Source organism: Phoca vitulina, unplaced genomic scaffold (assembly GCF_004348235.1).
Source record: "Phoca vitulina isolate PV1807 unplaced genomic scaffold, GSC_HSeal_1.0 scaffold85, whole genome shotgun sequence".
Lineage (NCBI taxonomy): Eukaryota > Metazoa > Chordata > Mammalia > Carnivora > Phocidae > Phoca > Phoca vitulina.
Window position 1 is genome coordinate 4,298,729 of NW_022589788.1, and position 112,462 is coordinate 4,411,190.

Here is a 112,462-nt window from a genome sequence, read left to right on the forward strand (position 1 = left end):
CCCGCCCCCTGCCCGCCCCGCCCCGCGCGCCCTCGCCCCGCCCCCTGCCGGCTGCCGCCGCTCTTCCGCCCGGCTGCCGCCCCCCGCCGTGCCGCCGCCGCTCCTCGAGCTCGACGCTCGCCCCGCTGCCACTCCTCGGCCGGTGGCGCGCCGGCCGCCGGCCCCGGAGCGGCGTCGCCGGCCCTTTTCTCTCCCGAGGGCCCGGTGGAGCCGCGAGGGGAGGGCTGAGGGGATCTCCGGGTCCGCCCAGCCCCCGTGGACACCCGCCAGGGGCCTCCGTACCTGGTCGGCTCCACCCGCGGCCATCTTGGAAGTGGGAAGCGGCCGGGAGGGGGAAGGGGCACGAGCGGGCAGGGACCAGGCGTGGGGAGCCGAGCGGCGGAGCGCATCGATGGGCGCCCCTGCCCCGGGGCAGGTGTGCGGGGCGGACGGGCCCGGGCCCGGGACGTGCGGCCCGGAGAACTGGGGTCGGCGTCATCCCGGCCCGGCCTTAGTCTCTTGATCTGTGAAACGGGCTTTTCTGGTAGTTCTCCTTCGCCGAGCTGTTTCACGGTGCCTAGCGCCGTACTTCCCACACTTGGCTGCACTTTAGTGTCGCCTGAGGATTTTGAAAATTCCGACGCCCATGCCACGCCCCAGCCCTATTAAATCACAGCTTCTGGAGGTGGGATACAGCTTGGGCCGGGTCTGTGGTGAAAGCCGTCCTGCAGAGTGGGAGAGGAGGTCGCTGGCCCTGGGTCCCGGAACGGGGCCGGAGCAGGGGGGGGTCAGAAGCCAGGTGCCCCGTCCGGAACGGCCTTCCAAGACCAGGCGAAGCCCTCCCCCGAGAATCTGGGCTCCTGGGCCAAAGCGGGGTTATCTTGTGTCCAGCTGCGTTCCCGGGGCTGGCACGTAGCTGGCACTTAAATACCTGCTGCATTGTTATATTCGGGGGACATCAAGAGCAGAGGAAAGACTTCAGTGGCTGGGACCCGGGAGGCCTGGGGCCCCACACTAGGCTTGGAGCCCTCAGGCTGTCCGTGGCAGAATTAACCAGAGAGGAAACATACGAGAGACGGATCAGCTGAATCTGAAGGAGGGCTTGAATTGGCAGAGCAGTCAGGGACAGGAAGGGTAATGTCTCCTTCACAGACTATCTGGAAGACTGCAGTGGAAGATGAATTTGTCGGAGCCAAGGTCATTAGTGTTGGGTCAAGGAACCCCTGGCTTGTTTCTCCTGCCTGCGTCCTCGGTCTAAAAACTCTCGTGGGGCACCAGGGTGGCTCAGTCGGTTAAGCACCTGCCCAGGGTCCTGGGATGGAGCCCTCCAATGGGCTCCCTGCTCAGTGAGGAGCCTGCTTCTCCTCCCACTCCCCCTACTTGTGCTCTCTGTCAAATAAATAAATAAAAACTTAAAAAAAACAAAAAACTCTTAGCGCCTATTAGTTATGATGGCAGGAGAGGTGAGAAATAAAAAGGCAATCTCTTAAGAGAATATATTAACACCCCTTACAGTGCTTGGTGCAACACAGAAGTTTTACGAATGCTTACATTTCTGGGTGGTTTTAAGGAACAAACACTGGGTCTCCTTCAAACTCCAACACGCCTTCCCCTGCTTATTTTAAGGAAACACTAACAGGAAAGTACAGACTTGCTTCGGGCCTGACTTAATTAGCAACTTAATAAATAGGATTACTAAGTCTGCCCTTAACAGTGTTCCTTGCAACGCCCCCAAATCCCCTCCTGCTCTCATTCTGAGTCTTAGGGTTTTAAAACCCCGCAATGACTAGGAACCATTGTTCTGAAGCCAGAACTAAAAAAATAAAAATTACGGCCCACAGACTGACATGTGGCGCCCTCTGTCTGCCTTTTCCTCACCCTCTCCCCATCCTGCCACCCACCCCCAGCTCCCTGCCCCAGCCCAGAGCCCCCCTCCCTGGGGCCCATCAGTCACTTACACCCTCAGTGAGCCTAACAATTAAAAATACAAGGAACGAGATAAGCTGTGTGGGCGCCTGCACCCGTCACCTGTGAGAACCCAGGCGCCTCCCAGCGCCCATCCGTATATATTTTAGGGTGGCCCGTGCCACGTCCCAGCTCTGCGGCCTCACTGCTGGCTGCCTTGGCAAAGCCATCCAGCCTCCCCCATGCACACTGAACCCCGAGATCCGCAGAATGATTCTCAGCCCAGTGGTTCCTTTGAGGGCTGCAAAGCCATTGCGTGAAGTAGACGAGCACTGGCCGTCAGCTCCCTTGGCTCAGTCCCACGCCCAGGACTGGCTGACTGTCCTTGGCTGTGTCCAGAAGCCTTTCCCGATCTACCAGGCTCGTAGCACCTCCACCACCCAAGCTGTGTGAGGATTAAGGACAAAGTAAGTGGCAGTGACGGTGAAATGTAAAAAACTGTCTGGCTTGGTCAGTTTCTGGCATGTTTGGGGAGCTCTTGGCACCTCCCCAGTAATATGGTGCAGAGAAAGTGTGTTGGTCAACCTGCCGAGGTGAGGGGGGATGTGGACCTCCTCAGAGAGCCCACGGAGGGACTTCAGGCCTGACCTCCGAGCCTCCCTGGGCTTACTAAGCAGGAGGTGCCAGACACCCACAGAAACCACCCCCGTACCAGCCCCGTGCTGGACCCTGGCCACACCAGGGTGACTGACAGCCCACAGTTCCTGCCCTCACAGATCCCCAGTCTCAAGGGGCAGATGGACATGTCACCTCACCAACTCAGCCCCATCTCCTTGCAAGGAAAATGATTCGCTGACCAGATGCAGACCCCAGAAGGGTCTTAAGCACGGCGTCAGGACCCTTACAGATCCTCAAGCCCATCCCTCAGAGGGGAAACTGAGGCCCAAAGGGCAGGTGGGGTAGGAGGTGGGCATAGGATGAGGCCAGAGGCCTCTTGCCCTGCAATGCCCCTTTGCATCTCTTCTCAGGAGATATGGGGATCTAGTCTCCCAAACACACATTTTGCCCCTGACTTTTCCCCACCCAGCCCCCCGAATGTGAGCTCCATAAATATCTGCTGAATGGATGGATAAATGCTGCTCAACGCTGCACCTGTACCTGGAACCATCCCAGGCACCCTGTGCCATCCTGGCTGTTTCACCCCATTATCACAGTCAAGCCCCACAACCTGCCAAGCTCGCACAGTGACTTGAATTTTGCAGGTAAGGAGACAGGCACTGGGCAGTGAGGCTGCCCGGTCCAAGGGCTCACAGCATGTTTTCCACCGCCCAGAAGCCCTCGCCCGCTCGCCATCCCCCCTCCCATCCTCCTTGTCCCCAGCCTCTGTTCGAGCCACCAGGGCCAGACCATCCCCACGGGGCAGAGGCAGAGTGCCCAGCCCTCATTTATTTCAAAAGAGCTTCCCCTCAGCCCAAGCATTTTCCGAAATCCAACAGAAAACTCATCTTTTCTGCCTTTATTCCTTGGAGGGCTACCTCCTTCACCGCGGACATGGGAGTGCTCACTTTTTGGAAATGCCTGGAATTTGGGGTTCTCTTGTTACTTCTGGAAATTGAGCAATATAATAAAAGTAACAAATAAAAAAATAAAAACAGAGGCAGGGGTAGCCCAGGAAAGCTGGAGGCCAGGCTTCCCACAGCCTCAGCCCAGAGAAGACAGCCAGAGACACAGAGATGGAAGAGTGAACCACCAAGGAAGCCACCACAAAGCCTCTGCACTTGGCTTCAAGAAGCGGCCCTCAGACCCTCACACCAGAGCCATCACCTGGCATTTCACTCCCAGTTTTAACAGGTGCACTTACCTGTTTCCTACCTGCACTAGGTTCAACTCACTGAATGCAGGGAGGCAGATGTCCTCGTAGCAACACTTTCGTGAACGAAAGAAGCTCCAGCAGAGAAGGAAGCGAAAGAAAAAAAGTGTAACACGCAGAATCTCTTTGGTCTATTAAAACACTTGAAAGGAGCTAGCCTTAGAAAGTTACCCCAAATTTCAGGCAAAGACTATTGTAAAAAGATGTTCACCGGTGTTATTTGCAATAGTGAAATGGACATAACGTACATGTCTGATCATAGGGGAGATTAAACAGAGAGACTCATAGGCAACCATTAAAAAGTGTTTATTATAGCACAGAAGAAAAGCTTAAGTTGTAAGAGTGATAACTGAATTTTAAGTAAAGTATAAGCAAAGAAAATGGAATACGCATCATCCACAGGCATGAACAGGAAGAAGTAACACTGAAATGAGTCTCGGAACACACAATTGATTCTGTCCCTATATATTTTTGAAACTTAGATTTCCCCATGACAAGGATATGCTCTATTTATAACGCAGATGGGCTAGGATGCTCACTGAGGGGTAACCGGCAGACTTCGAGAAACATGGTAAACCGTCCGATGAGGGCTCCGTGCCCGGGGCCCCTTCTTACCAAAGCCCTTAAAAAGCAAGCAACGATCCGTGCTTGCGCTCCAAGAGGTAGGGATCCGTGCACAGCCAGGCAGCACAACAGAGCCGCGTGGCGGCGGTCTGTGCGGCCCACCCTCTGTCACAGCGTCTCTAGGCCCCCAGTGACTCTACAATGCACCACTGTTGCCCCGTTTCACTGGGCATGCTTGAACCCAGGTGGATCTGGCCCAGAATCAAAGGTCACTCATTCCCAGAGCATCCCAAGTAATTGGCTGGACAAAGTGAGTTACAATGAAACCAACAGACCCTCTGAATTAAGGAATGCATGGCCTTGCTGGAGGCGGCGGGGCAGGGCAGGGCGGGGGTGGGGGGGGGTGGGGGGTGGGGTGAGACCCAGGGGACCCCCTGTGGCCTCGGGCTTACTGAATCTTTTTTTTTTTTTTTTAAAGATTCTATTTATTTATTTGACGGAGAGACACAGTGAGAGAGGGAACACAAGCAGGGGGAGTGGGAAAGGGAGAAGCAGGCCTCCCAAGGAGCAGGGAGCCCGATGTGGGGCTCGATACCAGGACCCTGGGATCATGAGTGAGCTGAAGGCAGACGCTTAACGACTGTGCCACCCAGGCGCCCCTCAGGCTTACTGAATCTTAAGAGGGGCTGGAGGCCTTAAAGGTTCTAGATATAAAGGAAACAGTGCCTGGGGGCAGGCCACCCCCCCACCCCCCCACCCCCGTGCATGCACACCACAGCGGAATGTTCCAAATAGCCGTGGTTTTTTTGTTTTTTTTTTAAAGATTTTATTTATTTATTTGACAGAGAGAGACAGCGAGAGCAGGAACACAAGCAGGGGGAGCGGGAGAGGGAGAAGCGGGCTTCCTGTCGAGCAGGGAGCCCGATGTGGGACTCGATCCCAGGACCCTGGGATCATGACCTGAGCCGAAGGCAGACGCTTAACGACTGAGCCACCCAGGCACCCCAAATAGCCGTGTTTTTTAAAGGATCATCCAGTTGCCTGCTGCTGTCACCCTCAGAAAGCAAAGCCTGGTTTAGAAGCTGTGGGGAGGAGGGCAGGGGAGGGCGGGGGAGGGGCAGCTCCTTCCCACACGCGATGATCTCTGCGGGGCACCCCTCCTGGCCACACATGAGGCTCTGTCACTGTGCCTGAGGTCTGTCCAGGTTCACAGAACTACCTGGGGTTGTCCTCGCAAATGAGCCTTTGCCCCTGCTCTGCCCGCTACCCGGAACTCCCAGACGCCCTTCTTGCCTGGATTCCTGGTCCCTCCGGCCAGGGGCTCCCAACATTACCCCAGGCGCTGCCAGACCCACACCATCCCCACCCCGATTATGCCTGTGTTGATGCCCAGGCCACCCTCCCAGATACCCTTTTGCCTTGTCGGGTCTCCGTACAGTCCTCGGGTCCCTAGCAGGCAGCCCGGGACCCACCCCGAGGAGGGCAAACGGCAAAGCCTTACCGCCTCCTGCAACATGGATGCGTCCACTCCCTTCATCCTGGCACCTGCCCGTGTCGCAGAGAGGAAACTGAGGCTCAGACAGGGGGACCTTCCAGCCCAAGGCCCCACAGCAGCTAAGTACACAGGCAGGATGTGAACCCAGGCCCTCTAGCTCCAGAGCCCTGCTCTGGGCCGCTGTACCATATGGTGGATTCACCTCCTGTCCCTGGGGGGGAGGCCCCACCCACACGACTCACACCCCTCTGAGCCTTAGTTTGTTCACTTGTAAAATGGAGATGCCCTCGATCACCACATCCTTGGGCTCTTGGGAGGACTTGGGGAGATGTGGCCCCTGGAGAGACGGGGGCTGGAGTGGGATCAGGGAGGAGCAGGTGAGGGTGTGCGCATAGGAGGGGGCACATGCAGCATCACTCTGAGGAGGTGAGTGGGTGGTTCCAGGGCGCATGGACTCGGGGCCATATTCTGGGGGACACAGAGGCCACCCAGCCTGCCTCAGCTCCCTATCAGGGCTCCAAGTGGATGTCTGAACGGAAAACATAGAAGAAGCACAAGAGGTCCCCTCCAGCCCCTCCCGGGGCTTACGCAGGGAGACCACGTACGGTGAGGAAAGAGACCCAGGCTCAGAGCCAGGACTCACGACACCTGAGTGATGATGGGGGCGGTGCATTTAACACAGCTGGTGGGAGGCCCCGGGTCTGAAGGGGTGGGGAGGCCCCTCTGTTTCCACCGCATCGGCCTGGCCCAGGGGAGTGAAGCTCAGCAAGGCTTGGGGTGACCCGTGTAAGGGCGTGGACACCGATTTTATACCCGCCCCAAGCAGCGGCACCGTTTGAGAGTGCTGCGGGTGCCCCCTCCCAGTGCGGACGGGGTGCGGGAGCCTCGCAGTCCACGGGGTCTGCGTCTAGCAGGGGGCCCGCTCCCAACGGAGGGCGAGGGGCCGGGCTGTGCCACCTCGGGCCCTTCTGACCCCACCTGGGCCCTTCAGAATGAGGCTCCACTGCTGAGCGAAAACCTCACGTTTCCCACTTCGGGCTTACTGGTTTTCATCTTTCCAACAGTTTTAATGATGGAAAATGTCAAATCTACACAAAGCAGGGGAGGGGCGCGGGCCCGCGTCCTGCTGCTCCCCATTCACACCGCTGTGTCAAGTGCAGCTCGCATCACAGCTTGTCCCATGCCCATCTCCAGCACGAAGTTTGCCCCGTTATCCTTCTGTCTTTTTATCGTGTTCAAATCAAATTCCAAAGGCCACAAACTGCGCTCGGTAGAGAGACGTCTTACGCCTCTTCTAATCGAAGGAGTTCCCCCTTCCTTTGTTTTTCCTGTGCCATATACTTGTGGTGACACCGGATCCCTTATCTTGTAGAATTTTCCACCTTGTGGATTTGGCTGGTTGTAGCCTGGTGGTGGTATTTAATGAGCTCATCCTCCCTGACCCCCATTTCCGATAAACTCAAGCAGTGGTTCTCAGCCAAGGGCAATTTTGCCAAGTCCTCTGAAGTGGGTCCCTTAGGAAGCTCCGAGTGGGGGATGGAGGCAGGGACCCATCTCGGGGTCACTCCCAGGGTCCAAATGTGTACTTCCTACACGTTCCATCAGGAGGGGATGGCTCGCCTCACCTTGAGTGAGGTCACCTTGCTGGCTTAATATCATCATTAGGGCCGCAGAATGGTGAGACCTGTTATTTTTAGCATAATGCAGTTATGACTTTAATGCTTCTTCACACACAGTTTACAAAGGGCTTTTCCATCCAGGATGAAACAGCCAAATTCACTGCTATGCTGGAGGCAGGCTGGATAATCTCTGAATGATTTTCTCCAGACGAGGAGACGGGTCAGAGCAGGGAAGTGGCTTGCATAAGACCCCAGAGGTCAACAACAGCACCTGGCTAAGCCCAGGCACGATCACCTGCCCAGGGCCCCATTCACAGGAGTATAAGGAGCTCATCCAGCTGTAGGGAAGGGAGGAAAGGCTGTGATGAGCCTCTTTTAAAAGCTATAAAAGTTCTAGAAGAGTATTGGGCGTCAGCTGATTCTGACATCCCTGCCCAACCTCAGAGACCACTGTTGTACCCTCAACACAAATGGTGCTCGTTCACACCTCTCCACGCTCCCTGCTACCTCCAGGATGAGGCTTTCCCAAGAGCCATTCAAGGCCTCTCACAAACTGACCCCCGCCACCTCCCTATTTCCATCTCTTCCCGAATGACGGTGCCCACCCCCGCCATACCCACCTGGACGCTGCCGGTCAGACTCTGACAAACTAACCAGAGATTCTGGGATGGTCTGACCAGTTGACTTGGGCGGCCACTATGGAGGGAATTAGCACCTATCCACCACCCTATACGTGCAGGTACATTATTCCTGCTCAGCCTGGCGGTCGGTCTCGCTTTGCCAGTTGTACAGAGGGGGAAACTGAGGCTCAAGAGGGTGAATGGCTTGCAGGCGGCCACGTGGCGGAAGAGCCAGGCAGTCTGGACCCAGCCCTGGGCTCCTCCAGCTGCGCCACGTGGCCTCCCTCCATCGGCTGGTAAGTGGAGGCTCCCCACTGCACACTCCATCCTGTTTTCCAGGCCCAGGGAGGCCGTGCCCAGGCAGCGGCTTGCCCAGCTTTCTGGGATCTGTAGCCAGGCCGGAAAGCCAGACGCTGCCACGGAGGAAACCACGTTGTCGTCAGCAGCCCATCCGCAGTGATGGGTGGAGACGGGGATGGGATGAAATGTGTTATTCGTCCTGCGGGAAGGGCCACGCCCCCTGAGTGTGTGGAATCGATGGTCGCGCCTCCCTCCTCCCCGTGCCCTGCCCAGAGATGCCCTTGACCTTGGAAAGGCTGCCCAGCTGGTCAGGGCAGAGCAGGGCCTCACCCACTTCACCCTGCGCGCCCCCCCCCCCCCCAGCGTGTGGTCTTCCTGTGGTGTGTGAGTTGGTTGGAGTTGAGCGGCCGCCAGGCAGGGAAACTTGGGGGTTAAGATAAGGAAGAGTCTCCAGATGTAAAGAGCTGCCTGGACTTGGAGGCATCCTCACGCCTCCCTTCAGACCCCTCAAGAATGGCCGTGGCTCAGGTGGGCTGGAGAGATGGAAGAGGATGTGGTGAGAGCTTTCTTCCCAGAGAACCAGGGCTGCGGGAGGTTTACTGATTTAGAAAAACAGTAATTTATTACCAGCATCAGGGTTAGGGCCTAGCACATAGTAGGATCTTGATACATATCTGTTGAATGAATGAATGTTTCTAAACCCCGCTTATGACCAAGGCCCAGAGACCTCCTTTCCTCCTAATTAGCAGCTTCATGCCAACATGAACAAGACACCCCAGCCCCAAAAAGACCCCAACCTGCAGTCGCCATTTCCACTGTGAGGACTCAGTAAGCTCAAGGCACAGATCAGTAGGCAATGAGGCTCCACTGCTTGTCAGCCTCGTCCAGGTAACAGCGTCACGCGTGATGGCATTAAGTCTGGGGGAAGCATGTGCGAGTGGGGGGCCCAGGTTCAGCATGAGGAAGTCACCCAGAGGTCCAGGTCTCTCACTTCCTCCCCCACTCAGGAAGGGGAAGCGCAGGTAGGGGGTGAAAGAGGCGGGGATGGGGAGCCCAGGGCCCCCCAACTGCATGGAAAGAAGCTCACCCAGCACCCTGGCTAGGGCCTTATGTGGTGGGGGAGCTGCCAGGCAAATGCAAGCTCCCAAGGGTGGTCATCGAGACAGGTGGTGTGGGGGAGGGGGCAGCATGAGCACAGGGCAGCGCGGGGCTCAGGGCCAGGTCTGCCACCGCTGAGTTCTGTCAGCTGGGGGTCCCTAATGTCTCTGAGCAGTTCCCAGGTCTGTGATCACTGGGCTGGAGTGAGGCGGCCTAGCTGGGGAGCCACGGGGCTGGGCTGTCCGTTATCGCTGGCTTGCAGCTTGCGGTTTGTGGGAGGCGGCCGTGAGCATGTTTGACATCTGTGACGAGCAGGAATTGGGGCCCCAGGTCTGTGAGAAGGGCCAGAGTCAAGCCCAGAAGGGGGCAGGACTTGCTCAAGGTCCTCAGTGACCCCTGGGAGCCCTGAGGTCGCTCGAGCCTGGGGTTTAGGGCACTCAGGCTGGGGCTCCTTCGATGCTGCTTCCTCTTCAGCAAAGGGAGAATGTGCCTGAAGCCGCCCCCCGGCTGGGCCAACAACCTCTCCCAGCAGGTCAGGCCCACAGCGGCCTGAGTTCCTGCGGGGGCTCTGCCCGGGGGCCCGAAGGACAGAGTAGAAGCCACAGTGGTGGGAAGGTGGGCCCCAGACCCGAGAGCGAGGCGCCAGTAGCGGACTCGGCCTGGGGCCTTCGGCACAAGCTGGGGCAACGGACGAGCCCGGATGGCTGGGAAGGACCCTGGATGGTGGGCGCGCGGTCAATGTACTCTGGCTGAGGGAGCAGCAGGGTCAGAGCAAGAGCCCCTCGGGGGCCGGACCTGGCCTCCAGGACTGGCTCAGGACGCAGGGGCGTGTGGGGACAGAGAGAAGCATGTGGGGGGGGAGAGAAGCCAGAGGGGAGGGCGAGGCGCGCTCTGGAGCTTGTCCTCGGGCTGGTGAGGAGGAAGCCTGACCTGCCTGTCACCAGCCTTGCCTGAAATGCACACCCAGGGTCACAGGGCTGGGGGACGGCCGAGGACCTGGAAGCTGAGGGCGGTCGTCCCCATCTGTGACTGCAGGCTGGGTGCAGGGGAGGCCAGGGCGTGCTGGGTGGCAGGCCAAAAGGAGGGGCCTCTCCCACCTCCCCAGACAGGCCCCGAGAGGTCCCCTGGACTGTGACACCAAGTGGCAGGCCCAGCGTCTGCCTGAGCTGCAGCAGGCCACGTGCCTGCCCCCTTACTCCAGACGCGGCTCTGAGGGGACACCCGGTTGTGCCGTGGCCCCAGCCACTGCCCCCTGGCCCAGACACCACCCGGAGCTGGAGCCGCCCAGGGCAGCTGGTTTCCTGTCTGAAGGGGGACAGTGTGACCTCCTGTCAGGGAGAGAGCAGGACAGGGCAGCCGCACTGGCCTCCGCAGGGCCTGACCCTGAGGCTCTGCTACCCCCCCCCTTTGCCATCCCCCACCGTGCGGGGGGAGACGAGGGAAGGAAGGGGCAGCCTGCGGACGTGATTTTCTTCTGAGAGTTACCGACTGGGGTGCAGCAGCTTCTCCTTTGCACTTCCGGCTTTGCTTCTTTCCTGGCCGCACCCCCGGGACACCCCCAGGACGGGACCACGTCTCCCCGACTCTGTGTTCTGGCTGTGCTATTTTATCTTTACAAACCTACCCTACAGGAGGTCCTGTTACGATCTCCGCTTACACGGACTTCAAATCTTGACCCCAATTCGAAGCAGGTGCAAGACCGCAGGGAAGTGCCTCAGTCTTCTCACCTGTAAAATGGGCAAATGCACCTACTTCACGGGGCTGTCCGTTAACACGACCTGATGCCTGGAAGGATGCCCGCTGTTCTTGTTACTAGCAGACTGGCGGACACCATCCACGTGTTAGGTGGTGAGGTCACTGCCAGTCACTGCTAGTTCAGTCCAGTGAGGCAACTGTCCCCGGCGATCCTCTTTCCCCACACCGGTGACGCAAGGCTAGTGGCGGGCTCTCAAGAGGGAGCGCCTTTCCCGGCCTCTGTGCTCGCAAGTGCAGCCGGTGATGCCACCCAGCCGCCAGCTGCTCTCAAGAGAAACCCGGGGCTGGGCACCCCTTCCCGTTCCTGGACGGCGGAGCAGGTGCGGGCCCCGGGCACACACAGCCACCAGAGCAGCGGCTCACAGACAGGGCTTGAGGGGCGCCTGGGCGGCTCAGCGGGCTGCGCATCTGACTCTTGATTTCGGCTCAGGTCACAATCTCAGGGTGTGACATGGAGCCCCACGTCGGGCTCGGCGCTCAGAGGGGAGTCTGCTGGAGATTCTGTCCCTCTGCCTTAGCCCCTCCCCAAAATAAAATCTTTTTTTAAAAAACAGAGGGCTTTACACCCCTTTGGCTGAGAAGCACTTAGCTGTGATGTCACAATTCCTGTGGACAGAGCCGAATCTCCAGGTGACCGTGTGCACAGAGCAACGGTCTAGTGTGGGCCCCGGCGAAGCAAGTAGGCTGACCACAGTCAAAGGTGGCCCCAAGGCACACCTCCCATGGACGACCTATCGAACCCGAACAAGGGGCCACCTTGCACGAACACCCTCCAGTCCTGCCTCAGGCAGTTCCGGGAGGGGAGCTCCCCGTCCAACTGGGCACTGCTGCTGTGCCCAGGAAGACTCGGGCCACACGCAGGCAGTCAGCCGTGATCACACACCAAGTTGGGGCAGCTGGCCAACTAGCCGGGAAAAAGGGAGGCTGAATCCTTAAGCCTCACTCCTTGTGTATAATTTACGTGCTTCAAAGACCAACTCGACAGGGGCGCCTGGCTGGCTCAGTCGGAGGAGCATGTGACTCTTGATCTCAGGGCCGTGAGTTCGAGCCCCACACTGGGCAAAAAGCTTACTTAAAATAAAAAAAAAATCTACTCTACATGAAGTATATGGGTTCTAGAAAAACACAGAAGTGTATCTTTATACTCTTTCAAGGTGAAGAAAGCATTTAAAAACATGCACACACATCCCAGAAACCATTAAAAAAAAAAAAAAAAGGATAAAAACAACACTGAAATGCTTCTGTATAGAATCCACTTGTCCTCGGCCCCAGATGAAAGACAAATGCTAACTGGAGAAAGTAGTTGCCTGACATAACCCAAGCTGAGGATCAGCTTACAGATGGGGAGAGAAAGGAAGTCCGACTTCCAACAAAGGCAAAACAAACAAAACACTGAGGTACGCCTACAGTCCCGAGGAGACGTCCGCGGGAGGCCGTGTTCTGAGGTCCCGAAGAGCAGGGAGAGCACGGCCCGGCCACAGCGCGCGCTCTAGGCCTACAGACGCTCAGCTAGACGTCTAGAAGGCGCTGGGCACGAACGGGAGCAGCCACCAGCTCCGGCGGCCGCGGCAGCGCAGAGGAGTTTTCCCTTATATATATATATACATTTTTTTTTTTTTTTTTTAAGATTTTATGTATTTGACAGAGAGAGAGAGAGAGAGAGGGAACACAAGCAGGGGGAGTGGGAGAGGGAGAAGCAGGCTTCCCGCTGAGCAGGGAGCCCAACGCAGGGCTCGATCCCAGGACCCTGGGATCACGACCTGAGCCGAAGGCAGACGCTCAACGACTGAGCCACCCAGGCGCCCCAGTTTTCCCTTATATTTTAAAAACACACTGATTTCTTTTTCTACAATGAACACTGATCCTGCTAATAAATTTTTTTTTCCATAACAAAAAGATGGAAGTTTTGTCTATACCTACGGACAAAAACGCTGTGTTCTTTGCAGGATTCAGGTAGGAGCTGGGGTTGGCGGGGGGAGCGACTCGTTTATCAGCAGGACCCCCCCCTCCTTTTCCAGCAAAGCAGAATGCCAGCATCTTGAGCGATGCCTGTAAGAGCTAAATCCCCTTCATCTGGAATGATGTGACCTGGGCACTTTCTATCTTCTCCTGACGCAGGTCGTTAAGACAAGGCTGGGGCTCGTGACAAAAGATTCTTTGCTATGATAAACAAAGACAACCAACTGTTTTTCGAAATTTTTATTTGGTGTTAACTCCACAAGAAAACAAAAAATCAGTTACTCTGGTGTACGTGAAATCAGAACAATACAACCACGGGGAAAAAAATCTCAGCCCAGGAATGGAAAACGGATACTTCAGTGCTACGGATACGCAATGCGCTTCATACCACAGGGCGTTTCAGCGTTTTGCCAACTTTTTAAAAAATGCTTTTTCTTTGTGATCATCCATTCACAAAACTAAAAACCACACTTTCAACTCTGTTGCTGAAAGCCTCCGGGCTTCAGCCACTTAGCTATGAAAACAAATAAATACATAATCTGTTAATCCCCTTGCCCATTTATAATCCATCCCCTTTCCCCCGTGGAAGGTGCACCGTCTTCCTGCCAGTGCGGGAGGAAGTCGGTGCCTCTGCCACCTGGAGCCCTGTCTTGATAAAAAGCAGCTGTCCAAAATCAACTGAGCTAAAGGTTGTGTCTGAAATATATTTATTTGGTCTCTGCTACATAAGCAACGATTTCTAGAAGGATCGTCACTGTAGTGATTTTAGGAATTTACAACTTCCAATTCTTTTTTGCCTTTGCTGTTAAATTATATTTCAGTGCAGATGCTAATCACTTTTTAGGAAGCTCCGGAAGAAAGAAAAATACATAAAACCTTATAAAGTCTGTAAATAAATAACAGCAACATAAACCTTGCACACACATACACCCGCACACGCACACGCACACACACACACACTTTAAAGTGTCTTAAGATGTGCTGTGTAAGAACAAACCCTGACATGTGGTGAGATCCAAGCCGACCGCCCACCAGGTTTCTCCCAGGGAGGACACACACGACCCGGGGTGAAGCCCCAGCCCTGGAGTTGTCTGTGTTCTCAGTTACGAGACAGGCAACCACACCTGGGGCTCGAAGCAAACCAGGCTTTCTCAGCCGCTCCAGCCTCCAGCTAGTGAACTGGACATGGTATGTACTACCTGCCACGATTCGTGGTGAAGCTGTCTCGTCCACGTCAGACTTCTCTGCCGTTCCTGGTGTTACAGACACGCTAAACTGATTTTACACATTAGGTTTTGTTTTTTTGTTTGTTTTTAAAAATAGGACAACAATTTGGTTTCACAAACACCGCTCCTCGCAGCTCCACCTGCTGCCCGCTGGCGTGAAAACCCGAGGCGGCGGCCATCCTGAGCGGACAGGACTTGTAGGAGACAGACTGACGGCTGGGCCCCCACAGGAAGCGGGAAGCGAGTCCCCTGAAGCCATCACAAAGGTCTGGGAGAAAGGACGTCTCTGCCCGCCCCCAGCCCACCACACAGAACTTGCCCAGAACATTCTCTCCAACACAAAATGCGATCTAAGCTCGACCGAATCATGGCCATGACAGCAGCTAGCTGTTGCAGCCAGGGCTGCTTCGGGGTGACGAGGTGGCCTTTACTGCATGTCAAACATTTATAATTTTGAGTTCTGGAGGCTTCGATTCAATGGAGGTCACCAGAAAATCATAATTCGCAACTAAGACCCTCACCACGAGTAACCCTGAAGGGGTGTTTTGGCGTAAAAGTAACCGCAACGTAAGAACAGGCTGGGGGTACGCTCTTGCCCCACTCGGCCTCCTCTGCTAGCCCACACCCCAAAAGCCTTGGCTCCTCCAGTTAGCAAGAAAATCACAAACCACAGTGTCTTCCATGATACTCGAGGGGGGGAGAATCCTAAGAGAGAAAACACAGTATTTTTTAAGTCTCTAAAAGCACACCCTTGTGGTTCCTACGTCAAATGTACATGAGATCTGACTGAATGAAGACCGTGGATGAGTCACCCATGCTTCCCTCTTGCCTTGAGAAAGGCCCCGATCCATTGCAGGGGTAGGTATTTATATCCCAGTTCTGAGAGAACAAAGCCTAAAGGTTCCAAAGCTCAAGTCTCTGGAGAGCAGAAGTGGTTGCGGACACCGCGGAGCTAAGGTGACAGAGACCGGGCTGCAGCTGGAAGGACAGACAGCAACTGCAGTCAAGATGCGGAAAGCAGGGATGCTTCTAGACAAGCACATGCACACCCATTCTTGATTGGACAACACAATCTAGTCTATTTCAAATAGCCAAGAATTCAACAGCTTGGAAAACAAAAAATCTTCAACAGGATAGCTGTCCTCAACTCTAAAATAAGCAAGAAGAGAAAGATAATTGCTGATCTGAATCAGTTAATTGAAGAAGAAACCTAAGTTGTTGCTTTAGATTAACAGGCCTCACAAAAGGGTAATTTGCCATCACATATCACTCTCAAAAAATAATCTGTACTACTCTGCAGGATTAGAGATGAGTTCGAGAAAAGAGCTCTTCTTCGCCAGGGTCCGCCCACTCGCCTCCGCCCTCCGAGCCAGAGCCCTCCGAGCCGGAGCCGGCGCTGGAGTAGATCTTTCTGCGGAAGCCACTGGATTCTGCTCCGGCATCTCTCTCTCCGGCACACCTTGCTTCATAAACAGAAGACACCTGGGATTAAAGGAACAGTTTTCAACAGATCAAAAGCCAGACTTTTTTCCAAAAGGGCTACATGAAACACTCTTGATATACAGAGGTCACACGGCAAATCGCTGGCTTTCTTGGCAGAGCTAAAGAATATGAATTCAGAGTTGCACTGCTTCAAAGCAAACCCAACCACCTCTCCTCCGTGATCCATAAAGGGTCCCAAATCCTAATTCTGTATGTTCAGTCCCTGGGACAAAACGTTCCACGTGTGAAGGCTGCACAAAACCAATGTCTAAGGCCTGGCCACAGCTGGGGGCTGGGCTGAGCACCGGGAACCCCAGGGAGGTCGGCACGGCCGTGTCCTCCCCGGGCTCGCCTTCCAGGAGAGCCCACAGCAAGCCGACCAACCAACACAACTGCACGCTGCGGTGTAAACCAGGTGATGTGGCGCAGACAGGACACACACACGCCAGACAGCTGTGACAGGGAAGGGAGTTCTGAGAAGCGTCCTCACCTGAAGGCTGAGAAGCAAGCCTTGTGCAAAGTACAGCCAAGAGCTTGCCTGGGGGCCGGGGGGCCGGGCTTCAGAACTGGAGTTCTAAAAACTCTTCACTGTGTGGGATTGTCCCCCACACACCAGATGGTCAGCATCTCTGTCCCCCAGGACACTGAATGCAAATGGCAGCCCCTCCCTAGTCACAGTAACTACCAATGCTCCCCAAACCCAGTCAGAGTAATTAGCAACACCACTCTCCCCCCTCCATAGCAACTAGTAATGCTCCCCCTACCCCTGAAGTGATTAGCAAAGCCCCCTTCCCTCACAGTGACCAGAAACATGCCACCCCCACTGGCCAATTATAGTAACCAGCGACATCCCCCCACCTCCCCGAGTCACAATAAGGAGCAATGTCCCCACCCCCAGAGTAACCAGCACGCCCCCAGTCACAGTAACTAGCAAAACCCCCACCCAACAGTAACCAGCACCCCCCAGTCACAGTAACGAGCAGCACCCCCGCCCCCCTAGTCACAGGAACCTGCAACACCCCCATCACAGAAACAAGGAACACCCCCATCCTCAGAGTACCCAGCACCCCCCAGTCATAGTACCAACACCCCCCATTTCCAAATGGCAGCACCATCCCTGGTTGGGACCCCGAGGCAGAAGCAGAAGACAGCCACAAGGACGGAGGGGAGAAGAGAGGATGTGGGGCCGGAGGCACGTGACGGCAGAGCCCACAGGGCCTTCCTGGGCAAGGCGCAGTGACGGAAGGCCACTATGGTGAAGAGCGGGAGTCGCCGAGTCCCAGCTGAGGCTCACGGCTCAGGTCTGCACTTTGCGCCGTGGCTGCACGGCCTCAGACAGGAGGTCCCGAGTCTGTGCAGGATGGCACAGTGACGGCGCCCGTCAGGGGTTGTGAGGACTGGCGAGCGGGTGCTCAGCCTGGACAAGGTGCGGGAGACGGGAGGAGGGAGGAGGGCGACGGCTGACAGGCGGGGCGGCCAGGGGCCAGAGAGCGGCTCCCAGGCGTGGCTGCGGCAGCGGGGTACGCTGCAGGGTACCATTCACCGGGGTAGGGAAGACAGGACCGTGGGTGCCAACACCCTAGGGTGCTTTGGGGGAAAAGTCCTCACAGGACCTGAGCTGACACAGAGAAGAGAGACACGTTTCCTTCGATTCAGCCGCCTGCCTGCCTAACAGGAGCTCAATGGCCTGGTGGGGAGGCGGTGGTAACAGAAACCGAAAGCAGCCTGGGGCCAAGGCTGAGACCAGAGTGCCACACTGGGCGTGGTGAGGGCACAGGACGGAGGGGTCCATCCGCAGAGCGCACCCGAAGGGCTCCCTGGTGGTGCCCACCCAAGGGCTTCTAAGGGAGTGACAAGGTCCAACTGGTATGCAGAGACTCCCTGTGGCAGCACTGGGAAGGACGGGGGGGGGGGGGGGCGGGGGGGGGGGGGGGGGGGGGGAAGCCTTGGTAGTCAGTGGATGGGGTGGGAGGCGATGCAGGCGGGGGCTGAGGGCCATGGAGCTGGTTGACCTGGGAAGGCGGGTGGGGGGAGCTCCCAGGGCTCCCAGGCTCCAGACTGAGTGGCAAGGGGGTGTGGCCGTTAGTAAGTTAGTAAGGAGGAGGACAGTCCACTTACCCTATTAAAATCTAACAGACGCTCTTCGTTACTGGGTATGTCTTTACCATCTGGACACTCTTCTATACCATTCTCTCCCTTGGCATTTGTATAACATTCTTAATCATTTTGAATGGAGAAGGGAAAAGAGGGAAAGGGGGGGAAATTTCATTAAGACACGGTTATGAAACAGACATTTTTGTTTCCTTTTTTGCTGAAGTCAGATCAGTCAGGTGTACCAACCCTCTGGAGACTTTAAGTACTCACAAAAGCAGACATGGGCAGCACCAGCCGAGCCAGTACGCACGAGCAAAATGCTATGCCATTCAAAAATTCTAATACACTGTTTATCGAGTTTTTAAAAAATAGGCTGGCATAACCCAGACATGCCTGTGATCCCAGCACGAGACATTCATTCAACAAACACACAGTCACACCTGTAGTGGGGTAAGCCCTCGAACACAGGCCAAGCTCCCAAGAGCGTACGGAGGGAGACGGACGATGCACCGTGTGTTCATCTAACAACTAAACAGAGGGACTGCAGACGGGAAGTGCCGTGGGGAAGACAAAACAGGGTAACCACCTCATTTGTCCCCTCCCAAGCCAACACCGCACTAAAGTACATCTTTCCTGTATCTGCAGAACAGGGAAGAGAAAGGAGGCTAGTGGTTTGAGTAGTGGCCCGCAGAAGGGGATGGAACTGGAAGCTGGAATTAGAAGGAATCAAATAAATCATTTAGTGCAAAGGTGCTCAGCCCTGGGAGCTTCACTGAAGCCAAGTCTGCGAGCCCAGGCGCCCAGCTGAGATCCTGACTGAACTGGTCTGAAAAGCTCCCGGGTGTTCTGATGCGCAGCCACGGCTGACCCCCCCCCAGTCTTAACCCAGACCAGCCCCCCACGCAGCTGCAGACACAGCGGTGAGAGGAGAGACAGCCGGTAGGCCCGACGTGGACCCTGGCTTTGAATCACTGTGTGCAAGTCCTGTAATGCCCCAACTGAGCATCTGCTTCCTGTTGCCTGTGGTCCAGTTACCACGAGGTGTCCAATGAGATGACATGCTACCCAGGCGTGACACCGAGGAGGACAGGCCCGACGCTCAGGGACCGCTGTGCCCTCCTACCATCAGGTGCTGGCCACATCATGTTCTCCATGATCTTTAGCCCTCTCTGCCTGCCTCAGGACCTCGAAGTTACCAGCTCAGGTTCATGAAAATAACCCGGGCTCTGGGACTACACAGACATGAGTGGATCCCTGGTTGACACTCATCTGTGATGTAACTCGGCAGATGACCGACCCTCTTTGAGCCCCAGCTCCCTCATCTCTAAAACAGGGTCACCATCTGCCCTCATGGGGTCCCCGTGCAAGTTTAAAGAGACGACGTGCGGGCAGCCTCAAGAACAGCGCCGGCACGCTGGCTACTAACCAAGTCCCCGGCTTGCTCACCCCCGTGGGGCGGCCATCCTTGCCTCGGCTCGCCTGATCAAGCTCTCTCGGGCCCCGCGCGCCCTGCCAGCTAGCTACCGTCAGGAGGTTAACTATCTCCTGGACTAGGACACACCCTGGGGTGGAGCCGGATCCAGCCCTCCTCCGGACTACTGCACTTTCCTGCCTTGCTTTCGGGATTCTGTATGTACAGAAGTTCGGGACACCACAGGCATTAGGAAAAGGGAGTGCTGACTGCAGACCACGTTCTTCGTGATCCGCCCGTGGACAGCTCCCGTGTTCCAGGTTAGGACCACGTACCAGGCCTGTGTTATGCATGTTACTTGTCACAAGTACCCCCTCAGGGAAGTATTATCTTTAGCCTCTTTTTACAAATACAGACAATGGAGACACAGAAGGTCTGGTCACTGCCCCAGGTCTACCAGCTGGCAACACAGGCCCTGGACTCCAGCTCCGTGTTGTCTCCCGAGCCCTTAACTGTTATCTATACACTTTCCCTGCAGGGCTTTCTCCATAAGACTAAAATAACACCCACACACTTACAATGAGCCTTCCAAATGTTCAGAATCCAGTGCGTGAGCTTGGAGACCGCCACTCAGGACAGACCCGTCGTGGCATGGAGCGTGCAAGGCCCTCGCGCTCCGGCTGCTGGCTTCCGGCGGACCTTGTCCCCACCGCACTCTCGTACCGTTCCCCTTAGCCAGGCACACTGGGGCATAGCAAATGCATCCTGCTCCCGCACCAGCCAGGGCTGCTGCCTGGCACCTCCCACTGCAGGGAGCCCCACTGGCACAGGGCTCGCGTCCTCACTCCCTCCGCTTGTGCCAGGACATCAGCTCAGCTGGAGTGTTCCCAGGGCCTGGCACAAGGCAGGCACGGGTCTATGAAGGCAGAGCAAGGCCGGCAGGTGGCAGAGTGCAGGGCCGGGGCTTCCAGGCCAGATGCCCCCCCCCCCCCCCCCCCCCCCGCCCCGCTGCAGGGCGCCTGGACAAGCCGCCTCACTCCGAGCCTCCATCTCCTGCCTCACCATAAAAAGGGACGGCCCCCCTCCTTCCCAGGGAGGCCAAAAGCTTCCAGGTCAGTCCCTGACTCGGAGCAGCATCTGCTTGTTATTAACCACCAGCCAGGCTGGGAGCTTCAGCGGTGGAGACAAGAGGCTCCAGTCACTCCTGCTGAGAAGGCAAGAGGCTACTCGTTTTCCTGGCCAACCTGCTCCTGAGACTGCACGTCCCCACCCCCACAGGCTGAGAGAGTGAGGCTCCTCACGTCACCATCACAAGGCAACTGCAGGGATTTAATGCACGGTTGTGAGTTGAAGGTCACTCCAAAGCCTGGTTACCATTATCTACCCACTGAGAGTTTCTCTATTTGCCACTTCACAATAAAAAAAGCACCGTGCACTAACCATCCCTTACAGCACCAACCCGGGATTGTACAGAAACCCAGGACCCAGAGCTAAGGATTGGGACTGACTCCTTACTAACTAATGATAGAAAACTAGACTAGGGCTGCCTGGCTGGCTCAGTCGGTAATGCATGCAACTCTTGATCTTGGGGTTGTGAGTTTGAGCCCCACATTGGGTGTAGAGATTACTTAAGAATAAAATCTTAAAAAAAAAAAAAAAAAGAATAAAATCTTTGGGGCGCCTGGGTGGCTCAGTCGTTAAGCATCTGCCTTCGCCTCAGGTCATGATCCCAGGGTCCTGGGATCAAGCCCCGCATCAGGCTCCCTGCTCAGCGGGAAGCCTGCTTCTCCCTCTCCCACTCCCCCTGCTTCTGTTCCCTCTCTCGCTGTCTCTCTCTGTCAAATAAATAAAATCTTAAAAAAAAAAAAAAAAAGAAAACTAGACTAAACCCTCACAGGGACTGGTCTTCCTGACCCCAGGTGCTGCCTGCTGCCACATCCCTCTCTCTCTCCCTCTCTCTTTCCCCCTCCCCCTCTCTCCCTCCCTCTCCCCCTCTCTCTCCTTCCCTCTCTTCCCCCTCTCCCCCTCCCTCCCTCTCTCCCTCCCTCCCTCTCTCTCCTTCCCTCTCTCCCCTTCCCCCTCCCTCTCCCTCTCTCCCTCTCTCACCCTCCCCCTCTCCCCCCTCCCTCCCTCCCTCTCTCCTTCCCTCTCTCCCCCTCCCCCCTCCCTCCCTCTCCCTCTCTCCCTCTCCCTCCCTCTCTCTCTCTCTCTCTCTCTCTCCCTCTGGTGGCACTACTCTGGGGCCCTCGGCCCCCCTTACCTGTATTCCAGTTAACTCATCAGTGACTGGACACTCACCGGGTGCACAGAATGGATCTACGTCAAGGCCAGATTTGTGCTCCCCTCACCCTGGCGCCTCCCTGGGCACTGAGTGCAGATTGCCACTGTAGAGCGCAAAGCTTCCGGCCACAGGAAGACAGTCTGGATGCAAACCTGAACTTGACGGCTAATGCAGGATTCTGGACAAACTGTCAAACCTGAGTCTTAGAGCTTCCTCATCTGAAAACTAAGGCTGACATCTCACAAGACTGTGGTGCGGCCTACGTAAAAGGAAAGACTGGGAGCACTTTGTAAACCATAAAAGGCAACCCAGACATTAGCTAACGGTAGAATGACAGGTCTTTAATAAATGCAGTTAAATAAACAAAGATGCTAAAAACGAAGACTCCGCTCTACGCTCTCTTTCTGACCCAGTGAACCTCTGGGAAAGAGGAAGGCAGGCTCTGGGGAAGGCGTGTTGGGGCTCAGAGCAGAGAGAAGCAAACAGCCCCGCCGTCCCCCCAGTGGGGAAGGCTGGGCTGCGGAGGGAGGTGGGCGCCAGCGTCCCGAGCACCCGAGCACCGTAGCGCGCCAGGCTCGGTGGGCAGCAAGCGGCGAGGCTCCACGTTCATTACAGACGAACCGGGAGACACGCCAGACCCGTGAACGTGTGAATACTAACCCACGGCGTATGTGCCCCTTCCAGCTCCAGCGGCAGAGACTGTCGATGCCACAGCCCAGGGCAGCCCGGGAGCTGGCGGCGCGCCCTCCGCAGCCCTGACTCCTCCCCAGACTTCGAGAGTTTTTACAGCTGCTGGGCATGTCCTCCCGGGAGGCTCACAGACCCAAATCACCTTCACCCAATGTGCTACTGTTCTGTCTGCCCCCTGCCGGAACCCCCCAAACCCCTCCTGCTACCCACGCCTCACGGAGAGTCACTCCCGAGGAGCCAGCATCCTCAACAAGACCTCTCCATGCTGCTCTCTCCCTTACTCCCCCTGCAGGTCCTGAGGCCAAGCCTTGGCCCTGGGCCTCCCAGACAGCTGCGGCGGGGGCCCAGAACCCCATCTGCTAAACCCCTTCTCCACTGCTTCTAGAACTCTTCTAAAACACACACCGGACCTGACACCCTCCAATCTGCCATCTTCTCAATGGCCTTCCTGGCCTCAGCGACAACCCAGCTGGGCCCACTTGCCAGAGTCCATCTTACCCCCGTGCAAGCTGTTCCTTTCACAGGGTCTGCCCTTCCCGCCCGGGCGGCTTCCTGAAGTTCCCCCCACCCAGCTGATCACCGCCACCCCCCACTCCCCTCACGATTCACTGCGATCCTGAACAGGTTTTGGCAAAGGTCAGTCCTGCCTTTGTGTATCTCCACGCCTTCCCCCACATCAGGCTAAGGGTGGGCCCCCGTTCTCACTCATCTCTGTGTCCTCAGTGCCTGACAAATGCTGGCTACACAAAAGCCTCTTGGTAAGTGCTTTTCGGACTGCTATTCATAGTGAAAGAATGTATTGCTCTTAATGAATTAGAAATCCGAATGAGTGGATGAACCAATGACCCAACATAGGCCTCCTTACCTTCACACTCTGATGCAGGAAAGAGAGGAGAGTACAAGGCTTTTTCCCACCAGGTCTGCTTTTCTTGACTCCTATTCATTCCTTGAACATCAGTGTTCAATACGGGAAACTGTTTAGGTTAAACAAATAACAGAAAAGTTTACAAACTTTCAGGATAAAGGAGAAAATTCAAACATTATTAACTAGAAACTACAAATCCAGGATTTTTTAAATTGATGACTTTTGTTTTTAATACTGTTCTAGATGAGGTGAATTTATTAATTTTTTTTAGATACTATTTTTAAGTAATCTCTACACCCAATGTGGGGCTCAAACTCATGACCCTGAGATCAACAGTCACACGCTCCACTGACTGAGCCAGCCAGACACCCCAACAAGGTGAATTTAAAAAGCTAAAGTGTTGGGGCGCCTGGGTGGCTCAGGTCTCGATCCCGGAATCCCAGGACTGAGCTCCACATGGGGATCCCTGCTTGTCGGGAAGTCTGGCTTATCCCTCTGCCCCTACCCCGCTCTTGTGCTCTCTCTCACTCTCTCTCAAATAAATATCTTTTTTTTTTTTTATTTGACAGAGAGAGACACAGCGAGAGAGAGAACAGAATTAGTGGGAGTAGGAGAGGGAAAGGCAGGCTTCCCGCTGAGCAGGGAGCCCGATGCGGGGCTCGATCCCAGGACCCCGGGATCATGACCTGAGCCGAAGGCAGACGCTTAACGACTGAGCCACCCAGGCGCCCCTCAAATAAATATCTTAAAAAAAAAAAAAGCCAAAGTGTTCATAACATATAAAGGAAGCTTTTAAGAAGGACTTATATTGGAAGTGGAGTGAAGATCTTTTTAAAAAACACAATAAAACCCTTACAAGGCAAAATATCCCCAATGAATATCCCCAGGCAAGGCAAATTTCTAGATTTGGGACGTGCAGAAAAATGACGGGGTGGCCCCAAGTCTCCACTGGTGTGAGACACTCCAGGGAAGAGAGAGGACCCTCTTCACCTTTACACACTCGGGCAGGAGGGAGTTGAAGACGACAGTACGGGACGAAGGAAACTGTGTAGGCAGAGTTACCAACCTACGTGTCTTTTTAACTCAACTATGTGCTTTGCTGAGAACCAGAGGACGTTGGGACTCAACCCCAATAAGGCCTGTGGACACTGCATGTGCCCACTGCTTCAGAAGACATTTCACCGTGTGTTCAAGCTTAAAGCCTGAGCAGTCTTGGCAACCAACGACCTTCAATCCTCTGATGGGACTTTGTTCTTCTCTTACATGTAAATTGTCTTATGGGTCAAAGACTTTTTGATTCAATAATGTGTTTTTTATTATTTAACTAATGGGAAACACCTCCAACCTTCATTTTTCACTTAACATAATTTTGTAAAAAAAAAATACTCTCAAATTAGACACTGAAGGAAAACGGTACTGGGTACCCAGAGTGGCCAGTTCACCTTCACTGCGCTCTCCCCCAGCTTACCCCAAGGACAGTAGTCAGCACCCCCCTGACTTCATGCAAAGGAAGCCACAACAGCCAAGGTCTACAGCTAGTTCAAGGAAATAAACTGCATCTGGCACGTAATTCCCAGAACCCCTAGATCTTTCCAGAAAGGCCTTGCCTCCTCTGCAAGGCGCACCTACTCTGTGGGATGACAACTTAGTGCTGTGTGGGAGGAGCAAGAAGGCTCCCTGGACAGAGCAGCTGCCCCCATCCCCAAGGCACCACTGAAGGCAGAGGATTCGGAGGCGGCACGTGTCTACCTGCAAAAGAAAACGTCCCAGGCTGTTGCGGGCAATCAGTGTTTATTCCTGCGACCCTGTCCGGAGACCATCAAGGGTAAGAAAGGGAGGGAGAGAGAACTCATCGCGGAGGGTGGGAAAGGGCCGGGAGAGCAGGCTGGAGGCGTCAGCATGAACAGAGAGCAGGCCAGACGAGACTGGAGCAGAGAGGCAGGAAGCTTCTTACGAGCAGGACTCATGTCTTATTTACCCGTGCGCCTCCGGGCACAGGGCCTACACAAAGCGGGATGCTCAATGTCTGCTGGCCTGAAGAAAAGGCTCCACCCGGACGAACGCAGGTCCAGGATTATCTGGCCCACCATCCTCCACCTCCCCCGCCCCCACCTCGGGCTGAAACCACTGTTAAAGTCACGCCAGTTTCTGCTATAGTTTTAGGAATTTTTCTGCTTCCTGCCCTTGAAAGTCAATTCCAAAGGCAGAGACTTCTTTGTCCTGTTCTTTGCTATACTGAATACACACTCAATGAACCTGCATTATCTTAGGAAATCATTCCAGTCCACTGTCTCCAACCTCTAGGTTGCACAGCAAAGATGACCATGCTTGGCTTAAATAACCTCTGCTGGATGCACGGATTCAACTTCTGGCCGACGGAGAACGGAGGGAAGGAAACCCGACGAGGACACGGCTGTGGGCAGGCCGGGCACCTCTGTCACTGTGCCGCTCTCCCTCTCCGACAGCTGCTTGGCTCGCTTTCTCACCCGCAAGCCTGTCTTCAGATGGCACCTTTGCCGAGAAGCCTGCCCCGAGCCCCTGCTTCTTGCGGCAAGTCCTCCAAGCACCCCGTTGTGCTACAGCCCCGAGCCAGCTCTCGGCCCCTCCACGGCACTAGTACACCAGCATACCGCGTACCGACTAACGGACAGCGTGCCGCTGCTGCATGTGACCGGCCAGGGCGGGGCTCTGCGCCTGTCCCCGGCACCCACACCGGCACCGAGAGTAGGGCTCCCCAAAAATACTCGACAAATGAATGAACCCGTGAAAAAACAGAGAAGACATAAATTTAAGCCAGAAAGCCTGACCAGAAATGTTTTCAGCAAAAGACGGGATACTCAGAAAGTCCTTAGACAGCGGACGCTGGGTAGAGGCACCTCTCCGAACTCTTACTAAGTCCTCCCGGGTTTGGGAAGACAAAGGTCATTGGTGTTCCTCTTTGAGTTCTACTCTCGGAAGAGCACGGAAAAGGGGCCCTCGCCACAGTCAGCTCCCACCCATCTGGGTCACAAGAGGAAAAGAAAGCCCATGTAGATGAAGAGCTGCCGAGGGCCACTGAGACCAACAAGAGACCCTGCGTGGCAAAGCAGCGGAAAGAACTCAGGCTCTGTCCCTGACGCTGGGCTCAGGGGCAGGGACTCCACCCCTCTGGGCCTACATGGCCTTCGTAGTCAGGAGGAGGGGACAGAAATCCATTGCAGAAGGTCACTGTGGGCATTCAGTGGGATAACGGTGACAGCAGAGTGGGCACAGCGCCTGGCACGGGGGGGCCAGGTACCACACTCCAAGGATGGCCCCCCCACCCCCTCTACTCATCAGAGCCTTCTGATGCCACCGCACACCCTCTGCGGTTAAAACGGCCTCCTCTCTGGGACAGGACCGCCAACTCCTGAAGACAGGCCAAGCCTTCTGCTGCTCTTCGGTGCTCCAGAGCACACGACACCGGGTTGGCACTAAGTCAATGACAAGGAGCACACTTACGCCACAAACTTACCCCCAAATGGAACCCGAGGCACTCTTTGCTGCTCCTCACCTCCCATTTTATATTTCACAAGCCACAAACTAACTGCCGGCAGGTGCCTCTTCGCCTTTGCTGATGCTGTTCCCTCTGCCTCGAGCGCCCCGCCTCCTCTCCCTTCTGCCCCGGGATGCTCAGGTGTGTGCAACAAGCCTCCCTCAACTCTCACTGTCGGGACAGCTTCCTCTGGGCTCCCGAGGCATTCTGTGCTCACCTCCACCACGCCACCTCCCCTGTTCCCTACGATTACATTTGCCCAGATGCCCTAAAACATAAGGAACTGGCTAGGTAAATCCTAATACATCCGTCCATACAACGGAAGAGGATGCAGGAAACCAAAAGGGAAGGGTGATTATAATAAAGTGCCATTTCTGTGAAAAGAGAAAAAAGAAGAGGAAACGTATGTGAACATGCCTTTGCTTCTACATGCACAAATACCCTTGAAAGACGGGCCAGGACGCAAGCTCACAGCTGCCGCTGGGGAGAGCCTGTTCACTGTCTATACACACCCTCTTGTAACTTCTGAATTTGAGCCATGTGAATAAATGACCTATTTCAATTAAAGTAAATTGTCTACTTCCAAGGCGGTCTTTGTAACTAGACTGACTGCTTCCAGCGCAAAGACGGTGACCTGTTCACACAGGACACCTACCTTAGTGATGGGCATGTAACGGGTATTCAGAAAATGTTTGCTGAACTGACTGAACTAAGCTTTTGAAAAGAATCCATGCTCCTGGACACCAATTCCATTAAAATCCCTACATTTTAAGTGTTTTCTTTTCAAGTAAACTCTACGCCCAACATGGGGCTTGTGAACTCACCACCCTGAAATCAAGAGTCGATGCTCTGCCAACTGAACCCTCCAGGTGTCCCTAGAATTCCTACATTTTAGTCCATTTGCTCTGGACCAGGTGGCCTTTCAACAGTGACCTTTACAACAGGGCTCCCAGAGTGCCCTCTCTCAGGAAAAGGGAGAAGAAGACCCTTGTAGGAGCTCCCCTAGACTGCCCAGGCAGTGTGAGAGTGGAAAGGCATACACTCTAGTCCCAGCCTGGTCCCCACACTGTCCCTTCAGGTCACTCAACCTTTCCGTACCTCAGATCCATCTAGGACGTGAGCTCCACCCTGACTAACACCGTAGCACCGGCGCCCAGAGGCCGGAGCTGATAGGAGCGGCTACGCCGACCCCAGCAGACAACCCCACAATGTCCCTCAGGACTTTACTAGCGACTGAGACCTTCCAAGACAACCCAGAATTCTGATAACACATAAATCCATCAACATACTAGAAAGCGAAGGAATATGGCAGTGGTATGATGTAGAATCTCGCTTCTTCCCTCTTTTTCTTTCTTCCCAATCTGGAACCAGGTGAAATACAAAGTACATAAAGGAATATTCAAGGATAAAAAGTGGGGCAATAAACAAACAGGTAAAGGCTAACAACATTATTGTTTTTCATTCCTGGCAGCTCGGTTTCAGTGTTTCGGTGAGACCCCCTAAGGGTCTCTGGGCAGGCTACTCAGAGCAGTGACCCTCGAGTCCTCTGTGGGGCTTCCTCCCACCACACGCACTCAGGTCGCCCCAGGCCCTGGCCCCACAAGCGAGGAAGGCACAGTCTGTTTCCATTAGGAGCGGATAATCTAACGAGAGAAAGTACATAATGACTCATGAAACGTGGAAACTGCAACAGGAAAAGAGGCATCATGCATGAAGAGAGAAGGGAGGCATTAGTTCTGACGTAGGTGGGGGTGGGAGAGAGGGGAGAGAGGAGGAATTAGGACAAGGATCAGAAGCGGGGGGCGGTCTGAAGGTAGCCTTGCTACCTGGGTAGGATTTAGCGGTAGCAGAGGTGGGGGGAACGTGCACCAGGCCAGGGGGTGGGGGGGTGGGGGACATTCAGCTGCTCTCCGGCCACAGGTGGCATGACTTCCGAGCACCTCCAACTGCCTTTTCACTAAGCTGCTCCTGGACACAGGTCAGGCACTGCTGACCAAGTAACGGCTGAGAAATGGGCAGATTGCTGTGCTTTTCTGTGAAACAGGTTATGACCTTCAGTGATATTTCTTGCACACTCAATTTAACCTCAAACCACTTCTTAGAAATAGTCAAAAGGGTACAATGACTCCCATTCACAAAACTACCACTATTAGCCTCATTTTAATGTGTGAGTCACATAGCTTTAGGAATAGGCACTTGGTATAAGATGAGGTCCATCTACGTAGGTTCTGTAACAGCTCTTTTGTTGCATTAGGATTGTGGGTTTTTACACGTACCACCATCTGCTTTAGAGAACTCTGTACAGGATGTAATTTATTTTACATGAAAAACCTAAGTTCTAAACTGATCAGCGTTTCGGAGACCATGAGATGGGCTTGCTACCTCAAGAGACCCTCTGCTTCTGCTTCCGAAGAGCGCGCAGGGCCTTCCGAGGAGTAAACAGCCACTTTGTGATCCATCAGCTTCGAAGGCTGGAATGCCAGTGTATTCGGTTTGCAGCACGGTACGTGCGTATTAAGACAAAATCTTCTACCTTATGATATGAAAATGTCTTTCCTCTGCAGAAAAGGTCCACGGTCTACTTCCAATTTATAAATATCAAACCCGTTTTAAGCCCTTATGTAAAATCATAACCATGTAAGTTTTCAGACACTGAAGCTAATTTCCCAATTAATTTCACCCTATCCTTTCATTGCCTGATTCGGCTGCTCTTGCATTCAAGTCCAATCAACAACTTCTATCAAGCACCAACACACACAGACAACCACCTACCTCTTCCAGCTGTCCCGAAGAAACTGGATTATCTTCATAAGCAGGGAACTGACAACCTGCTTTGCAACTGCAAAAATTATTAATTTCTTCCTCACATTGTGCCATTATTTTACAATTTGCTTCTGAGCTTTCTAAAGCAATTTCCAGAGATTCATTCATGCTACATTCCAAACACTGATTCTGCTTCCCCACTGGCAGAATCCCAGCTGATTCCTCCTGAGAATCCAGTGATGTCTGAGCACTCTTTTCCATGCCAGATTTTTTTAACCTGGGAAGGAATTTTCCAGACTCAAGCTCCGATTTTCCATAGTAATGGCCTTCTTTCTCGGCATCTTCTTCCAGTGGCTGGAGATCGGCCTGTGGGTCTTCAAATGCATCAACTTGAGAAGGAATGGGAATATTTGCTTCATCTTTCTCAGATTCAAATTCCGACTCACTTCCTCCTCCTGGGGACAGCTCGGACGCAGAAATTGGGCGGAAGTGAGTCCTAGGAGAGATGCGAATAGCCCGGTATTGTGTTCTGTCCACGCCACAGATCCTGGGGTGAAAAACTTCGCTGTCTGAATCAGAGCAGAGGATTGATTTCGGTTTAAAACTAGGGCTGAAAGAGGCAATCCCTTCGGGTTCAAACGAACACTCTACATGAAGAACTTGTGAGAACGGATTACTTAAGTCAAAGGAAGAGAAGGAATATTCAAGCCCAGGATCTTCAACCTGAAAGTTACCACAAGCTCCTAGGAAGTCTTCATGGAAGATAAAAGAAAATCCCTTATTTAATCCATTCTCCCCACTCCTCGGCTGATCATTCTGTTCGAAGGACACGAAGGGCTTCCATAACTGCCGGTGACCGGGAGCGAAACTGTTGCCTGGGGTCATGAAGACGTCGGTACCAGCTATGGTCACGACGTCGGAGGCCGCGCACTGTAGGAGACTTCCCTTGCTGTGGCTGGGCGGCACGACTGCCCACTCCCCGTCGCTACTGAAGGTTTTGAGCTCTCCGTACACTCCTCCGAGGATGAACGTGTTCTCTTTATCCTGGGCCACACCCCAAGGTTTCGAGGGTGTAGTATAGTCGCCGCCGTCCACCTTGGAGAGCGCCCCGGAACCGCAAGCTCTCTTCTCCACGCTCTCCTTGTGCCCCTCCCACAGGCGGTACTCGGATCGCTGCACGGCCTTGTGGGGCGCCCGCAGGCCCTCGGCCTCCGCCTCCAGGCAGCGGCAGCAGTCACTGGCGTCCGCGGGGAACAGCTCCTCGTCGATTCTCTCCACGTCTGCCGTCTTTGTCCAAATGTCCTTAATAACCCCTGAGCTGTAGCCGCCTCCACGTGGACCGCTTTCGCCACACCCTCGAGCAGTTTCCAAGGTTTTGTGTTCCGGCTTTTGTTCGAGCTGAATACCACAGACAGATTCTAGTTTCGATTTTTTTTTGAAAACTAAGGTAGGAATTTCTCCTAACGTTCTACTGTTTTGCTGGCAAGTTTCATCTTGCAAAAAATCTAGAAGTTCTTCATCTACATAATTTGACGAGACTCTAGGAACTACATAATTAATATCTTCTGCATTAAACTGCGTGGACTCTTCAAACTGAATATTTAATGTCTCGTTGTCTGAACGTGTTTCTTCTGAATGGGACCATGGGCTACAAGTTCTGGTTGAAAGATTAGAACAGTGTTCATTTTCTTCAAAGGCACTATTTTTGGTCCATATTAGCAATCTAGACTGGGTTTTCCCAAGCATATTAGCACTAGAATCTGTATTTTCATTTCCCAAGTTGAGAGTCTCAAACGACAATGGTAGAACAGAATTACTGCATTGCACTTCAAACACTGAAAAACACGAGTTTAGGCCAGATCCTTCATTAACATCTGTAAAGAGCTCCTGATTGCCAGCAAGCAAATGCGGATTGAGCGCTGTGCCGTCCAAGATCGGAGAGAGTCGAATTGGAGAATCTCCCCCAAAACTCTCTCCGTCGGCATCGCCCGAGCTGGATGAACAGCACTCCCAAAACTGAGCCAGATTGCCCAAGTCTTGCAGGAAGAAGCCCTCGGCACCCACAGAGGTGGAATCTGTCCATATTGCACGTTCCCCTTGCAACTCCATTCCATCTAACACTATGCAACATTCTGCCTCAAAATCTGTTTTCTCTTTGCTTTTTTGTCGAATCATATTCAAAATCCGACTTTCTCCTTGCATTGTTTCTGAGGCACCAGGATCCAACATGGATTGATCAATATCCACTTCATAGAAGTGCGTTAATTCTGATAGATGAATATCATCCAGATACTTGTTGTCCTCTGGGAGAGAACAGAATGAGGTCCCAGTGAGGTCAATATCCTCATTGATAACCGCAGGCATTTCTACAAAATGACCATCAATGAAAGTACCTGCTGCGAGGTATGTTTTATGAATATTATTGTTGCTGAGACAAAGACCGTGCACGGACTCTGACAGCTCTTCCACCGCCTCTGACGTCAGACTGCTCGTGTCCTGTCGGTTTCGGTATGTGGTCTCTAGTTTACTTTTTCTGCTCAAAGGAACGAAATACTCAGCAATTGGTTCAGTGTACCACAGTGGTTCCTCTTTATATTCTCTGTCGTTTCTGCTCTCCAGGGACAGGTCTCTTCCCTCGGCGCTCCCGGTGTCCCTTCTCCCCGGGTCCTTCAAGGGCCTCTTCCCGCGCCGGCACAGCGGCTTGAAGGAGCCCCTGCTGCCCCCCCCCCGCGGGCACGCCCCGCTCAGCCCTGTCGCCGGGCTTCAGCGCGAGCCTGCCGGGCCCGCTCCGCCCCTTCTTGTTTCGAATCTCTCGTGTCTTGTGTCTGACTTTCACACACCTCACGGATGCTTTTAATTCTCCCTGATGGCCACTTGAACTTGAGCCTGCTTCACTCGAGCCGGAAGACCATGAGCGAGGGCGAATCTTTCCTTCAGGTTTGTGTCGGATCTGCTTTTTGTACAAAGCAGGCTTCTCTCCCATTGTGCCATTACTGAGTTTGTTCTCCTTCTCGCCTTTACTTCTGCTCTGGGTTTCCGCGTCTACAGAGGTGGGTGCTTCGTTGCTTCTTTCCTTGATGACTTCGCCTTCGCTGTTGCAGTCCTTGGGGGAGGATGTGTCTGTGCTAGCTGGTGGGGCTGTGGATGATGAAGAAGAGCTAGAGTAAGAACAGACTTTAGACTTGTTCCACACAGTCATGATTTCTTGCAGGCAAACTGGTTTCTCAGACAGTGGTGGAAATGCTTCATAGTACCTGAAAAACAGAGGACAGAGTTCAAAAGCAGGCACTCAGATGTACGAGATACAGCAAAACAACATTCCCTCCCAGGTGGAGTGACGGGATATTTCCCTTTAACGGTCAACATTTACGTCATCCACAAACTAAAACTTAAAAAAAAAAAAAAAAAGAACAATACAGTGAAATATGCTTTACGTTTAGTCCCATGTATCAAGCACCTTTATGTTCAGCACTGAGGTCAGCACTGACTTAGAAATATTTAGAAAACAGGGAAGAGGACAGTTTTTATCTTTAAAGTTGTCATTTTAATTAAGAACATTATCGTGAGAAGAAACATCTGAATTTGGATCTCAGCTCCGGTCACTTACTATGCATGTGACTTTCAGCTCATTATCTGATGTCTTGGTCCACACTCTCAGCTGCAAACTGGTGAGGACAGGACTTACCTCCCGAGGCCGTTGGGAGCAGGGGAAACAGAGGGAGCTGAAAGCCGGAGAGCATGAGCTCTGAAGCCGCGCTCCCGGACTGTGAGCCCTGACTCCGCCCTGACCAGCTGTGTGACCTCAGGCCCGTGACAGGACCTCTTCATGGCCTGCGAGACGCGGGGAATATAATTAGCCACCTCACAGAGCTGGGAGGAGTAAAGGAATTAATGTGCAAGTGGAGCCAGGACATTACGTGGCTGTCCTCACCACGTGTTCTCAGGAGAAATGCCGGGCGTCCGCAGGCGCTCGGAAACAGGAGGGATTACGCAGGGCGCTCGAGGGGTCAAAGAGAGGATGCTGGTGCAGCCGAGGACCATGAGAACAGGAGGACCACAGCAGAGCCTGGACGCTCCGGCAACGGAGTTTAGGGACGGCAGCCTGTGAGGGACGGGCGCCTGCGTGCGGACACAAGACCCGAGGAGACCAGCGACTACAGGAAATGCAGGATAGGAGAAGCCGGGGAGGCTGCCTTTACAGGCTTGAAAACAAGAAGAAGTTGTTTCCAATCTGCCAAGAAGCTGGTGGCCATCACAGATTTCAGAGCAAGACAGACTGCCAAAGCAAGAATCTGGAGTCGGGTTGCCTACCGAGGGGACTGTCGTTCTGGAGGCAACAGTCAAGGTCACACACGAAGTGATAAAAAAGGCCATGTTTTCAAAGGGCCTATACTTGATTCTCCTTTTCAGCCTCTACCAGAGCTTTCTACAGAAATACATGGTGAGCCTCAAATATAATTTTTAATGTCCTAGGAGTCACATTAAAAGTGTAAGGAAAAAAAGGTGAAACTGAATTTAATAATGTATTTTACTTAAACAAATACATCCACAACATTACCATTTCACCATGTAATTGATATTTAAAGATATTAATGCAGTATTTTACATTCTTTTTTATACCAAGTCTTTGAAATCTGGTGAGAATTTTACATTTACAGCACATCTCAATTTGAAGAAGCCACATACCAAGGGCTAAATAGCCACACGTGACTCAGGGAGCCCGCACTGGACGGCACAGGTCCACACCAGCCAATACACGTGGCTCATGGAGACCAGACTGGACGGCACAGGCCCACACCAGCCAATACGAGCTATTTTCACCTTAAGTTCGAGAAGTTCCAAAGATTCAAATAAAATGTATAATAAGGAAGTTCTGCTTATAGTGTAGCTGATTTTACTAACCATTTACATAGAAAGATCCAGGAGCATCTTCAGGAAACAAGCTTGACAAGGTCAATCACTTGCCCACATTTCTTTGTAATCAGCGGGAGAGAACTTGGTCTCCTTGTATGTAAAACAAGGATGAGCACACTTTCTCACAGCTGTCTCCAAGGACTGGTGTGATAGCATGTGAATGGACTGTATATAATAACCTTGCTTGCTCCATTCATTCATTTCACAAATACTGATTCAATATGTAGGATAAGGATAGGACCATCTTATTCACGTCTGAATTCTGTGTCAAGCACATAGTAAGTGCTCAATGAGTGTTTACTGAATTATAAAATTAAATACAAGACAACAAACAAAAACTGTAAACCACATAGCAGTTATTAGTCTGATTTTAACAAATGCACACTTTATTACTGAATACAATCTTACATACATTTCCACTTGATCCTTTGCTGTAGGGGATAATTCTGCCTCTGGAGAGGGAGACCCCTCTAACTTTTTGTGAATCTTCTCTTCTGTTACGAAACAAAAATTCAGAAAGATAGGTCTTATATCTAGTTAATAAATGCTCCTGTTTTTTAAAGTTTCTCAAGTAACTTTAATCAGAACTTATATAGGCTTTATGGCTTAAAAAGAACTCTAGACCCATCTGTCTTTTTAATAAAAATCTCTTTTCTTGGGGCGCCTGGGTGGCTCAGTCGTTAAGCGTCTGCCTTCGGCTCGGGTCATGATCCCAGGGTCCTGGGATCGAGTCCCACATCGGGCTCCCTGCTCAGCGGGAAGCCTGCTTCTCCCTCTCCCACTCCCCCTGCTTGTGTTCCCTCTCTGTGTCTCTCTCTGTCAAATAAATCAATAAAATCTTTAAAAAAAAAAAAAAAATCTCTTTTCTTCACAGTCCCAGAGGGAATTCTCTGGCTTAACCACACTAACGGTGGGCTGGGAGGGGAGAACTCGCCTCATCACTGACTGAGCGCTCTAGAGGCACCTGATTAGAAGACTGAAATCCTCTATTAATTTCACCAGAAGGAGAGAACATCTGTTGAGATCCTCACAAAATTCTGCACCCATGGACTCTGTACTGACTCATCCTGACTGATACTAATCTGTAAAGAAAACCCATTATAGGGACGCCTGGATGGCTCAGTCGTTAAGCTTCTGACTTCGGCTCAGGTCATGGTTCCAGGGTCCTGGGATCGAGCCCCACATCGGGCTCCCTGCTCCTCGGGAGGCCTGCTTCTCCCTCTCCCTCTCCCCCTGCTTGTGTTCCCTCTCTCTCTCTGTCAAATAAATAAATAAATAAAATCTTTTAAAAAAAGAAAGAACGAAAGAAAGAAAGAAAACCCATTACAATCAGCTCTGTTACAACATCTAGGTGAGCAAGGGCTGTGTGTCAACTAAAACAGAAGCGAAGGGCTGAACTCTCAGCTTAGCTCCCGGGACTGCCTTCGGTTACAAACAAATAAACTCTTCAGGAAGGCTCAAGGCTTGGCGGGGAGCAAACATGGCCATGGAGAAGACAAGGAAACCAAGACCCTTGACCTTAATACGTAGCTTTCACCAAGGGCTTGCAGAAAAGTTGCCACAAGAAGCTGTGAGGCTTCATGAGTCAAAATGACTTTAACGAGCCCCAAGACCACCTTTCCAAAAAAACCTGACAGCCAAGGCAGAAGTTCCTTTTGGGCCTGAAATAGAGTCGAAACCTTTGGAGGCCCTGATGTCAACAGGCAGATACCAACGGGGGGGCAAGGATGGGAAAGTGAAAATATTGCTCCTGATCCCTGTACTTCAATGTGAAGAGGACACCAAACATACCCACCACCCCCCGCCACCCCCAATGAGGGCACCTGTGAATTGAGTTGCTCCTTGGAGAGCAGGGATTATCTACGAGTGACTGCTGAGGGTGACCAAGAAGCCCCTGCAGCTCCAGGCGCAGCACGCTGCTGGACGGCGACACACTGGACACAGAGACTTGCTTCTTGTTGTCTGTCTCTGGCCGATTCTAGCATCTCCTGAGTCAAATCCCTTGGTGCCCGAAGCCCACTGTGTGCGGACGGGTTCTGGAGGCTGTGCACTCACCTTGCTTACTCTGAAGGTCTTTGAGTCTGGAGCAGAGCTCCTCCACTAAGGTCTCGATGCCAGAGCTCTGTGTGAGAACAGAAATACCCGTTAGTTTACTACCAGGCCCTTGTACACTCTTAGTTTAATATAAAGGTTTTACCAATCTTCCCTGTTCCAAATGAAATACGTTAGCAATATTTACACCACACAAGAGCTGGAACACTCCAGGTTTGCCCATCAGACCTAGCAGACGTATTTTACGAATCCAGCACAGTCACTGGCACTTACTGATCAAACGTGAGAACATTAATGTGCCTCCCGGGACGGCCTGCCTCCCAGGGGCGTAGCATCTGCTTGCGGCGCGGCCGACACACCTATGGGCCCATCATACGGCTACAAGTCAGTCACCATCCAAAACAATATTCGATATCTACGTGAGCAAGGTCTTTTATCAAACTCAATACACGGGGTGGGGGAAATCACACAAATCTCATGCAGCTGCTCTAGGAGCTCACAGTCTAGAGAAAAGAAGGCCAATGTTTTCTTATGGGAAGTGAACACTGATGACGGCAACAGAGAGCGCAGTGCACGGCCCCCACGGCCGAGAGCGGGCACGGAAGCTCGGTTTTCTCTGAACGGTCACGAGCAGGGCATTAGGCTCCACTGGCGGGGGCGGGGGGGGGGGGGGGCAGCTAAGGACAGTGCACACAGGAGCCTGGAATGGGGAGGCTAACCAGAAGAGCCAAAGGTTAAAGAAAGAGGAATACTGCAAACTGGCACAAACAAATCAGCTTTCACTATGTAGACTTTTCAACTTTAACAATTTTCTCTTTCTCAAGGAAGAAAGAAAAACCCTTCACAGGGTATGAGAAGAACAAACATATTTCTGAGAACCTTTATTCAGTGGTCAAAAGTCCTGTTTAAATTGGAAGTGAGTCTCTCTTAGGTGGGCCCGACCCGGACAGGTGCACATGACTCTGCTCAACCCGCTGCCCTCATGGGTTCTTGAGGGGCTAAAAATAGAACTTTTCCCCATTCACTGAACTCAAAATGACTCAGCACAAGTATTATAGATATCCCAAAGAAGAAACCGCACAGCTCCAGTTTGAACAGCAAGAAACAGAGCACAGAGAAAATGGTTAACTGTAGACAGGAACAGTTACACTCTATCTACGGCAGATCACAGCATTTAGTGGGGAGACAGGCCAGAGGGCGACAGGGAAATGGGCCACAAACGAGCCGTCCTTCCCTTAAAACCACTCAGAAAACCCGCAGCAAATGTTAGTCCCAGACCCTGCTCGGCCGCCACAGTCCCGTCAGAAAGCCTCCGCTTACCATAACGTTCAAGGTGTGCACGACGTGGCTGTTTTATTGCACTTCCCCCAGACCACGAACCTAACACCGGTGTCAGCTGACACGCCGCTTGCTGCATGCTGCTCGGTACAGCAAGCCCAGGTCACTGTGTTTCTAAACCTAGTGCCAGGCTCCAGTGCCGAAGACCGAGCCTCTAGGAATCGCCTGTTCAAGTCCGTTCGGGACCCTATAGCGGCCAGCCGTTTCAATCTACACGGAACAAGCATGAGAACCAAGGGACGAGATATTATGTTTCATGCTTTGTCTCGGAAACTGCGTCCACACATCTGTCAAGTTGAGTTGTTCTGTGCAGTAATGCAGCTTAGAAGTATATATATTTGCTCTCATATATAAATGGCAACAAAAGAGGGAGCTTGCTCCTTAACTCTGTACATAAAGGCAAGCTCTCCCCACCAGGCTTCTGTCTTCCTTCCCTGACTCCTGCAGCATCCTGCTTACATTACACATAATCATTAGACTGCGGGGTTGTAATTGTAAACTGAGACACAAAATGGGGTACCCAAAGCAGCAGTGTACCCGCTCATCTCCCAGCAGGCATTCTACAATGTGAATTTGTTGCTGTTAATGAGAAATTCCATTTACTTTCCCAATTATGATATAAACTATTAGGTATTTTAGTATTTCCATAGTGTATCATATCCCGAGGGCATTCAAGAATACTGGGAGCCTACCGTATCTTAAGAAATAAAGTAAATTAGAGGCGTCTGGGTGACTCAGTCGGTTAAGCATCTGACTCTTGGTTTCAACTCGGGTCAAGATCTCAGTCGTGAGATCAAGCCCCGTGTCTGCTTGTCCCTCTCCCTCTCCCTCTGCTCCTGTCTCTCTCATAAATAAATAAATAAAATCTTAAAAAAAAAAAAAGGAATGAACTAACAGTGACAACTGTAAGGGAGGACACGCTGTAGGTGAAACTACTGCTACCCCTCGCTGAACTCATGGGCTGTTTCTCGAGCGGCATCACCTACGGTCACGGCCCAGCATCCGATGAACGTGTAGAAATGCCCCCCACCCCCCGGAGCAGTAGGAGCACGCTAAAACTCAAGCAACTGTCCTCCAAATCCAGACTGGGGAAGCACACGTGGGGACTGGCCAGTTTCTGAATGCATGAGCACCCACTGGTTTAGCACTCACTCAGTCAACGAACGGTCACGAGCACCCTGGGCCAGGCGTGACCCCCGGAGAGACAGGGCCCTGTCCTGCTGGTCAGAGGGAATGGCCGAGTGGAATGTATTTGGCCCTGGGGTCTCACCGGGCTGGGTCTGAATTCCCCCCTTGCACATACGCACTGAGCAGCAGGTGAATGAACTTGATCCGGGACGCTGACAACACTACACTTTCCCCTCGAGATTCGCGAGGGCAAACTAGGATGACGGACGTGTGAGGCGCCATCAGAGTGCCTGTCACATCAGTCACCTAAACGCTGGTGCCATTTCTAGATTTTGTGTATGTTTTCCATTTTCCAGAATCTCATTAATGGATTCACTGATTCTAAAATGCCTTTAAATTTTGCTCTGCTTTGAGTTGGAAACTGAAGGAGTAAGAAAGGTAATTAACCTGACCCAGATCAGCCCAAGTCCCCCGGATTCTGCCCAGACTCCGAGGCCCCGGGACGGCCACACTCCCTTGCCGGAGGCCGCGAGTGGTGCCGAGGACACAGACGTGCCCATGGAGCCCGAGCCTCCGTCACATGCGCTAGCTACTACCTCACTGCTCCTGGAGAATTCGGTCATGTGCTCCCTTTCCACAGTGTGTTCAGTCCTTCTCCAGCCTCTCCACAGTACCCATCCTTGTCATCATGAAGGAAACAAAGGCCATTGCACTCAGTCCCCCATCCTCTCTCCTCTCCACATTCAAAGGTTTCTGTCGCTATTCTATCCATCTCAGAGGTTCATCTTCTATGGAGAGATCACGTGAACTGGACATTCCCTAACTGCTGGACGGGCACTCCCACCCCAACCCTGTGGTCACTAACCAACAGGACACTCAGGTGTTCCACTCACAGGGCGCAACAGGGGAGTCAAAAAGACCTGGGTTTGAACGTCATGCCAGGGCTCACCACGCAACCCTACCTAAATCATTCACAGATCACCCCTGTCTTTCCACAGCCGGGAAACGGTGACACCAGGGATGATGCGTCTCCTGTGGGCGGCTACTGCACTTCCTACACCAGCCCCCCAACTTCTCTCCTGCCCACTGCTTCTGCAGTGCTCCTGTTCTACTTCCTGGGGAGTCCCTCCACTCTCCCTTCCAACCCTTCTGCTGAGCTTTTTCATCTCTGCTATGTGTTCAGAACTGAAGACATCACTTTGTCCCCTGAATGTCTCTTCTTCACAGCAGCCCGACCTTTGGCACCATGGCAGCTGGACGGAAGAAAGGGACGGGGAGGATTCATTCACCAATCTGTTGACTTATAGTCTGCAATTTCCAGTAAGGCGTCTCACACCATCTCAGGTGCCTGGTGTCCTGCCTGGTTCCATCGCTCCAGAAAGTATGTGTCAGGACGGGGAAAGCCTAGCACTTTGGGGCTCCCGATGAGCCATGTCTCCTGGCACTCAGCCCAGCGCAGGCCCCGCCCACGGTGGCACACCAGCGAGTGTGATGCCCGTGCTCTCGGGATGCTACCTCCTGGGCTCCACCTGCCTGCACAGAGCCCTATACTAGCCACGTGGAGGTCACAGCTAGTGATCCCCACAGAGACACAGACAAGTGAGGAGAGCAATCTTGCATCTTCCAGGCCCAGCTGCCATCTGATTGCAAGCGCATAAGACCCCACACAAGACCATCAACAGAACCTCCCAGCTGAGTCCTAGCTGACCCACACAACTGTGAGCAAGTAAAAAGGACTGTTGGTGTAAGTCATTAAGTTTTGGGGTACTTAACCAAGGTACACACTTCCAAATACTCCTACCCTGCACATGGACGGAGCTCATTTACTATTTTTCAGATCTCAGATTTTTATTTGTATTTATTTATTTTTTTAGAGAGACAGTGAGAGAGTGCACTCACATGAGCTTGCGGGGGAGGAGCAGAGGGAGAGGGAGAATCTTAAAGAGGCTCCACACCCAGAGCATACCCAATGCAGGGCTCAATCTCACAATCCTGAGATCATGACTTGAGCTGAAATCAAGAGTCGGACGCTTAACTGACTGAGCCACCCAGGCGCCCCTCAGACTTGAATTTCTAAAGCACAGTTGGAAGATTAGTGGGAGGAAACCCAACTAAATACCAAGGAACGATGACTGGTGCCGATAAACTGTAAAGGATCACTTCCATTTTAAAAGACTTTTTAAAATTCAAAACTAAGTTAACGTTAAGCCAATAAATAGAAGAGCACCAAGTGACACAACTGAAGAATCTATACCAGGGTTCATAAGCTCCTGCTTCAGTGGCCATGGAAGTAGCAGAAGTATGTGACGTGGCCAGCTATAACGCAATAGAAAGTGGGGGAGGGAGCACGCACCATGCAGACAGAGCAAACATCTCGGGCCTATAACCATTCAAAATATATATATATATTTAAAAACCCAAACAAGGGGCGCCTGGGTGGCTCAGTTGTTTAAGCGGCTGCCTTCGGCTCAGGTCATGATCCTGGAGTCCCAGGATCGAGTCCCGCATTGGGCTCCCTGCTCGGCGGGGAGTCTGCTTCTCCCTCTGACTCTCCCCCTCTGATGCTCTCTCTCTATCACTCTCTCTCTCTCAATAAATAAATAAAAATCTTAAAAAATAAAAAATAAATAAAAAAATAAAAACCCAAACAAAAAGCTGTTTCTGCCAAGGCACCTGCATGAGGGTCGTGATTCCCATCCCTGACCACAGGAAGATCTACGAAAATCTACCCATTGGCTGCCTCCAGCTCTTATTTACAGCTGCTCTCTAGAATATGGTAGAGAGGAGGGGAGACGTATCCATTGGATAAATATTATCAAATGCCTACCACATGCCAGGGAAGACAAGATCCACTTCTGCTTAGAATGATGGACAAAAACAGTTATTTATCATAAGAAGTAGAGGATGTCAGCATCTGTTACAAGTAACGATCAAATAAAGTGAGGAATGAAGCCTTAGAAAAAGATAACTCTCTTTGCCTCGTCTGTCGCAGGGGGTGCAACACGCCCCCTCGTGCACGCAGCCTGATTTATGGCCCACGCCACAACCCCCCACAGGCCACTTGCTTGCCCTCCTGCCCCCTTGGCCACAGATTTCAGCAGTTCCCATTTCTTTCCTTTTCTCATATCCGCACTTCTCGACATTTGATATTCAAGAATTTCTTGTAAAAACCACAATTTCGGGGCGCCTGGGTGGCTCAGTCGTTAAGTGTCTGCCTTCGGCTCAGGTCATGATCCCGGGGTCCTGGGATGGAGCCCCGTATCGGGCTCCCTGCTCAGCGGGGAGCCTGCTTCTCCCACTCCCACTCCCCCTGCTTGTGTTCCCTCTCGCTGTCTCTCTCTCTGTCAAATAAATAAAATCTTTAAAACACACACACACACACACACACACAATTTCCCACTTTTTCTAAAGAGAGACCAAAAGATCTGGCCCCATCAGGCCTCACCGCTCTCTACTGTCGTACATATCCAGCCTCCTACCTGGCCCTGGAGACAGGAGATCTCCGGGTCTGGGTGAGCTACACAAACAAGCCAAAGGTCTATTATTCCACATCCTCCCTGAACCACGCAGCCCCACCAGCCCTCACACACCCAACCATCCTTTCTGAGTCTCCATGTGGCCCTCTTCCCAGCAAGCTCACGTTCAAAGCTCTATTCATACCTCCACCCACAGATTAGTGTTTTTTCCCTAATTTCCTTTCCTCAGAAATGAAAACTGCATATTTTTTTTTTTTAAAGATTTATCTGAGGGGCGCTTGGGTGGCTCAGTCGGTTAAGCATCTGCCTTCGGCTCAGGTCATGATCTCGGGGTCCTGGGATTGAGCCCCGCATTGGGCTCCCTGCTCAGCAGGGAGACTGCTTCTTCCTCTCCCTCTGCCCCTCTCCCTGCTTGTGTGCTATCTCTCTGACAAATAAATAAATAAAATCTTAAAAAAAAAAAAAAAGATGTGAGAGAGAAAGAGAGCACGAGCAGGGGGGAACAGCAGAGGGAGAGGATCCTAAGCAGACTCTGTGCTGAGCACGGAGCCCGACATGGGGCTTGATGTCCCATCCCTGAGATCATGACCTAAGTTGAAATCTAAGAGTCAGATGCTCAACCGACTGAGCCCCTCAAACCAGGCATCCCTGAAAACTGCATTCTTGCAGTTGCTCAGACCAAAAATTGTAGCTATCCTCTCCAACTCCTTCCTTTTCTCCACCCCAAATTGAGTCCCGTCAAAATGTATTTAGAATCCCACTAGTTTTCACTGTCCTCTACCTTCCAGACCACCACCTTCTCAGAGTCTGCCCGTGCCCTGTCCTGTCCCGTCCTGCCTCAGTGCAGCGGCCCACGGGGTCCTATCAGCTTTGAAGTCAGGTTACACTAGTCTCTGCTCCAGGCCCTCCAACACTTCACTGCTTCCCAGAGGAGAAGCCAAAATCCTCCCAAAGGCCTACAGGTGTCCTTGAATGCCTGCCACCATCAACACTGAGATACGGCCGAGGCTTCCCTGCCAAGGCTAGCTGGGACAGCACAGCCACCTGAGTCTCCTCAGCTTTAGCGACCACTGCCCGGCTTCTCAGGGCTCTGGCCTACAGAGGGAGCACAGCCTCACCTCTTGCAATGTTCAGAATCTAATTTTAAGTGCTCCATAAATGTTACTTATCATTGTTTTGATGCTATTTATCCAGAAAGAGTTAAGTTCAAAAGTCAGTGTGCAAAGACACAATTAATATATATTGTCAAAATTAACTTCAACAACAGACTGCCATGGAACAGTTTTTGTATACGCAACCCTATACGGCATATAAACAACACATGTGCAACGAAGATGCACGACATGCTTTCACTGGTGGGCTTCGGTCAATGTGGGAATATGAGCGACTGCAACAAGCCCCTACGGTACCCGGGGCATCGATCCCTCCGTGAGGCTCCGTGGCAGCCTCAGGCCGAGCGACTGCCCAGGCTGAGCAGCAGCACTACTTCCAGAACCTCACCAAGTCATCGCTGTGAGCCTGACTTACTCCCCAAACAGGGCCTGCTGCGGTTTCTCATCTTCCACTGATGCCCAAACTGGGCGACGAAATACTAGCTTTGACACAGCTTTCAGGAGCTCCATTAAAATAACCAGAAACAGAACTCGTTGTTAAAATGAAAACAAAAACAATACAAAAAGCTCCAACTCCGGGGACTGAGAAAACAGAAGCACGGAAACTTGAGGATTCCAAAAACAAGAGCCGGCAAACTCCAACATTGTTTTATGGTTTTTAAAATGGGGCAAGAGGTCTGGATGTAACTGACAGCAGGCACATGGCCTGTCCACTGACGACAAAGAGAGACAGCTCAGGAGAGCATCCCTTAATGCCACCAGCCATGTGGGGGGCATGAGGGGCACCGTCCCCTTTACAGGCCCCAGTACAACTGCAACCAAAGCAGATGCAACCGTGCTAGAGAAAATGAGCGCCCGGAGAAGTGCAGGTCACGTGCTGGTGCAGATGAAGGGAATCGGCAACGGCAGCTTCAGCCGGACCTCACCCGGACCTCACCAAGGCAAAGCCCACGAAGGTCATGACCTCCTGGGGGAATCAAGACCAACTGCCCGAAGTCTGTGCAGGTGCTGCTAAACTTTATTCAATGTCTAAAATTAAATTGGACATAACGGAGTTTCCTACTGTTTTGGTGACGTCCCTTAGACAAAATATTGGGCTGAGTGGGTCAAAGAGATGTGCTGCAATGTGGGGGTACAACTCGCTGCAGGGAGAGAGTGTCACCTCACAAGTATGTAAAAGTGGAGTCAGGGAAGTCGGCCATCCTCCTGAAACCACGACGCAGCGAAGAGCCTGATGCTATGGATGCTTTTAAAGAAACAACTAACACTGTACCTTGTAACAGTACAACACACACACACATATGAAAGTCATGAGAAAAGAATTCATGGGTAACGCGTAACATCACCCCTACCCACCGACCTGATATGACGACAGCCACATTTATGTTACTGTCTTGTGCTTGTATCACTGACATTTTAATCGGGTTGTAAACTCGTTCGAGACTTTTGATTCTGGCCAGTTGGTAGTGACTGGGTGGGAAAGCAAAGCACAGCACCATGTTTACCATCCTCAATGTTTAGGAAATGAACATCATACGCATACACGAACACTCACTGTGGCCAAAACAGAAAACAAACCTTTTGCATTCTAATTTCCTATGTAGGACCTCTTCACACCTTTATTTTCATTGAAGCTGCCAGATAGATTCTAGAAAGAAAAGCTTGGGGACATACAGCCTACAGTTTATGAACATCCACAGTGATTCCTTTCTACCGTCACAGCCGTAAGGAAAGAGGGATTTTTTTTAAGTTCTTTCCACTGACTCCCCAAAACCCAGAGAGCTGGCTTAAGGAGTCTGTATGTCGGGGCGCCGGGGTGGCTCAGTCGTTGGGCGTCTGCCTTCGGCTCAGGTCATCGTTCCAGGGTCCTGGGATCGAGCCCCCCATTGGGCTCCCTGCTCCGTAGGAGGCCTGCTTCTCCCTCTCCCACTCCCCCTGCTTGTGTTCCCTCTCTCGCTGTGTCTCTTGTCAAATAAATAAATAAAATCTTAAAAAAAAAAAAAAAAAAGAGTGTGTGTGTTGATGCCCACACAGCAGCAGCGCCCTGAAGAAGGCCTGAGAACTTCGTACTTCCTCTTCCTTCGTTCTGCAGGCACATCCCCAGCTCCCGGTACATGCCTCGCAAATTCACTTACTCAGCTCATTTTCATTTGGTAAGATTAAAAGCCATCATTGTTAGGAAAAAGCAATGCAACAATTTTTTATGAAATGAGAAGAACAAATCAAACAAGAAGACTTCACTGGGCTTGAAAACAAAAATCCCCCCTTTGACTTTCCGGCAAAGGAATGCATTTTTTCCAAAGCAACAATGGAAAGAACCACTCTCCTTTGCCTGCACTGTTCCTACTTGACACCAAGTCCTTTCCAGCACACATCATGCTCAGCTAGGAGGAACCAGACATGAACGCCACAAGGCAGGGGGGAGCAGGGTCTTGTGTTAGGCTAGGAGAAGGTGCGGGTACTCCTCACTTCCGCGGTTCATGTTGGGCGCCCTGGTTTTCCACTCGGCTTTCCTTCACCACGAGTCGAAGGCAAGAGGCATTTCTCAGCAACTTTGGTCCAAAGAAATAAGATCCTCTCCCAGACTGAAACTCCTGACTCACATTTTCCTCCCAAGCATGACTCAGCAGCTTCTTTGGATTTTACTCAAAGAATTTACCTGAACTAACCTCTCCTTTAAAAAACCATCTGCTGGGGCACCTGGGTGGCTCAGTCGTTAAGCGTCTGCCTTCGGCTCAGGTCATGATCCCAGGGTCCTGGGATCGAGCCCCACATCGGGCTCCCTGCTCGGCCAGGAGCCTGCTTCTCCCTCTCCCACTCCCCCTGCTTGTGTTCCCTCTCTCTCTGTCAAATAAATAAAATAAAATCTTTAAAAAAAAAAACAAAAAACCATCTGCCATTTTCAACTCCAACTTACTTTCCCTTCAGTGTCAGGTAGAAAATACCTTTTGGGAAACTACCCAACATCACCCCCTTCTCTCTCAGTACTGCCCCTGCTCCAGGAGTGGACCCCCAGGCAACTCTGCCCCCTCCTTGCAGCTCACCCATTTGGGGGGTGGGAGGACTTCTGCCCAAGCCCAGCCAATGACATTTCTCCCTAGCTGAACAGTGGATACTAGCCTTCAGCAGTGGTGCTGGGATGGGGCTGGCAGGGTGGTTTTCTCACTGTGTGTGCTAAAGGAGAGAAAGCCAGACTTCAGAGAGAGGCAGAATGACCCAGAAGCAGAGAGAGAAGCAAATGAGAGATTGCGGATCATTGAGTAAATGACTTTAGCTGCCAATTATTTCGTTCCCGGTTGAGGCCGCTCCTCAGGCTGTGCATTTCCAGGCCTGTTTCAGGGAGATAACCCTACGCCCTTCATGTATATGCCCGCCTTTTCTTAAACTAGGTTCCTGATGTTCCCACTTGTGATGGAACAGTTCCGCAGTCAGCCACATGAGCGGTAACTTGCAAATCCCTCTCCCACAGTCGGGGAGGCAGCAGTTTCGTGCAATCAAGAGAGGAACCCAGTGGGAGAGGACAGGAAGGGTCGGGACGCCAAGGGGAGACTCCTGAACATCCGAGTGCACCACTGCATTCAAGAGACAGCTGGCGCCTCCCGAGACGGCACTCGCGAGCCGTCAGGCACCAGACAGCACACAGGGAGCTCACGGTCTCGGGCCCCAAGGAGCACGTCACGAAGGGAAGACAGAAATGAGCCAGTGCAACTGAGGATGTGAGGCCCGCATGAGCAGGACGAGACGGTGCCAGGGGCTCGGGCTCTGAGAACGTGCTGGCAGGGGGAGAACGCACAGCTGGGACGTACTGCACAAGCCTCAGGAGGCGTGTGCGCTAGGCGGTGGCCACAAGAGGACACGTGCACAGACTACCCAATGTAGCAAAGCCGGTCACCCCAACATCAGCCATTAGAGAACTCCTAGGATTGTTTTAGTCATCTTCTAATACTCACATAAAACATTTGTCATGTCCCTTAGCATCCTGAAAGAACAAAATGGTTTTAGAATATAATCACCCATTTAGGGGCGCCTGGGTGGCTCAGATGGTTAAGCGCCTGACTTCGGCTCAGGTCATGATCCCAGCATCCTGGGATCAAGTCCTGCGTCAGGCTCTCTGTTTGGTGGGGAGCCTGCTTCTCCTTCTCCCTCTGCCTGCCTCTCTGCCTACTTGTGCTCTCTGTCAAATAAATAAATAAAATCTTAAAAAAAAAAAAAAAGAATATAATCATCCATTTAAATTAAGAAGGTTCTAGAGGACAGAATCCTTTCAATTCAACTCTGCTTCATAAAAGGTACTTAAACCACACCATCTCAAATAACTGGTAAAAGCAAAATAAAATAATTTTCAAAGTAGTGGGATCTCAGAGAGTACATCTTATAGTGAGTTAGTAAGAACTGCATAGTACCGGGGCGCCTGGGTGGCTCAACTGGCTAAGCGTCTACCTTCGGCTCAGGTCATGATCCCGGGGTCCTAGTATCGGCTCAGGTCATGATCCCGGGGTCCCATGCATCAGGCTCCCTGCTCAGCGGGGAGTCTGCTCCTCCCTCTCCCACCCTCCCTCCCCGCTTGTGCTCTCTCACTCTGTCAAATAAATAAATAAAATTTTTAAAGAAAAAAGAATTGTATAGTAGTAATTTAAATGGGTGATTATATTCTAAAACCATTTTGTTTTTCAGGGTGCTAAAGGACATGACAAATATTTTATATGAAATATTAGAAGATTAATATAATAAAATAACCTTATATGGGGTGCCTGGCTGGCTCAGTCAGTAGAGCATGCGACTCTTGATCTCAGGGTCATGAGTTCAAGCCCCAAGGGTGTAGTGCTTACTTAAAAAAAAAAAATCTTGGGCTGCCTGGGTGGCTCAGTCGTTAAGCATCTGCCTTTGGCTCAGGTCATGATCCCAGGGTCCTGGGATCGAGCCCTACATTGGGCTCTCCGCTTGGTGGGAAGCCTGCTTCTCCCTCCCCCACTCCCCCTGCTTGTGTTCCCTCTCTCGCTGTGTCTCTCTCTGTCAAATAAATAAAATCTTAAAAAAAAAAAAATCTTGTAATATTTTCTAAAAACAAATAAGTATGAATCATAAGCAAATGTAGTGTCCTTAAAATACTAAACCGCTATCCCACTTCTAGGAAAGGATCCCAAAGAAATAATCTAGAATATGGAAGAGCCACATATGAAAATATTCTGGAGAGCATAACAGAAAATAAAGAGCAAGATGAACAGGAATGCCTGGCTGGCTCAGTCAGTAGAGCATGCGACTCTGGGATCTCAGGATTCATGAGTTTGAGCACAGAGATTGCTTAAAAAAAAAAAAAAGAGCAAGCTAAGTAAATATCCACTAATAAAGAGTGTATTATATTGCTGTTGGAATATTATTTGATGAAACAGAACTTAGCCACTACAAAGAATAAAGATAATGTAATAAAAAGACGTAATGGGAAAAAAAGGATATATAATTTGGTGTATACTCTAATTGTAATAGTATTTTAGAAGAATATATTTTAATACAACTTCATTTACGCATTAAAATGCCCTAGAGGAAAAAGTGATACTGTTCACACTACAGCGGTAAGATAATGAGTAGTTTATTTTTCTAAGTTTCTTTGGTCAAGATGTTCTATTTGCGTACTTTTTAAAAAAAATCCCCCCCGCCTCTATTTTGTTAAGTAATAGAGATGAACTGTGAACCTACTTCATCAGAAGCAGAGCGAAGACACTGGACAGCAGCCTGTTTTTTCATTTCTTCCAGAGTCAGATCTGAGCACTTTTTCTTACTCTTTCCCCATTTCTTGTAAGCTCCTTTTTCCCAGCCCAGGAAGATGTCATTCTCCTAAAATAAGATTAGACAGAGTTCAATGAACAAGACTAAGAAGCATGTTTCAAACACTGTTATTTCCCACATGCTCACATATTCCCCTCCCAAGTACATTCACGTTAGTAAGTTCAGAGACCAGAGAACATGGTCAGTCTGAGCGCTGTGGAATAATCATTCGTTCGGTTGGTATCTATTACCCAGATTCTCATTATATTATTTATGATTTACTTATGATCTGAAGGAATATGGCCCACTGACATTCAGTAAGTGCTAATAAACTTCAGACAATTTTATGTAAATGCAAGTACATCATAAATTCCAAACTACATACACAATTAATTGTCTTCTCTTCTGTGCTTCTCACTCCTCGATAATGAGTATTTATATTACTATCAGATTTTAACATTTAACAGTTAAATGGTTCAATCCCTATTTCTTTACCTTGTAGTCTAAAAAACAATTTTATGTTGGCATGACAAGTTTATTTTTCTCCTTGGTTACATAGGCCCATAATAAAAATCTGAAGAAAATTTGAAAAGTGGGAAGAAAGCAAAATCATCCACGATCCAACCACCCAGTGAAAACTAGAATAATTTGGTCTGCTTCATTTTGTCTTTTCTGTATGGTTTAAAAATCACAGATTTGAATTCATGCTAGTTATAGAATATTGTATTTGACTTAACTTACTAAATTGTAAGCATCACCTCAACATTACCACAAATTCTTTGGCTATAGAATATTCTAAGATGTAAGTTTATAGCTATTTCACGAAACTGGGACTTTAAAGTCATATTTTTAATTGCTTTGCTACTTTGTTTTGCCTTTTAAAAACCCCTCCATTTGAAAATAAATAAATAAATAGACTTCCATTTGACAAATTACGATTAAAACCAGTGGACAGACATAAGAAAAAAAAGGATCAGAAAGACAAACAATGGAAAAATTTTAAAAATTACTTAGAAGACGATGTGGCCTACAGCAGACCCTCAGGACATGGTTATAAATATATAAATAAGAGGAGATAAAGAAGGAAAAGCATAATAAACACAAAAGATTTGAAAAGATCAAATCATACACCATCAACTGTGTGACCCAATTTTTACTTTGATCCAATACATAAAAATTACTTTTATGCCACCAGATAAGAGTGGGAGAACAGTCCCTCCCTCCACACCCATCATAATTAGCATACTTTTTCTTAATTTCTTAGGCATGTTTGCAGATCTCATGAACCCGAAAAACATATTTTCTGGCTGAGTGGTGTCAATTCCAATTTTCCAAGGGAAAATGTGCTTAATGGCCAAGTAAGTACTATCAGTATATTTCCATTTATCTGACGGGTTTGGCTGGACTACACCTGAAACCAGACATTCCTTATCAGTGGTATCTTCTGGTGATAGGGTTTGTCCTCTAACAGGAACAGTGGACAGAACCGTAACAACACTGACTCGAAGCTTCCAAAGGCAGAAAGAAATGTTGTAATTCTATTGTTCATAGCATATAAAACAAAGTAGAGAAGTTATCTGTGTATTAGTGGAAAACAGGACTCCTTTTTGTTTGCGCTGCTCAGACTGGCTCTTTCTCCTTCTTGAGATTATGAACACGTTTCCCTACTGAAGTTATAGCTCAGCAGAGGTCACCCACATTCAAGGGGCTGAATGAAGTTTTATTATGCAGACAGAAGGGACTTTCAAAACTCAGTTCACATGGACAGGTGCTCTTTATAGAGGCAGTCTGACAATACATATCACATCTTAAACATGGCCGTGTACTTTCAATCTAATAATTCTATTTCTGAGAATTTATCCTAACAAAATAATCACCACTCTGCTCACACATTTAGCTACTGTGTGTTGATAATAGTGCTGTCAATCAAGGCAAACATGCAGACACAATTTAAACGCCAAATAAGGCAGACTTGGTTAAATAAGTTATGCTTCATCCAGGCGATGAGATATTACAGCCATTAAGGAGATTATGAAGCCTATGTATTGACAAAGAACGCTATCCACAGCATACACAAGAGAAGTAGTCTATAATAAACAGTACAATCGCATTCCGTGTGATGTGTGTGCACATGAACTAAGAGGTCACTGAGGAGCTTACCTCTTGGTGAGCAGGAGAAGGAAACGAATCTTATTTTCTGATTTTTCTTACACTTAGGTCACACTCTTTAGTAGTCAAAAGTTGTTGGGGGCGCCTGGGTGGCTCAGTCGGTTGGGCATCTGCCTTCGGGTCAGGTCATGATCCCAGAGTCCTGGGATCGAGCCCCTTAGCAGGGAGCCCGCTTCTCCCTCTTCCTCTGCCGCTCCCCCCAACTAGTGCTCTCTCCCTCTCTTGACAAGTAAATAAATAAAATCTTTTAAAAATATAAGTAAACAAATAAATAAAATAAAACCTGTTCATCGCCCCCAAATGAAACCCTGTACCGTTACCAGTTCCTTCCCATCACTACTTTGCTCTCTCCTGAGTCACTGGGGAACTACTCACCTGCTGTCTCTATGGATCTGCCTATTCTGGAAATTCCATATAAATGAAATGATCCAACAGACTTCCTTTTGTGTCTGGCTTCTGACCCTCAGTGCGAGGTCTTGAAGGCTCATCCTTCACACAGGTTGTGGGATGTATCTGTGCTCCATTCCCTTTTCTGACTGAGTAATATTCCACTGCATTTCATCTGTGCATGCATTCATTAATGGGCATTTGGATTGTTTTACCTGTTGGCTATTACGAACATTCACATACCAGTTTTTGTATGGACGTATATTTTCTGTTCTCCCGGTTATACACCTAGGAGTAGAGCTGCTGGATCACACAGCATCTCTGTGTTCAACCTTTTGAATAACTGTCAGACTATTTTCAAAGCAGCTATATTTCACCATCACACCAGCAATGTCTCAGGGCTCCACCTCCCCCACATCCTCACTGACACTCGTCATCTCCTGGGTTTTTATTTTAGCTATCGCGGCATGCACGAAGTGTGTCTCATCATGGTCTTCATCTCCCTAATGACTAACGACATGGAGCATCCTTTCATGTGCTTACTGTCATTTGTCCAGAGAAGATATACCAACGGCCTATTCAAATACTTGGCCCATTTTTAAATGATCTATTCTGAACACACGTCTCTCATTAAATACAGGATTTGAGAACATTTTCTCCAATTCTATAGGTTTTTTTCACTTTCTTGATGATGTCCTTTGAGGTGGAGAAGTTTTTCATTGTGATAAAGTCTCATTTATTGAGGTCTTTGGCTGCTTGTTTTTGGTGTCCCAAGAAATCACTGCCTCCTCCAAGTCATGAAGATTCACTCCTACATTTTCTTCCAAGAGCCTCATGGTTTAGCTCCTTTCATTTAGGTCTAGAGACCAGATGGAGTTCACATTTGCATGTGGTATGAAGTAGGAGTCCAACTTCCATTACAGGTGGTTACTCTGTTGTCACCGCACCTTTCGTTGAAAAGACCATTCTTTCCCCCGTGAACGGTCTTGTTAGACCATAAATACACAGGTTCACTCCTGACGCTCACTTCCATCTTCTATAGCGTTATGTACACCGTATCAAGTGGTCTTGCTTACCGGAGCCTTGTAGTGAGTTTTGAAATTGAGAAGTGTGAGTCCTCTAACTTTTTTCTTCTTTTCAAGATTTTTTTTTTTTTTTTGGCTATTCTGAGTCCCTTTAGAGGTCTATATGGATTTTAGGATCATCTTGCCAATTTCGGCCCCATGGGCGGCAGGAACTCTGACAGGGCTGCGCTGGGTGCGCGTCAGTGTGCGGGGCGCTGCTTATTGACACGGAGTCTTCTGATTGTGAACACGGGAGGTCTTTCCATTTACGAGGTCTTCTTTCATTTCTCTCAGTGACGTTTTCAGTGTGCAAGTCTTGCACTTCTTTTGTTAGATTTATTCCTAAGTATTTCATCCTTTTTGATACTGTTGTAAATGGAATTTTCTTAATTTCATTCCTTACGATTTTCTTTTTTTTTTTTTTTTTTTTTTTTTAAGTTTTTTTTTTTTTTTTTGACAGAGAGAGAGACAGCGAGAGAGGGAACACAAGCAGGGGGAGTGGGAGAGGGAGAAGCAGGCTTCCCGCGCGGAGCAGGGAGCCCGATGCGGGGCTTGATCCCAGGACTCTGGGATCATGACCTGAGCCGAAGGCAGATGCGTAACAACTGAGCCACCCAGGTGCCCCTCCTTACGATTTTCTATATACAAGATTGTGTCATCTGCGAACCACAGATAGTTGTAGTTCTTCCTTTCCAAGCTGGAGGTCTTTTCTTTTCCTTACCTAGCTGCCCTGTTCATGCTGATCTATAAGACGACACAGTGTCTTTCGTCTTTGAAAATGTCTTTTCACACAAACAGATACTGCCAAATACTGACATTAACCTGCAGGCATGTTAATTGCCTAGAAGACATTTATAAAATTCTGTTAGATTCTTCTCTTAATATTTGCCTTTCCACATGTCATGATAGTGCAGATTAGTCACCCCCAAGTGAAAGTTTGGTGGAAGCTTCTCAGCTGAACAGTTGTGAACAGATGTGAGATACAGACGACTGCTCTGCACCGTGTCAAGTGGGAAACCACAGCTGGCCCTGCACTGCGGCCCTGGACAAATCCCACCACCAAGCCGGGCCGGAGCGGGGAGCTTGCTTCTTGTTTTCACTTTGACAGAATGAAAACGTACAAAGCAGCTTGCCGTTATTTGTGAGTCAAACAATGTTAGCTGTTAGGATGGCTTTATAAATTTTGCAGATACATGCTGTTTTGCCTTGTAATTTTAGGTTGACTTCATTCAGAAACATTATCGAGTGTGTAGCTAAAGTTACATAACAGCGTAGTAGATACACTTTGTGCATTCTGGTTCTTCCACTTACTGTATTTGAGGGCTCCCTTTTTTTTTCTGGTTTCATGTACTGTGTGAATGTGTTAGGACTTATTTAAACAATAGCTTCAAGCTAATAATCAGCTTTTAAAAGAACACAGTATAAAAAGATAGTTCAAGATATTTCTATTTTATTATGTTTTTAGTACCCTATGCTACACTCATTACCAGTCCACTTAGGCACAAACATAAAATACTGGCCATGTGCCAAATATCTACTCGATAAACTCAGTAAAATCAAGGATGATTTCTCAAAGTCGTAATCTTAAAGACAGAGAAAATTACCAAGTACCAAAAGAAGATACAGCTAAAGAACATTCTCAGCATGAAAATCTATTACCAAGTACTTTTCCAGACACTACTGTGAGGTGACATAAGGCTAGAGTTTTGATTGACTCTCTCTTGCTGCCTTCTGTCAAAAAGGAAACACTAGGAACCGGAGGAAGAGAAAGAACACACCATTCTGAAATTACAGCTGGGATAATGACGTCTGCCGTTAGCTGCTCGGCATCCACCCCTGCCTCCCACACCTTCCTGTTAACAGCACCCTGAAAAACCAAAATCATGAAGTGTCTGAATGGGTCTAGTACCACCCCCATCTTCAGGCCCTAACTGGCTTAATACAAATCTGCGTGTTTCATCCCTTTGGCCACAAAGATTGGCTCACACAGGCCTGGGACCAATCAGACCTGGGCACTTGAAAATGAGCAAAAACGGGGGGGGTACACACGCTCTGGCTGCCAGAATTGTGCTCATTTTCACTTGCCCCCCACGTCCCTGGGAGCTGGCTGCAAAACCAAGCTGCCAGAGGGAGGCAGGCAGCGAGGCAGGGCAGAAGTTCTAATGACACCGGGAAAGCTCTGAACTGAACCAGGTTCGGGCCAGCAGCCTTACTTCTGGAAATTCAGTTATGGGAGACTTTCCCCACCCCACCTCCCTGTATGCCAATTTAGGCTAAATTTTTGGTTGCTTGTGAATAAAAGATACAGCTAGAATTTGAGGAAGGGCCTAAGTAATGAATCCACTTCTCGTTGCTCAACAGAAGGGCGACTTGTCTCTAAAAAACAAACATTATTTCAGGTTAACTCCAGCTAGGTCCTCAGTCAACAATGACAATTCTTCACTGTCCTCCCTACACTCAGCTGCCTAACCAGTCTCCCCAGCAGCACATGCCATCCTGCAGTGCCAGGGGTCTAGAGAACTGGTCTGTCCCGGGGGCTGACGAGCAACCCCCGACACAGCACGTCAGGTTCGTTGGGATCGGTCTGCTCACTCTCCCAGTCTCACCCCCCACTCCTGCCCCTGCCCTGCTCGTCTCCGGCCTCACAACACAGGCCCTTCCTGTTTCCGTGACCTCGCATGCACTCTCCCTTCCTCCTTCCTTCAACTGATCAACTGGTCTCTCCTCTGTCATTCCCACTGCCATCGTCCCCCATCCACAGTGCCCCCAGCTCTGCACAGCTAGTGTTTCACAGATCCCAAAACCAGCAGCTATCTCTGGAGAACCATCACTAGTCAGCCCTGTACTCCTGGTGCTTGTCACAGTGTCTGACACGTCATGGGCATCCACGTGGTGAGCGAAAGAGCAGACATGTGCATTTAAAAAATGCAATTATTTATATTAAAAAAATAATGCAATTACTTATATTCAAAACCTTTTCTCTATTCCATTTAAAGGTTCTACCCTTGGGCGCCTGGGTGGCTCAGTTGTTAAGCATCTGCCTTCGGCTCAGGTCGTGATCCCAGGGTCCTGGGATCGAGCCCCGCATCGGGCTCCCTGCTCAGCGGGAAGCCTGCTTCTCCCTCTCCCACTCCCCCTGCTTGTGTTCCCTCTCTCGCTGTCTCTCTCTCTGTCAAATAAATAAATAAAATCTTTAAAAAAAAGGTTCTCTCCCCGAAAAACCCACATTTTTATTATGGTGTCTTAGGGAGTCTGTGGACATGAATTTGTGTGCCATCCACAGTGCTCACTCCTACTCTGACGGTACTGTCATGTTCCCTACGTGTAAGGTTTATTTAATCACGGTCTGCTGAGTAAACGTATGCTGAAATTCAGCATACGTGGTGAGACACCTGAGGAACCCAGGACGGGTCAGATTTTGTGGTAGTTACTGTGAAAGACAACCATAATCTTCCAGGGGAACACTGCAGATGCTAGCTTCCCCAGGTAGAGATACGCGCAACTAATGGTGGTAGACCGCAAGAGCATGTCACAAGTGGTTCCAGGAATAAACAAGCTGTGCCCAATGCAGAAGTCATCAGTCCCACTCAGCAGTCAGTACTGGGATATTCTTATTTAGCCTCCTGCAACACAAATAATGCAATAATGCAGCTATATTTCTAGAATGATGGACTCTGAGGTAGAAGATACAACTCAATTAGGAGATCTACAAGAAACTGTAACAAAGCTACACTAATCAAAACAGAGTGGTACTAGCAGAAAGACAGATATTAGACCAAAGAAATAGAACAGAGAGACCAGAAATAGACCCTCGTGCACGTGGTCAAATGATTTTCAACAACAGTGCCACGACCACTCAATGGGAAAAGGACAGTCTTTTCAAGAAATGGTGCTGGGAAGACTGGACATCTCCTGCAAAAGAATGACACTGGATCCGTACCTCACACCATATACAAAATTTAACCAGAAGTGGATCAAAGGTGTATATGTAAGAGCTAAATCTATAAATCTCTGGGAAGAAACAGGGTAAAGCTTCATGACATTAGTTTTGGCAGTGATCTCTTGGACAGGACACCAAAGGCACAGGCAACAAAAGAAAAAAACAGACAAATTGGACTTAATGAAAATTTTTAAATTTTGTACGTTAAAGGCACTCTGTATCTACAGAGTGAAAAGACAGCCCACAGGATGGGAGAAAATATTTCCAACCTTGTCTCCAATGGGGGGATTAACACTAAAACATATGGAGAACTCCCAACATTCAACGACAGCAAGAAACAGCTCGATTAAAAAATGGGCAAAGGACATGAACAGATGGTCTTCCACAGAAGACACCCAGATGGCCCGTGAGCACAGGAAAAGATGTTCAGCAATTACTGATCATCAGGGAGAATGCAAATCAAACCACAATGAGATACCTACCACCTCACACCCATCAGGATGGCTACTATCAAAAAACTAGAAAATAACGAAAGTGTGAGTCATTTTTACAGAGAAATTGGACCCCTGTGCACTGTTGGTGGGAATGCAAAATGGTGTAGCTGCTGGAGGTTCCTCAAAAAATTTAAAACAGAAGGGCGCCTGGGTGGCTCAGTCGGTTAAGCATCTGCCTTCGGCTCAGGTCATGATCTCATGTCGGGCTCCCTGCAGCAGGAGAGTCTGCTTCATCCTTTCCCTCTGCCCCTACCCCCTCTCGTGCTCTCATTCTCTCTCTCAAATAAATAAAATTTAAAAAAAAAATTTTTTTTTAAATAGAATTACCATATTCCACTTCTGAGTACATACCCCCCCGCAAATTGAAAGCAGGGTCTCAAAGAAATACTGTTTCATATTCATGGCAGTGTCATTCACAACAGCTATGACATGGAAGAAACCCAAGTGTCTACTGACAGATGGATACGCAAAATGTGGCATTTTCCTACAATGGAATATTATATAGCCTTTAAAAAGGAGGAAATTCTGGGTGCCTGGGTGGCTCAGTCATTAAGCATCTGCCTTCGGCTCAGGTCATGATCCCAGGGTCCTGGGATCGAGTCCCACATCGGGCTCCCTGCTCTGCGGGAAGCCTGCTTCTCCCTCTCCCACTCCCCCTACTTGTGTTCCTGCTGTCGCTATGTCTCTCTCTGTCAAAAAAATAAATAAAATCTTTAAAAAAAAAAAAAAAGGAAATTCTGACACATGCTACAACATGAATGATGTCTTTCAGTACGTAAACAAACTGTAATTTATCCAGATGATGGATTATTCAGTGTCACAAAGCAATGAGCTATCCAGCCACAAAAAGACCAGGAGGAAACTTAAATGCCTATTAGTTGGTGAAAGAAGCCAATCTGAAAAGGTCATATGCTGTGTGACCCCAATTCTATGACATTCCGGAATAGGCGAAACTATGGAGGCAGTAAAGAGACCAAAGGCTGCCAGGGATTGGGGGACAGAGGGATGAACAGGTGGAGCACGGAGGGTGTTTGGGGTAGGGAAACTACTCTGTAAGATACTGTGATGTTGGATACATGGCATTTACTCTGCATCTGTCCAAATCCAGAGACTGTTCAACACAGACCGTGAAACCTAACGTGAGCTATGGCCTTCGGGTGATAATGTGTCCGTGCAGGTTCACTAACAAAGGTACTCGTGGGTGGGGGGTCGGTAACGGGAGAGGCTCTGCACGTGTGGAGCAGGGCGTACGGAGGAAATCTCTTCTTCTCAATTTTACTGGGAACCAAAATGTCACTGGCAGCAGACCAACTTACCTGCCCGCACTAAGCAGAAAAGCCAGAAAAAATGCAAAACCAAAGCAAGAAAGAACACCTGGGCTGAAACATTAAGAGCCTGTCGAAGCATGAGGCCTTGAGAAGACAAGGAGGGGGACCCGTCCTAGGCAAGGGCAGCTGGTGGCACAGGGGACGGACATCTGAGCCTGTTCTCCCCTCTGGGAATGTACCCGTTCCAGGCACAGGGCAGGAGGTAGAGAAAAAGGTGGCCCTTTAAGAGACAGAGAAACCAGTGGGGGGCGGGGGGGGCGGCCTCTCAGGCCTGGACAGAACACACTAGTGAGGCAGGTGCCAGCAGCCCAGAGGAAGGGAGTGGAAAACAGGCCACACTGCCGGGTTCCTCTCTGGGCACGTGGAGCATGGTGAAGCTGCAGGGCACCCGGGGCTTCTGTGCTGATGGTCATGTGTTAATTGTCTATCTGGCTGTCATTACATAGATATGACCTTCGTGACTATTCACCCATTACTACCCTAATTGGTATAAATTCTAGGCCTCAATAAAAAGCATAAGGAAAAAACCCCTCTTGTATTTTTGTGCAGAATCCATGGTTGCTCCCTATCTGGAACAGTTAGTGAACCTCTGGAAGCTAAAACAATCTGACATCGTAGGAACACCTAAAGCAATCACACAGATTGAGGGACGACCACGAAAGGACCATCTCGGAGGAGGTGTGCAAAGAGAAAACTCCTGGGAAGAAACAAGGAGAACAAAATCATGACGAGTGGGTAACACTGCAAATGGTTTATTCGTCTGAAACACAAATCTCAGAATGTAGTACAACCAGGAAAGATTTCCCCAAACTGAAAAGCATTTTAGAAGAAAATCCTACTTTGTATGCAGGTACTTTGAGAGGATTTTTTTTTTTTTAAAGTAGGCTGCAAGCCCAGTGCAGAGCCCAATGAGCTTGAACTCACAACCCTGAGATCAAGACGTGAGGTGAATCAAGAGCTGGACACTTAACTGACTGTGCCACCCAGGAGCCCGGAGGACGGCTTTTTGACAGCTCAGCACCCTAATCACTCCAGACTACCTCTGGGGCACCATCTTCTCCAATTCTTAGTCCTTATGGTGCCAGGTGCTTGTAGCCCAGCCAAAGTCCCCTCGTCCTAGTAGTTGGGTCAGGAATCGCGCCATGACCAAGCTGTCCTACCAGGAGGGGTTGCGGTGGAGGGGGCTGGGTGGTGGGGGAGGCAGGGGTATGCTTGAGAATACAGGCAATAGATAAGGCAAGCTTCATGGGGGGGGGCACAGATTCTATGGAAGGCCCTGGGTCAGGCTGCCACTGAGGCCAGCCCTAGCCTCTGGACATTTCAAGTTTTTAGTTTTTATTTTTATTTTTTTAAGATTTTAAGTAATCTCTACATCCAACATGGGGCCCAAACCTACAACCCTGAGATCAAAAGTCGCAGGCCCCACGGACTAAGCTAGCTGGGCGCCCCTGGACATTTGAAGTTTTTAAATCCATAAAGGCTCCCAATTGACTAGCTGTGTGATCCTGAGCGAGTAGCTCTGCCACCACGTCTAAGTGCCTCCACCTGCGGGGCTGAGAGCACAGGGCCAACGGTGCGGTAGAGGGCAGAGAGAGTGAGCGCGCGGACTCGCGGCTGGCTCACTGTACACAGGGTGCGTGTGCTTGTCTTTACTACCACTTCTGTGTGAGCAAGACCGAGCGCGGCTCTCTGTCATCATCACACGCCCCTGACACAGATTTCATTATGCTGAGAACATTAATATATAAAGACACAAAAAATGTTTTAATAAACTCTTGGATGATAGTTTTAATTTACTAATTATAGAAGAAAGAAAATTAAGAAGGTGTGGGGTTCCAAGAATGGGGTAGTGAAAGAAAGGCAGTCGTCTCTTCCTAAAATAACTCTTCCTACTCATGAAAGATTATGGGGAATCTGCTGCTGACCAGCAACCCAGCACAACCCTGAGGCAAGAAAAGTAAACTCCCACCTTTCAATTACAGTTTTACCGTAAGCTTCCCTTTTAGCCAATTTTAAGTAAGACAATAAAATATTTTTGAGGGGCAACTGTGTGGCTCAGTCGCCTAGACGTCTAACTCTGGATTTCAGCTCAGGTCCTGATCTAAGGGTCATGGGTTTAAGCCTGCATTGGGCTCCGCACTGGGCGTGGAGCCTACTTATATATATATATATATATATATATATATATATATATTTTTTTTTTTTTTTTTTAAAGAATTCTTTTAATTTATTCATTTGAGACAGAGAGATAGAGAGAGAGAGAGAGAGAGTAGGAGCAGTGAGGAGGGGCAGAGGAAGAGGGAGAAGCAGACTCCCTGCTCAGGACCTGGAGATCACGACCTGAGCCGAAGACAGACGCTTAACCATCTGAACCACTCAGGCGCCCCTTATATTTATATGTTATATATATATTTCTTTATATTTATATTACATTATATATTTGTATTTATATTATATATAATATATATATGTATTTTAAACAACTTAACTCAAATCTATTTTAACAGTTAGAGACTTTATGCTCTGTGTTCCCGGCAACGCGTGCTGCCATGGGACTCACTTTTACTTTGCAGGGACTCAACTCCTAATTCAAATGTGAACTGACATGCATGAATTTTTCCCCACCTCTATAAACCCCGAGTACATTAAAAAACATTAAACCAATTCCACCTAGTTTCTAAAGTTTGCCTTTACAACAAAGTGTTGTTATTCATCCAATAATTATTTGTTATATCTGAAAACAAACAGAAACAACAAAGCTCTCTAATGATAAACACTGGGCACATGATTTGGGTCTGACAGACACGACTTTACATCCTGACTCCTTACTGTGTGGCCTCAGGCAGCTCACCGAACCTCCTCGGAATGTCCACTTCCACACGAGTGGAGACAGAATACTCCTCACCCTCAAGGTACGGAGGAAGGCTGAGACAGGCCCTTCGGCACACGGCTGCCGCTGCCCTGGGCCTGCTGTGGTGCTCTCCACGTGACGGGGCCGCGGATCTTTAAAGGAGAAAGGCATTACACTAGACTGCCAACCAGCAGATGCAGAGGGACAACAGAGCTAGAGCAGTCACCGGGTACAGGTGATCCGGGCGGAGTCACCTAGGCCCAGCAGAAGTGCCAGTCTCCCGCACAGGTCACAGGTCACCTAGTGAAGAGCGCTCAGCTTCGCACTGGAGAAACGCGGCAGACGTCGGCCAAGCCAGCGCTGCCACCAGGAAGCTGACCGACGTCATGTGCGTTTGCTGAGGTGCAGGGAGAAGAAGGGGACTCCACTGCTCATGCAATGTCACTGCCATCAACACAGAGGCTGATGCTAAACAGGAGCAAACATCAGACGAACCCGAAGGTAAAGGATGTGCCGCAAAACAGCAGGTCTGTAATCTTCAAAAATGTCAATGTCGTGAGCCACAGAAGACACGGAACTATTCCTGATTAAAGGACCCAGGAGGAGCACCCATTGAAGTCAGTGCGTGGTCTCCAGCTGGATCCCGGACGAGGGGAACACTGTAATGCAGGACATTACTGGGACAATGGATAAAAAGGGAACACTGACATATATTACATACCAACGGGTTGGTGTTAATTTTCCTGAATTTTATAACTCTCATGGCTATCTAAGAGAAAGTCCAATCTTAAGAAACATATGCTGATTTAATCAGGGTAAGTATCAAAATGAGGGGAGAAATAAAGCAAAAGCAGGAAAATATGAGCAACAGGTGACTGAGTAAAGAGTACACAAGAGGGGCGCCTGGGTGGCTCAGTCGTTAAGCATCTGCCTTTGGCTCAGGTCGTGATCCCGGGGTCCTGGGATCGAGCCCCGCATCCCACTCCCTGCTCAGCGGGAAGCCTACTTCTCCCTCTCCCACTCCCCCTGCTTGTGTTCCCTCTCTCACTGTCTCTCTCTCTGGCAAATAAATACATAAAATCTTTGAAAAAAAAAAAAACAAACCCAAACGAAAAACAAAACAAAAAAATACTTCATTGGAGAGTACACAAGAGTTCCTCATCCTGTGTTGTCATTCTGACGTTTTTTGAAATTATTTCAGAAGAAGTCAAAAATGTTTGGGGCGCCTGGGTAGCTCAGTCGTTGAGCGTCTGCCTTCGGCTCAGGTCATGGTCCCAGGGTCCTGGGATCGAGCCCCGCATCCGGCTCCCTGCTCAGCAGGAAGCCTGCTTCTCTCTCCCACTCCCTCTGCTGGTGTTCCCGCTCTCGTTGTCTCTCTCTCTCTGTCAAATAAATAAAGAAAATCTAAAAAAAAAAAAAGAAAAGAAAAAGAAGTAAAAAATGTTTAAGAAGAGGAGTATCTGGGGGCGCCTGGTGGGGCTCAGTCGGTGAAGCGTCCGCCTTCGGCTCAGGTTATGATCTCAGGGCCCAGGGATCGCCCTGAACTGGGCTCTCTGCTCAGCAGGAAGCCTGCTTCTCCCTCTCCCTCTACCCCACTCCCTGCTCGTGCCTTCTCTCTCCCTCTCAAGTAAATAAAATCTTAAAAAAAAAAAAAAAGATGATGAATATCTGATTTCTGTGCTCAAAGACATTATGATCTACTGGGAAAGATAATATTTTCTAATAGCTGCGAAGAAGAGCTCTCCACTAGAAACATCAAGTATGGAAGCAGACGACGCGGGTCCTTGGGGAAGCAGCAGAGGACTCGCAGGGTGCAGCCACGGGGGCCCTGCAGGGCAGGTCAGAACCGGGGTTCATACCTACATCTGAAAGTGACAGGTAGCGAGCTCCTGAGGAGCTGCGAGTGCCCTTACCGGAGCATGGTAATCACAAGCAAAAGAAGAAAGGAAGGAAGGAAAGAGAGAAGAATCTGTGGACACAAAGTGACTGCGGAGCATCCCTAGCATCCACACGTCAGAGGTGCTGCTCTCCAGGGCCGCGTGGGACCCCGGTGATGCCACAGCTGCATTTACAGCCCTGCTCAAAGCAGAGGCCTGCGCTCCACTCTGCTGGGTGTCCCGCCTCCCGGGACCACGGCGGGTCAGCCTTTCTTCCTACCCAATCACCCTGGGCAGCTGAGACCAAGGTCTTGTGCAGAATCTGTTTCTTAGAACTCAGGAGCTCTTCATGGGTTTGTTTTCACCAAGATTAGGAAAAATGAGGGATTAAACGTGGCAGATAAGGCTCGTAGCTGCAGCAATAGCCTTAAAACTGGCCATCTGCAAGTCAAGATTAGACTATTCACGGACGGAGGGTGAGAAAAGACTCAAGGAAACAGACCCCCCCCCCCCAAACTGGAGTCGTCTGGCCTCCAGATGGGGAGCTAGGCCACCACAATCTGACCCAAGGATCAAGAACCACAACTGGCCAGCGTCTGAATCACAGAAGGTGGACAAGGCCCTCCATTCCCCTACCCCCTGCTAGGGAGACTGCCCTCGGCTCTGAGCCCAAACTCTCCTCTGGGGGTACAGTGAGCACAGCCTCTCCTGGAGTCATGGGAAAGTAACATCAGGGCCAACTGACCTCCTAGGCCACCTCTTACTAAAACAAGTATTGTTTTCAATTTGACCTTCCCCATCGGCACGGGACTTGGCACTGGGCTGAGGGGAAGAGTATTTTAGGAGCCTTTATTTCCCTTTCGACTCCCCTTGCAACTCCAGACAAGTTCTGTTTTCGCTAACCTTTATCTGTCCTGCCTCCTAAAGATGAAGCAGCACTCTGGAAGGAGGATCAAGCTGGGCAGTTGGACATGGAGAGCTGCCTTGCCCCTGATCCCCAGGCCCTCCCAAGAAAGGAACCAGAGGAATCGCAAACACGTCTCATCAGAGAGGTGTCAACTAGAACCCGAATAGTAGGCCTTGTGTTTCGTTCCCTTCTCAATGCCCTAGAGCATGCAGTACATAAATACTTTGTGTGAATAAACTTATTGGTGTTGATAAAATATTCTAGGCAGATACTGTTAACACAAAATCCTAAGAGTACACGATTTTTGAGTTAAGAGACGTATCTTCCTCATTCCTGGAAATAAAAATTCTGATGTTTATAGATTAAACATTTTATTTGCCCTTAAAAACATATATATATATATATATATATATATATATATATATATATATATTACATTTATTGGGAAGATGATAGAAAATAGTAGAGCCTTAGTAAAGAAATTATACAAAATTGTGATTACCAACATGATTATTAGGTTATATCTCAACCCCCTGAAAATGCTAACCTAATTCTCAGCAGCCAAGGCAGTAAGCAACTGGAAGCAGGGAAAATACAGCTGTGTCCAGGTAGAAAGGATAAGGAACACCAGCAGTAAGAAAACACACTCTATACAGCTGATGAGTGAGGAACGTTACACAGTGGTGAAATGCTGTATTTATAGTACTTGGAGGCTTTTCTGTGGTTTGGAAGCCACTCTGCTCTATCAGTGAAACTTTATTCCTGCTTTCAGTGTTAGTAACAATGGTTTAGAACAACAACAACAAAAGCAGCCACAAAACACTCGGTTTAATGTGAACTCTGCACACAGAAGGCACCCAGAGCCCATGTGGTCACTGGTGGCAACTGTGCCACCCTTCGGGAGGCCTCGCTTCCAGGAGCAACTCTGGGAGGGTGGGACTAGAACTGGGTTTTGTTTTGTTTTTCTCTCTCAAGAACCTAGATGTGCTTACTTTCTCAGATAAAATCTGTAATGGCCAGCCGACAGGGTGGCCTACAATGACTTACAGCAATGTTACGTGCTTCACCCAGCTTCTAAGTCCACTGGTTGGTAACACACACTTTGGTTAACCAGCAATTTAACATGAAAATGAAGTACTCAACCCTGGAATGTTAAAAAGTATCACAGACCCCAGGATTACAAGGCCCCGTGGTCACGTGTGAGGCTCCTAACCGGCAGAGAGCAGCGCTGCTCCAAGGCGGCGGGTCACCACCCTCCCTGCCCGAGACCAGATCTGAGCTAGGGCGCGGTCCACATGGAGAAAGTCTCCTGACAGAGAAAGCAGCTGAACCAACCGCTGTGCCGGGACAGCTCTCTCAACGCCGCCCAACAGGTTAGGAGTCTGTGGCCTGATGGGCCGACAAGCCCGTCCTGGAGCGTAAGAGTGCTCTAGAAGAGAAATGCAAACGTGCGGACACAACCAGGAATTGTCACAAAACATGACAAGAGGGAAGTACCTGTTCCTGCAGGTCGTAGTCGTAGCTGTCGTGCAGCAGAAGACTGAGGACGTAGCGGGTATAAATCATGGCATCGATGCCACATTTCTCCAGCTCCTGCCCCAGCCAGGTCTGCACTGGGCCCAGAGCATGAAGGAGAGACATTTCAGAAACAGATACGGGGCCTGGATAAGAGCTTGAGGAGCTTTCAGATGGTAAACCATCCACAACAACTGTACAGATAGGGCGCATGAATTTAGGTTGCTGACATCCTTAAAATGTGAAGCATTTTCTGCAGGTGATGTTCTGTTGTTATCTGGAGGGGATTTTCACTCCAGTAAAAAGGAGAGATGCTTGACATCTAGGATAAGCATCTATTTTTGCTGGCAGTCAGCCATTAGAACAGAATTTCCCTCTTCAGGCATGACCAATGAATCAACATCCTGACAGCAATACACATGTAGATGTGATTTTCTACTTTACTTTCATTGAGGCCAAATGGAAGTCTCCGGCAGAACCTACAAAAGTGAGAGAGAAAAAAAGGTATGATAAATTACTGATCTTTTGGAAAAAAATCCAAATGAACTTTATTGAAATTTGGTGTCTTAGAACACGATTTCTTTTTGCTGTAATGTTTGACATTTTAAAACAAGTGACATTTCAAAATTTTAAGCTTAATATCATTTAAGAGGAAAACTCTCAAATTTACATTGCTGTGCTTGTGCTCAATCATAACAATGTTTATTTTGCTGTCTCAAGAGACTGGGCTAATAAAATTTTGTTCATCGGTAATGCTGAAAGAATCTGTGTGGTAACAAATCACTAGTTCAATTTTTTAGTGTAATAGACACAAGCAGCTAAATAGTAATTTCATTTAAACAATGGTTAAAAAGTAGTCTTTTAAATTGAAGGTTTCGTAAAGGTAATCATCTCGTATGGCTAAAAGATTTGCACGGCTGCTCGCTAATTATTTCATAAAAGTTAAGGTAAAACATGGATTTGGCTCATAGCCACACCAGGCTAGATGGTTAAACCTGCTTTATTCTACTATACCTCGGTTGACAGTTTGCCTACTTGTGTGAAAGAAGCCATGCTCTTAATAGCTTTCCCTTAAGTTAACCTACTTTCAACATGTCAAACTAATCTAATGGCCTTATTAAATCACTCATGCCACCAGAAGATGAAAACTACCACAGTGACAGGTAAATCTCATCAGCTCAGCTTCTACATGAATTTTAGCAGACAATAAGAGGGTTACCAAAAGTGACTTTTAGGGGCACCTGGGTGGCTCAGTCAGTTAAGCATCCAACTCCTGATTTAGGCTCAGGTCATGGTCTCCCAGTCATGAAATTCAGCCCCATGTCAGGCTCCCTGCTCAGCAGGGAGTCTGCTTGAGATCCTTTCCCTCTCCCTCTAACGCTCACCCTGCTCACGTACTCTCTCTCTAAAAAAATAAATAGGGCGCCTGGGTGGCTCAGTTGGTTAAGCGACTGCCTTCGGCTCAGGTCATGATCCTGGAATCCCTGGATGGAGTCCCACATCGGGCTCCCTGCTCGGCAGGGAGTCTGCTTCTCCCTCTGACCCTCCCCCTTCTCATGTGCTGTCTCTCTCATTCTCTCTCTCTCAAATAAAAAATAAATAAATAAATAAATACATCTTAAAAAAAAAAAGTGATTTTAGGGACGCCTGGGTGGCTCAGTCGGTTAAGCATCTGCCTTCGGCTCAGCTCATGTTCCCAGGGTCCTGGGATTGAGTCCCGCATCAGGCTCCCTGCTCAGTGGAGAGCCTGCTTCTCCCTCCGCCTGCCGCTCCCCCTGCTTGTTGTGCATGCGTGCTCTCTCGCTCTAATAAATAAATAAATAAATAAATAAATCTTTTTTAAAAAGTGACTTTTAAAGGAGAATTATTAGTAAAACATGAAGTCTGAAAGACTCTTCACCAAAGATTTAAGACTCCATTTCTTTCATTTCATGAATAACTACACAGTAAGTTTTACATACATTAAATATAAAGAAAAACTGTTTAAATCTATCATAGGAATAAGTTATTAGATTAAGTTGTCATTAATGTATATTCTATTTTTAAAATTTTTCTCTACCATACTGTCTTTTCTGAATTACGGAAAATAGGGGCGCTTGGGTGGCTCAGTCGGTTAAGTGTCTGCCTTTGGCTCGGGTCATGATCCTGGGGTCCTGGAATCGAGCCCCACGTCAGGCTCTCTGCTCAGCCAGGAGCCTGTTTCTCCCTCTCCCTTCCCTGCCGCTCCCCCTGCTGTGCTCTCTCTCTCTCTGTCAAATAAATAAATAAAAACTTTTAAAAAAGTGTGAATTATGGAAAACAGATAAATTAAAGCAAACGTTTTTCTTTTTTTTTTTTTTTTTAAGATTTTTATTTATTTGATAGAGAGAGACACAGTGAGAGAGGGAACACAAGCAGGGGGAGTGAGAGAGGGAGAAGCAGGCTTCCCGCCAAGCAGGGAGCCCGATGCGGGGCTCAATCCCAGGACTCCAGGATCATGACCTGAGCCGAAGGCAGACGCTTAACAACTGAGCCACCCAGGCGCCCCGAAGCAAACGTTTTTCTGTAATTTTCACCTGCTGAAATTTTCCAGCTAACTCTCAAAATTAAAACATTTTTCATTAGTTCTTTAATATTTTTGGATCTTAGGATGGCAGACAGATCATCAAGTAAACAATACACTGAATTCTGGGGACATCACCTAAAGCAAGGTAACAAGCTGGTACTCATTCAATGAAGATCAACCAAGACTGAGAGCAGACGAAGCAATAGCTGAAGGAGCTGGATGAAAGATCTAAGGCAGCCTGAGCTCACAGCAAACAGCACCAGAGATTGGCAGAGGGCAGCCCTCCAGAATTCAGCAGAGTATTAACCAAGGCATGCATATGAGGAACTCCCTGAGCACAGGAAAGGATCATCACGAAGACTAGGCGGAAACAGGACTTGATGCTCAGCATGGCCAGGAAGGACTTGATGCTCACCAGCCAGACTTGAAAACCTCCTAATTCAGGGACACTGGGTACTCAGAAGGCTCCTAAGTTAGTAAGGGGAAGCAACTAGCCCTAGACAGAACAGAGTGTGCTTAACACATCCTAAAAGGAAGACCTGGAAGGACCAAAGTATTTCTAATTTCACTATGGTCCCAGAACAAACCTCAAGAAATTTATAGGAACACAAAAAATACCTAGCACCTAACAAAGTAAAATTTAGGGGCGCCTAGATGGCTCAGTCGATTGAGCGTCTGCCTCTTGGTTTTGGCTCAGGTCCTGATCTCAGGGTCATAGGATTGAGCCATACATTGGGCTCCAAGCTTGGCATGGAGTCTACTGGAGATTTTTCCCCCTCCTTCTCCTTCCCCCTCTACCCCTCTCCCTGCTTGTGCTCTCTCAAATAAATAAATCTTTTTTTTTTTAAAAAAGTAAAATTTACAATGGTTGGCACCTAATAAAAAATTAGCAGACATGCAAAGAAGCAGCACAAAGGAAGTAGAAATTAAGAGAAAAATAAATTCATTGAAACCAACTCAGAATTGATACAAAAGTGAGACTTAGCAGAAAGAACTCTGAAGCAGTTATTATGACAAAAGGCCATATATGTGATGAGTAGAGAACGGAAAATATAAAGATTGAAAGTCAAACATCTACAGATGAAAACTACAACGTCAGAGCAGGCAGCGTGGGGCAATAGCAGATCAGCCACTTCAGAAGGAAAGAGTCCAGAGTCTTAAACTGCAAAAGAAACCATACAAAAATGAAACAGAGAGAAAGGAATAAATTAACACAGCTTCTGCAAGCTGTGTGACAATTTTAAGAAATCTAACATATGTTTAGTTGGAGAACAAAGAGAAGGGGGTCAAAGAAATATTTGAAGAAATAATGACCAACATTTTCCCAAAATTGATGACCGCTAAACACACAGATCCAAGAAGTTCACTGAACTCTAAACACAAGAAACATGAAGAAACTGACACCTAGGCTTCCTGCAGCAAAACCGTCCAAACAAACAGTAGAGAGAAGAAGCTCAAAGCCACCGGGGAGAAGAGACATTAGGTAGAACAGAGCAAAGGATGAATAAGGACACCAAGTTTCTTGTCAGAAACGTGGAAAGGAGAAGATAATCGGGCAAAAAATGTTTAAGGACTGGAAGAAAAACCCATCAACTTAGAATTTTATACTCATCACAAAATCTTCCACAACAAAGGTGAAACAAAGACTTTTTCAGATTTGCAAAAGCTGGAAGATTCCAGCAGCAGCAGCAGCAGCCATCAGAAATGTTACAGGAAGTCCTTTGGGCAGAAGGACAATGACACCAGAACAAAACATGCATCCACTCAAAGGAACAAAGAGCACCGGAAACAGTATAACTACATTTTTCTTATTATTTCAGTATCTTTCAAAGATAATTCCACTATTGAAACAAAAATAGTAACAATTTATTGTGAGGTTTGCAACATACGTAGAAGCAAAATGGAGGGCAACAGAGCACGAAGGCCGAAGGGGAAAATCTACTACTACTACCCGCTCCTTCCATACTCCCTGCAATGGTAGAATGGCACTTGGAGACAGACTGATATGATAGCTGTTAATAATCACAATAAATGTAAACGGTTGAACCAACCAATTAAAAAGCAGATGGTCAGACTGGATTTTAAAACTGCAAGACCTAGATATATGCTACTTATAAAAATATCCACATTAAATATAAAGGCACAGACAGGTCCAAAGTAAAAGGATGGGAAAAGATACACCAGGCCAACACTGATAAAAAGCAAGGTGGAGGGGCCCCGGGTGGCTCAGTCTGATGGGCAGCTAACTCTTGATTTTGGCTCAGGTTGTGATCTTGGGATCCTGGGACTGGCCTCCGTGTTGAGCTCTGCACTTGGCAGGGAGTCTGCCTGAGGATTCTCTCTCCCTCTCCCTCTGCCCCTCTTGCTCGCCCTCTCTCACTCACACTCAGTCTCTCTCTAAAATACGTAAATCTTAAAAAAAAAGAAAAAAAGTACAAGGTGGAATGTCTACATTAATATCTGACAGATTTCAGAGCAGAGGGTTAATAGAGGTGAAGGTCATTTCAAAATGATAAAGGGGTCAATTACCAAGAGGATATAACAGTCCTATTTATTATATCCTGGTAGCAGAGTTTCCAAATGCATGAAAACGATAGAATTTCAAGGAGAAATAAACAAATCCATGATCGTACTAGATTTCAAAATCCCTCTCTCAATCACTGAAAGAAGTAAATGGAAAATCAATAAGGATTTAGGAAACTAGAGCAACATTATCATCAATCAGACAGAAGACTGTATTCTGGGCTCTAAAGAAAGTTGCAACTAACTTAAGAGGATTCAAATCATACAAAATATATTCTCTGACCACAGGGAACTAAATTATAAACTAATCAGGGGCACCTGGGTGGCTCAGTCTGTTGAGTGTCCAACTGATTTTGGTTCAGGTCATGATCTCAGGGGTTGTGAGATCGAGCCCCATGTCAGGCTCCATGATAGGCATGGAACCTGCTTGAGATTTTCTCTCTCCCTAGCATCTCCCCAGCTCTCTCTCTCTAAAAGAAAAAAAAAAAAAAAAAAAGTTTCAACCCAACCATAGGATTCTCTGTTGTCATTAAGAGATTTCACACTTCTTTAGCCAAGTGCAAGGATTCAAGAAATGGGTGAGACAAAAAATCAGCATACAAATGCAAAATGAAGTACACTGAACTCCCAAGATCTCATCAAAGCTGGTTAAAATCTGCCCTTGCATTTTCACTCCTAACAAAACTCTTCCTCGAACTTGTTCAATAGCTGATGTCATATCATCTTTAAATAATGGGCCATATCCCTAGAGTCACTAGCAGTTATGACGGTTTTTTTTAGTTTTTAGTTCTGTAGTTGGGACTGCAGAGGACCATGGGAAAGAGCAGGGGCTGGTAAGTCTGGTACCGTCAGGCTACTTGGCAGTTGTCTGTGTAATAACTGAGTGGATCCTAGTAACAGGGTCTGAGCCAGAAGCGCTACAAGATGGCTCTTCCTGTACCATAATGGCAGGTCTCAATGTTCTTGGAGCCAGTGTCCATTCTCCATAATTTGAACCTCAAACTGTTAGCAGATGAACCAGGGACAGAATATTGGGCCATAACTAAGCTGGTTCTCCCTAAGAAGCAAGCCTTCGATGGGGGGGGGGGAACATTTGACCAAATGAGAGACTCTATTTCCAGTTCTGAACTGAAAGGAGTCTCCTAGGTATGTGGGCTCATGATTTTTAATTAAAACTTATTTTGGGGACGATCTACTACATGGTCAAAGCAGAGGAAAGGTCTGACAAACCTAGGCAAAACCCATTTAATGTCTGCCTGACAAGTTCAAGAACACAGCTGGCAAACACCCAAATTTCAAACTGTTATGCTCATTCCCCAAATGTGAAATTTAGTCAGTATGAAGTTAAATTTCATTTCGGTTTAACTAAATTCTCCAAAAGTTTTTTAAAGATTTTTTTTATTTTTATTTGAGAGAGAGAGAGCATGCACACAAGCGGGGGGAGGGGCAGAGGGACAATCAGACTCCCCACTGAGTGGGGAGCCTGACGAGGGGCTCAATCTTAGGACCCTGAGATCATGACCTGAGCCAAAGTCAGATACTTCACTGACGGAGTCACCCAGGTGCTCCTCCCAAAGAGTTTTAAAGAAAAAGCACCACTGTATATACTCAAAGGCTTTTTGTTTGCTTCACTTAATTTTTTCAACATCTGATTCTCCAGAGGTTTACAGAGAAAAGACGACCTTCGGATCATCTTGAGTTATCTTTCTCCCATGCAAAACTAACCCAAATCATCCTAAAGACTGGGCTGCATAAATGATCATTTAAAAGGTCCCAAAACAGGGGCGCCTGGGTGGCTCAGTCGTTAAGCGTCTGCCTCTGCCTCAGGTCATGATCTTGGAGTCCTGGGATCAAGCCCTGCATCGGGCTCCCTGCTCTGCGGGGAGTCTGCTTCTCCCTCTCCCTCTGCCCCTCCCCTCCATGCTCTCTTGCTCGCTCTCAAATAAATAAAATCTTTAAAAAAAAAAAAAAAGTCCCACAATAACACACTTATTTTAGAATATTTGTCTTTTTTACAACAAACTTTAAATGGTTTCCATTAAGGATGCAAAAAATATACACAGCTATAATTATATGCCCATGGAAGTTTCTATACCACTTATGTCTTCTTTAATTCTTGCAGGTAGGAAAGTACACCATCCTAACAGTCATAACATCCAGGTTTTTGTAATCAGTCTCACCTGTGCTACTTAATAGCTGGTTTTGTGCCCATTACTTCTTGGGGTCTTTGTTTTCTCACCTGTAAAACAGAATAATAAATACGTGCTCTCTCTACACCTCAATCTCTCACAAGGTTGTTGCAATGAGCAAAGGAGAAGTACATCTATGTTTCTGCGGCCTTTGCATTTCATAAACTGTCATACAAATGGAAGATATTGTTACAAACTACCCCTCCTCAAATTGTTTATATCTGCTTTATCTTACATGTTCCTTCGCTGATCGGATTATGTTAAGAGTAGTATTTGTGTTACCCTTTTAGAACAAAAAATACTCGATTTCCTTACTATCCTTAAAACAAACAACAAACTATGAAATCTCCTTCATTTATAAGAACCAGTTTCTAGTCACATCAAAGCCTTCCCTCTTGATAACATGTTAGTTCTCTGCTACACTGCAAAGAACTCAAAGTGGTTAAGGTGCAGAGGATGAACACAAAAATACAATGGCTCCCTTTGATGCCCAGTTTTTTGTTTTGAAATGTACACACGTGCAGAGACCTGCAGAGCGGTCTCTGCACAGAGAAGCCTCACCATCCCCAAACAGCACAGACCCAGAGGAGCTCAGCACACCCTGGGCTTTTTCTGTGGCCTGGTATACAATTTCTAGAAATTTCTATTTCTAATCAAGGATTAAAAATAGCCCTGGTGGTGAATGAAAATCTTCCCCCAAGACTGGGGGACTCTGTGCAGGCTTGGGGATCGATCAAAGCCTCCAGGCCTAATACTAATCTGAGACTGGAAGTGAAAGGGCTGAGGGTGGGGGGATACCCATCATGCCCTGCTCACTCTCGATATACCCCCAGGAAACCTCACACCACCCTGGGTCTCCAGGAGTCAGGGCCCTGGGGCCTGGGACGTTTAGGATTAGACCTGGGACTAGGGTAACAAACTGAATTTTAAAAACAAAAAGCATTGGGCGCCTGGGTGGCTCAGTTGGTTAAGCGACTGCCTTCGGCTCAGGTCATGATCCTGGAGTCCCGGGATCGAGTCCCGCATCGGGCTCCCTGCTCAGCAGGGAGTCTGCTTCTCCCTCTGACCCTCCCCCCTCTCATGCTCTCTCTCTATCTCATTCTCTCTCAAATGAATAAATAAAATCTTTAAAAAAATAAAAATAAAAAAATAAAAACAAAAATAAAAACAAAAAGCATTGAGGGGACGGGGGTGGGGGGGATGGGGTAGCTGGGTGATGGACATTGGGGAAGGTGTTGTTGTGAGAGCTGGGTGTTGTGTAAGACTGATGAATCACAGACCTGTACCCCTGAAACAAATAATACATTATATGTTAATTAAAAAAATAAAAATAAAAGCATTTACTTCTTTAACTATCTAGTCTATATGTTTTCAGAGTCATATACTTAGTCCCAAATGATTTGTCCACTAAGAAAAAAAGAAAACAGATCTAGAACTTAAGTTATTACCAAGTACTTTTTCAACAAATAATTAAGACATGACCACAAGTTTCAAATGAGTAATGCAGTAATGAAGGCTCTTTTTGTGGTATTGAATAAAGGGTCATTTTGAAGGAGTTCACTGATCTTCCAAAATCTCTTCCCTTGTGTAACAATTTTCCAAGAAATATAATGCTGTCTTTCTGACCTCTTTGTAACACCACACACATTCCTAGAAGTAATTCAAATTACAGCCCCATTTGTGTTCCTAAAGAGTCATCTACGGTGCAAGCAGCAGTGATTCCTATAAGCTCTAAGAAACAGACATTCTGTAGTTCAGTTTCTTTGGAGCTCAGAGGCAGACAAGTGACCAGCTGAATTTAAATGTCAAAGTGTTTCCCTTCTTCTTTTGTAATATGGTGCATATATTTTTAGGTTTGCTGAAAACACATTAAAATTATTTCAAAAGCATCTCTCTCTAACATGGAACACAGCTCTCATCTGTGGCATGTCCTCCATTTGTCGTGTGACAGCACAACTGATCATGAGGAGCACCCGTCAACAGTTCCAAATCGCGCTTCTCTGCGCAAAATGCAAAGTGCAGATCTTGTGGAGGGAAATCTGTTCAACCGACAGACTCACTCTTCTACTCTCCATGCACTTCTGCTTTTCTGCTCAAGTGGATCACATCTACTTTCATTACAAAAGTTTGCTAAAGTAGTTTTCTAAATATCAAAACAGAAGGACACCCACACACAATTTCTCTACCCTAATATAATTCATGGTATTTCCATGTGGTCATTATCAGTGTTTTTTTTTTCTTTTGCATAGAACTTAAAATGTTTTCTTATTTCAGCAGCTTAAATAATAATACATACTTCTGTATTCTCTGTTTTCCACCTAACATTACATCTTCCCAGTGCTGTGCTAGGGTCCAATATGGCAGCCACCAGTCAAATGTGCCTATTTACATTTTAATTAAAAACTGGCCACACCAGCCACATTTCAAGAGCTCAAAGCCACATGTACCTAGTGGCTACTGTGCAAATAAAGGACATTTCTGTCACTGCAGAAGTTCTACTGAACTAGCTTTGATTCCCTATGTTGAACTTAACAAAGAGTCACTGGCTTAACAGAATCCATGTACCCTCCTCCATGTACCTGTGGACTGTAGGAGACACTCCTCCTCATACCCGGAAGATGGGATGCTAAGCACAGCCTTTCTGAGATAGCACAATGTACCAGAGGGATGGTGTGAGGAAGTGGAAAACATCTGCCTTTGTGTTTGATGGGTCTCAAATTTCATCAGGGCAAATGTCATTACAGTAGAAAGTAATCACGGAAGGTTCAGTGACAATGTCAAACTGTATGCAGAACACCAAGAACTATGAAGCTTACTGACAAAGCAAAAAGAAAACTGAGAATAACCCAGATGGGGGCCAAATTTCAAGGTTTTCAAAATTCAGGAAGAAAGGTTATTTAGTCAAAATAGGGTGGATTATGCTGCAGAAACAAACGATCCCCAAATCACAGTAGCCATGTCCACCCTGGACTGGCAGGAATGCTCAGCACGATCCCAGCACAACCACTCTGGGACTCTGCACACAGTATGACAGTACAGTCACCAACCCTGAGCCCCGCTAGTCCAGGAAGCAGGGGCAAAGAAAATCTCGTGGAGGGAAATCTGTTGAAAGCATGCACCAGCGCTTTGGAAACTCCCTCCCGGAAGTGAGCCCCACATCCCCCCCACCCCTCACCCCCATCAAAGCAAATCTCATGGCCTCACTCCCAGTAGGGGTTGGGGGGACCACTCCTCTCCCATGCCAGGGAGGAGGGAAGAGCAGTTACAGGTGTCAACAGCCCTAAGGACTCTTAAAGGGGCAAAATGTGGGACTCTTGATAGGAAACAACTCTAAAGTCTAACACTATTGAAACCAGCATTCTGGTCAACCTGGGTGGAATATTTGAGGCAGATGAATTAAAACACTGCAAAAACAAAACAACCCACAAAAGAGACAAAAGTAACATGCTCAGGAAGGTTTCAGAAGGCATGAGCACTGCTGAAACATTAACACCTTAAATGGCAACGAGCCAATCCCTGCCATCCACTAAGAAGCCATCCCTAACTACTTAAGGCCACACTGCTCTCTTCCTGTGTCACTGAGGGCACTCACTGTCCTCCCTACTCTCTGCTTTTCAATCATATGCATCTACACTATCCTCCCAACTGCCTCCTGTGTGTGAGGACAAGGCTGAAAGTTCTCCAAAGCCAAACTGTGACATATTCCACATGCTAATTAGCAAAATGCTCAGGCCTTGGCAGGTGAGCAAAACTGTGTCAAACTAAACACTTTCCAAATCCAAATGGGGGAATAAATTCTGAAAGACAGCCTTGGGAAATACAATATTCAAAATACTAAGCATGTGTGGGAAGACAATGAGCCCCAGGCAAGTTCTCAGCTGCCAGGTGGTAAACAACCCTAACCTAGGAGCCCCCGCTCATTCTGCCAGCACCCAATGTGTGCTGGAGGCGTCATGCGTGCCAGGCAGTGGACATGCTGTCAGTGACACAAAATCAACGACCTTCAGGTCTGTTCCTTCTGTATTTACCATCCTACATTAATGGGCTTTGGGCTTTATCCTTCGGTAATCAACTTACACTTCTTCCTAATGAAACCCACCCCCTTCCACCTTCCCTTTGATCTAGTTTGGTACTTTTGCAATTTATGCCTTCACACTAATTACGGATCTTTACCTGGTCTTCCTCACTACAAATTTCACAATAAATTTGACAAAGTGCTCAATATTCAAGGGCCTGAACTACCTGAAACTGTCTTTTCATAATTCCTCATTTCGGTATCAATACAATTTTCACACACACACAAAATATTCTGAAGGGGAGGGGTAAAGGATATACAAAATATAAATAGAAGAAAACAGAATAATAAAGAAAGATGTTTGAACTACTAAAACTCTAGCTTTTAGATTCTACTACTTTTCACAAAGATCCTAAATATTTGCCTGGCAAATCAGAGAGGGCACATTTATAACCAGGTAGTTACACACATATACACACTCTCAGTGCATCAGTTTGGAACATAAGGGATCGCTCATTTTCTTTAGTAGAGAGCATGCCTTCAGAGCGAGAATCGATTGCCAGAAGAGAAAATCCATAGAGAATCTACAGCCTAAACCAGAACTCTTATTACTGAAGAATGACAGGCTAAAAGCTGATCATATACACCTGTTTAGCCTCTGCATCTGAAAAACGACATAAATATGGAGAGTCTGACCTACAGTCGCTTCCCCATCTAGAAACGTGCCAAGTCCTAGGAAATGAATAAGGCTTCTGTTTAAGACAATATAATCAATAAGACTAGTGTGGGACATGAGTGCTTTCCATGCAAATAGGAAGAGCTGCATAGAGATTAAATTCCATTTTTACTAGTCAGGCTATCAGAAATGAACTGATTAGTGTATATTCTCCAGTGACAATTAAAATGAATTCTTTTCATGAATGTAGGGTTCTTCTTCTAGATAAGAGTATTACTCGATAGTAACAGGAACTAGCAAAGGTGCTTACTAAACTGCAGACACATTACAGACCCAGTTAATCTCTAAATTGAAAAGATAAGAAAAAGGAAGAACCAACTAATGATAACAGGTGAAAGGACCCGGTTCTACAGAGAATCAGAAGTACAAGATAGACTCCCACTAAAGCAAAAACAAATGGGAACTAGATCACGTGTGTAATGAGACTAAATAAAAGGGAAGAGCTTTCAGTCCAGCCTGGATGAATTCTCCCCTGCTGGTGTGCTGTTGCCAAGTGCTAACAGAACTGAAAGTCTAGGTCAGTCTCTAAGTTCTCAAAGTTGTAATGGGCCTAACCAGAGGGAGATAAACTGCTCATGCAAAGTAACATTGTTTTATTTCTAACTTTTAATCCACAACTGCCAGTTATTTAATAATTCATTCTCATCTGTTAATTTTTCTGGTTTGAAAAGCTAGGCTGATTTTCCCAGATTGAAATCTCTTTGCAGGTTATCACATTACAATAACCAGTGTTTATCACTCACCTAGATCTATTAGACATCAGAATTTCATCAGCAGGGCTACAAAATGGCAGTTTTTATGCCTTCAAAAAAGTCCTTATTGGAGACTTACAAAAATGTCGTTTTTCCCTGGAAGGGGCAAACCACACGTCAGGCAGTTTACAGAATGAAAAACCATGAGGAAAGCCCTTTGAGTCAGAGGGAAGGCAGTAAATGTATACACTGACATCGGAAATAGTCCTCCTGCAAACGATAAAACAGCCACCAAACAAAATCCAAACATTAGAACAAAGTTCATTATTACGAAATCCTAAAAGTTTTTAGAAAAATTGTTGGAAAGTGATAAAACTGAATTTCAGAAATTTAAAAACTTCAATTAGGAGAAACTAAACAGACCTTCAACTCTAAGAAAAATTTTCAAAAACACTAAGCAAGTTTATTCACAAACAAAAAATTTAAACAAGCAGATTTTTAGAATTTTGAAAATGCAAAAGGCTCTAACATGAAGAAACCCATTTAATCAAGGATGAAGCATTTATCAAAGATACTAGATCATGGTGTATTAAAATAGTTTTTCAAAGTAATACTGTTGCTTGTCCAATGTCTCTGCAAAAAATTCTACAGCTTCTGGGACTCCTGTCAGTTAAGCTTGATTTCAGCTCAGGTCATGATCTCAGGGTCATGAGATCAAGCCGTGTCATCGGGTTCCTTACCTAGAGTGGAGCCTCGAGATTCTCTCCGTCCCTCTCCCTCTGTCCCTCCCCCCCAGCCTCCCCCAACCCCGAGCGTGCACACGGGCACATACTCTCTTTAAAAAATTTTTTTTAAATTCTACAGCTTTCAACTACTGACCTCAAAATTATAAAGTGGTCTTCTGAGTTTCGACAGATGGGGGAAGAAATGACCTGAAATTCTGAAGCTCACTGGTAAGACAGTGCCATTTTTAAAATACTAATATAAAGCCATAAGCTAAGTAATACATATTGAAGTTCTCCAAAATGAAATTGGGTAGTAAACAATATTTTGGTAAGATTTTGTATCTCTCAATAAGAGCTACCTAATTCAATATAAAACTTTTATATAATTATCTGATACATACCCTACTAGTTATAAATTTTAAAGGATCAGAATAAAATTCTCTATTTGATTTTGCAAAAAGATACACGTTTGAGAACTCAGAATAGGTTCAAAGTACATGTATTTTTCATCCATTAATTATATGCTTCAAAGATTAAATCAAGTCTTTAGCTGTGACTCTTAGGATGTAGTTACAGTCCCTAGGAAGCTATTCAAATGAATAGCGTCATCCTTTAAAGTATAACCTGCTACAGTTCCCCTAAAGTGTATTTATTCTAGGTGATATAAAAATTTATTATTTTTGCTGCAGAAATTCTTCCTCTTGCATTAATTAGGGAAATACCAGAGCTGAAACAAAAGTAGGCTTATTTATTTTAGGATATCTTAAAACTTTTAATATGGTAATGTGAATCTGGAACCTCCAGGAAGGAAACAAAGTAGATAGCATTTTCCATACTTATTTAATTATAGACCTCTTTTGTGTTCCTGAGAACACACTTTGGGAAATATGACCTTTTATGAAAGACTTAGGGGCGCCTGGGTGGCTCAGTTGTTAAGTGTATGCCAAGGCTTGGGTCATGGTCCCAGGGTCCTGGGATCAAGCCCCGCATCTCCCTCTCCCTCTCCCCCTGCTTGTGTTCCCTCTCTCGCTGTCTCTCTCTCTGTCAAATAAATAAATAAAGTCTTAAAAAAAAGGAAAGAAAAGCCTTAACATTTTCCCTAAGTTATAAGGAAGACCTAGACCATCTAGGGTCCTTATATCATCAATTTCCTAGGGTTGAAAAGTTAAACTGAAGATACCATTTAGGAATAAGATCATTAAGTACACCCTCCTTTATTTTTCTTTTTTTTTAAGATTTTTTTATTTATTTTTTTAAAATAACTTTTTTTTAAACATTTTATTTATTTATTTGAGAGAGAGAATGAGATAGAGAGAGCATGAGGGGGGGGAGGGTCAGAGGGAGAAGCAGACTCCCCACCGAGCAAGGAGCCCGATGCGGGACTCGATCCCAGGACTCCAGGATCATGACCTGAGCTGAAGGCAGTTGCTTAGCCAACTGAGCCACCCAGGCACCCCAAGATTTTTTATTTATTTATTTGAGAGAGAGAGACATAGCAAGAGAGGGAACACAAGCAGCAGGGGGAGTGGGAGAGGGAGAAGCAGGCTTCCCGCTGAGCAGGGAGCCCGACCTGGGGCTCGATCCCAGGACCCTGGGATCATGACCTGAGCCGAAGGCAGACGCTTAACAACTGAGCCACCCAGGCGCCCCCTTTATTTTTCTTTTAAAAATCCGCATAAATTATATTGTGCTATACAGTACATCAGTCAGAACTCCCTTTGACGTGGGATCAGAACCTTCCAGATTTCCCCCTTTCTCCTAGGCACGCCTCCGTCCTCATTTATGATCTCGGAGCACATACACTCGAGCAGCTGTGCCTGCACTCAACGCCTTCGGCGCACACCACGTCCACAGCAGCGCCCGTCACAGGCACGACAGCAAGGCAAGCACCCAGGGTGTCAAGGAGGTGCTTACAGCCATTGAAATGACCCTGGGCTTATTTCCACTGCACAAAACCACCAAGCTGTTCTGTAGTGGCTCAAAAGCCAGAGATCTAACAGGATGTTAACGGCAGAGCCACCACGAGGAGGAAACTCAGCAAGCAGGCCAGTGGCTCCACAGCACAGAAGGCCAAGTATGGCGCTCAGAGGGCATGCTCCAGGGGCTGGTGGGAGGGCAAGCTAACTGAGAAGTGCCTGTAGTTCATGAACATTTGCCGGGGGTCAAGTACAGCTGCTAAAAAATTTAGAAATGCTACCAATTTTGGGCGCCTGGGTGGCTCAGTCGTTAAGCGTCTGCCTTCGGCTCCGCTTATGATCCCAGGGTCCTGGGATCGAGCCCCGCATCGGGCTCCCTGCGCAGGGGGGAGCCTGCTTCTCCCTCTCCCACTCCCCCTGCTTGTGTTCCCTCTCTCACTGTCTCTGTCAAATATATAAATAAAATCTTTAAAAAAAAAGAAAAAGAAAAGCTACTGATTTTAAGTGTACTTTGAGGCATCCCTGAATCTGAGAAACATGCTGAGAAGCCCCACTACTCTTAGAGGTCAAGTAGAGTAGCATTAATATGACTGTTTATCTATGGAATTCTCCCTACATCGGTGATATTCCTAAAGACCCAAAATATAAATACTTTAAAGTATTTATATTATTAATGCAATATTACCAAAAATATATTTTAAAATAGCCAGCGGCTGGGATACCCGTGTGGCACAGTCGGTTAGGTGTCCACATCTTGATTTCCGCTCAGGTTGTGATCTTGAGGTCGTGAAATGGAGCCCCGCACTCAGTGCCGTCTGCTTGGGACACTCCCTCTCCCCTCCCCACCTCCTCAATGCCCACGCACTCCTGCTCTCTAAAAATAAACAAAATCTTTAAAATACCCAGCGGCCTGCACAGGTCCCAACCTGTCTGTGGTTTGGGGTTGCTATCTGCCTCATAAAGCAAAGGAGAGGTTTGTCTTCTCCTCTGAAAAAGACTCCTACACAGCTGGCTTTAGCATCTTCCAGGAATAGGGAGGCAGGGATTGAGGCCTCATGAGCCTGGGTTTCAGCTGAGTTAGAGAAGACAGTGCTCACAACCAGCAATTCCAGAGTCAGGTGGAGTTACCTCCAGGACTCGTTACTATTAACCCAGCCTGGGCTTCTTGACGGTCACAGAAGTGGACTCCTTAACAATAAAATAATAATAGTTTCAAAAAATACAATAAAATAAAATACCCAGCAAAGTACAACACAAAGGTGAAAGATTTTGGATTGGAATTTTACACTAATTAAAACCCTTCTCAAGGGCACCTGGGTGGCTCAATCAGTTAAGCGTCTGCCTTCAGCTCAGGTCATGATCCCAGGGTCCTGGGATCGAGCCCCGAGTCAGGCTCCTTGCTCAGCAGTCTGTTTCTCCCTCTCCGTCTGCCCCTCCGCCTGCTTGTGTTCTCTCTCTCTCAAATAAAAAAGTAAAATCTCAATCAATCAATCAATCAATCCCTTCTCAGGGCACCTGGGTGGCACAGTTAAGAGTCCAACTCTTGATTTCAGCTCAGGTCATGATCTCAAGGTCATGAGATTGAGCCCCACGTTGGGCTCCTGGCTCAGTGAGGAGTCTTCTGGTTTCTCTCCAGCACCCCCCCACAAATAAATAAAATTAAAAAAAAATTTTTTTGAAGATTTTATTCATTCATTTGACAGAGAGCAAGAGAGAACATAAGCAGGGGGAGCAGCAGAGGGAGGAGAAATAGGCTCCCTCCTGAGCAGGGAGCCCAAAGCAGGGCTCGATCCCAGGACCCTGGGACCATGACCCGAGATAAAGGCAGATGCTCAACCAACTGAGCCACCCAGGTGCCCCAAAATTTTAAAATCTTTAAAAAAAAAAAAAAAAAACCTTCTCCTCCAAAAATAGACTGGCATGACCATCTGTAGAGTTCTATAGAGGTCAAAACTCTTTAAAATTTCACTGATATGTTCAAATCATAAATATTACAAAGGTAAATATAAAGTAAAAAGTAGCAAACATAGGCACCCAATAGAAATATACACGCACAGCTGAGAAAAGGATATAAACAAAAAGTTAAGTATCCAAACACTGAACATGAATAAAAGTCACCTTTCAAATGACTCCTGTTAAATATAAAGTTGATTATTATGCTTTTCTTATAGATTCTGGTCAAGTTCTCTATCACATGAAATATTTAATTCAGGGGTTAGTAATAAGTATTCTACTCCAGTGAATATGAAATCAGACAACTCTGGGAAAAAAGATAATAATCCCTAGAAATACCTGATAAACGAGAGTAATCTCATCCAGATGCATCTTTCAGGTGTTACCTAACGACCAGTAACTAGAACCACAGGAGTGATCTGGGCCCAGAGCTGTTTTATAGATCCCTGAACACTCATGTTTCAGCCCCTCACAGACAAGGTCAAAGACCGGTGTAATTTATGCAGAAATCACTGCCTACAAACCAATTCTCTACCCCCACCCCCACCCCCACCCCAGGATCTGAGACCTTTACTACAAGAGCAATGGAGGAGAGGGCTTCGGAGGGGAGATGGTCACTGTGGTGGCAGGTTTTACGTCAGCTCTTACTCAGACCCACTGAATCAGAATCTCCATTTTACCAAGGTGCCCAGGTGACAAATGTACTGGCGGAGCCTCCCTGAAGGCTGAGGACACGTCCCTGCACTGCTCCCTGTGACTGGTGCGGCCAGTGGACCACAGTGGACATGACCTGCACCACGTCCATGCAGCTTTAAAAGTGATCACTGGATTACTGGCCTCTTCTGTTATCACAGGAAGAACGGGACCCAGACGGGACCGCTTCCTCAGCATGGGTCTCAGGACGAGAAGACACCTGGAAGGCCACCACAGCAATGAACTCACGGCTGCCAACGTGTGATGTGAGCCACGAAGAGCTGTCTGGTGCTTAAGCCACTGAGATTCGGGGGTTCGGTCACCACAGTGCAACCTTGTAAAATCTAAGAAAACATTCACGTTCTTAATCCATCTACGAGATACCTTTATTTAGAATTAGTGAAGCACACACCTAATTGCGTGTTCTTCTACATGGAAAACCAACTGTGCCAGCGTCACTAATGGATCAGCCCTCCAGCCCCATCTGTGACTGCACTTCTCTACCAGACCCAAGTCCACATAACCACACGTCTGTCTGGGGCTCTCTTCTGTGCTCAACATAACTCATCCCCACGCCAACACCGCACTGTCTGAACTACCAGACTTTTACACAAGGTATCGAGACTCTTCCTCAGCAGTGTCTTCCCTGTGCTTGGCCCTTTGTTCATTCTTATAATTTTAGGATCAGCCACCACATTCTGTGAAAAACCCTGCTGGGGTTTTAATTGGAAATGCATTAAATATATAGATCAATTTGAGGAAAACAGACCGCTTTACACTACGGAGTCTTCCCATTTATGAACAAGGACCATTTCTCCATTTATTTAGGTCTCCCCCTAGATCTTTCAAGTAAGTTTTCATGTTCAGCACACACATTTATTCCTAGATACTAGGTCACAGACTCTCCTAGGTTTTATACAGAATCAACATCTGCAGATGACAACAATTTTCTGTTTCTAGTGCTGCGATCCTTGGGCAGGTCAGGGCTGTTCTCTGGCTGCGCTGGCCCACCATCCCCTCAGCAGGTGCTATCAGCAGGGTGTCCTCTGTCCTATACAGGAAATGTTTCCACACTTCCTCATTAAAACTGATGTTCTCTGTAGGTTTTCTGTAGACATCCTTTACTGGCTAGGAACATTTCCTTCTACTTACAGTTTGCTAAGATCATAGCTATAGCAGCTCAGTCACCTAGGTCTAGGGTTAGTGACTGAAGGTACTTCCTTTCTTATAGCATAATTTTGTTTCTCCTCCAGTGACAGAAGAAGCAGCTTATGTTTATGGAATTTACTACCAAAGTGTTCTACATGCATGCTCACTGCATTCGAACATCCCATGAGGTAGACACCGTTATTATTCCCTTTGTACAGATGATGACACGGAAACTCAGAACAGAAACTTTGTTTCTCCAAACAGCAAGAAAGAGGAAGAGTTTGGATCTGAAAGCAGGCTAAGCTAACTCCAGAGTCAAGCTCCTCACCACCACAGATTGGTAACAACTTGCAACCACCCAAAGGGTCCTTCTGGGGGCGCCTGGGTGGCTCAGATGGTTGGGCATCTGCCTTCGGCTAGGGTCTTGGTCCCGGGGTCCTGGGATCGAGCCCCACATCGGGCTCCTGGCTTGGCGGGGAGTCTGCTTCTCCCTCTCCCTCTGCCTCTCCCACTGCTCATGCTCTCTCTCTCTGTATTTCTGTGTCTCAAATGAATGAATAAAATCTTTAAAAAAAAAAAAAGGGGGGGGTCCTTCTGGCCCCAAAGGGGAGGACTTGAGCAGCAATGGTCTGCACCTAACTCCGGCTGTCCAGGAGTTACATTCTGCTCTCGGGTAGTCCCATTTGACCAAGGATCCCCCTTCAGGAGTCCTTCAAATCATCAAAGCAGGACAAATTCAAATGGGGGGAAAGGAAGGTAGGATTAAATTTTAAAGAATTTTAAATTCACATGAAATAAGCCCCAAAATTTTGAGAGTGAGCTATTGTTCCAGGGACCTTTTTTTAAGACCTTTTTTAAAGAAAGAGAGGGGCGCCTGGGTGGCTCAGTCGTTAAGCGTCTGCCTTCGGCTCAGGTCATGATCCCAGGGTCCCGGTATCGAGCCCCGCATCGGGCTCTCTGCTCGGTGGGGAGCCTGCTTCTCCCTCTTCCTCTCCTCCCGCTTGTACTTGCTCTCTCTCTCTCTGACAAATAAATTAATAAAATCTTAAAAAAAGAGAGAGAGAGAAAGAGAACATGCGAGGGGGGCAGGGAACCTTTAGCACAGAGCCCCACGTGGAGCTCGATCTCACACCCAAGCCAAGAGCAGGAGTCAGACACGTAACTGGCACTGCCACACAGGTGCTGCCCCCCCGGGTACTTCTTAAGCAACATCAGCATTCCGAACCTGAACCTGCTACGGCTGCTTTCCAGAGAACCCACTTCCCAAAGACGCAAACTTGTGAGACTCAGAGAGGAACGGACTGCCCATCAGTTTCAAGTGACCCTTAATTGTATTTAAATATCAGAAACCACCACCATTTGGTGAATATGCAAGACACAGTGGGGGTGACAAAGCAGCTTCATCTGGGAAGCAATGGTGGCATGTTCTCTAGTAATTTTAAAGCTAGGAGAATGTGATTTCAATGCATGCTCGAAAAAATCATCCTCAACGGCCCACGTCATCCATTTGCTCTGCAGATAAACCAGAATCCACATTTCCGCTCTGGTTTAGGAACATGGATATGCTAATCAAAGTCCTAGGAACCATAGTCACTTCCAATTAGTAGCTCCTTTCCACTCTCTTCTAACCACTGGTCAAGCTACCTCTGTTCAGCCCCTAACCCAATGACTGATACCCTTACAAGATGAGGGAAACGGGGACACAGACCCACAGAGGAGGCCACACGCAGACAGAGGCAGAGAGGGGAGTGAGGTGCATAGGAGCTGAGGAACACCAGAAGCTAAGAGACAGGCACAGAACAGGTCCTTCCGCAGAACCTCCAGAAGGAGCCCAGCCTCCTGACAGCTGCCTTTCAGACTGGCAGCCTCCAGAACCGTAAGGATACATCTGTGTCCGCTGCCCGGGCCGTGGCACGTCCTTACAGCAGCCCGGGGAAGCTCCTGCAGCACTTCCTACCTTACACCTGACCGAAGGCCCATTTCCGCTTCTGCAACTTCCGCCTTCCGAAGAGTATATGCGACAGGACAGTGAGGAGAAAGGAACGGGCGGGCGTCAGCGTCGGGAGCGTGCTGACTTTATACTCAGAGACATCGCCTGATCTAGGGCTGTTCAAACATTTCTCAAAGAAGCAAACCCCAATACGACGCCTGAAACACATTCCAGGGGCACAGGTGAGGAGCGCGGGAACTGCCCAAACTCCCGTCTCCCCACCCACTCCTGCCTCATGCCTAGAATCCTTTTACTCATCTGTTCATTCCATAAACGTTTGAGCACCTGCTCTGTGCCAGACATGGCTCTCACAGCATGGAAAAACACGGAGCTAAACCAAACCTCTGCATTTTACAGATTAAGACACTTAACATGGCCCGGGTCCCATGGCGGGTGCAGACCAGGGCCACCGCGGTCCAGCTGGGAAGCTGCTGTTCACCCCTCATCCAACTTGCAGCCTTGCTGTCACAGAATTTTAAAGGATCAAAGCAAAGCCTTTTTACTCTGCATTTACCATATCCTTCTTAATCAGAGCTTTTGGTTTGGCCACAACTATTCACCATCCCCACAGACCTAGAGACACTTTGAGAAGCTGACAGACCTGAACCCTGAGCCAGAGGGAAAGTGAGACCAGCTCTGACCCCACTTTAGCCAACGGCAGACTGCAGGGTGCTACCTGATCCTTTTCAAGGTACTCCTTTGCCTGCCCTGGCAAGGCCTGGGTAAGTCTACTCGAGGAGCTGCAATTTCCATGACAGTTTCTACCCCACAGCTAGGGGGAAAATGGTTATAAACACTGTTCCTAAATGTGCATGTGTGTTTGGAAATGGGAGAATGAAATGCAGGGGGAAAAAGTATCCCGTGGAAGGGCAGAAATCTTTGCCTGATACTGGAGCAAGAGAGCCACCAAGGCAGGAAGCAGCAGCTCCCCGAGTGGCGCCGACCACCTGGGGTCAGCAAAGGGCCCCCGCCTGCTCCCAGGTCCAGGTCTCTGGGAGCCGCTCAGGACAGGCCCGGCCTGGGCACGAGATCATGCTGACCAAAGGAACTGAATGACAAGAAGGATGGGAACAAAGCCCTCCCTCGGGGTGGCTGAGACCACTCCTGGGTTAGGCCTGAGTGAGTGTTAAAAGGTACTCTGCTGGGGCACCTGAGTGGCTCAGTTGGTTAAGCGACTGCCTTCGGCTCAGGTCATGATCCTGGAGTCCCGGGATCGAGTCCCACATTGGGCTCCCTGCTCAGCGGGGGGTCTGCTTCTCCCTCTGACCCTCTTCCCTCTCATGCTCTCTCTCTCTCATTCTCTCTCTCAAATAAATAAATAAAATCTTTAAAAAAAAAAAAAAGGTACTCTGCTGAAGGGAGGTTAAGACATTCTTATGGGAGTTGCATCAAGCAAAGGCTGAAAGGTGGGAGAGAGCCTGAGACCAAGGTTTTGAGGGTCACTGGAGGCACCTGCCTGCATTAACTGCGTCAAAGTTCCTACGTGTGCGCTTTCTCCGACTGTGGTTCTTCTGCAAAGGCCACATTACATCAAAGCTCTCACTGAACAGGCTGCATCCTCATCTTGATGAAACTCACTTTAAAACAAAACCAAAAACAAAAGAAGTTACAGGGAAAGATCCTGATCCTCCAGACTGTCTCTGAGATCTGTTCCGGTCTAAAGAGCTAAGCCCATCTACCGTACAGTGGCCAGGCCTAGCTGCTCTCCGATTCTTTTCCACGAGGTCTAGAGACGTTTTAGTGAGGCTCACTTGCCCACAGACCACAACTATTATCGCCCCTCCCCCTTCTCCAGCTCCCCTCCTCAGCCAGCTCTCCAGGCTGTCCTTGGACTTCTCTACCAACACAGGCTTCCTCCATTAGCACCATCCAATAGCAAAATGTAAGTCACCAGTATGCAATTTCAAATTTTCCAGTAGCCACGTTAAAAAGGAAATGGGTAAAATTAATTTTAGTAATATATTTTATTTAACTCAATAGATCCAAAATATTATCACTCCAGGGGCGCCTGGGTGGCTCAGTCGTTAAGCGTCTGCCTTCGGCTCAGGTCATGGTCCCAGGGTCCTGGGATCGAGCCCCGCATCAGGCTCCTTGGTCAGTGGGAAGCCTGCTTCTCCCTCTCCTACTGCTCCCCCTGCTTGTGCTCTCTCGCTCTCTCTGTCAAATAAATAAATAAAATCTTAAAAAAAAAAAAATTATCACTCCAAACATAATTGAGGTAAAAAATCATTGGTATTTTATATTCTTTTTTCCCACACCGAGTCTTGGAAATCCGGTGCATGTCTGACACAGCACATCTCAAGTCAAACGAGCCACAATTCAGGTGCTCAAAAGCCGCATATGGCCCGTGGCTAGCTGACTGAACAGCACAATCCCGGCTGATCTCCAGTCCCAGGGTTTTAAACACCACTTATGTAGCGATTACTCCAAACTGTGCTCTGCTTCTCTCGTGAACCCCGGAATTCTAGAGTCATCAAACTACTAGACAGGTGTCTCATTGGCCATCTCAACTTATAATAGGTCTTAAAAAAAAAAACACAAAAACTGAATTCTCACCACCACCATCCTTGCTGAGACCTTCCCAATGTCAGCCGAGGCAACCTCCTGCTTCCACTGCTCAAGCCAAAACTTTGGCATCATCCAGACCCCTCATCCTCCTCTCACATCCCAAACCCAACCCACCAGCAAATCCCCAGTTCTCCCTTCCTAACACAGCCAGAATCAGGGTCTTTCACCTGTTCTGCTCTCCCTCTGGATGACGCCCTGCTCCTCAAATAGCTCCTATCTCTCTCCCTTATTTCCTTCCGGTCTCGGCTCAAGCCCTTCCCTGCCCACCTATACAACACAACCTTGTCTCCTGCTTTATTTTTCCTCTTGGCCGGAGTTTTCATTTGACAGTTGCATCCACTTGCTTACTCATGTTGTCAGGACAGAGCAGCGCTGCGTGTGTGTGGTGAGCAGGGGCTGCCCTGCTCTCACGGCCCTTCAGGAGAACCTGCTGTGGGGAGCCCAGCTGACCCAAGCCTCCCACGGCTACACATTCAGAGTCACCAGGGCAAGGACATCTGGCCACCGCCAGCAATGCTGGGGGGGGGGGGGGGGCTAGACCCCCCCCCCCCCCCGGCCGCCCAACCCCCCCCAGCCCCCCCCCCCCCTCCCCCCCAGAACCCCAGGGGCAGGGCGCCGCCCCCCCCCCCGCAGAGTGGGGGGGGGGGGGGGGTACTAGACCCCGGCCACCCAGGCTGTCACAGATCCCCTAGTAGCCCAGCCAAGCCTTTCTCAGAACTGCAAGGGCCTGAAGCTACCCCCACCCAGTCCCTTCTCCCCTCGCACCCCTGCACAGGGTCCCACTGGCACAGGGGTCAGAGGCTGCCCCTCCACACCCCTGCTCCCTCGCTCTCCCTTCCACGACAATTCCCCCGGCCAGTCTCCTGCATACGTCTCAGCATCGCAGCACCTGTGCCTCGGACACTGGCGTCAACAAGGCCTGTGGGGACTAATAAACCTCCAGGAAGAGGAGGGCAGTGGAAAGAAAATGGACTTTAAGTTGCGAGGATAGAAATTTGGGCTCCGGGCGCCTGGGTGGCTCAGTTGGTTAAGCAACTGCCTTCAGCTCAGGTCATGATCCCAGGGTCCTGGGATCGAGTCCCACATCGGGCTCCCGGCTCAATGGGGAGTCTGCTTCTCCCTCTGACCCTCTCCCCTCTCATGCTGTTTCTCTCCCGCTCACTCTCTAATTAATTAATTAATTAATTAAATTAAAAAAAAAAAAAGAAATTTGGGCTCCAGCTCTGCCATAGATCATTTGTAACCTTAGGGAAGCTTCTTGAGGCCTCTGAGCCACAGCTGGACCCTTTATAAAATGGAGAAGATACCACGTCTCTGCAGGGTTGTCAGGATACAGGAATTACCTGAGGTCCCTCATGCCAGGCCTGCCGGTTAGGAGCTACCAAACAAGGTGGGCTCACTCTCCTTACCCACTCTCCGTAGCCGTTTCTAAGACTCCTTTCCCTATCATCAAGAATTCTGACCACTTTTTAACTAAATAAAGCCCCCAATAATCCTATATACCCACTCGTGATGCCCTGTTCAATTGAGCCTAACTGATGGTTAAACTTTATTTTCATTCCTGACTTGCCTGTGATGGGCTAGGATTTGTTTTACTAGATTTTTTTTTTTTTAAGATTTTATTTATTTATTTGACAGAGAGAGAGACAGCAAGAGAGGGAACACAAGCAGGGGGAGTGGGAGAGGGAGAAGCAGGCTTCCCGCTGAGCAGGGAGCCCGACACGGGGCTCGATCCCAGGACCCTGAGATCATGACCTGAGCCGAAGGCAGACGCTTAACGACTGAGCCACCCAGGCGCCCCATCATTTTACTAGATTTTAGAAAATGAAATACCAGAGATAGGGATCTTAACAGTCTGAAACTTAAAACTGTCTCCCTAAAGCTTCAAGTAAAGCACACTTTCAAAACCAATACAAAATCTAAAACTGCAGTTCAGTACCAACTTCCTATTGCTGTTTTTACAGCTCCTTTAAAGAATTTTTTTTTAAGTTTTAGCATTCGAGATCATTAAAAGTTTTTCAAGAAAATACACAGTGAGTTTGCATAGACTTAATTAGTAGTTTTTAAGAAGACTCAAGAATGATGTATGTGCACTTATTATGCATTCCAGAAAGTTTCCAAGTTGATAAACTAAATTGTTAGTGGTGGTCACTCACAGGGAGGCATGAGGATGAGGGGTGCTTCTTTTTAAAAAAAAAAGTGTTTACGGGACTGGGGCGCCAGGGTGGCTCAGTTGGTTAAGAATCTGACTCTGGATTTCAGCTCAGGTCATGATCTTAGGGTTGTGCAATCAAGCCCTGCGTTGGGCTCCACACTGGGTGTGGAGCCTGCTTAAGATTCTCTCTCCCGGGCGCCTGGGTGGCTCAGTCGTTAAGCATCTGCCTTCAGCTCAGGTCATGATCCCAGGGTCCTCGGATCGAGCCCCACATCGGGCTCCCTGCTCAGCGGGAAGCCTGCTTCTCCCCCTCTCACTCCCCCTGCTTGTGTTCACTCTCTCGCTGTCTCTCTCTGTTGAAAAATAAATAAAATCTTTAAAAATAAAAATAAAGATTCTCTCTCCCTCTCCTCCCCCTCCACACACAGCCCCCCATAAAAAATAAATAAATAAATAAAAATAAAAAGCCTTTACAGGACTGACATAATTGGTAGGGTCCAGTGCGAAGTGAAAATGTAGGCCCCTTGATCAAAATTATTAAGAGTATCAAGGCAGCTCCCCCTGCTGTGCTCTCTCTCTGACAAATAAATAAAATCTTAAAAAAAAATCTTCCTTTAAAAAAAAAAAAAGTTCAGGGGCACCTGGGTGGCTCAGTTGGTTAAGTGTCTGCCTTCGACTCAGGTCATGATCCCAGGGTCCTGGGATGGAGCCCCGCATCGGGTTCCCTGCTCAGCAGAGGGCCTACCTCTCCCTCTGTCTGCTGCTCCCCCTGCTTGTGTGCACGCTCGCTCTCGCTCTCTCTCTCTCTCTCTCTCTCCCCCTCTCTGACAAATAAATAAAATCTTTTAAAAAAATGTTCACAGCAACACGGAAGCCCATCCCATCAACTAGCTCAATAAATTCTGACATAATCATACAATGGAATGAATACTAGGCACATAAAAAAAACCACAGTGAGCAGATCTGTACATAAAGATCTGCACGTGCTGATATGGAAAGCACTCCAAGAGACAAAGTTCAGGCTTTGCTTAAAGATAGGACACTCTCTGGGCGCCTGGGGGGCTCAGTCGTTAAGCTTCTGCCTTCGGCTCAGGTCATGGTCCCAGGGTCCTGGGATCGAGCCCTGCATCGGGCTCCCTGCTCCGCAGGAAGCCTGCTTCTCCCTCTCCCACTCCCCCTGCTTGTGTTCCCGCTCTCGCTGTGTCTCTGTCAAATAAATAAATAAAATCTTAAAAAAAAAAAATAGAACACCCTCGACAATGACTCCATTTTTTAGAAACATTGGCGTATTTTTTGCCTAGGACATCCAAGAAACTTATCAGTGTTTTTTTCAATACAGGATGAGTACAGGAGGGGGAGGAGAGTGAAGAGGAGACTTACTTTTCATCTTATAATCTATTGTTTTAGATTTAACATATAATTTAAAAAAAATAAACAGGTTTTTTTTTGTTCTTTTTGATTTTTTTAAAGATTTATTTATTTGAGAGAGCGAGAATGAGAGAGAGAGAGAGTACATGAGAGGGGGGAGGGTTAGAGGGAGAAGCAGTCTCCTCGCCAAGCAGGGAGCCCGATGAGGGACTCAATCCAGGGACTCCAGGATCATGACCTGAGCCGAAGGCAGTCGCTTAACCAACTGAGCCACCCAGGCGCCCAAGTTTGTTTTTTTTTTTAAAGATTTTATTTATTTATTTGACAGAGAGAGGGAACACAAGCAGGGGGAGTGGGAAAGAGAGAAGCAGGCTTCCTGCTGAGCAAGGAGCCCGATGTGGGGCTCGATCCCAGGACCCTGGGATCATGACCTGAGCCGAAGGCAGATGCTTAAGGACTGAGCCACCCAGACGCTCCTAGAACAGTGTTCTGATGAATCATACAAAATATACTTCAACGGGTTTTTTTTTTTTTAATATTTATTTACTTAAGTAATCTCTATACCCAACATGGGGCTTGAACTCACAGCGGCACGATCAAGAGTCGCATGCTCTTCTGACTGAGCCAGCCAGGCACCCCCACTTTAACAGTTTTAAAAAAAGCTTTTAAATTTATAAAAACAAGAAACTCCTTTACTGGTACTAGCAAAAAAAAAAAAAAAAATGTAATCAGTACTCAATTATCTATGGTGGTAACCAAAGAAAACAGTGGCAAATAACCACGACCAAAAAAAGAATTAAAAAAGTGTCTATTCTATTTCAGCTTTCTCTCCATTAAAATCTTCACAGAAGATGCTAAGAAACAAAATGTTAATCAGACACCTAAGAAAAAGCAGTAACTGAATAAATAAATTAATTAATTAAATTAAATTAAGGGCTTGAATAAATCCACAAACTGCACAAACAATTTTGAAATAGCTATGCACTGGCTATTAAGATTCCAAAGGTACTCTGGAAAATGTAATTGAGCTAGAAACTAACTCCTGGCTGAAAAGGAAAGTAAGTCCCTCTTCACTTTCCACCACCTTAACTAAGGTAACAACTGCATCACCATCACCAAAAACTAAATCTGAACACGCACTAAGGCACATTTCCTTATACTTATTTATCTCCACGATTTTTTTCTCCATAGGTGATGGACTCATTTCACTATGTACTGAGTAACCACTCCCCTGTGCCAGAAACCATGAAGACTGCAGCCGGTGCCTGGCTCGCCTCCAGTCACGGGAGGAGCAAATGCACGTACGCACACACACATGCACATGTGTACACACACACACACACACAATGCCTGTGTTCACAGAACTCCCATTTCTTTAGCACTCTAGCTAGAAACAAAAGTAGCACATTCTCAAGCATATTGTAATTATTAAACTAACTATCCTATAGCCATTATTTCTAATACAGATACTAGTTCATCCACTGCGATACTGTCATCCACAATTCTCTGAGGCAGGTTCTAAGAGATTTATTAGGAATATACATATTTCCGGGACGTCGGTTAAGCATCTGCCTTGGACTCAGGTCATGATCCCAGGGTCCTGGGGTGGAGCCCCATATCAGGGTCCCTGCTCAGCGGGGAACCTGCTTCTCCCTCTGCCTGCCACTCCCCCTCAAGCGCTCTCTCTGACAAATAAATAAAATCTTAAAAAAAAAAAAAAAAAAAGGAATATATGGATTTTCAATGATTTCTTTTTAAAAAGCTCATAATCCTAAATACAGTCAATGTAAATTAAATAACAATCAACCCATACACCAATGTTGCTCAAAGTAGGGAATTCCATATTATGTTAGAACCAACAGTTACCACTTTTCAAAGTTTCTGGATACATCTTTCAATCAGTAATGCATATAAACTTAAAAATAGTAACTAAAATGGGGCGCCCGGGTGGCTCAGTCGTTAAGTGTCTGCCTTCAGCTCAGGTCATGATCCCAGGGTCCTGGGATCGAGCCCCGCATCGGGCTCCCTGCTCGGCGGGGAGCCTGCTTCTCCCTCTCCCGCTCCCCCTGCTTGTGTTCCCTCTCTCGCTGTGTCTCTCCCTGTCAAATAAATAAATAAAATCTTTAAAAAAAAAAAAAAAAAAAGTAACTAAATACTTAATTAAAAGTTTCAAAATTGGGGGCGCCTGGGTGGCTCAGTGTTGGGCATCTGCCTTCGGCTCAGGTCATGATCCCACGGTCCTGGGATCGAGCCCCCCATCAGGCTCCCCGCTCTGCGGGAGGCCTGCTTCTCCCTCTCCCACTCCCCCTGCTTGTATTCCCTCTCTCGCTGTCTCTCTCCCTGTGTGTCAAATAAATAAATAAAATCTTTAAAAAAAAAAAAAGTTTCAAAATTGGGCACCTGGGTGGCTCAGTTGGTTAAGCATCTGCTTTAGGCTCAGGTCATGATCCCAGAGCCCTGGAATCGAGTCCCGTGGAGGGGTCCCCGCTTGGTGGAGAGTCTGCTTCTCCCTGACCCTCCCCCATCTCGTGCTCTCTCTGTCAAATAAATAAATAAAATACTTCAAAAAACAAAAAAAAGTTTCAAAATTGGGGCACCTGCATGGCTCAGTTGGTTAAGCTTCTGCCTTTGGCTCAGGTCATGACCCCACATCGGGCTCCCTGCTCCGTAGGAAGCCTGCTTCTCCCTCTCCCACTCTCTCTGCTTGTGTTCCCTCTCTCCCTGTGTCTCTCTCTGTCAAATAAATAAATAAGTAAAATCTTCGGGGGGGAAAAAAATCTTTAAAACAAAAAAGTTTCAAAATTACAGCTGGTTTTCCTCACCTAGCTTCCCCCTCTTGAGCCAGGAGGTAACAGTGATGACCAGACAAAGGAAGAGACACAGAGCTATGGGAAAGCCTAGTGACCCAGAATGCTTTGGAGATAATACGCAAATCAGAATTTCAACAGTCACTCCAAATTCTAAATAGAGAAATTCTATAATTTAATAATTACAAGACATATAAGATTAAAATGAAAACATCTGCTTTACTGAAAAATAACACAGTGTGAAATTTGACAATTCCCAATTTTCCACTGACTTTCTTAAGCCACATGCAAAAAATGTGGCTCACCTACAGATAGGTCTGCATGTCTTCAGAATAATTTAGGACCACTGTCACTAATCTGCTTGTGCAAGAGCCCTCTCCAACGAAGTACTCACTTTTCTGTTTATTATCAAACTAATGAAAGAACAGGGTTGCAGGTGGAAAACCCAGACAACTTTTTCTTTGCACACACACTTAGAGAAGGATCCCCCAGGAATAGTCTGTGAACATTGCTACAGTAAACCAGCATATACAATCTATCAACTTACCCAACCACTAGTGTTTTCTACACCTGCTTAAAATAATGGCTAACAGCTGCTGCTTCCTGAGCACTTACTGTGTGCTGGGCCCTGTTGTGTGTCCCGTGCATGCACGCATGGAGCTCTCACAGAGAACCATTCCTACCCTACACCCCCTCCACTGAAATCAGAGACTGCAGGTGACAGACTTAATTCAGTCAAGCATTTAATGAGCAAGTACTACATAAAAGATCGCACTGCACACTAGAAAGAATCAGCAATGGATAAGGTTTCCGCTCTTCCCTCAAGAAGCTTATAATCCAGGAAAGGGCTCCACGTAAAGACCACACTAAAATGTCATAAGGAAAAAGTGTGGAGGCATCAGGCAAGCACCGTGTGGGAGAAGAATGACGAAGAGTTAATTCTGAAAATCAAGGGAGAAGTTTCTTTCCTGGAAGCAGAAGCATTTAAGCCAAGCTCCCAGTATTAAGGATTTTGATAGGAAGAGAAAGGCACAAAGGACATTCCAGAGTAAAGGAACTGGACAAAACAAGCAGGAAAGTGGCCAGAGGCCTAGTGTTGAACTACAAGGTGGCAAGAGAGGGGCAGTAGAGACGGGGCTGAGAGTTATACGAGGCCAGGTAGCCATGGTCTTAGCAGGATTTCTCTATCACTAAGGTCCAACTGGTGGTAGTGTCTCTAAGGTGAAAATCTTTGTAGGAGTAAGCCTACCAAAAGAACTAGGCCATATCCCTCAGGTGTGGCGGAATGCGGGGGAAATGCCGAGAACCTCCGCATTGCATACTGGGGGCGGGGATGATGGGATTTGATTTACCCACTGAGCAATTCTGGTAAGAGAACACAGGAAGACCAGGGAGACCAGAGAAAGGGAGGCCATCAGCAGGCCTACAGTAACAATCTACAGGAGGACTGGAAGGGCTGGCTAGGGGAACCGCTGAGAAAAAGGCTGATGGAAAAGAGACGTGGGGGGGCAGACCTGGTAAAAACCTTGTCAGGCCACGGAAGATTCGACAAGTTTCCAGCCTGGGAAACGGTAATGAGGAGGACAAATGTGTGGCGAAGACATCCTATTAGCTTCTATCTTAACAAGGACGTGCCGCACACAAAGTATAACCACTTTAAGTGACGCTGCAAAGCAAAAATAGCACAGACAAGACTGTTCTAATTTCACAGAATAAAGACACTGAGGTCCAAGAGAGATTTAACCGACTTGCCCACTGTGACACAGGGGGTGAGAGATGAGCCAAGACACACCAACCCGAGTCTTGCAAATCCAGGCCTAATGTTCTTTAAATAAGCCTCCCAAAAAGCAAGTTACTTTTTATATGTATAACAAATGTCCCTCCCCCCCCAAAAAAAAGCTTTAAACAAAAAAAGCTTATGGGGTTCCTGGGTGGCTTAGTCGGGCGTCTGCCTTCGGCTCGGGTCATGATCCCGGGGTCCTGGGATGGAGCCCTGCATCGGGATCCCTGCTCAGTGGGAAGCCTGCTTCTCCCTCTCCCACTCCCCCTGCTTGTGTTCCTTCTCTCGCTGTGTCTGTCAAATAAATAAATAAAATCTTAAAAAAAAAAAAAAACTAAAAAAAAGCTTTAATCTGCTGTGAGTGCAATTTTATTTCGAAGGTAAGTAATATTTTGGGGCGCCGGGGTGGCTCAGACAGTTAAGCGTCCGCCTTCAGCTCAGGTCATGATCTTAAGAGTCCTAGGATGGAGCCCCACATCAGGCTCCCTGCTCAGCCAGGAATCTGCTTCTCTCTCCCCACTCCTGCGCTCGCTTGCTCTCTCTCTCTCTCCCCCCCTCTAATAAATAAATAAAATCTTTAAAAAAACATATTTTAAAACTTGTGCTCTGGTTCCCTCTACCCAAGAGAGGGACTTCCCAGTCAGCAGTGCAGGCTCATGGACCCTGGAAGTTTAGACACAGATGAGAGAGGTATTTGTTTCTACTTTGTATAAAAATCCCACCTGGTATTATGTGAGACATCAAACATAATGGAAAAGAAATATTCTAAGTATTAAATACCTTCAATGTAGTAAAATTGCATTTCGAACACTGTGGTTGGTACCCTTATATTTGTTATTAAAATACTTGATCATAATAATATACCACAAGGTGGATGACAGATTCTGACTTTATTTAGCACACATTTGAACACTTCAATGTTTAAGAGCCTGAGCAAGGTGGTGGGAGTGAAATACTGGTATGGCCACCACAGCCAGAGTCTCACATACACAATGCAAGGTGACACAGGTAACGATGAAAGCCAAAGAGAGGGTTATGACAGCAGCAATGAATAATTCACACTGACAAGGTTTCTAAAGGGCTCAGAGGACATAAAATCGGGTGTGGACTTCTAAAAACCCCGAGAGGGCGGGAGTGAGAGCGTTGCAATCAGAGAAAAGGACATAAGCAAAGAAGGAAGTAGGTGGGCACATTTAGAGAACTGAGCATACTCCCATTCAGTGGGACAGTGTGGAAAGGTGACAGAGCAGACAGGTAAAGTTTACAGATGATTCGAGCCACAATGAGGGGCCTTGAATGTGATGCTGGTGGGTCTGGAATCTAGGCTCCAAACAACAGGCAGTCTTAGCTTTCTGAGCCAAAGACTGGCAAAATGTGATCTGTGTTTAGGACAGAGGACTCTGGCAGCCAGGCAAAGTGTGCACAGGAAGGGGTGGGGAGGAGTCTAAAGAGAGAGCATCAGCCAAGAGAGGAATTTGCGGCTTCGCAAACTACCACTAATCTAATATTTTAAAAGCAGAGGGCTGTTGACAGAATTATTTCACATCTCCCCATCACCTGATCACCCCAACCGCCCTGTGGGACAGGTATCATCATTCCTTCCATTTTACAGACCAGAAAACTGACTCAGAGGCCATTAACTGCTCCAAGTCAAATGCTGCTAAAACAGGGAGAAAAGGCACACTATGCAAAATTAAAAACAATTCTACTGGTTTTGAAGTAAAGGTATACTATTAGAGAAATGCTAAATATACCATTAAGAAATGCCAAAAATCCATATAATTTTCTGAAATGTTGGCAGCTTGTGTAACAAGTAAGCTAATTACAGTTAAAATAATTACAGATCTCTTTCATGTTTATGCCATGTTAAAGACCTGTACTTTTCTTTAAAAAACAAAAAAACCCTCTAATTCCACTCCCTATGGATTTAGATACTTAAGAGTAGTATTCTCCCCTCCATTCAATGTTCCAGTGGCCAAACTGGCAAACATAAACTGATAGATGTGCCCAAACTGAAGAAGTAAACTAACTTTTGAAATAATTAAAAATTCACGATTTAGCAAGTACAGCGATTCCATCTAGTATATACAGTAAGTCATGATTGCAAAGAGCTTACCTAAAGGTATGCAAAGGCACAATTTTGGAAATGGTTTTTGTCACAAAGAAATGGCATAAAAAGATCCTGACACCCATTTAAGAATGGATCGATCCAAAAGAACGAATGACAGAATATTTGACCTTCAGGATGCAGACTGGTAGATTCCCCCGCTTTAAGTGCATAGTCTACCAAACGGTCAAGGAGTTCTGCCCGGGTCTCACACTGCTTAGGAGAAATCTAGCTTGGGGATCTGACCGTATAGCTTTACCCACAACATCACCCCCTCTATTATCAAAACTGCCTGCCCCCACCCCCTCACCCATCTTCTACCACCAGGTTTTTTTCTTTTCTTTTTTTAAACAAGCAAAGGCCCAAAGATGTAAAACCCATTCTTAGAAACTTGGGACAATGAATCCAAGTACCCAACCCAGGTAATTACTAGCAGGAATCACAATTAAATCATTCCAAGGAACTGCACATCCCCTCCCCGCTTAATCTCCTATACCTTCTACTAGGTTAAGTCTCTACACCTCGCCCACAGAAGCCCCAAACTGAAAGGCGGCGAAAGAGAAATCAAAACTGGGTTCTGCCACGACTGGGGGGTCTGCTCCCGGAGCTCGGCAGGCCCTGTCACCTGTCACGGTACGCCCTCGGGCAGCAAGCGGCCTTTCGCACGCGACAACCCCGAATCCCGAGCCGGGAGGCGCGGGGGGCTCCGCAAGGCTGCCGCGGCCGCGCGAGCCCCGCATCGCGCCGGAGCCCGCGACTCCCGGGGCCCGCAGCTCCCGCCCGCGGCCGTAACCTTCGCGGGACCCCGCGCCCCGCCCGCCCCGCGCCCGCCCCGCGCCACAGGCCCGCGCACCCGTCAATCAGCGCCCGCCCCGCCCCGCGCGGCCCCTCCCCCGCCGGCGGTCTCCCCGCCCGGGCCCCCAAAGGACAATGCTGGAGGGGAGGGGCGGAGGCACGCGCGGGCCGAGGGCAGCGCGGGGAGCGCCCACCCGCCGGCCGCTGGGGAGCCCCGCCGCCAGCCCGCCCGCCCGCCCCCGGGCTCCGCGCCCCGGCCCCGCGTCCGCACCCCGCCTCGCCTCCCCGCCGCGAGCCGCTCCCAGCGCGGCGGCACCGGCCCATTGTGCGGACTCATCGTCCGGCCCCAGCGCGCCCGGAGCGCGACCGCGGGGGTCGGGGCGGGGGGGGTCTCCGGACCCGCGGCCCGCCGCACGCCCCGGGCCCGGCCGGGGTGCCCGGGGAACCCGCGAGCCTGCCGGGGCAGCCCAGCCTCCCTCAGGCCGGCCTCGGGCCCCTCTGCGGCGGCGGCCGGCCCGGCCTGCGGCCACCCGCCCCGACCCCGGCCCGGGCCCCGGCCCCGGCCCGCGGTACCTGCCGAGTGGCCGGGCGGCGCGGCGGCCGGCGGGGGCGCCTCCTCTCGCGGCGAGGGCTCCAAGCGGCTGCCGAGCGCCGGCGGCCCTGGCCTGCGCCTTACGTAAAGCGGCGGCGGCTCCGGCGCCACTCGGCGGAGGGCGGGAGGCGGCGCGCCGCGGCCGCTCCGCTCCGTTACCCGGCAACTGGCCTCAGCGCCCCGCCAACCCGGCGCGCTCCATATCCTTCCGCCCAGCCGCCGGATTACATCAGCGCCGGCCCGCCCCGCCCCTCCGGCCGGCCAGCCCAGTGGGCGGGCCGAGGGCACCGGGCTAGGCCGAGCCCAGCGGCCCGGCGTGGGCGCTGGGTGCCGCCGGGAGGTGGAGGGTTGCCCGTGGGAGCCCACCCCACGTGCGGGCCGTCGGAGGACAGACGCCCCCTGCGGAGGGGGCACGCGGGGCGGCTCTGGGCGAGAGCCCCTGAACTCCGCGGCTGTCCCTCCCCGGACCCTAGACCCCGCTGGGGCCGCGCGGCTCGCCCTGCGCCGCCCCACCCGCCGCCCGGTGCAGCCCCCGCCTTTCCGGGTGCAAGCTCCACCTGTCTGCGCCCCCTCCTAACCGCGTCCTGGGATGGCTGGAGTGGGCGGTTTAAAATAAAGACTTTAATTTTTTTTTTTTTTTTAAGAAACCCAGAAGACAAGCTAAAGAAATGTGACATGGCTCTTTTTATTAAGTAGGCAAAAATAAATTCTGGAACATTCGAAAGTGGGAACCAAAAATGTGCACTAACCTTTTAATCAACGTCTCTCTTCACACCCACCTTCCTTAAATGTGATTCCTAGTCCTGTCCTTAAAAAGCAAATAAGTATGATAGGCACCAGAGGGGTGAAGCCCGGGAGATTACCTACGTACAAAGAGGAAACCCAGAGGAAACCCGTCCAGAGGGGGAGTGACCTGCCTGGGGTCATTGTTCCCATTGATGTATTTATTTAGCACCCACCAGGTGCCACCAGGCACTGAGCTTTTCTGTTCAGAACTTGCAAGTCAACCGGCTCACAGGCTCATGCAGAAGGGGAAGTACAGACTGGGAAGGGGCCAACTGGGCACTGTGCTGGGTGCTGAAGGTCCGACCACGGAGAACTATCATTTACATACTTCCTACAAAGTGGTTTTCTGCAAACGTTTCTTTTGCTCTTCAGAAGAATCCTGGATATTGTCATGCCCATATCACAGGTCAGGGAGCTGAGGCTCAGAGAAAGTGATTTTTCTGAAGCCTTGCTACTAGCAGGGGTCAGGGGGGAGGCTTCTGACTCCCCTGAACCACACTGCCTCTTGGAGGAGGTAGGATTTGAATCCAGGCTCTGGTTGTGAATTCTGGGGTCTTCCCTTGGGCAGCTCTTTCTCATCAGCTTGCTGGCTATTTTGTTTTCTGAGGTTCGTCTCAAGTCAGTGTGTTCAATCAACACCTTCTGAGCAGCTGTGCTGGGTTTGGCTCCAAGCCAGGCAGAGGTGGCCCTGCCCTCTTGGAGCTCACTTTAAAAAAAGGGAGGGAGGGGCGCCTGGGTGGCTCAGTTGGTTAAGCGACTGCCTTCGGCTCAGGTCATGATCCTGGAGTCCCTGGATCGAGTCCCGCATCGGGCTCCCTGCTCGGCAGGGAGCCTGCTTCTCCCTCTGACCCTCCCCCCTCTCATGTGCTCTCTCTCTCTCTCTCATTCTGTCTCAAATAAATAAAATCTTTAAAAAAATAAATAAATAAATAAAAATAAAAAAAAAATTAAAAAAGGGAGGGAGAGGATGAAAGGGTGTGGGAAAGCCAGGATGGTCTGGAGCAAAAGAGAGGCAAATAAAGGAGTTTGGGAGTCTAACTGCCAGGTGCCCCCAAACCCGGGGATTTCGATTTCACAAACCAGTGAAATCTCCCTCCAAATATGAGGGATTTGCAGAGTGATCAACATGTTACATTGGTAACATTGCTGCCATCTACACTCATCATTTTGTGAAAGAATTTATGAACAGCAAAAAACAAAAATAGTAACAATGTATCTCAGATATTCTCAGAAGGAAACACAGTTGGCAATATTACAGCTCTACACACACAACACAGGCATGGAGTTTACTGGCCTTGTTTTTCTCATTTTGCCACAGACCAGATTTTCTAAACCATAAAGTAGTGAAATCAGAAGGCTTCTTAGGGGACAAAGTATTTAAATTGAGCAGGAATTAACTAGGATTAGTAGGATTTAGAGATGGTAGGGGAAGATTACAGATTAGAGAATGAAAGTATCTTGGTTACTTTGTTTCCTTAACAAAATAGTTCCGTCCTTCAGATTGTTTGTTTTGATAAAAGTGCTAGAAGGTTTGGCTGACTCCAACCTCAGGGCCTTTGCACTTGCTAAATTCTCTCTTCCCATATCTTTGCATAGCTGGCTCCTTCTTGTTCAGGGCTCAGCTATAATGTCATATGTTCAGAGACACCTCCCTGATCCCCAATTTAGAATGGCCTGCCTTCCCAGTCATGAGGCAACCACCCTCTTTTGGCTTTTTATTCATCATTCTTATCAGTATATGCAATTATCTTGGTTGTATGTTTGGTCATTAAACTCAGCTTCAGGGCGCCTGGGTGGCTCAGTCGTTAGGCGTCTGCCTTCGACTCAGGTCATGATCCCAGGGTCCTGGGATCGAGCCCCGCATCGGGCTCCCTGCTCGACGGGAAGCCTGCTTCTCCCTCTCCCACTCCCCCTGCTTATGTTCCCTCTCTTGCTGTGTCTCTCTCTGTCAAATAAATAAATAAAATCTTTAAAAAAATAAAAATAGGGCGCCTGGGTGGCTCAGTTGGTTAAGCGACTGCCTTCGGCTCAGGTCATGGTCCTGGAGTCCCAGGATCGAGTCCCACGTCGGGCTCCCTGCTCAGCAGGGAGTCTGCTTCTCCCTCTGACCCTCCACCCTCTCCTGCTCTCTGTCTCTCATTCTCTCTCTCTCAAATAAATAAAATCTTTAAAAATAAAAATAAAAAATAAATAAACTCAGCTTCCCTCCAACCCCAAGACCTGCATCCCAGGAGAGCTGTCATCTTGTCCGTGGTGGTCACCTACCCATCCTGAGACCTGCCAGTTTGTGGGCAAATGACTGAATGGCCATCTGTAATGCAGTCCGAGTGTCTATATGAGAGAAAACGACCCGGCTTACTCACGTGAGCAATTGGGAACAGCGTCTCAAACACGAACCCTTCACTCTAGTGGGCCACCCCGCCCGAGAACTTCTTTAAAGCTCTTGAGCAGTGATCGGCAGAATTCAACCCGGAATAACAGTAGTTCCTTGGCTCTGGAGGGCTGTGATCCGCAGGGAATGAAAGGAGGCCAGAGGACTCTGGCATTGAGGCACAACTAGGGTGGATTCAGAGGAGTTCCACTTGAGGATTTTCTAAAGAGAAAGCATCTTGGTCTCAGTGTGCGCTGCAATCCTTCATTTCAGCTCTCCGGCCCCAGGACCACCTGCTGCAGCTTTTTGACCCCTGCATGAGGGTGAGGCGGTGAGAAGGGGCATATGGCAACTCCTAGTGCCCTCTGACCTGGATGTTCTGGATGCCAGCAAGGATTCGGGCTGATGCCAGCTGGGGCAGTGGTTTTGTAACCACGTTCATGAGTCCAGGATGCCGCACGGCACACCGGCAGGCGTCCTCTGCCCTCGGGTATGTATGAGATCTCCCTCTCTGGGGCTGTCTCTCCTTCTGCACAGCAAGGGATTTAAGCAGGAAGATTTCAAAAGTATCCTCCTGTTTTGTTTTTTTTCCCTCTAAACTTTGGAAACAAAATTTCAACAAAGCCAGCTTTGATAAAAAGGAGGGGGAGGGCGCCTGGGTGGCTCAGTTGGTTAAGCGACTGCCTTCGGCTCGGGTCATGATCCTGGAGTCCCGGGATCGAGTCCCGCATCGGGCTCCCTGCTCAGCAGGGAGTCTGCTTCTCCCTCTGACCCTCCCCCCTCTCATGTGCTCTCTCTCTCTCTGTCAAATAAATAAATAAAATCTTTAAAAAAAAAAAAAAAAAAAAAAAGGAGGGGGAGGCTGGGGGGGCGGGGCAGGAGGGATACCGGAAGTCTGTACTTTCTGCCCCGTTTTGCTGTGAACCTAAAACTGCCCCCCAAAAAAGCCAGATTTTAAAAATAAAAGAATATTGGGCGCCTGGGTGGCTCAGTTGGTTAAGCGACTGCCTTCGGCTCAGGTCATGATCCTGGAGTCCCGGGATCGAGTCCTGCATCGGGCTCCCTGCTCAGCAGGGAGTCTGCTTCTCCCTCTGACCCTCCTCCCTCTCATGCTCTCTGTCTCTCATTCTCTCTCTCAAATAAATAAATAAAATCTTTAAAAAATAAAAAATAAAAAAAATAAAAATAAAAGAATATGTACCAATCTCAGCTGCCACCCAACACTCAAAATACTTCCTCCTGTTTACTGACCCCAGCTGCCAGCGAAGTGCTCAACTCACGTTGTCCCAACCCCAACATAGTCGGCAGGGGGAGGTGATTCCCACTTGCAGTTAGAGACGTGGAGGACTCTGGACAGGTTAGTGGCTCCTTAAGTGGCAGGTTACGTGGCTTGCCCCTGGCCACACTGCTACTAAGTGGCAAGCACCAGGATTTGATTGTAGCCCTGCTCTCACTACTATGCAACACATTTCCATTAAAGTCCTTCCTGAGTCAGCTTTTAGATGAATGATGCCCAGATAAGAACCCCGGAGAGGCTCCCCCATTGCCTCCCCACAGGCCCAACACCCTCATTTAGGATTCTGACTGGTCATCTCAGCTCAGATGCTGCCAGTCAAGGCAGTCAATGAACCCCCTCCTTCTTGGCTTTTTCCCTTCATCTCCCCAGGCTGACCACCCCTCCTGACACCTCTCCTCTCAGCAACCCTGCATTCCCTTCAGGAGTGGTAAATGCCATTCCAGCATCTGAAGAACTGAGGTCAAGGGGCGCCTGGCTGGCTCAGTCAGAGGAGTGTGCGACTCTTGATCTCGGGGTCGTGAGTTCAAGCCCCACATTGGGTGTAGAAATTACTTAAATAAAACCTTAAAAAAATAAAATAAAATAAATAAAGAGTTGAGGTCAAGCCTTTGACACAGCCTCACAGTATGACCTTGAGTACCTCACTGACCTTCACAGGGCTTCCATTTCCTAGTGTATGAAATGATGGAGGGATAATGGCCCTGTCCTGCTCATCTGTCAGGTATATTAGGGCCAAACATAGTCAGAGGTACGATGTCCTCTGTAGATTCAAAGATGCCACGTAAATGTCTGGTCTCGTTATCTTGTTTCAAGGGCTAATGGCCTTATCCTCACTCCTGCCCCTCCACCCCAATTCACAGAAAATTCAACAGGATCACCAGCGACCATCAGTTTATAGGCAGGGTGGCATGCTGGCTAAGTACACAGGCTGGACCACTGGGCTGAACCCAGGCTCTACCACTTAGCTTGCTGACATAGGGAAACTATTTTGCCTCTCAGTTTCCTCATCTGTAAAATGGACATACTCTAACAGTATCTACCTCAGAGAGCTGTAGTGAGGGGATAAGTAAATCCACATAGAGGGTCAGACCAGTCCCCGGCACACAGCAAACATGCAACCCTTTTCCCTTGGCTCCTGCCCTGATCCTAAACCCTTCTCTGGCTCCCTCTTCCTCCACCCCTTGTCACCCTACTGCTTCATCCCTGCCACTCAGCATGCTCCTGGGTGCTTTCATCCACTCTGCAGCCTGAACTCACAAGGAGACAGAAGGACACCTCTCTCTCTCTCCGCACCTGGACCTTTCTCCGAGGCCCCAGACTCATCTCCTGCACTTGATCACCTTGCTGGGTGAGGCCTCTAGCCCAGCGTGTCCTCAGCTGACTCGTGGCCTTCCCCACACAAGCCGTACCCCCTCGCCCATTTCCATGTTATGGCATTGCCCTCTCCCCACTGCTGAGCTAGAGCCCTCATGCACTGCCCTATTGAATCTGCTTCAGAAATGAATTGGCAGTCAGGCTGGGTGTGAGTCCAGCAGCTGTGCAACCTTGAACGAGTTACTTCCCCTCTCTGAGCTGGCTTCCATATCTCCAAAATAGAAACAACCAGAGCACCCTCGGGGAGCAAACACTAATCTCTTGATTCGCCTGCCCAGGATATGAATCCCATTCTGACACTTAGGGAATCCACCCCCCTTGCAAGTCTGAGTGGGAAGCCAGGCCAAAGTCTAGCTACTGGAGCCGATGGCTAGACATTGACCACAGCTCTCTCCCAATCTCCCTGCCTCAGCCCTGATGGCTTGTCATTAATAACAGGAAGCAATTCATGAGACTTCCTCTGCCCTGGTTTGCTCTTCCACGCCCAAGAGGACTCTGTGTCTGAGTGATTGGTATGTAAAAGGCTTGGAGGTGATTTTTAATCAAGATATTAAACTGTGGGGGCGTCTGGGTGGCTCAGTCGTTAAGCGTCTGCCTTCAGCTCAGGTCATGATCCCAGGGTCCTGGGATCGAGCCCCGCGTCAGGCTCCCTGCTCCACAGGAAGCCTGCTTCTCCCTTTCCCACTCCCCCTGCTTGTGTTCCCTCTCTGGCTGTGTCTCTCTGTCAAATAAATAAATAAAATCTTTAAAAAAAAAAAGATATTAAACTGTCGGCAGCCAGGCCTTTTGTAGGAGGGGATGTTCCACCCAGGTGATACTTAAAGGCCTGGAGCCGTGATCTGGAAGGCTGTCATCCCCTCTTCTCCATCAGAAGAGGCTCCCCAGCTGCCATACCAACAGGAGGGCCTGAGAAATTATGGGACAGAATGCTATGCAGAGAAGCAGGTCCCCCCGCTGGGAAACCTGGGCTGGACCCAGATCCTCTCCATTTACCCCCATGTCTTAGTCTGGACAAGTTCTTGCACCTTGCTTCCCAGGGCACAGCATGGGGCAGATCCCAGCCAGGCAAGAACAACAGGAAACTGGACTTCTCTTCCCAACCCTCAATGCAAGGAGCTAATGTGTTCAAGTCACACTTCACAAGCACTCGTGGGCGAGCTCTGTGCTGCATGTTGGGGACCAGGGTGAATCGGACACAGAGCCTTTGAGGACTGCACTGACTCCTGGAGACTACATGGCCATAAACAGAGACCTAACTATCCGAGAGCACAAAAGGAAGGAAGGCACACTGGCCTGACATCTATTGAGTATCTACTGGATCCGTTTCCTAGGACTTCTGTAAAAAGTACCCCAAACGAGCTGGCTTACACACCGGAAATGTGTTGACTCACAGCAATGGAAGCTGGAAGTCTGAATTCAAGGTGTCAGCAGGGCGTGCTCCCTCTGGAGCCTCTGGAGACTTCTCTCTTGCCTCTTGCAACCTCTGCTGTTGGCAGCTCTCCCCAGCGCTCAATGGCTCACAGATGTGTAAGTCCAATCTCTGCAAACATAGCACAGGGCATCCCTCTCCTGTTTCTCTTTTCTTCTTATAAGGGTGCTAATCATATTGGATTAGGAACCCACCCTACTCTAGGATGACCTCATCTTAACTAATTACATCCGCAAAGACCCCATTTCCAAAAAAGTTCACCGAGGTGCTGGGGGTTAGGATGTCAACATATTTTTTCTGGGGGGACACAGTTTAACCCCTGACACCTGCTATGTTCTTGACCTTGCACATTACACACACTACCTCGCTTGACCATCTGGAGAAGGGAGGGGCTCTTGTTGTTTTAATGATTGGGAAACTCAGCCTCAGAGAACTGAGGTGATTCTCACAGGTCCATGGTTCAGCTGGTGCCATGACCAGGACCCCAAGCTTTCATCCCTTCTCTCCTTCCATCCAAGGTTGCATTCTGTCCAATCAGCAAACCTGAGTGCAGTGGGACAGGCCCTGGGCCGGACTGTTCGTAGGCACTGGGAAATAAGGCCAACATAGCTTCATGGAACCTCCCATCTGAGGCTGGAGAGGACTATAAAATGTTGAAATATACCATTACTAACGGTGATAAAAGTTGCAAGCAGCAGCAAATAGGAGGCTCTTCTTAGCTATAGCTACTTTAGCTTAGTCAGCAAAAGGCTTCGCTGAGGAAGTGATATCCAGTTTGAGTCTTAAAGAATGGGAAGAATGAGGTTCTTCATGGTCAGGAGGGCAGGGGAGGCCCAGCAGAGTGTTCCAGGCAGAGGAATAGCACATACAAAGGTCCTGTGGCAGGAAAGGTCACCGTGCACCGAGAAACCGAAAGCAGGTTGGGCATGGCAGATGACTTTGGAAAAATGGGATGTGTGTATGTGTGTGTGAAAGTGTGAACAGAGTGCAGATCAAGCAAGGACTTTGGAATTGATTCACAGTACAGACGGGAAATGTGGATCTATGGCAGATAACGCTGTGGAGCAATTCATGTACCTACTCAGCAAGTCTGGATTGAGCTCACATGACATGCTTCATGTTCCGGTCAGTTTGAGGCTGAGGAAGACTAGCTCTTGGCTCTGGGGGTGTTCGGAGTCTCACGTCTCATGAGTGCCGGGTCAGATCTTAGTTGGAAAATGTCCACAAGGCGAGGCCACCATTCAGGAGTTAGCATCTGACTAAGGAGCAATGAAACAGGAGGAGGAGTTGGGGTTCTGAGTCTTGCTGGCTAGGTGACTCCGGGCAAGCTGTGCCCCTGCTTGGGGCTCTTGCCTCCTTCCTTGCAAAGCTGTCGTGCTTGTATGCATTCTCAGAACCTCTGAAGTGGAGAGAATGAGGACAATCCCTTTGGTGACCCTATGCCCTTGACTTCAAGACTCATGTGAAGTTGCAAGTTTATATAGTGTCAAGAGCCAGACTCTGGCTCAGGCCGTCTGACTTTGGGTGGCGACTGAGCCTGTTTCCTCATCTGTAAAGGGGTATTAACATACATGCCTTGCACAGAGAATGAGGGTTTAGGACTCTTATTACACCCCAAATCGTCTTCCAGGAAGGTTGAACATATTTGTACTATTAGCAGTGAATGCTCTTACTGAGCACCTACGATGTGCAGATATTGTGCTAAGAACTTTCACCTGTGGAGCGCCTGGGTGGCTCAGTCGGTTAAGCGTCTGCCTTCAGCTCAGGTCATGATCCGGGGCCCCAGGGTTGGGCCCCACATCGGACTCCTTGCTCAGCGAGGAGCCTGCTTCTCCCTCTCCCTCTGCCCCTCCCCCCAGTTCATGTGCTCTCTCTCTTTGGCTCTGCTCTCTCTCTCAAATAAATAAATAAAATCTTAAAAAAAAAAAAAAAGAACTTTCACCTGTATTGTTTCATTTCAACTTCACCCACCACCTCAGAAGTTCCCATTCTACAGGTGAGAACACTGAGGCTCAGAGAGGAAGTAACTTGTCCAAGGTCACTGGGCCCAGCAACACGAGCCAGGTCATCTCTCCTCTTCTAGTGTTCTTTCCACTTCCAGCAGCCAGAGGTGCCCCAAGATGGGATGGATCCTCTCAGGAGCAACTTGCAAGGGGAGTATTTGTACGTGGCCTGATCACTTAGCCGAGATCCTGTAGGAGATACTGAAGTACCTGGTATGGTCTGAACAGGATGATATCCCAGGAGCCTTCCAACCCTGCAAGTCTGGAACAGAATTGAAGGGTGGCTAAAGAGGGCATTCATTAAGCCACACCCTGGGGAGGAGGCAGGGAGGGCTGTGATCACAGTTGGAGTCTGGAGGCCTGAGGCCCAATCACTTTGGGATTTCCCCCAGGGTCCTGGAAATTCCTAATACCAGGCAGGTCACTGTTGAGTCTCCTGGCTGCACTTGGTCACTCCCAAGGCCACCGTGAAGACCTGATGAAAAGGGTAGCAGGTGGATGTTATTGCCAGGTCATGCTTGCGTGAATACGTACTGCTACTTCACCACCTCTAGTCCCACCCAAGTTTACATTTACCGTTAACTCCAAGTTCAGAGAACTAGCTCCTCCACTGGTCAGTTGCATAGCCTTTGGGCAAAGTTCCTCCCTACCCTCCCACCCTCCCCCCCCACCTCCCCCACCCCGCTCTGAGACTTAACTTCCTTATCTCTAAAGTACATGAGGATAATAGTATCCACCTCCTAGGTTGTTGTGACTTTGGAGGGACTTGGATAATCTATGTAACATGCTTGCTCCCTGGCACAAAATCTAAACCATAGGAGATGATGTGGCTTATGATCCTCAGGAAGGCCGATGTCATTTCCTGGGGCTCGCAGAAGGCTTTGTTTGGCTACTGCGGACTTTGACTGGAGAGAGAACCCATGGCCTCTATGGGTAATGCATTCAAAAAGGAGCTGAGAGATCTTTCCCGACCTGGCTGAACAGGAGGGGCCATCAGGGGAGCCGACATCGGCCACTAGTAGGAGGGAAAGTTTAGGTGCAAAGAGCCCAAGAGCCAGGACATCTACCTGGGACTGTTGGTCAAGCTGAATGGGTTTCTGGCCAAACTAACTCCACGTTTAACCAAGTTGTGTTGAAGAGGGTGTTCGTGGGTTGCACCGATGGTGGCCTCTGGCCCTTTCCCAGATGACGGGGAAGATGAAGCTCTTCCTACCCAAGGGGAGAAACAGCTATAGTTGTAGGGAAGGTAACCAATGAGGTGCATGTCCAAAAGGTGCCCAAACGGAAGGCATGCACGCTGTGAGTGGGCGGCCCTCCCAGAGCAGCGTCCTCAAAGCTGGGGGCAAGATTCTGGCCTTCGAAGTTGGCCCTGGAGTCCCCCAAGGGCTGTGGCACCATCTTGCTCTCTGGTCCACATGAGGGCTGAGAATTATTCAGGCCTTTCGGCAAAGTCCCAGGAATCCTGCACAGCCACACCAAATCCTACATGAGAGCCAAGGGCTGGAAGTTCGAGTGTATCAGGGGTGGCCCAGCCAGCCTCCGCTACAAAAACTAACCCCAGGGGCACCTGGGTGGCTCAGTCGGTTAAGCGTCTGCCTTTGGCTCAGGTCATGATCTCAGGGTCCTGGGATCGAGTCCCACATCAGGCTCCCTCCTCAGCAGGGAGTCTGCTTTTCCCTCTACCCCACCCCACCCCATACCCCCCCCACCCACAATCTCTCTCTCTCAAATAAATAAAATCTTAAAAAAAAACCCAAAAACTCCTGGTAGACTAAAAAAAGTGAACAGCATAACTTTAAGGTAAAATAAAAAGGACTATCATTATGATGTTAAGGGCAAACCTTAACAAGGTATGAAAAACAAAATATAAAAAGATGGCAAGAGGCGCCTGGGTGGCTCAGTCGTTAAACGTCTGCCTTCAGCTCAGGTCATGGTCCCAGGGTCCTGGGATCAAGCCCCGCATCGGGCTTCCTGCTCAGCGGGAAGCCTGCTTCTCCCTCTCCCACTCCCCCTGCTTGTGTTCCCTCTCTCGCTGTGTCTCTCTCTGCCAAATAAATAAATAAAATCTTAAAAAAAAAAAAAAAAGATGGCAAACCATA

At 48.7% G+C, this 112,462-nt stretch overlaps 1 protein-coding gene across 1 annotated transcript; it reads right to left on the reverse strand.

Moving 5' to 3' along the window:
* Window positions 1-13,391: 13,391 nt before the first annotated feature.
* KIAA0232 (KIAA0232 ortholog) lies at window positions 13,392-73,960 on the reverse strand. Its single transcript, XM_032395465.1, is given in 10 exon segments — window positions 13,392-15,872; window positions 17,991-18,088; window positions 23,214-23,322; window positions 29,500-32,215; window positions 32,217-32,744; window positions 34,817-34,898; window positions 36,460-36,526; window positions 49,205-49,342; window positions 65,788-66,284; window positions 73,054-73,960. Coding segments are annotated over 9 exon segments (4,149 nt in total). The 5' UTR covers window positions 66,019-66,284; window positions 73,054-73,960; the 3' UTR covers window positions 13,392-15,692.
* Between the last annotated feature and the right edge of the window lie 38,502 nt (window positions 73,961-112,462).